Below are 122,819 nucleotides of genomic sequence, written 5' to 3' on the forward strand. Positions count from 1 at the left end.
CAGGCATTTCTGCTTGCTGCAATAAATGGCTATTTTTCTGCACTAAACAAGTGAATTTCACTGAGATATTTTCAGAGATGACAGTCAAGATGTTAAAGAATAATAATTTAATGAAAACCCAATTTTGACAAAAAAAAAAAAAAAAACACATTCAACCTATTTTTTGAATTTCCTGAAAACATCCCGGCGCAACATCCGATGGGTTTTCCCAGATCGCATCACATATAATTTAATCATGATGGTAAAATTCCCAGTGCCTTTCGCATCAGCACATTGATGCCAATGGTTTCTTATTTTAAGCACTGGAGAACCCTGCATGTCGAAAAATGATGCAAAAGGGGTACTCTGCGCGTCAAGAAGTCACACCAAAGAATCCTGACCAAGCGTCAATATGTGACGAGTTGGGAGTGAGAACGCGTTGACTATACATGGATGATGCTTATGCTGGCAACAGATGAGCTAGCTAAAGATGAATTAATTTTGGTTGTTGACAACTTTGTCACTCCATTACAGAATTAATGCGTTTAATTAATCCTTTTTGTTTTTGGTCAAAAGAAAAACCCTGTTTTTTGCTGGTCCATATTGTCACAGAATGTTGTTTTATTATATTTGCCAGCTAAACTTCTAAAGCAAAATCACAAAACGAGTTGTGAGACTTTCCGAGACTGTCCAACTGACAAATCAGGAGACTACAGCATTCCCCACTGTTCTAAAAGTGTGACAATTAGCAGACCCGTGTATACACATCTTGGCCTGCAGGTCTTGATCACTATCAGCACCTCTGTGCCTTCAGGAATTATAAAAGGCCCTTTTGTTACTGAAGACAAAATCAACCAGGCACAATAGGTTTATAATATGTTAAATGAGTCTATTAAACAAACATTTCTTTCTCAAAGTTTTCTTTCCTAATGTCTTTTCAGTGTGTCCTGTCAGACCTGCACATCTGCCTACTCCCAGAGCAACATCAGTTATCATGACACAGAAGCAGCCTTGCATCCCAATTCTCACCCACCTGTTCATGATGATCTGCAGAGAATAAAAAAACAGCACAAAACCAGCATGAAGAACAAGTATGAGAGCTTTTTTGAGGGAATCAAACTCCAAGAGAATCAAACTCTCCTGAACAGGATTTACACACAGCTATACATCATAGAAGGAGAGAGTGAAGGAGTGAATGAAGAACATGAGGTGTTACGGATGGAAAAAAGTTACAAGACACTCCAAGACGCTCCAATCAACTGCAATGACATCTTTAATCCTTTATCTGAACCAGGAAATGAGGAGAAGAGAACAGAGAGGAAAGAGAAAATAAAGACTGTTCTTACTAAAGGCATTGCTGGAATTGGAAAAACTGTCTCTGTGCAGAAGTTTATTCTGGACTGGGCCGAGGGAAAAGTTAATCAGGATGTAGATTTCATGTTTGTGCTTCCATTTCGCGAGTTGAACTTGATTAAAGATCATCAGTACAGTATTCACAGACTTCTGCTTGACTTTCATCCTGAACTTCAAGATCTGGACTCAAACATTTTTGATAAATGTAAAGTTGTGTTCATCTTTGATGGTCTGGATGAAAGCAGAATTTCACTGATGTTTTCAAACAGTCAGAAAGTTTCTGATGTGACTGAGATTTCATCAGTGGGTGTGTTGATGTCAAACGTCATGCAAGGAGATCTGCTTCCCTCTGCTCTCATCTGGATCACCACCAGACCAGCAGCAGCCAATCAGATCCCCTCCAACTACATCAGCCGTGTGACAGAAATTCAGGGTTTCAATGACCCTCAGAAGGAAGAATATTTCAGGAAGAGAATCAGTGATGAGCTTCAAGCCAGCAGAATCATTTCACATATTAGAAAAGCAAAAAGCCTCCACATCATGTGCCACATACCCGTCTTCTGCTGGATCTCAGCCAATGTGCTTCAAAACATCCTGAAACAAGATCTCAGTGCAGAAATCCCCCAAACTCTGACTGAAATGTACATCTACTTCCTGCTCATTCAAACAAATATGAGGAACCAGAAATATGAAGAGATAAATCCAGAGAAACTCCTGCAGTCCAACAGAAAAGTGATTATGAAACTTGCTCAATTAGCTTTTAATCAGCTGATGAAGGGCAATGTGATGTTCTATGAGGAGGACTTGAGAGAGAGTGGCATAGATGTTACTGATGCCTCAGTGTATTCTGGGATTTGCACTGAGATCTTTAGGGAGGAATCTGTGATTTATCACAGAAATGTTTACAGCTTTGTACATCTGAGCTTTCAGGAGTTCTTTGCAGCACTGTATGTGTTTCACTGCTATTTACACAAGAACAGTGAGATTCTGAAAATGTTCCTGACAGGAAAGTCTAGAACTCAGTGTGAAAATGTTCCTCTTGATGTGTTTCTGAAGGAAGTAATGAATAAAGCCTTGAAGAGTGAAAATGGACACCTGGATCTTTTCCTCCGATTTCTTTATGGCATCTCACTGGAGTCCAATCAGAAATTCTTAGAGGATGTACTGATACACACAGAGAACAACCCAGAGAGCACCAAGAAAATAATCCAAAACCTCAAGCGAGGTCAACAAAACAATGTCAGTCCAGAAAGATGGATGAATCTGTCACACTGCTTGTTGGAGATGAAGAATAATTCTATAGTTAAAGACGTGCAGGTTCTTTTAAAATCTAACAAAAAAAGTAAAATACTTTCTTTTGCACACTGTTCAGCTTTGGCAAACATGATCCTGATGTCAGAGGAGGTACTGGATGAGTTCAAACTTAAAAAGTACAACATCAGATCAAATAAGGGTAGATGGAGACTGTTACCTGCTGTGAGGAACTGCAGAAAATCTCTGTGAGTGTGAAAATATGAACCTACAGTAATTACATTTGACAGAAGTTGTGATGACTTTCTGTATTTGTGTTCACAAACATAGAACATAAATTATGTTGCCTAACTGCCTAATTCCCTCTTTTTCAGATTGCAATACTGTAATCTTACTACTCAGCACTGTAAAATTGTGGCTTCAGCTCTACAATCACCAAACTCCCCCATGAGAGAGCTGGACCTGAGTAACAATGACCTAGAGGATTCAGGAGTGAAGCTGCTATGTGCTGGACTGAAGAGTCCAAACTGTCAACTCAACATACTGAGGTTTGGCTTTCACAATTAATAATTCTGTATGTTAATATTTTTGTTACCTCTCTCTCTCTCTTTTCTGTTTCTTTTTCCCTTTTTTTGGTCAGTTTTTTTTTTTTTTTTTAGGGAAGTATTTCTTACTTCTATATTCGGCTTTTGTTGCGTGACGGTATGACGTCTGAACTGGTACAGGTTAACCCTCACCTTTCGATGCGTAATGGGTGCAGGTGTGTACACGAGCCTGGCATTAGCGTGGAGGATGTACTTGTGGTGGTGGGGGAATTGGTCGGTTTTGAGAATATTCCCTCAGCATCACGACTGAACGAAGCTATTGTTGAGTTTTTGAAAATGGAACAGTTAGTGAATCAGCTGACAGAGAGTGGAATTTGGATTAATGAAATGTTTGTGCCCGTGACTCCTTTAGCGGCTTTAGACGCACAAGCAGTAGAGGAAGGTTCAGTTGATTAGTTGAGTGGAATGTCTCAATATACAGATGATAGCATGAGCAATCATTTGAAGGAGCATAGATGTCAAAAATGAGGAAGGAAGACTTGTATACTGTGGCTCAAATCAATGAATTTCATAATGAAACAAAAGGAAAAAGTGGAGTGATTTTTTTTTTTTTTTTTCCCAGACTTGGACAAGTTTATAGCATCTGTTATGTTGGCAAGGAGACATTGTAGTCATGAAGAATTATCACAACAGAAGCACTTTAGACTAAAGAAACACATTACTGTAATCAGGCAAAAAAGTATAAATGGGAACACTAGGTCAAAAAGGGGGGAAAAACTAACTAGTCACTATGGTTAAAATGCTTTCTTTCTTGTCTGTTTTCTTTTCTATCTCTGTTTTTCTTCTGGAGAGGTTACGGGTGGAATCCTTCTTTTGATAGGAATGGTGAAGAACCACATTTCAATTCACCTGCTGTTTTAGATAGCATTATTGAAACCTTTAATTTTACAGATAGTTGGAGAGAAAATTTCAGCTGCATGTTTAGACAGATTGTATCGAAACAGAGTTACATACAGCTATTATCCCCACACATTTTTCTGATCACAAGCTTATTACTGTCTTATAAACTTTCTTATTGGCATTTCATTGTAAAGCTATTGCAAGACAAATGTTTTTGTGAATCTTTTAAGCATTTTTTGGAAACATGGAAAAGTGAAAACAATTGTATACGAAAATGTAATTCTTTGGTGGGAAAATGATAAAGTACATATAAGGGATAATATATATAAGGGATGATATATAATATTGTCAGCAATACAAGTATTTATGCTTAAAATGGATTTTGGAGTTTCTTGAAAAAGAGATTCTAGTCATTTAAGAGAACATGATGAGAGAACCTTCTGTTAATTTACAAGAGTGGACTGATAAGAAATCAAAGCTGAGTTCTATTTTAAATGAGAAAGTCAAAGGTGCTCTTGTGAGGAATAGGTTTTTATCTATAAAATATATGGACGGTCCTACCTCTTTCTTTTTTAACTTGGAACATAAAAGTGTACAAAAAAAAAAAAAAGTATAGTTTAATAAAAAATAGTCATGGTCATGATACAAGTGATCCCAGGGAAATGTGTAGATTGGCAGTGGACTTTTATTCTTTTATAACTTTTATAAAGTTAGACTTTGCTGAGAATCTTTTGCAGAATCTTCCCGTTTTAACCACTGAGGATAAACAAACTTTGGACTCTTTCAAACCTTTGACGAATTAAGTGCTGCAGTATCAGAACTTGCCTTAGGTCGTACTTTAGGTATAAATGGACTTCCTGGAATTCTATAAGCATTCCTGAACCTTAATTGGAACTGATCTCTATGAAGTATTACAAGAACGTTTTTGTGTGGTCTTGCTTCCTAAAAGTTGTCAATGAGCAGTTTTAACATTGCTTCCTAAGAAAGGCGATCTTACTCTAATTAAGAATTGGAGATCAGTCGCTATTGTAGCTATTTAGCTCAAAGGGAAATGTATATAAATAATATAAATAATACAATTAATTATGATTAATTACAATTATTTATATCAGCTACCAGTATTACTGTAGCCAAATTAATTTTCCATCAACTAATATGTTTGTCCAGCGAACATTCAGTATAATTTTTATATCAACTCAGGTATCAGAAATGATATTTTCTTAGCCACAGAAAATAACTTTCTTAAAGTACCATTGCATTAGAGCATGTAGCTCGAATCGGAATCGTAAAGGGACATTAATTTGCAAGGCAGAATCAGAATCAACACTCATGTAATTTGTGCACAAGAGTTTAATTAACCCTCTGGGGTCTGAGGGTGTTTTGGGGCCCTGGAGAAGTTTAGACATGCCCTCACATTTGTGCTTTTTTCAGTATCTTAAAAACATATTAATGGCTAAAGTTTGATTACATTGTAATCAGCACAAACTGGGCTACAGTAATATGCAGGCAACATTAATGTACATGTTTGTGTTTTTGAGAAAACAACATTTATGCGTGGTTAGTGAAAAACTAAAATCTTTAAGTCACTGAAATAAGACCATGAAACACATTCAGAACATTAGTTCACAAGCCTTTTGAGAACTGGATGTGGTTGTCTAGAGTTTTTTCTACATAAAGATGTGAAAATCATCTCATTCACGCGTTAACAGAAAAAAATATATTGATTTAAATTTTCTAAAACATGTTTTGTGACTGAAAGGGAATATGCGAGGGAGTGACAACGACCATGAATCGTTGATTCACACCTGAGAGACAAAAGGCCCTCCTCTAATGGCCCATCAGTCAGACTGTGACTGTCAGGTAGAAACAATGAGAGATTCAAAGAACGGAGTTTTAGATTATTTGTATTTTATTTACAACACAGTATCATCAAAACATACATAATGAAGGTCAAAAGCACATTATTGACTACACTGATCTAACCATAGAGACGTGAACAGACTTTGTGTCATTCCAGAAAACTGTTTTCTGAATTCTGTTCAACAAGTGAAACAAGTAAATTATACCTAATATTTAAGTGATTGCTGCTTCTTTCCATGGATTTAAGAAACAAAACTCAACATCAGTAGTCCAGGAAATTGTTTTACAATAAAAAAAAAAAAAAAAAAAAATCAGTGTAGTTGAACATCTGATGTTGGTACAGTACTCTTCATGTAGCATTCATCTGTGGTACAGGTATCAGATCACTAGAAAAAAAAAAAACATCTGTAAGCATGTTAATATCAGGAGCATCTGTAATATATACATATAGTATGATTTTGTAGTCATAGACTCACACATGCTTTATATTATCTTTAAAAAATGGCATTTTATATCTGAGAAACTAATTATTATTGTTTAGCACGTTAAACATATATTCATTAACATAGTATTAATAATAAACTAATAGTATCCTATTGTTATACGATAAATAAATAAATAAACAAATAAATATGATTTTATAGTCATAAACACAAGCATGCTTTGTATGTCTTATACAATACAAAGCAATTTTATGTCTGAGAAACTAATGTATTATTATTAAGCACGTCATAAACATCTATTTCTGAACATAGTATACAGTCTATGACAGTAGTTTGGTCTAAACAATCTTAGACTCTGTCATTCAGTTTTACAGTCTAAACGCTATTACTTTTATATTGCACCATTTTTATTTTATAGAACATTAAAAACAGCCTGGCATCGTCAAACATTTCGATGCAATGAAGTGAAACATACTTCATAACGTTTCACTTGATTGCACATGTAGTCAGGACTTATAGTTTGGAAAAAAATCTAACTACTATAATGTGTACAAGTTATATCACAGTAACACAACAACTAACGTAAGAAGGCTAATAAAAGAAAGACGTACTCTTCCGGTGAATCTCTCTGTGCGTTGCATCGCGCTCTTCCTCTGAGGGAAATATAAATCTTTCTCCTCACAGCGTGTCTTCTTCCAGTAACAAGATGCAAGTAGCCGAGATGAACAATGAAGTGAAGTCTCCAGCTTTGTTTACGTTGATGTGGGCGGTTCGCCACGCGCGCCTCCACGTGGCTGATTATAATAACAAACCGAAAGCAGCTCGTGGGCGTGATCAAATTAAAAATAATTAGGTCTGACGAGAAAGACTGGACATGGGGTTGGTTTCATACAGATTATTTTAACACATGATATTTTTTTTTCAATAAGACTTATTGTAAAAGTAGATAAAAAAAAAGTAGATTCCATTTAAAAGTAGACATATCAGGCTTTCTATAGATATGTCTCTCATGTCTCTGTGTTTTGTATTCGCTGAGTTTTAGTTCATTTTAGTGACGCATTTCTTAATGACGATCAAAGACAACAACGCGGCATACTGCATACCGTGTTTGTTTGCTTTATTTCACAAAACCACAGAGTGTTGTTGTTACTATGAGTGTACACAAATAAACATGAATTCCTTACAGATTCCACTGATGTATTGCTCTTATCTGTACGATCAGCAATGACGGAGAAATTTAAGTTCTTTTTGGCATTATCAGAAAAACGGCCACAAACCGCGCCGGCGCGTTTTTCGACCCCAGAGGGTTAATGAAGGACTAACACATAACTAATCTAAACAAACAAACATAAAATCACTCATACATGGGAGAAGGGCAAGTGAGAAGCAGTTAGAGAGAGACAAGGAAATGAAGCTATGAAAAGAGTCAGTTAGCCACCTGAGTAAAACCATCAGTTCTTTCTACAGCTTATACTAAACCTCTGTTTTGTTTAGTTAAATGTACGATACTTGCATTGCCTTGGTCGTTGAACCAGTGTCCGAATGCAGTCTTGGGTGAAAGTCTTGATGGTTGGAGCAGTGGTGGTTTTGGAATCATGATCACGTTCTTCTGGGTCTGAAAAGTGATGAACTCCAAAGATGTTCTGTGACTGGGAGTTTCCAGTTTACGACTCTTTGTCTGTGAGCATGGTATTTTGCATACGTAATTTGATTGGGTGTAATGCAAAAACTAGTAAGGTTTCTTAAAACACTAATATGTTGCATAGGTATCAACATCTAATTTAAACCATCTTTTAGATCATCAAAATATGAATTCAAAGAGACCAAACATGGCATAGGTGGGTTATACGACTAGTCATCTATCATAACGCATGCATAAAACAGTAGAAAGACAAATACAAATACAACAGACAAAATTAAAATACAATGCAGTAATACTGTACACAATGACCTGGCTATGTGTGATAGGAAGGTCAAAGAAAGGTTTGTCTGTGAATGAATAGGAAAGAGTCTATTTCTATAGGCATTGTGTCTTTCCTATGGGCAAATGTGTATTTCTCTGGGCAATAAAACCTCTTATCAGACCGTCGTCCTGGCAACTGAGCCCTTTTGGGGTGATAGTTGCTTTGGGGGGTTGTCTCCAGAGCTCCAGCATATAGCTGGCTTGTTGTGTTTAAAGACTATTTGTTAAATGTAACAATTAATGTATGTCTGATTGGTCCAAATACTACACTATTTTATGTTCTGAATACAAACTAATATCAAAGTGTTTGGCTAATAGGTTAAATAAAATATTACACACAATTATACACAAAAATCATTCCTATTGTATAAAAGATAGATGTATCAGTAATAATTTGCATTTAGTATGTGATGTTATTGATTCTTCTTTTAAAAATATTAAAATAGGAATTTTATCAATAGATCAGGAAAAGGCATTCGATTAAGCTGATCACCAGTTTATTTTTAGAGTCTTAAAGGCTTTTGGTTTTGGAGATAATTTTATTGCAATGATAAAATTGTTGTACAATAATGCTACATGTATGATAAAAATGGCAGGTGGATTGAGTGTTCCGGTCAAAGTACAGAGGGGCATGAGACAGGGATGCCCTCTCTCAGGTCAGCCCTATTTTTGGTTTGTTATTGGTTTCAGTTTGGTGACAAACTCAAGATGGCGGCGCGGTCAGACGCAGTGGCTATTCTGGGTCCCAACGACGGTGCTTTTATGTCTTTTAATGTCGTCCGTTCATCTCCAAACAGTGTAAATGTACCGCTAAAACATAGGGAAAGCACTCCAAAACAGATTTACGATCGCCAAAGCCTTTTGGAATTTGGCAACGCACACAAACACCAACTCTCACTGGTGGCCATTGAGAAGCTTCGAGGCCTTTGTATACTACTGAAGCCGGACCTCAAGACTGTGGCCTCACCTTCTGACGCTACCCGCACAAAGCGGCGGCGCCGGCGGTGCGAGAGAGGACGTAAGCGTGGTAAGCGTGGAGGCATACACGCTAGGCTACGGGCAAACCCTACAAGACCGGCTCTTCCAACACTCATGCTCTCAAATGTTCACTCACTGAAAAATAAACTGGATGAAATTCAGCTCAGTCAGTCCACAGAGCATGAGGCAAGAGATTGTTGTTTGTTTGTTTTCACTGAAACATGGCTAAACGACAAAACCCGGACTCCGCCATTCAACTGCACGGGCTAACCTACTGCCGAGCGGACAGAGATACATCACTGTCTGGTAAGACTCGCGGGGGAGGCTTGTGTGTGTATATCAACAAGGAATGGTGTAACAATGCTGCAGTAGTGACAAAACACTGCTCATCGCTGGTGGAGTTTATGTTTGTGAAGTGTCGGCCGTTCTATCTACCGCAGGAGTTCACAGCCAATATTATTGTCGCGGTTTACACCCCTCGTGTGCAAACGCTAAGGACGCGCTTTGCGAGCTGTACAGCGCCGTCAGCGAACAACAAACAAATAACCCTGACGGCTTTTTCATCATTGCCGGTGACTTTAATAGCGCAAACTTAAAGTCTGTTTTGCCAAAGTTCTACAAACACGTGAACTTTGCAACAAGGGGAAACAACACACTGGACTTTGTTTATACAACAACAAAAAAAAAAAAAACGCTTACAGGGCTGAACCCCGCCCCCACCTGGGGTACTCTGACCACATCTCTGTTATGCTAATCCCAGCATACAGACCACTTCTCAAAATTACCAAACCGGTTCAAAAACAGATCACTGTATGGCCAGACAGTGCTACCTCTGCACTACAGGACTGCTTCCAGGACACAGACTGGAACATGTTTAAAGAGGCGGCCACCTACAATAACCATACAGACCTGCAAGAATACACAGAAACAGTGACTGCTTACATCAAAAAGTGCATAGATGATGTGACAGTCACCAAAACCATCACCACACGTGCCAACCAGAAGCCACTGGTGACAGCAGAGGTTCATGGGCTGCTAAAAATCCGAGATGAAGCATTCAGATCAGGAGATAAGGCAGCTCTCAAAACAGCAAGAGCCAATCTGTCTCATGGCATCAAGAAGGCAAAACATCAATATGCTCACAAAATCAACAATAACTTCAGTGACAGTAAAGACACTCGGTCCCTGTGGCAAGCCATTCAGACCATCACTGACTACAAGCCCCTGCCACAGGCCAGTGGCGATGACACATCCCTGCCAGATGCACTCAACCACTTCTACTCACGATTTGAGATACAGAACAACACTCCTGCACAGAAACTCCACACATCTCCAAACGACCAGGTACTCTGTCTTTCTTCAGCTGACGTAAGGAAGACCCTATCCAGGATAAACCCATGAAAGGCTGCGGGCCCTGACAACATACCTGGCCGTGTACTAAGAGACTGTGCTGCACAGCTGACGGATGTCCTGACAGACATCTTCAACACCTCTCTGAGCCAGGCAGTCGTCGACACTTGTCTCAAATCCACATCCATAATTCCAGTTCCAAAGAAGTCACCTGTGTCCTGTCTGAATGACTATCATCCCATAGCACTGACCCCAATCATGATGAAGTGCTTTGAGAGGTTAGTCATGCATCACATCAAGTCCAGTCTCCCAAACACGCTGGACCATTCCAGTTTGCATACCATCCAAACCGCTTCACAGACGATGCAATATCCAGCACTCTCCACCTAGCTCTCACTCACTTGGAACAGAATGTGTTAGAATGTTGTTCATTGACTTCAGCTCAGCATTCAACACAATAATCCCTCAGCAGCTCATTCACAAACTAAACCTGCTGGGCCTAAACACCTCTCTCTGTAATTGGATCCTGGACTTTTTAACTGGTAGACCCCAGTCAGTCTGTGTTGGCCGCAACACCTCCAGCACTACCACACTGAGCACAGGTGGCCCACAGGGCTGTGTTCTCAGCCCACTGCTCTTCACGCTGCTGACCCACGACTGCACTGCCAAGTTCAGCTCCAACCACATCATCAAGTTCACTGATGACACGACTGTGGTAGGCCTCATCAGCATCAACGATGAAACACACTACAGAGAGGAAGTGGCTCAGCTGGCTAAATGGTGTGGCGCTAACAATCTGTCCCTCAATGTGGGTAAGACAAAAGAGGTTGTGATGGACTTCAGAAGAAACTCTGTTGACCACCCCCCCACTGACCAATCGACAGCTCAACTGTGGAGAGAGTGAGCAGCACTAAATTCCTGGGGGTGCACATTACAGAGGATCTCACCTGGACCACCAACGTCACGTCGCTCAACAAAAAGGGCCAACAGCGCCTCCAATTTCTCCGCTGGCTGAAAAAAGGCAAGTCTCCCTCGACCCATTCTCACCACTTTCTATAGGGGCACCATTGAGAGTATGCTGACCAGCTGCATCGCTGTCTGGTACGGGAACTGCAGTGCTGCTGACCGCAAGACCCTACAGCGGACAGTGAACACAGCTGCAAAGATCATTGGTGCCCCTCTCCCCTCCATCCTGAACATTTTCCTTGCACGATGCTCTAGCAAGGCCTCCAGCATCATGAAGGATCCCACCCATCCCTCCCACAATCTCTTCCAGCTCCTGCCATCAGGTAGAAGGTACCAGAGTATCAAAGCTTGCTCTGTCAGATTTCTCAACAGCTTTTTCCCCCAGGCTGTGAGAGTCCTTAACTCCAGTCTTCCTGTCCCTCTCTGAAATCATGAAAACCTCAGCCTCCTCCCCCCAACTCATTAAAACGGCTGACAATCTTTCAAAGTGCAATTCTGAGTGTGCTACGCACAGGTGAGTGGGCTATACAAACCACTTGTAGTAACACACTTATCTACATTAGACACTTTCTATAAACACTTGCTGCTACAAAGACTCAATCAGAATATATATATATGTTTATTTGTGCATTGCACTATGCGCTGCTTCCCTCAAAATCTCTCTTCTGCACAATTTCATGTACAAATGTCTCTTTTGTAAAACGTCATGTACAGTACTTATGTAAAGTTTTTGTTGTCTCAGTTTTGTATGTGTAGTCAACTGTTTATTATAGTTATAGTATTTATAGTATATGTATAGTCAAATGGTTAACTGTTGTATAAATCTGTAATTGCTTTTCTTATTTGTGTACTGTTGTATGTTTATATTATGCTTAACTAGTATGTAGCACCGTGGTCCTGTGAGACACGACATCTCGTTCTACTATATGTCCACATATGTAGCAGAATGACAATAAAGCTCGACTTGACTTGACTTGACTTGACTTGACTTGACTTGTAATTGAGCCTCTCCTCTGTAAAATAAGAGAAAAGCTAATGGGTGTCACACCCCGAACTCTTCGTACTAGTTTTTCCCTCTTGTGCCCATATATGGTTTTCCTGTTCCTGCCCTCGTTGTCATTATGAGTTAACCTTGTATCATCTGTGTCTTAACGTCCTGGGGTCGGCTAAGGTGCCGGCAGGAGCACTCGCATATTTTCCACATGACTGCAAAAAGAACTTGAATTGCTCCCTCAATTTTGATTGGACACATAAAAGTAATACATCACCTGAATCTGTAGAAAGATTACATTTATTTGTGTACGCTCAACATATCAACAATTTTTTGTGGTTTTTGTAAATAAAGAAAATATTCAGTGTGTCTTTTCAGTCTTCTCAGTCTCCATGAATATCCAGTTGAAATGCGTCATTAAAATGAACTAAAATTCAGCGAATACATGACACACAAACATGAGAAATATATCTATAGAAAGCTTGAAATGTCTACTTTTAAATGAAATAAGAAATCGAAAACACATATTCTGTTGTTAAGTAATCCATATGAAACCAATACCATGTCCTGTTTCTTCCCTCTGAGCTCAGTACCGCTAATTAGATCACACCCACACGCTTTTTGGATGGCCCATTGATGGGCCATTAGAGGATTGTACATTCATGTTGCTTACATATTATTGTAACCCAGTTTGTGCTGATTACAATGTAATTAGACTTCAGCTATTAATATGTTTTTAAGATACTGAAAAAAGCACCAATGTCAGGGCATGTCAAAACTTCTCCAGGGCCCCAAAACACCCTTAGACCCCAGAGGGTTAATTAAGTTCTTTGTAATCACCTGTCTTTATAAGTTGGTTTCAGTTCAGTGTTTGTCGTCCGGTCTCGTCAATGTGTATGTGTATTTCTACCCGTTTGGAATATATTAAAGACTTTGATTTCATTGACATTTGTCTTCGTGCATTTCCCTCACACGTATTTCTGACAGAAGACTGGACCAATAAAAAAAGTTAGTGGTGTCGTGTTTTGTTTTTTCGTTTTGATCAGTGCTTTATTTTTTTCCTTTTATGAATGATCCTGTTGTCCTCGTCCTCCTCTTGTTGCATGGGGACTGCTCTCTCGAGAACCACACTGAGGATTTCGTGTTTCTGGCCAAGTACATGCACTACCCGAACAACTGCCTCTGCTCTTTCTATTTTGCTGGACTGAACACCACCACACGAGCACAGTTGTCCGGGGATGGTCCTCGAGAGAGCCTCACCGCCTTCATCGAGTGGGTGCTGGTGTCCTGCAAATCACATCTGACTGTGGAAAGAGGGGCCCAGAAGCCACCTGCTCTGCCTTGGCCCTCCAGATCCTCGGCTTCGCCCTGGCTCGTTGGCTCTCTGTCTCCGCCTCGGGCTCCACCACCACCTGCTCTGCCGCCGGCGGTCGACCCCCTGGAGTCGTCAGCTCTTCCTCCACCATGGCTCCTCCCTCTATAGGCTCCACCGTGGGCCACCATCATGGCTGCGGCCTGGGTCCCGCCTGGCTCTTCCTGCTCCAAGTCCCTCCTGTCTTCTCCCTGGCACCTCCCTCCATCTGATCTGCCCTGGACCCTTCTGTCTCCTCCTTGGCTTCTCCCTCCATCATCACCTCCTTGTTTATCGTCCTCCTCCCGGGAGTGACAATGACTTTCTGCCAGCCCTTCCGTTCATATTTTAACTGATATTTTAGAGAGTTATGGCAAAGCTTCAACTGCCAAAGTAAATTGGGACAAAAGTGATGCCCTATAGTGTGGTTCAGATTCTAGTAGTCCGAGACTTCCAGGTAATTTACAGTGGGGTAGAGATGTGCTAACAAAAAGCTTAATTGGGAGGGTTTGGTGGATAAGGTGTGTGCTTGGTTGTCTTGCTGGCATTGGCTGCTCACCCAGCTATCGTACAGAGTAAGAGTTTAGTCTGCAAAACCTTGTAGTTTCATCCTTGTGGCACAAAGTGACCATCTTAGAACCTCCTGAGGATCTGGTGGAAAAAGTTCAAAAGCATCTAGTTTTTTTTTTGTTTTGTTTTTTTGGTCACCATTGGCCAAAACACACCATCTGTGTTATATCTGCCCAGACAAGAAGGTGGTCATGGACTGGTGGACATTAATAGCAAAATAAAAACTTTCAGACTACAGACAGCAAAAAGGCTACTTATGGAAAAGATGTAAGCTGGGCTGGAGTAGCTTGTGCCCTCCTAAGAAAAGCAGGCAGTATGGGGTTAGACCGGCATCTTTTCCTTATGGACACTCTTAAATTGGATTTATCTGGACTGACTCTCCTTTTATCATTCAATGTTGACAGCCTGGGAAATTTTACCTAAATCAAGGGATCTCACAGATGTGCAATGCCTTGGATGAGAGAAGAACCTCTGTTGCACAATCCCATTGTGGACTTGGAAATTTTAACCCTCTGGGGTCTGAGGGTGTTTTGGCACCCTGGAGAAGTTTTGACATGCCCTGAAATTTGCTAAAAAACATATTAATGACTAAAGTCTGATTACATTGTAATCAGCTCAAACTGGGCTACAATAATATGCAAGCAACGTTAATGTACATGTTTGTGTTTTTGAGAAAACAATGTTTATGCGTGGTTAGTGAAAAACTAAAATTTTTAAGTCACTGAAAAAGGCCATGAAACACATTCAGAACATTAGTTCACAAGACATCTGATGTTGGTACAGTGCTCTTCATGTGGCATTCATGTAGCATTCACCTGTGGTGCAGGTATCAGATCACTAGGAAAAAACAAAAGAAAAAAAAAACATCTGTGAGCATGTTAATATTTTAGGAGCATCTGTAATATATACACATAGCATGATACATATAGTATGACATGTTTTATGCTATCTTAAAAAATGGCATTTTATATCTGAAAAAAAAAGATTGTTTAACACGTTAAACATCTATTCATGAACGGAGTATTAATAATAAACTAATATTATCCTATTGTTATACAATAAATAAATACATTTTATAGTACTTCATAATATTTCACTTGATTGCACGTAGTCAGGAATTATAGTTTGGAAAAAATCTAACTACTATAATGTCTACAACAGTGACACAACAACTAACATAAGTTGGCTAATAAAAGAAAGACTTACTCCTTCGGTGGATCTCCCTGTGTGTCGCATTGCGCTCTTCCTCTGAGGGACATATAAATCTTACTCCTCACAGCGTGTCTTCTTCCAGTAACAAGATGCAAGCAGCCAAGATAAACAATGAAGTCAAGGCTCGCTGCTTTGTTTACGTTGATGTGGGCGGTACGCTGCTTGCGCCTCCACATGGCTGATTATAATATCAAAGTGTAAGTAGCTTGTGGGCGTGATCAAATTAAAAATAATTAGGTCTGACAAGAAAGACTGGACATGGGGTTGGTTTCATACAGATTACTTTAACACATGATATTTGTTTTTCGATAATACTTACTTCATGTTGAGTATTCGCTGAGTTTTGGTTCATTTTAGTGACGCATTTCTTAATGACGATCACAGAGAACAATGCAGCAGACTGCATACCCTGTTTGTTTGCTTTATTTCACAAAACCGCAGAGTGTTGTTGTTATTATGAGTGTAACAAATAAAAGAAGACTCCTTACAGATTTGATTGATGTATTGCTCTTATCTGTACAATAAAACATGACAGAGTAATGAAGTTCTTTTTGGCGTTATCAGAAAAACTGCCACAAACCGTGCCGGCGCGTTTTTTGACCCCAGAGGGTTAAACCCAGAAGTTTGCTGTACATGCCCTTTTTGTTCAGAAAGGGAAACAGTGTTTTATGTTTTTGTACAGTGTTTTAGGTTGGAGCCTTTATTCCTGCTCTTAAATGAGTTTTTCAGTTGTTTTAATGAGTGTTTTTCTGCAGAGACACTTATTTTGGGTTTTAAGTACAGACGTGACATGAGGTTTACTTCTCAATTACTGAATTTTATGTTGGGTGAAGCCAAATTGGCAATTTATATTAGTAGAAAAAAACAGAATTGAGAAAAAGCTTTGTCAAAGTGTTGTGGATTGGTTTTTTTTAAGTTTAGTCAAATCTAGAGTGTTGGTTGATTTCAATTTTTATAAAGCTATGAAAGATCTGTCAAATTTTGAATTGATTTGGTTTAGTCAAGGAGCATTGTGTACTGTTCTTGAAGTAAATTTGGTGTTTTCTTTATAATATATTTTAATGTGTTAACAATTGTTTTGTATTGTCACTTAATAAATTGTAAATAAAGCTTAATTCAAAATTCAATTCTCTCTCTCTTTCTCTCTCTCTCTCTCACACACACACACACACACACTCACACACTCACACACACACATACACGCACACACACAAGAGACCTGACCCGATTCTGTTCAAGTTTTATTGTGAGCTCCATAGCTGTATAACAACAGATGAAGGTGGTTTTTATTTGCTGGTGAGATGGACAACAACAAAAACAGTGTTCATATTGATAATTGCATAAAATGGAAGAAAAATTAACTAGATCATAGAACAAACCACACTGTCACAAAATATTTTCTTGAACTACCCACTAATGTTACTTAATCATTTAAATTGTTTTCTGTTTTTATTTATAGCACATAGGGCTCCATGATTTGGTCAATATATATATATATATATATATATATATATATATATATATATATATATATATATATTGATTATCTGCGATAGCAAACTACAAAATAATTTTAACTTGATTATGATAAATATTGCTTCTGCTGATTCGTCTAAACTGTAAAGATTTTGATCTAATAATATCAATGAAAAATAAAATGTTAGAAATTATGTAATAAAACTGGTCCAGGTGCACATTGTGTTGCCAAATACATTTTAAGCAGCACACAACATAGCCAAATTATATTGTAGGTTTATGACATACTTGCAAGTGTGTTTTTATCCAATTTCTACCCTATTTAGATTGAAGCCCTATTAATTTATTTTCATTTGAAATTTTATGATTTTGTTAATTATTTCTTTAATCAATTCATAAACCCCCTGCAGTTTCTTCATGGACCCCTTCGGAAATTGTCTAGTAAACCCTTTTAAAAAAAAAAAAAAAAAAAAATCAATGCATTTGATGTTTTGACTATTGAACTTATTCCCTGACATCCCATGTCCCTGTTGCTACATCTCAAATTTTAGAAATAAAATCTTTAAATATGTGACAAACTAAAATGATCATGTTGTTGTTGTTGTAGACTGTCTGATTGTATGATTAAAGAAGAAGGTGTTGATGCACTGGCATCAGCTCTGAGTTCAAACCCCTCACACCTGAGAGAGCTGGATCTGAGCTACAGTCACCCCGGAGAATCAGGAGTGAAGCTATTCAACCATCTGAAAAAACTCAAGTATGTTCAGTTTTACATTTCAGTTATCACTTGAGTGAAAACATGTAAACATGTAACCAAGGGCTATTATGGAATGTTTAACCCTTTCAGTGGTGAGTTTAAAATATTCTATCTGACCCCCCAGAGTGAGTTTTTTTTTAGGCGACCGTTATTTTAGAACGTTCACTTTATCGTTTCCATGGCGACACGTCATGATTGACACCACAGCCACTATAGCGCTGTATGACAGACGTATCGCTTTTATTTAGTTTTTCCTTTTTTATTCAAAATATTCACACACTTGCTTACCATGTCTTCAACTATCTGATATTCCGATTCACGAATACGTGTAAGTGAGTGTACTTTGCCGTTTTAAAACCTTTATAAATGATCTGGATCGTGATCTATAATGTGAGATGGGCGCCGCCATGTTTGTTCGCGCTGTCGTTCAGAGTGTCCTGTCAGCCGGATTTACAGCACGTAAATTTACCAGTTTCTCCTGAAATACATGCAAGTAAGTAGCTGGTGAAATGGGAAAGGAATGGAGTGAATTATATCATTACTTACATTGTGTATCTGATATAAATCAAACACATCGGCAAATTATACTTGAATGGATTGTTATTGCTGCTTCAGTAGACATCCGTGTGTATTTTACAAACTCTAAATGTATTGTGTTACTAGTCCTTATGTGTATTTAAATTCCTGAAACCTAAAACAAACGTTAAGTTATTGATAACACTGCATAATTGTGATTATATGACAAGCGCACCGCCAGCCAATGCGCGAAAACACAGTTTGAATTTGGCAGTTGCGTAACGTGGGACCGTACCGCTCAAAGGGTTAAGTGTATGAATACACCATTCCCAATTTGCTATGAGCAGGACCAGAGCCTATCCTCCCTATGCGCAAGCTGCGTAGGGCCCCAGAAACACCAGGGGGCCCCCTTGCTCTCAAAGATGATTTATTTTTTGTTTTGTTTTTTAAATGGGCCAGCGGTTTTCAAAACATGAATGTTCATTTCTTTTAATGAGGTGTGCTGTCACCCTTTCTCCATAAAAATAAGTCGATGGGATGGCATGAACCACGGACAATTGAGTTTCATTCATTTATTAATATCACTGCCCCCAAAAACACACAGAAATGTACAGTTATTACATTTGACAGAAGTTGTGTTAGAGATTTGATGACTATTTTCTGGGTTTGCATTCACAAATATAGAACATAAGTTATGCCTTTTAACCAGATTCCCCCTTTTACAGATTGGCATATTGTAATTTCACTAATCAGCACTGTGAGATTTTGGCTTCAGCTCTACAATCACCAAACTCCCCCCTGAGAGAGCTGGACCTGAGTAACAATAACTTGAGGGATTCAGGAGTGAAGCTACTCTGTACTGGACTGAAGAGTCCAAACTGTCCACTCAACACACTGAGGTTTGTGTTTCACAGTGATGACATCAAAATTATTTTTTTTATGTTGTTAACATTAATTTATTTTGACTATAGATGTATATATGTTTCTTGACTATGATTAGCAAATAAATATAATGATTATACTAATATAAATAATACCTAATTGTTATACTAAATAAATAAATAAAAACTGAATCTACACTAATTACACAGTTAAAAGGTTTATATTCAGTGGTGGGTCATGTTTAGAGTACTAGTGTATATACTAGTGTATATATAAAAAAAAAACACCTGAAACAAGCTTTAAAGGTTTCATGACCTTTTAATAACACTGAAATCTGTCACCACTCACACACACATTGATAATATTGTTAATAGCATCTATCTATCTATCTATCTATCTCTCTCTCTCTCTCTCTCTCTATATATATATATATATATATATATACCTAGCTTTGCAGGTAGGTCTCTTAAAGCATCTTGCAGAGACAATGCCACAGTTCTTCTGGATTTACTCAGTTTCAGTTTGTTCTGTGTCTTCATGTCATTCCAGGAAGACCGGATGATGATGAGATTAGATCAGTGTGGAGCACTGGCTGTTGTCAGACTCCTTGTGCAAACAAAAATCTCACTAGATTATTACTAATTAATGGCAAACAGAATGTTTGGAAATTAAACCGATATTTTTTACTGACACGCTACAGCAAAAGATAGAAATAACTTAATGTAAACCATTTTTTAGCTGGTGAAAATACTAGTGGCCTAAAACTTTTGCAAGGTACTGTATGTTTATATATATATATATATAAACATACCAGAGTGTACCATCAGTGACCAAGTCCGTCACTTTGCCAGAATAATTACTCAGAGGGTGATCTATTGTAAATTGAAGCTGTAATTCCCACACCTGTCTAGTTGGTGGCAAGTGCACGCCAGTGTGGCAATAGAGCACTGTCAGGGTTCCCTGGGATAAAGGACTCAGATGCAGAAGTGCAAATTAAATTGATTTATTAAGGAATATCAAAGCAAAGTCCCGGCAAGAATCACACAGTCCAGATGACCACACCATGCAGCTTTAGCTTGCTTAGACAGAAGAAGGCAGATGTCATAATCCAGAAGCCGATTTGCACTGAAAACAGCCCTCCAAAGCAAGCATAGAAAAGATTCCACGCAGACAATCTCTCCTCACAGGAAACTATAATTCTCACACGTCAGAGTAAGATGAGCTCTAAGTCCATAAGCCGCACGCCAAAAATTGCGGAGAAATCAGGCATCAAGAGGAATAACTGGGCAAACAGAAAAAAACAAAACATAACAACTGACCGCGACAACTAAAAGAACGTAAAGACAAAGAAAAAACGAAAACAAGTAATAGAAATAGAGCAGGGAAAATTAAAGAATTGGACGCTTGCACTGATTGCAGAAGACAAACAGCTGCTTGCGGCCGCCACTTTGAAATGAAAAACAAAAAGCATGTGCAGAAGAAGTAACAGATCAAACCCGTGACCTGACAAGCATGGGATACAGAACAAAAATCAAATGCTTGTTTTGCCAAGCACTTGATTACACACAGGCGAGAACACCGAAGCTACAACAATCTATCACGTCACATTAAAGAGAGCCAAAATGGTATTTATTGCTTGAATTCCCTAATGAAATGGACATAATTTGAAATCTGATTACTTTTGAACAACTGGCCCCTGCAGTTTCCTTGTGAACCCCTTAAGAAATCCTGTAGTAAATCCTACCTTAAAAGAAAAAATAAAGCCTTTGATGTTTTGACTATTGAACTTTTTTTTCCCCTCGGACAACCCATGTCCCTGTTGCTACATCTCAAGCTATAGAAATAAAATCTTTAAAAATTAAGCAAACTAACATGAACACATTTTGTAGATTGTCTGACTGTAAGATTAAAGAAGGAGGTGTTGATGCTTTGGCATCAGCTCTGAGTTCAAACTCCTCACACCTGAGAGAGCTGGATCTGAGCTACAATCACCCAGGAGAATCAGGAGTGAAGCTGCTCAACCATCTGAAAAACCTCAAGTATGTTTTCCATTTCAGTTATCATTTGAGTGAAAACATTTAAACATGTAACCAAGGGCTGTTATGGAATGTTTAAGTGTATGATTACACCACACCAACTTTACTATGAGTAGGAGAACAATAGGTTTATCCCTGCTCAGTAGTTTAAATCAATAAAATGAAAGCTGGAGTACAGAGTTTACAAAATGTATTTTATAAGAAATAAAATATTAAATTATTGGAGACTACCAATATAATAAATCTAGACCAAGGTCAGTAGTAAATCTAAAACAAGAGTCAGGACCAACCATTTCTTAAATACTTTTTCAAGTACCAAAACCTCAAAAAAAGGTATAAAAAAAAAAACAGTGTCAGCCCTGAAAAGACTGATAAATATGACACACTGCTTGACTGAGATGAAGGATGATTCTGCTGTTAAAGTGCTTTTAAAATCTTAAAAGAAAAGCAAATAATTTTCTCTTGCACAATATTCAACTTAGGCAAACATGATCCTGATGTCAGAGAAAAAAACTGGATGAGTTAAAACATAGAGAGTATAACATCAGATCAAAGGGTAGGGTAGATGGGTAGAGGGTAGATGTAGACTAACCTGTTGTAAGGAAATGCAGACAAGCTCTGTGAGTTTGAAAATATTAAAGTACAGTAATTACATCTGAGAGAAGTTGTGTTCGATATTTGAAGAGTATTTTCTGGATTTGCGTTAACCATACCCCCCTCTTTTTTTTCAGATTGGCATACTGTAATCTCACTGATCATCAGCACTGTGAGCTTTTGGCTTCAGCTCTACAATCACCAAACTCCCCCCTAAGAGAGCTGGACCTGAGTAATAATTTCAGGAGAACAATAAATTCAAGAGTGAAGCTGGAGACTGGACTGGAGATTCCAAACTGTCCACTCAACATACTGAGGTTTGCGTTTTACAATAATTAAATAAAAATGTTAATATTAATTTATTTTGACTATAGATGTAAATGTTATGTGACTATTATTAGCAAATAATGATATGGTTGTTGGGATTTTACAAACAAGTTCACAAACACCTTTCTGTAATGCAGACTCGTAGGAAGCGTGTAGGATCCAAGTGCGAGCTTTATTTACAGATCGTAGTCAGACAGGCAGGGTCAGTATCCGAACAAACAGAGTGACTAAGGCAAAACAATATCGTAGTCCACAAAAACAGGTACAGTCCAAAAACCAGAGAGAGCAGTCCAAAAAGTAACAAATAAACAAGGATATGAAACAAGACAAAACTATGGCAATGAACAAGGCAAAACTGTGGCAAAAACAAAGACAAAACTATGACCATGAAACCAAACCATGAAAGTCAAAACAGGGCAATGAAAACAGGAAAAACGCTTGGTAGAGTCCGCTGGAGCAAAACAATACTTTGCGGTTTCTGTTTGGTAATGGCCTCCTTTTATGGCCACCAAACAGGAAGTTACCAATGAAGCAGCAGAGGGAGCGGTAACAGACAGTCTATGGTTGAGGGCTCCCTCTGCTGGCATGGCGTTACAGAATCCCCCCCCAGGAGCGACTCCTGGTGCTCAAACAACAACAGTCCAGGAGGGTGGGGGAACAGAGGCAAAACAGGGGGTGGGACGGAGGGCCAGGTCCATGTAGAGGAGGTGGACCTGGATCGTGGAGCAGGGACAGACAGTGAAGCACTGGAGAACCTGGACCATGGAGCAGTGGCAGACAGTGAAGCACTGGAGGACCTGGACCGTGGAGCTGTGGCAGACAGTGGAACCTCGGAGGACCTGGGCCGTAGAGCTGTGGCAGACACTGGAAACTTGGAGGACCTGGGCCATAGAGCAATGGTAGACAGTGAGACCTTGGAGGACCTGGGCCGTGGAGCAATGGCAGACAGTGGAACCTTGGAGGACTTGGGCTGTGGAGCAGTAGCAGACAGTGAAACACTGGAGGGCCTGGGCCGTGGCGCAATGGCAGAGTAGGAAGCCATGGTGGAGTAGGCAGACCAGGTAGAGCAGGGAGCCATGGCGAGGCAGGCAGAGCAGGCAGAACAGGAAGCCATGGCGAGGTAGGCAGAGCAGGCATAACAGGGAGCCATTGCAGGGCAGGCAGAGCAGGTAGAGCGGACAGGAGCAGAGATATCCAAAGTGGAACTAGTGACATCCATAGCAGAGCGGTGTGTTCACAGACGATTTCCTTGGCCGTGGCATGACAGGCAGAGAGTTCATGATAGGCCTTCTGGGCCATGGCATGATGGGCAGAGAGTTCATGATTGGTCCTCTTGACCGTGGTATGGTGGGCAGAGAGTTCATGGGAGGACGCTGCCCCCATAGGAGGATCTACAGCAGGTGCTGACTCCTCTGGAGGCATGGGCGCAGATTCTTGGGCAGACATGGCAGTGAGTTCATAAATAGACGCCACCTCCTTTGGAGGATCTACAGCATGAGCTGACACCTCAGGAGGCATGGGCGTGAACTTGTGGACAGATGAAGCCTCAGGAGCAGACTTGTGGTCAGATGAGGCCTCTGGGGCAGACTCGCAGTCAGGCGAGGCCTCTGGAGCAGACTCGTGGATACACAAGGCCTCTGGAGCATAGTGTGCAGCCCACACACTGAAAATGGCAACAGCCATTACTGGCAGCACAGTAGATAGTGGGATGTCTGTTGGCCTTGAGGGTGTGGATGCTGTGGACTTGTGGCTTGGGAATGTGGGCTCTGCGTGGCTTGGGAGCGTGGGCTCTGCGTGGCTTGGGTCAGTTGATACATGATGAGGCTCTAGGGGATCAGCTGAGACGTGACGTGGTTTTGGAAGGTCAGAAGGGATGTGACTTGGCTCTGGGCTGTCAGACGAGACGTGACGAGGCACTGGGTGATCTGACGGGACGGGACGTGACGAGGCTCTGGGTGGTCAGACGAGACGTGACTTGGCTCTGGACAGACAGACGAGACGTGACTTGGCTCTGGACAGACAGACGAGACGTGAGATGTTTGCTGCCCGCACTGACACTAGTGGTGGGTCCACTTTTGTGGACTGGCTCTGGGGTGGTGGCCATCTTGTTTGACTGGCTCTGGGATGGCGGCCATCTTGTGGACAGGCTCTGGGATGGCGACCATCTTGTGGACAGGCTCTGGGATGGCGGCCATCTTGTGGACTGGCTCTGGGATGGCGGCCATCTTGTGGACTGGTTGTAGAAGGGCGGCCATGACAGGTGCAGACTCTGGAGCGGCAGGCATGGCATGAGCAGGCCCTGGAGTGGCAGACGTGACATGAGCAGGCTGTGGCTTGGCAGGTATGGTGTGAGGGTGCTCTGATGTAATTTGAATAATCCCAGATATGACTTGAACAGGCTTTGGCTTGGTGGACATGATGTGAGCAGGCTTTGACTTGGCAGGCTTGGCGTGAAAGGTTTCTGGCTTGCTTGACATGACGGGAGCAGGTTGAGGTATGGGGGTTACTGCAGGATTGCGGGGTCCCTCCTCCGCAATCCCAACAGTAAAAGGTGAGCCACTTAACCAGAGTGCAAGGGTCTATGTATTTTTCAAGAGACCAATGTGGGGTATTACGTGGCATCAAACATGAAATGTCCTTACATAAACCAAAATGGAAAATGTCCTTGAGATATGTATTATTAAAGTCCACCTGATAGCACAGTTCACAGAAGTCAGTTACTTAATCCTCAATGGGCCGGTTATCTTGGCGGAGGTGGAGGAGGCGTTATGCTGGATCCATGGTTTGATCTGTATCTTCTGAAAGCCGCTGGATTTTTGGGTGGCGAAGTATTCTGTAATGTGGACTCGTAGGAAGCGTGTAAGATCCAAGTGCGAGCTTTATTTACAGATCGTAGTCAGACAGGCAGGGTCAGTAACCGAACAAACAGAGTGATGAAGGCAAAACAATACTGTAGTCCACAAAAACAGGCACAATCCAAAAACCAAAGTGAGCAGTCCAAAAAGTAACAAATAAACAAGGATATGAAACAAGACAAACCTATGGCAATGAACGAGGCAAAACTGTGGAAAAAACAAAGACAAACTATGACCATGAATCCATGAATGGATAATTAAAAATGCATTTTTTTAGTACTGCCCAGAGTAAACTATTTCATACCACAATTGTTTACATCTAATTCAAAAGACAAATAAATAAAAAACTGAATTTACACTAATGTTTATATTCAGTGGTGGGTCATGTTTAGAGCACTAATGTATATGAAAGGTCTATAATAACTTACTCCTGAACGTGTTTTTGGAACCAACATACCTTGAGTGCTCTATGGAATACACCTTTTCTGGGTTTGCGTTCACAAACATAACCCCCCCCCCCGTCCTTTTTTTTTTAGATTGATACACAGTAATCTCACTGATCAGCACTGTGAGCTTTTGGCTTCAGCTCTACAATCACCAAACTCCCACCTGAGAGAGCTGGATCTGAGTAACAATAACTTGGATTCAGGAGTGAAGCTGCTCTGTGCTGGACTGGAGGGTCCCAACTGTACACTCAACATACTGAGGTCTGCATTTCACAATATTTGAATATAAAAAGGTTAATATTTATTTTGACTATAGATGTAAATGTTTCATGACTATGATTAGCAAATAATTCACAAGACAAATAAATAAATAAATAAATAAATAAACAATCTGAATTTACACTAATTAACCAGCTCAATAATATTTAGATCTGGTGACTGTGCAGGCCATTGGAGATGTTTAACTTCACCTGCTGTGTGTATTTTTGCATTATCATCCTGATACACCAGAATGTAGTCTTTGTAGTTCTTGGCAGTGACATGCCCATCTAGCCCTAGTATTGGGCCTAGGCAATGCCATGAAATTGCAGCCCAAAGCATCACTGATCCACCCCCATTCTTCACATGTTTCACATTGTCCACAGCCCGAGATTTCTACTGCTGACACCATTGAAACCAACGTTTGGTACTAGTGACCAAAGTTTTGGCTATAGGAGCCCAGCCATGTAAACTGACCCCGTGGAGCTCCCAACTAACAGTTTTGGTGGAAACAGGAAGGTTGAGGTGCACATTACTTCTGCAGCGAGTCTGCAGCTGAAGCTGTGGTTTTATGTTTTTTGGATACAATCTGGGTTGGCACCCAGACATCCCTTTGAGACAGCTTCCTCTTGCATTGACAGTTATTCCTGTTGAGTGTGGTTCATCCTTCATAATGGTATGCTGACATTACCTTGGATACCGTGGCTCTTAATACACCACAAAGAGTTGTCCTGATCATAGATGTGCCAGCAAGATGCCCACCAAAAATTTATCTTCTTTTGAATTTTGATATGTCTCACATTATGTTGTGTGCATTTCAATATTTTATATACAGTTGTGCTATTGCTCTGCAAATTCAACCTTCACACACTGCTCTTACTGGTGGAATGTGCAGTCAGTGAAGGTTGGCTACCAGGCTGCACAAATATAGCCATGAAACCTCCAACACTATATTGGCCATTGTTTCATTTTTGATTGTCCAACCCCTGTATATAAAATATGTCTACAAAATCTTGAAACAAGCTTTAAGGGTTTCATCGCCTTTTAATAAGACAATATTGTACTGGAATCTGTCACCATTCACGTACACACAACCTCACCTTTTCCGGGTTTGCGTTCACAAACATAAAACATTATGCCTTTTAACCCCCTTTTTTCAGACTAATACACTGTCATCTCACTGATCAGCACTGTGGGCTTTTGGCTTCAGCTCTACAATCACCAAACTCCCCCCTGAGAGAGCTGGACCTGAGTGCCAATGACTTAAAGGATTCAGGAGTGGAGCTGCTCTGTGCTGGACTGGAGAGTCCAAACTGTCAACTCAACACACTGAGGTTTGTGTTTCACAATAATTACATCAAAACGTTAATTAATAAATAATTATCATAATTATATACTATATTTATAATAAATAATAATACATTAAAATATGAATAATAGTAGTTGGCTTCATTTAGCAAACATATTTTCCTTAGTTATTTTCACACCTAATTATATGTGTTTAAATGTATTGTACAAGCTTTTGTTACTTTCACTGTTCATTTTATTGCTCTATAGTATTTTATTGCTCTATACTATTTAATATTTAATTTAATGGAGCTGCTCCATTTAGAGCTGCTCAATACTATAATCACAATATATTTCCCTAAAATAATGCAGGGAAACAATTCTTATACATTGTACTAGTACTTGTCAAAGTGCTCTTGTGACAGCTTACCCTGCCTGGAGAATGGAGCAGTCGCGGTTTTAAAATAGAGGTGGCACACTAATTGAATTAGTCTGAGGATCACTGCTGATTATTATTATTTGCTTAACCACTTTAAAATGGCTTTTTGGTTTCTTTTAGCCAGAAAACATTAAGAAAATTATTCTTACAGTTATTATTATTCTTACAAAATTCTCACTTACCTGACCTATCACTTGAAGCAAAGATCCATCCCTTCTCAAAAGTCTGTGTTAAAAGAGAGCTGCCTGTTGTCCCATTTGTTGCCCTGAACGCGGAAAGCGCTGGCCGCTGGGTTCAGTGCAGCCCTTCAGAGCGCAGTGGCAAAAGTTCAATTAATTTGAACTTTGAGCATGGCATGCGCGCCTTGCGCACCAGTGATGCGCTCCGCAAGTAATTGAAATTAATGGGTTTCATAGTGCAGTGCTTTCCCCATTTGGTGTGAAAGCCGCTTTGTGTGCCATCCTTTATCAATACTCCAACTAATGAGACAGACAGTCAAGCTGCATCAATCACAACTTTTTAGACTACAGTGGGCCCGCAGCTGAACAACAGAACTACAGAAGCGTGAGTTAGCCGGTTAGCAAAACGTGTGAAAATACAGTCTTTGTAGATTCATCTTTTGGAAGTAAATATAAAACAAATTTACTCTCACAGCGTAGGATACAGTGTCTTCTCGACATGATGTAAACTACATGGAAATTTTACTGTGTTTGTGGGCAGGCAAGTTGTTTGCGACGTAGAACGTGTGCGGACATTATGCAAATGTGTTACTTCGTGACGTATAGCCGCAACATTTACATTTACATTTAAGTCAAGTAGTGTCGAAAGAGATGGGTTTTCAGCAGTCGCTTGAAAGTTGTTAGGGAGTTGGCATTCCGGATAGCGGTGGGAAAATCATTCCACCAGCCAGGAACGGTGTAAGAGAATGTTCTGGAAAGTGATTTTGTGCCTCTTTGTGATGGTACAATGAGGCGTCGCTCACTGGCGGATCTCAGAGTTCTGGAGGGAGTGTAGATTGGTAGCAGTGAGTGGAGGTAGGCGGGCGCCGAGCCTGTGGTTGTTCTATATGCAAGCATCAGTGTCTTGAATTTGAGCTGCAATTGGGAGCCAGTGCAGGGTGATAAAGAGAAGTGTGACATGGGCCGTTTTGGGCTCGTTGAAGACCAGTCATGCTGCTGCATTCTGAATCATTTGTAGAGGTTTGATTGTGCATGAGGGAAGACTGGCTAGAAGAGCATTGCAGTAGTCCAGCCTGGAGATGACCAGGGCCTGGACAAGAAGTTGTGTGGCCTGCTCTGTTAGAAAGGGCCTGATCTTTCTACTGTTGTGTAGGGCAAACCTGCAAGATCGAGCATTTTTAGCAATGTGGTCTTTGAAAGTCCGCTGGTTATCAAAGATAACACCAAGATTTCTGGCAGAACTTGATGGGGTAATTGTTAAAGTACCTAAATTGATGGAGGAGCCCCCAACAGAATAAGATTCAAATTCCTGACGACTTGCTCAGGCGACTGTGAGCCGACTCCTTTTTTTTTTCGATAGACCATAACTATTCATTGTGCACTGTCAGCTTCACAACTTTGCAGATAGTTTATGTTCACATACAGCTACATGACACACTGCATGAAAGGTCATATATGAAAATACATAATAGGATCACTTTAAGATGCATCTGTTCTTGTCAGCACTTACATTTTCAATTTATGTTTGGGTTGTGGCGCTTTCCATAGGGACCCATAATGTCAGTTAATGTCGACGTACTGACGAACGTGACTGACTGAAAGAGAATGTCTTGGTTACACAGGTAACCCTCATTCCCTAAAAGAGGGAAACCTTCATGCCACAACTTTGAACTGTGCTGAGTGCCAGGACGCTTCTCTGCTCCTCAGCATAAACCTGAATGAGTGGATGCACGCCACCATATTATATACCCATACCGTCTCTGACAAAAGTCTTGTCGCTTATCTATTTTGTAGAAACACCTGCTATTAACCTGACTTTTAATTAATCAATTGGTGTTAGAAATAGCTCATATGAAAAGCTAAAACCCTCCCAAATTATGTTTAATGCATTGAAATGAATTAGTTTCACTGAAAAAAGATTTATTATTTAATCAAGACAGAAAGGTCAAATTTTGGCAAGACAAAAGTTTTATCGCCTATACAGAAATTGAACAAATTTACTGCAAATACAAAAATATGTCAGCAAATTAAGCAGTGGTGCTGTGAGATCCAAATTTAATATCTTGTATGACTTCCATGAGCTTGAAAGACTGCATCCATGCGGTTTGGCAAGGATTCATACAATTTATTGATGAAGTCATCAGGAATAGGAAAGAAAGCAGTTTTGCATGCCTCCCAGAGTTTATCAATATTCTTTGGTTTCGTCTTCCATGCTTCCTCTTTCATCCTACCCCACACATGCTCAAAGATGTTCATGTCTGGTGACTGGGCTGACCAATCCTGGAGCATCTTGATCTTCTTCGCCTTGAGGAACTTTGATGTGGAGATGGAAGTATGTGATGGAGCACCATCCTGCTGCAGAATTTGGCCTCTTTTATGGTTGGGAATATAAAAGGTAGCTAAGATTTCTTGGTATTTCAGACTATTAATGTTGCCTTCCACCCTGCAGATCTCTCGCACACCCCCATACTGGATGTAACCCCAGACCATGATTTTTCTGCCACCAAACTACACTGTTTTCTGGGAGAATCTCGGATCCATGCGGGCTCCAGTAGGTCTCCTGCAATATTTGCAGTGACTGTGGTGTAATTCAACAGAAGATTCATCTAAAAAAATCCACCTTGTGACACTTTTCCAGTGTCCATCCTTTTAGCAGGCTGTGGGCCTTGGCAAATGCCACACAGTTTTTCAATTGTCTATTGTTTAGTGCTGGCTTCTGGGCACACAGAATCCGACAAACTGTTCCGGTTGACACAGGGACTTCAGGTGACCAGGTCTCGTGGAGCTCTGCTGCAGTGGAAAATGGGCTGGCCTTGGATTTTCGAGCCAACAAACGGTCCTCTCGAGCAGTTGTCTTGTGGGGTCTGCCTGACCTGGGCTTGTCAAAAACGTCTCCAGTCTCTTCAAATCTTTTTTTATCCTCTGTACTTGACGCTAAGACACATTGAAGGTGTCTGCCACATCAGCAGTGGATCTGGTCTTTAGCCTCTTGATAATCAACACTTTAGTCTCAGGGTGAATCCTAGGCATGTTTGCAGAGGTCTAGTTGCAGTTGATGTGAAGGTCTAGTGTACTGGGGTTCTTTTTATACACACCTGAGACCTAATTGGTCCATTATTAGTCACAGGTGAAGCTCATATGACAGGGCGACAACACTTATGTCTTTGCAAAAACTGACTCAATGGGCTTTACCAAGCTTTGAATATTAGAATACTTTTTGACAGTTTTGTTTTGCACTGAAACATTATTACAAAAGCTCTTGGGATTAAAATGAGCCATTTCTTGTAAAAAAAATCTTGATTAGAAATATATTTCAGCGGCACTTGAGGTCAATTTGTACACAAGCGGCAAGACTTTTGTCAGGGACTGTATATATCCGGAGTGGCTTGGCATGCAAATTCCACTCACCAATTCTTATTGGTGATTAGGGCTCCAAAGTGAGGCCCCTAACATCAGTTAATGTCAACGTAATGTCTCCATTCGCTTCTTCACGGAGCACAGGTTACATAGAAAAAAGAGGTGACATAGAAAAACAGAGATGTTCACCCATGTCTGGTCAACAACTTACCTGTTTCTCTGTTGGACTGTGCCTTTAACATTCTGTCACGGGGGCGGAGCAAAGCGACAGACACAGTGGGCGTGACGTCAGGCCTCGGAGAGGCTTTTATTAAACAATAAAACAAAGTGTCCAAAAAGGGGGAAAAAAAAGTGTCCAAAATAAAAGGGGGATCTGGTGTCCTCGACGTGACGGGGTTCCGTGAAGGAGGGGTAGTGTTCCAAAGGGAAGGGTCCAGGTAAGGGGCGGAGTCCGGCGGCTGCACGTGCTCCCCGCTCAGGTCCGGGGTGCGAGGGGCGGCGGCTTCTCTAGCGGCATTGTCCTCCTCTAGCTATGCGGCACTTCTGGGGGGATAAAACGGCCCGGCAACCTGGCCCGTCAGCCGTCACGGTTGCGGTCCTCATCCGGACCCGCGGGGTCCGGCAGCTCGTCCTACGGTGGCGCTCGTTCCTCTTCACCCCTTCCTGGACCCACGAGGACACCAGCGTGCATGCACGGGGAAGAGACCGGTCTCTTGAGGAGAGGCACGCTCTGCATTTTAACAGTGGCGGTGATGAGGCTTCATTCACATCAGGTGTGCCTCATCACACGCCGCCAGACCTGGATGTTTCAGCGCCCCTCCTCCTCCCACACGCCCACTCCCGTCGGGAGCCTGGTGAAGGTCGGCAATTACCGACGGGGTGAAGCTGATAGTTAGGGGGGAGGCAGCCGACTCGTCACAATTCCTATAAAAATAAATGTTTCATGAGTTTACTCGGACCTGCAAAAAGAGAGGAGTATCACAAGACTTCATAACAGCTTCCAAGTTATTATGTGGTCGATACATCCCACAAGGTCACTGATAACGCCACGCAGCCACAACAACCACTGCTCATGGACACTATCCCGGGCTCAGCCCTGCCCACAGAGCTCATCAAAGTCAGACTGTGACATATCACAACAGCTCCAAGACTCAGCACCCAAGAACGACCTTCTGGAAAACAGCCAGGACAACATATTTCAGCCACCGGAAACACCAGAGCCAGAGTCCCGCTCATTAGACACATTATCCCTCTCTCCAGCACTCTCCAGCATATACCACTTCTAAGCTTCTCACAGAAAATGGAGTGTTATGAGCTCTAGGGTTTGGATCATAACAGAAAGGTGAGGAAGTGGAGCAATGGCAATCTCCAATGAATTAGCTCAGGAACATGCCCACCTGTAACACAGCATACCCATGCACATGCACAGACTCAATAGGCACACAAGAGGGCAGTATAACAAGAATGAACCTATGACATGAACTCGTAACACCCCCACCCATAAAATAAAACGTCTCTGTTTTATTAACCCTCTGGGGTCTGAGGGTGTTTTGGCACCCTGGAGAAGTTTTGACATGCCCTGACATTTGAGCTTTTTTCAGTATCTTAAAAACATATTAATGGCTAAAGTTTGATTACATTGTAATCAGCACAAACTGGGCTACAATAATATGCAAGCAACATTAATGTACATGTTTGTGTTTTTGAGAAAACAATGTTTATGCATGGTTAGTAAAAACTAAAAATTTTCACTGAAATAAGACCATGAAACACATTCAGAACATTAGTTCACAAGACTTTTGAGAACTGGATGTGGTGGTCTAGAGTTTTCTATGGAATGATGTGAAAATCATCTCATTCACAATTAAATTTTCTAAGACATGTTTTGTGATCAAAAGGGAATATGCGAGGGAGTGACAACGGCCATGAATATTAAGTGATTCACACCTGAGAGACAAAAGGCCCTCCTCTAATGGCCCATCAATGAGACTGTGACTGTCAGGTAGAAACAATGCGAGAAGATTCAAAGAATGGAGTTTTAGATTATTTGTATTTTATGTACAACACAGTATAATATAAATGTACATAATGAAGGTCAAAAGCACATTATTGACTACATTGATGTTACATGTACAGAGACGTGAACAGACTTTGTGTCATTCCTGAAAACTGTTTTCTGAATTCTGTTCAACAAGTGAAACAAGTAAATTATACCTGATATTTAAGTGATTGCTGCTGCTTTCCATGGATTCAAGAAACAACTCATCATCAGTAGTCCAGGAACTTGTTTTAACATTGGAATATCAGTGTAGTTGAACATCTGATGTTGGTACAGCACTCTTCATGTGGCATTCATATTGTATTCATCTGTGGTGCAGGTATCAGATCACTAGAAGAAACATCTGTAATTCATGACATTAAACATCTATTCACGAACAGAGTATTAATAATACATATTATTAATATAGTTAATATTACTTTCATATCCTATTGTTTCACGATAAATAAATAAATAAATATGATTTTATAGTCATAAACACAAGCATGCTTTTTATGTATTATACAATACAAAACCATTTCATGTCCAGGAAACTAATTTATTATTGTTAAGCATGTCATAAACATCTATTCGTGAACAGAGTATATGACAGTAGTTTGGTCTAAACAATCTTACACTCTGTCATTCAGTGTTACAGTGTAAACACCATTACTTTTATATTGCGTCATTTTTATTTTATAGAACATTAAAAACATCCTGGCGTCATGAAACATTTCGATGCAATGAAGTGAAACATACTTCATAACGTTTCACTTTACTGCACATAGTCAGGAATTATAGTTTGGAAAAAGTCTATTACACATACATTACTATAATGTGTACAAGTTATATATCACTTACTCCTTCGGTGGATCTCGCCGTGTGTCATATTGCGCTCTTCCTCTGAGGGAATTATAAATCTTACTTCTCATATCTTCTTCCAGTAACAAGATGCAAGTAGCCCAGATGAACAATGAAGTCAAGATTGCTGCTTTGTTTATGTTGATGTGGGGGGGGGGTACGCCGCTTCCGCCTCCACGTGGCTGATTATAATTTCAAAGTGAAAGTAGCTTGTGCGCGTGACCAAATTAAAAATAATTAGGTCTGACGAGAAAGACTGGACATAGCATTGGTTTCATACAGATTACTTTAACACGTGATATTTCTTTTTGACAAGACTTACTTCATTTAAAAGTAGACATGTCAGGCTTTCTACAGATATCTCTCGTGTCTCTGTGTTGAGTATTTGCTGAGTTTTAGTTCATTTTAGTGATGCATTTCTTAATGACGATCACAGAGAACAACGCGGCAGACTGCATACCCTGTTTGTTTTATTTATTTCACAAAACCACAGAGTGTTGTTGTTATGAGTGTACACAAATAAAAGTAGACTCCTTACAGATTCGATTGATGTATTGCTCTTTTCTGTACGATCAAGATGACGGAGTAATTTAAGTTCTTTTTGGCATTCCTGGGCCCCAGGAACGTGGTTGGAAACCACCGTTTTAACAAATATTGGGTTTCTTGCTTCATCAATTCATGTTTAACTGGATTTACACAATATACATTTTTTTTTTTTTTTTTTTACAGGCAAATGCAAACCAACGTCTATGTCATGCTCAATGACATGAGTAGTAGTAGGAAAATCATTAAACAAAGTTAGGTATCTATCAATTAGCTTGATGAAAGCAGCTTGGGCAGATTCAGTCAAGTGTGATAGTTTTTTCTGACAAGTTTACTATAGCTTCATAATTCGGCAAACAACTAGACGACAATGAAGCACCATTCATTTTTAACCCATCACTTTCAGGTGAGTATTCTGACAGACAACTTTTAGCGGTCCACGAACAGTGTGTCCAAATTATTAATTCAGTGGGGCTGAATCCAAGTGAAGCTTGCATAGTATTACGCACGGCAACAACAAGAGTGGTATTTTCTCATCCCAATCTTTTTGTCAACCGGTGCAGAAGGTTCTGAGCACTGACTTTAGGGCTGTGACGGTCCCAATGACAACAGTGCCACCGCGGTCGAAGGTTGCCACCGGCGGTACTGCACGTGACATCACACAATCTATAACAAGCATAATATACAGCAATTACCTTACCTACCTACCTACAACAATTATTCTGCTGTGGCCGTGTTTAGTGTCCCCGCCGGCAGCAGCAGTGAGCACAAGTGCCTTCGCAGCTGCTGGACGAGATCCATGTTCATACACACACAATAGGCTAAAGCTTGCAAAACTCCGGGAAAAGTAATTACTATGAATGTGTCAGAGTGAAATAAGGACATACTTGAATGAATTATTAATAAACTAGTGTTTTCTGAGCCAGAGTTGCAAAGATAATGATCCTGACTCGCCATCTCCTCATTGGACGTGCCTTTAGAGAGAAATGCATCTCTACGGATTTTAGTGAAAGAGTTTTTGTTTTCGATTTGAATTTTTTAGTTTCAAAGTAGTAAAGTAACAATTTAAAGCTTTCTATAGATAATATTTATCCTGACTGTAAGGCAAGTATTCGGTGAGTTTCGTTTCATTTTTGTGCAGCGCTCCCGTTCAACACAGAGACATCAGAAAGCACATCTTGTTGTTTTTTTTTTTTTTTTTTTTACAGTCACAACATTTTGTTAATATTGTGAGTGCACGCAAATAAAATTACACTCTTTACAGTTTCGGATGATATATTACGCTTACCTTTATAAGCAAAGATTACAGCGTATTTAAATTTTTTTGCAAGTGATTGCGCTGGCACCTCCATGTTCTGCAAAGCGCATTTAGCTTCCACTCTACAACAAACGATTGTATACGCATAATAGCGTGCATTTATCTAAGTTAAACGTTTAAAATAACATTGTGATATGCTTGATGCTTTTATTTTAGGCAAATTGTGATAATTTGAGAAGGTAAAATTGATCAAACATAGGCTGTGATCAACTTACTGCCTGCCTCTGGCCACTTGGTCGTTACATTAAAATCTTAATTTCGTTACGGCAAAAATCTTAATTTAACAAACAAAAATGTTCCCAACATATTTCTAAATTACCTTTATAAAGAAACGAAAAGAAATATAACCACGTTCCTATTAAAAAAAAAAAAAAAAAAAAACAGCTATTTTAATGGATGCAACAATGTAATGGGAAAGACAGGGTAAAAGAATCAGACTCCAGTCGAAATCGGGCCAGTAATTTTGATGAGTTGTCGGTTGGGCGAGGTTTTTACGAATATTTATCGTTCCTATTTTGGCTACTTTCTTATTTAACTGTATAATTCTTTGATATTTACTTAAGTGTTTGTTAGGTTTCAAAATTATACATCATCACCGCGCCATCACGGTGGAAAAAATCTGCCAACATCACAGCCCTAATTGACTTTAGTGTTTGGTGGAAATATTCAATTGCACCTTGTGACTGTGAAAATTTAACAATCACCTTGACATTAATAGGTGCTTTAACTCTCTGGGGTCAAAAACATGCAGTGTGGGGCAGTTTTTCTGATAACGCCAAAATGAACTTCAATTACTCCGTCATTTTTGATCGTAAAGATAAGAGCAATACATCAATCAAATCTGTAAGGAGTCTTAAGGAGACTTTTATTTGAGTACACTCGTAACAACAACAACACTGTTGGTTTTGTGAAACAGGGTGTTGCTGCGTTGTTCTCTGTGATCGTCGTTAAGAAATGTGTCACTAAAATGAACTGAGACTCAGCAAATACTCTACACAGAGACATGAGATATATATCTATAGAAAGCCTGACATGTCTGCTTTTAAATAAAGTAAGTCTTATCGAAAACAAATATCATGTGTTAAAATAATCTGTATGAAACTAATGCCATGTCCAGTCTTTCTTGTCAGACCTAATTATTTTTAATTTGGTCACGCCCACAAGCTACTTTCACTTTGATATTATAATCATCCACATGGAGGTGCCCTCGGCGCACTGCCCACATCAACGTAAACAAAGCAACGAGACTTGTCTTCATTGTTCATCTCGGCTACTTGCATCTTGTTACTGGAAGAAGACACGCTGTGAGGAGTAAGATTTATGCAGTATTTCCCTCAGAGGAAGAGCGCGATGCGACACTCGGCAAAATCCACCGAAGGAGTAAATCTTTCTTTTATTAGCCTGCTTATGTTAGTTGTTGTGTTACTGTGACATATAACTTGTACACATTATAGTAGTTAACCTTTTTCCAAACTATAATTCCTGACTACATGTGCAATCAAGTGAAACGTTATGAAGTATGTTTCATTTCATTGCATCAAAATGTTTCACAACTATAAAATAAAAATGACGCAATATAAAAGTAATGGTGTTTACACTGTAACACTGAATGATAAAGTCTAAGATTGTTTAGACAAAACTACTGTCATATAGTCTGTTCACGAATAGATGTTTATGACGTGCTTAACAATAATAAATTAGTTTCCCAGACATCAAATGGTTTTGTATTGTATAATACATACAAAGCATGCTTGTGTTTATGACTATAAAATCATATTTATTTATGCATTGTATTACAATAGGATATAAAGGTAATATTAGTTTATTATTAATACTCTGTTCGTGAATAGATGTTTAACATGCTATTTTTTCCTAGTGATCCGATACCTGCACCACAGATGAATACTATATAAATGCCACATGAAGAGTGCTGTACCAACAGATGTTTAACTGCACTGATATTCTATGGTAAAACAAGTTCCTGGAGTACTGATGATGAGTTTTGTTTTTTGAATCCATGGAAAGAAGCAGCAATTACTTAAATCATATTGCAGAAAAACAAAAAAACTCTAGCCTACCACATCCAGTTCTCAAAATTCTTGTGAACAAATGTTCTGAATGCGTTTCATGCCCTTATTTCAGTGACTTAATTTTAGTTTTTCACTAACCACGCATAAATGTTGTTTTCTCAAAAACACAAAGATATACATTAATGTTGCTTGAATATTATTGTATTTAACAGGTGTGACAAGATCTGCAAAATTTAGCTACATCAGCTTTCATTGCAGGCCAAAAAAAAAAATGCTTCAACAAATGATCATATGTTTTCTGAATGCCGTCATGACCAGAAAGTTCATGCTCATGGGTGACGCTTAATACTTGCTCACGGTAAGGTTTAGGGACCACAACTTGGTAAGCATAGCTCCAGTTACTATGATGCGGGGACCCCATGCACATCAACACACCATAATCCAAATAGTAAGCTACAGGATTCTTTGGCAAAGCTGTTCGCTTCACAACAGCAGCTACATAATGACTCAATGTTAGGTTTGCATGTTGTGCATCGATTAAACTAAATCTTAAAAAGTGCAAGTCAACTTTGGGAGGTGCACAGACCTCTATTTCAATGGTGTCATCCTTTTCCTTGTCAGAACTGTCAGTAACACCTTTTCCAGGATGAACGATTGGGGAACGATAGACTAACAGACCCTGTCAAGTCAGATTCCCAGTGAAGTGCTCTCTGAAAGCATTTGCTGTCAGAGAGCATTTTCCCCCACACTTCCCACATCTTTCTTTAAAAGTGTGCTTAACTGCTGAGAACCAGATCTGTTAGAAGTGGTGAATGCCTCAAAATATGTCGATATAACATATTTCTCGAGAGACCAGAAAACTGGGTCAGGCTTTCTGGGATGGTTCTCGACTGGTTCAGGTCATACTTAGAAGGGAGAGGTTATTATGTGAGTATAGGATAGCATAAGTGTAAGTGGACATCCATGACATGCAGAGTTCCACAAGGCTCAATTCTTGCACTGCTTTTGTTTAGCCTGTATATGCTCCCACTAAGTCAAATAATAAGAAAAGAACCAAATTGCCAATCACAGCTATGCTGATGATACCTAGATTTACCTAGCCTTATCACCAAATGACTACAGCCCCATTGACTCCCTCTGACAATGCATTGATGAAATTAACAGTTGGATGTGCCAGAACTTTTTCAGTTAAACAAGTAGAAAACTGAAGTCATTATACTTGGAAACAACGATGAAGTTCTCAAAGTGAATGCATACCTGGACCTGGACTATTTTCAGTAGTCATGTCAAAGCAGAAACTAAATCAGCATATTATTATCTTAAAAAAAAAAAAAACATGGCAAGAATTAGATGTTACCAGTCAAGAAATTTGTTCATGCTTTTATCACAAACAGGGTGGACTATTGTAATGGTCTCCTCACCGGCCTTCCCAAGAAGACCATTAGATAGCTGCAGCTCATCTAGAACGCTTCTGCCAGGATTCTGACTAAAACCAGAAAATCTGAGCATATCATGTCAGTCCTAAGGTCACTGGCTTCCAGTTACATTTAGGATTGATTTTAAAGTATGTTTACTCATTTATAAATCACTTTATAGCCTAGGACCTAAATACATTGCAGATATGCTCACTGAATATAAACCTCACAGACCACTCAGATCATTGGGATCTGTAACGGGGTCAGTGACTGATCCAGAGACGTGGGATCCATGTGCGACAACTTTATTAGACAGATCGGAGTACAACAGGCAGAGTTCAAGCAACAGCAGACAGGGGTAATGCAGATAATCCAAAGAGTAAACGAGAGTCCAGGCGAAAGGTCGGGGCAGGCAGCAATATATCAAACAGGAAATAACAAACAGTCCGGTCGGCAACAGAAAGGCAATAAACAAGAAAAACGCTCAGGATTGATAGTCAGGCTAACCAAAACTTCCCAAAGAGGCCCGCCAACCTGGCGGTCTATAAATGGCCGACAAAGTGGAAGTGACCCAGTAGGACCCGGAACCGGAAATGAAGATCCCAGGTACGGGGTTATGGGAGATGTAGTGAATTAAAAGTCCGGTGATGGTTCCCACTGACGGCGGTTGGAGGAAGCCACAGAGCCCGCGTTTGTGACAGGATCGAGTCAACTTTGCCACCTGCAGTTGGAACTAGCTTCCAGAAGAGATCAGATGTGCTAAAACACAAGCCAAATCTAGACTCAAAACTCATATGTTGAGCTGTGCATTTACTGAATGCAGTAACACTGTTCTGTGTCTGAACTGTTTACACTGTATTTTATGTATAAACATTTTTTCTATTTTTAACCATTTTAATTCATTTTAAATCATTTTTTAATTATATCAAAAAGTTTAAACAGAAGGCTAAAGCAAGGTAAAGAGAATGTGGGCAAAGAAAGACAAGTTTGTTTGTTAATCAGCTGAGTTCTTCTTGTTTGGTTTATGATGGTCAAAGTAAATAGGGGGTGAAATAGTAAAATAAGTATTCTGGAAGGACTTTTTAGTTATTGGGGAAGAGTTTGAACAAATGTTTTTTTTTTTTTTTATCATTATTATTATTATTATTTTAATTCTTTTAATATGTAAAGCACTTTGAATTACCATCATGTATGAAATGTGCTATATAAATAAGCTTTGCCTTGCCTTATATCTGTCACACCCCTGTGGACTCTTTATGTTGGTTTCTCCCTCTTGTGCCCATATATGGTTTTTCCATCCCACGTCTGTTCCTGTCCTTGTTAAGTCCTTATTAGTTAATCACTCATACCGGTCTTTGTATCATTAGCACCTCTAATGATACAAAGACAGTGTTTGGGGTCTGGTCTCGTCAAGATGTTCGTCAGTGTGTACCACAACTAACAGACTGCATAACCTGAAACAATGAATAAACCTTTCTGATTCTCATAATTTGGCCTTGGTTGCATTATAGTTCTATAGCATTAACAGTCTTATTCCAAACGTCACATAAGTTGACACTTGCCTGCTGAAGTGAAAGAAATTAGCAAAATGACTTGAAAAAAAATATTTGTTCATTTCGATGAACGAGATAAAAAGATCAGTAAAATGATCCAATCTTCCCATTACTATTTAATTGGTTTTGCACTAATGAGTTGTTCCACAAGGTGGCAACACTAGTCCAGGCCCTTGTTTCACAGTAGAAAACGAAACTAAAGAGGTGGAAAAACAACAATATAGCGGAGACTGCAACAACAACAGACGGCTGCATTGACAAGTGCTGGTGGGAGCAGTTATGAGATGAGCAGCAACTTTAGTTTAAAAGAGTACAAAGACATTTTCAATGGTCATAACTTCTGGAGAAAAATAGAGCAGATGCTGGACAAAGATAAAGCTCTCTATAGTGCATGTGTCGAGCGGCTGTGTTCGCATACACCTCGAATGGAGTACACTTTAAAAAACTACACATTCAGCTGAAAGCATACACTAGCACATGCATACAAAAAGTATATTGTGGGCTAATGACATATCCTAATTTCTATTCTATTTAGACTGCAGCTCCATTGATTTATTTCCATTTGAAATGTTTTGATTTTATTAATTCTTTGTTTTTAATAAATTCACAAACCCTCTGCAGTTTCCTCATGAAAATCTTTGGGGAATCCTTGAAACCCTTTAAAAAAATCTGTGCATTTGATGTTTGGACTATTGAACTTTTTTTGCTACATCTCAAATTCTGGAAATAAAATCTTTAACAATGAAGCAAACTTACATGGACATCATGTTGTTGTAGATTATCTGGCTGTATGGTGACAGAAGAAGGTTGTGCTGCTCTGGCATCAGCTCTGAGTTCAAACCCATCACACCTGAGAGAGCTGGATCTGAGCTACAATCTCAAAGAACCATCAGGAGTAAAGCGGTTCAACCATCTGAAAAACCTCAAGTACGTTCAGTTTTCCATTTCAGTTATTTTTTAAATGAAAACATTTAAATGTGGATCTGCATGAGTCGATATGAATATAAACGTTCAATATGAAAACAGTTGCTGGATCGTGTCAAATGCAATTTCACTTTACAGGATATAATTAAAACTTACAAAAGCATACTGGCTACAAATAGATGGCAAATGCTCTTCACCGCTCTTCAAACACACAAAAAACATTAGCCTTTGCAGACATAGTGTTTGAGTAAAGAAAACGCTGTACTTATTCTTTCACCAGTTATTTATTTACCCTTGCATTGCAAACAAGCAGAGAGCTGTCTCCAGGCTGCTAAGCGTGATGTGCGGCGCTTCGTTCTGAATGAAGGCAGGTTAAAGTTACGTGGTTTTACTGACAGTTTGAGGATCCAATGGTGTAGTGACAAGCAAAACAGAAGGAAGACCAATGGCACTGATTTAAAATAATAATAAGGAAGTATAATAGAGAAATTATCCAAACTTCATATTTCATAGCACACCTGACTGGGGCTAGGGCATGGCAATTGCCATACTCTGCCATATGGAACGCCGCCCCTGCTACACAGCAAGAGCACACTTCACACGAGCACATTTCTCCGAAACTACTGGACTCATAATGCATTTCACTACAACAACCATAGATAGTGATCTTAAGCAATAGCTCTTATTTACTTCTCCCACAACTCTGTCATTGAAATGTCTGCGATAAGCATATGCAGCTGAAATCAACCACATGTTCATCACAATGAAAACATCATCCTTAGAGTAAGGAATATGAACATTGAAAATGTGCCTATGTATATGGCGAACCCCAGTTGAAATGCAAACACAAGATGTTTATTTTATTTCATTTAACCTGTTTTCATGTCCATTACGATCGACATGTTCTCAGAGTGATTACATGCTCTAAACTGCGTTTGTATAAACACAGATTCTAAATGCTGCTGCTAATATGCAGAATTGTTGCATACAATGCAAACTGCTAACATAACACTTATCTTAAACTTGTTTATGGTTGCTTGTTTTTGAATTTAGTTGAATTTGATTTTAGCAGACCATGCAGTATACACAGTGATATTAGAAGAGCATTCACTTATCTTGTTGATTTGCGTACAGCTAGCACTAGTCATATATTTGAATATTGAGCAGTTAGCTCACTGGCTACTGATACGAGAGAACCAATCAGCTGTGCCATGTGATGATGTCATTAGGGCAGATTGAGTTAGAACTATCGGGATTGCACTATCAAGAGTTTCATGCCAGAACTCTGTATTTTAAACTCAGATTAACAAATCAGGGATTAGAATTCTAACCTGTCACTAAAACCTTAATCTACAATTACTTTTCTTCACTATGATGGATTCGCCATTGTAATTAAAGAGTAATGTAATATTATAATATGTTGATATTCCATTTCTTGATTGTCTTCCAGATTCTCTCTCTCTCTATCTCTCACTCACTGACTCACTCTTGTTGATAAATGAAATAATCTTGTAAAATGTCAACTGTCTTTATAATCTGCTATGCAAATAGATTGGTAGAATAAGGGCTGATCAAGCAGGCAATTAAAATAGAGTGGTAGCCCGTACGAATTTCATGAGCCTGGAGGAAAATAAATAACAGTATCAATTAATGGAGTACTATGGGAACATATCTTAAAACTTTGTCTTTTAAGTCTGTACACAGTTTGTGTTATTTCTGTCATTGAGTTGTGATGCATTTATTTTATTTCCTGATGTTTCGATGTGTCTTTTTATTGAGCAGAATTCAGTGGAAATCATAGAAAGATGGTTAAACAGCTACAGGACAGTGTTTTACTCAGAAGTGTAGTCAAGACCAGACCTCCAAGTTCAAGACCAATTAAGACGAGACCCCCAAAGACCAAGACTAAGACCACACTGCCTGACACACACACACATTATTATAGCCACTGTCAATCTATGAACATGCAAAAGTGTTGCTGTTTCTTCTCTCAAGTTTTTTTTTTTTTTTTTTTTTTTTTTTTGTGATCAGTGTATAAACTGACTGCTGCTGTCTGAAGCGGTTTTATTTCCTGTTTCATGCTGTGTTTTTGTACTACTGTGTCTGATTGTTTCTTGATGTTTTTTTGAAGGTCATCTTGTAGATCATAAGAATATAAGCAGGATGTGCTCTGGGTTTGGTGTTGTTTATATAAATATATTTTACTACATCTTTTGCTCTGAAGGGATGAGGGTGAGAAATTTTAGGTTATTTGTTGTTGTTTTCATTTTGTAGTTCAGTTATTGTGTTGGTTTTGCTGACCCCTGAAGCCTTGCGAAAAAAACATATAAAAAGATAAAGACACACAAAAAGCCTTTGTTTTTGTTTTTTGTTGGGTTTTTTTTATTTTGTACTGTTATCTGTTATCTGTTGTACTGTTATCTTATAATGTTATCAATATTTTTACATCAAAAAACATCATAATTTAGAAGATATAGGCTATTTTCTTTTTTAACCCCCCTCATTAGAATTCTTTGATGGAATAGGTGTGGCGTATTATAAACTCAGAAGTAAACACCCACTGCTATGATTGGCTAATAGTTGTATTTTGTAGTTTAGTGTATGTTTGACAGTGTACATTCCTCATAGATGGATGCTGCTTTGATTTAGGTAAAAAATGCATAAGTAACTCAATGCATATCAAACGATCTGTAAGAAGAGACAAAGCAATAGTGACCCGTTATAAAAAAAAGTTACTCACACTTGTGTTGCGACATTGCTGTCAGATCCAATACAGTCTTCACATCACTGTCTTTTTGAAAATCCTGCTTCGAATTGTGTCTTGTTTGTAAATGGATCGGCGGTAAATAAAGTGAACAAAGTTCTTATTGACGCTGTCTGGATCTTCATTAAAAATATTAAATAAAGTTCATTTACTCTTTCCTAACATTGGAATCAGATGGAAAGCAACACAAACACTGTTTTTTCACAACTTGGCACTGCACGGAGTCTTGTTGTCTTCAGAGCCATCTTTATCATTTGGTGTCTGCGTAGACCTGTGTGTTTGCCTCTCTCGTAAACACTACTTGCAGTAATTGGTGGGCGGAGCTAAACAGGCAGTGATGTAGAAGCAGGCTTTGATGTTCTGCAAATATGGTGCTTATCTACATCATAAAGGGGAACATATCAAAAGCTGTCGTTTTGGCGGATTGGCTTCAATATAAGCTGACCATTATGCATTATGGCTGCGAAGCTCTGCCTTCTTAATGAAAGAGCCAATCATTGATTAGTAAAGTCAGAGCATCCCTGCAGCTGCCGTTAGAAGTCCCGGTTGCTATAGAAACAGTCAGCGTTCTGTGTGTGTTGCGCAATGGCTGATCTAGCCTGAAAAATAAGCTTTTTTTAACACTATTGGAGCTTAAGGAACAATATTTATGAGACAGTTTGTGTCAGATTTTATTGGTGATTTAAAATATTAAATTTAATCATAAGCTTGGTGAACAGTTTTGGAGAATTTTATGTTTACCCATTCAAAGAGATAGGAGCTGCACTTGCCTTAACAGGGTCATCGGATGCAAAGTTAAATTTTTCATGTTGTTTGAACATTAATGTATGTTGGCAGTGTATGTACAAATCTACCCTATAATGCTAAAAATCCATGCAGTGGTTTTTAATAAATCTGTAAAAATAATATCCTCTTTTTCAAATCGAGCCATTCTCAGATGTCTGTCATTGTGGCGTCACACCAGAGGCCGCTCCCACGATAGTTGATTGACATGAGCGTCTTACCTCAGGTTAGCAGTCACAGTCAGACCTCCATTGTTTTGATGCCGGAGCAGGGATGTAAGTTAGACAAGAATATCTTTGATTGAGTGATTGCGGTGTTGTGTTGCTGGATGTAATAATGAACGTAGTGGTCGTCATTTACTCCCGACATCTGAGCCGCTGAAGATGCCGGGAATTACGTTTGTTTGTGAAGGGAATGCGCCTCCCGATCTACATATATCCGTCTATGTTCGCGCAAATCATTCGTGATGCAGCTTCACTTACAGCAGAAGTGAGTATAAGGGTTTTTTTTATGAATCTCTGTGATCGCCATTCCTAAAAACATGGTGGTTAGCAAGTTTACTGGCTAAACACGGCTAAATGCGGCTAGAATAAACAGGCTCGTCACTCCACAGAGAGAAGAGAGGGGCGGGGCAAGCAGAGCTCATTTGCATTTAAAGGCCCCTCAGAATGAGATGATTTTTGCAGAGCTCATTTTCACAAGGTAAAAAGGGTGTTGTTTTACACAACCATTGAGATTTTTTTAGCCAAAGTATATTATAGACTTTTCAAGACCCTGAAGAATCATATCAACCTGTGAAAAAATGGGCATCCCTTTGAAGGGATTTTGTTTACAACAGCTTAGAACACAGCTCAACCAATCAAAATCAAGGACCGAAACTATCCGTTTTAGAAAAAGAAATTAAAAGGTAATGCCTCTTGGGCATGCAAGTGCAGCTCCTATCTCTTTGAATGGGGAAACATTAATTTCTTCAAAACTGTTCACTAAGCTTACGATTAAATTTCATATTTGAAAACACCAATGAAATCTGACAACAACAGTCTCATAAAGCTTGTTTCTAATTTTCAAATACTGTTAAAAAAGGCTTGTTTTTTATGCTAGACCAGCCAGTGCGCATGCGTAGTCACGATCGCGAGTGTGTGAAAGCTGCCTGTTTTTATAGGAACTGAAGCTCCTAATGGCTGCTCCAGTGACGTGGTGACTTTTAAGGCGGGGCTTATTTGCCATATTGGGCATTGCACTCCCATTCATAAGTAATAGAAGTGCACAGTCTTCCTATAAAGTCTTTGATTATAACGACTGCTTTTAAATTATTAATAATAGAAAGGCAAACACTACTTTCTCGTTTGCCATCAACATTCAGCAAATACGCATTTATATAATTTGAACAAATCTTTGAATGACTAATGAATATTTAATTTCACAAACCTTGCAGACTTAGTTGAATCTAGTTGTGAGATCTTGTAAAGTGTACATTTGCACATTGCCTAATCATGTGTGCTCTGTGTGACGGTTGGTCTGTGCAAATTGAATGCACACAGTTCAGCTTCACTGGAGACTCCCGATCAACAAACTTTAAACTTGTGATTTTAAACTATGCTGTGCTTTATCCATTTGCCCACTGCCATATTCATAAAATGAGTGTTACTTTGGCTTTATTTGAAAAAATATGATTCCCAATGTACTTGTAACTTCCCAGGTTCCCAAAGTGTCCTGTTGGTTTCAGTGTTTACTTCCTTTTTAATTATATTTTTATTAAATATGTATTTATTTACTTTATCATGTAAAGTATAAGTAAGTTTATTTTACTTTTTTTTTTTTTTAATCCATTTTCAAATTATTACAAATTTCTTAAAGGGGTCATCGGATGGAAAGTTCACTTTTACATGTTGTTTGAACATTAATGTGTTTTGGCAGTGTATGTACAAATCTACCCTATAATGATAAAAGTCCATACAGTGGTTTTTAATCAATCTGTTAAAATAATTTCCTCCTTTTCAAATCGAGCCATTCTCAGATACCTGTCGGTGTGGCATCACCAAAATGGCCACTAAAGTTTTTTTTTTTTTTGAAGAACAGCAGGCAATTTAACTGTTTAGGACAAACAAGGGACTCATGAACAACTATCATTAAACAAACAAACAAACAAACAAAAACACACAACTGTGGATCATTCTGGTAACAACACAGAATTAAGAATCAAGTGTATGAAAACTTTAGAAAATGGTAATTTTTATAAATTCATCTATTATTTTTCTTGAGGACTATATTTCTTTTTGTGAAATATCTTATTAAGGTCAGTACTAAATAAAAAATAACATGCATTTTGTACGATCCCTCTTATTTTGGCAAAATAATTATTCAGTTCTCCTCTAAAATGCTTTTTTTTTTTTTTACTTTGTGCAAAACTCTTCCATACTGGAGGAGCCAGACTGATCCTTTGTGAAAGTAACTGAGACAAGTCGGAGACTCTAGCTGAGAGGCTGATGAGTGAATCAGATCCAACACTTTTGAGTGCAGAAACAATACAATATGAATGAACATTGTTTGAAACATCTAGAAATGTTTTTGTTAAGATTTTGGTTCTAGTATGTGAGTAGAATTTTGTGCGACTTTACCGCTTAGACATTTCCACCCAAACTATTGGAGCTGGACTTCAGTAACATGGAGAGCGTTCCTGAGGTGATCTCTGAGATCCTGGAGTGTTACGGCTGTCTGGATGTTCTCATCTTCAATAGCAGTATGAAGGTGAAGGCTCCTGTACAGTGTCTGTCCCTCGAGATGGACAGGATCGTCATGGATGTGAACTACTTTGGGCCGATCACCAGTGTTGGGGGTAACGCATTACAAGTAATGCTAGTTACTTAATAATATTACTTTTTTCAAGTAACTAGTAAAGTAATGCATTACTTTTGAATTTCTACGAAAATATCAGTTACTTTTTCAAATAAGTAACGCCAGTTACTCTTTTGCCCATTTATTTATTGACAAGTCTCCTGTTGGGAGTAAACATGATGTTACTGTATTCTAGACTAAATGTGAACATGCATTAATTCATGAAGAGTGATCTCCTATAAAAGGGCTTTTACATTAGGATGTTTTATATTAAAAACAAAGAAGCAAGCCCTGCCCAGATTTAAAAAAAGTATAAGTACAGTAACGCATTGCTTTCCATAAAAAGTAAAGTAATGTAATTAGTTACTTTTTCAGGGAGTAACACAAAATTGCTAAGATGTCGCAGATGAATAAACAGCATTACAGCGCCATCTGCTGGTATTGTTCTCGATTGTTTGGTGACGTCACATCATGGTGCGCTACATACTGTCTCAAAGCAGTGTCTGTCAGATCACTCAAGGATATAAAAACAGTCAGCGACTCAGCAGCAGATACAAATCGTGGATGTACGAACTTCTTGAATACAAATGTGAAACACGATCGACAGAATCAGCGTTTCACAGTCACTCTTGACTGCGGCGGTAAGAGAACAGAAGGTTTACATCATTCTGACGTTCTGTCTTAAGTGAGCTGCCAATTTTTAAAAAAAAAAAAGTATTTCTGATGACCAAAGCTGATTTAGAACACGCTGTCCATTAGTCAGTCAGCACTCTCACACAGGCTCAAATTCAAATTCCATGCGATTTTATGTCAACGACAATAACATAATAATAATTTAATTTGTCATGTGAATCAGGAGCAGTGAGTGGTGCAGTACTGAAATACACTGTCAGTCATGATCAGCAGGTGGAGTTGATCTCTACAGAGGTTCCTGAATCACACAGGGGTAAAGGTGTAGCAGCACACCTGGCAAAGGTGAAATCACTCTTCGGCTTCCTCAGTTCTTCATGTTCTGTTGTTTCCTGTAACTCAGTAATGAATTTCTCTCTCTCTTTTTCTTAGGCTGCTCTGGATTTTGTTGTTGAAGAAAAGTTGACAGCGAGGATATCCTGTTGGTACATTAGAAAATATGTGGATGAAAACCCACATCTTGGATACCAGGCTTATATTGAAAATAAATAAAAGAAGAATTAAACAATGCCTTAACAGAAGGTTTTACATCTTACCTCCTTCACAGCCAGACTCCTTGCAGTCTTATGACAGGATGCACATAGTAGTTGGAGACTACAAGTATACCAGTTAAAAGTTTTTTGGACAGTACTGTTTTTTTATGTTTTTTAAAGAAGTCTCTTCTGCTCACCAAGTCTTTTTAATTTAAAAAAAAATATTTTTACTTTTTAAAATAACTGTTTTCTATTTGAATATGCTGTTAGAAATTTTAGATGTATCAGATATTTTATTCTAAACCTGTTTGTCATCCGGACTTCCCATTAACTTCCTCTTCCCCCTCTTAAAAATTAAAGATTTGTGTATCAAGTAAGAAAATAATAAAAAGAAAAAATATATACTAAGAAGAAAATAGAGAAAGAAAGAATAGTAACAATAATTAATAAACAAAAGAAAGAAAACAAAAAATAATAGCAAGAAAAAAAATAGCTAAAAATTATTGCAATAAATATAATATTTATGACTAGTCATATATCTATGACTTAAGTTTGAACTTTTTTGGTGGAAATAAAGCACTACTCTGGCTACAGCCAAACATGCTATAATAACCGTTTTGAATTTGTTAAACACTTTAGTAGCATGAAAAGGAAAACAGTTATTTAAACTGGGAATATTACTTTAAGAAAGCGGTCAAAGAACACTGGACAGTCTGTGATTTCAGTCTAATGTGAGTTATGTACTTCCACAAAAATCTCTGAAACTTGTCAATTCTGCAAAATCGATCTCTTACTTGCATCTTTTTTGCATTTTGTTGTTTATGAAGATAAGAGGGAATTTGCTTGAGTTTGATCCAGAAGTCAGTCAGTGAGCATGTGCAAACCCATATGTCACCAGGTTTGCGCGGTGATGATCTCGTGCCAAATCTGTCAGTAAGCTTGTTGGACTGTTGTTATGTACAACAGTTCTGATTTTCAATTTTTTTTGTCTCGTCTCTGCGATATGCATGCATAGTCTGTGTGATCCAGGTCAATGCAGTTAGGATATGACGAAAAACTCCCATCTCGTCTTCTACAGAATGTAGAATGCAAACACTGCAGAGTGTTTACAAAGTGAACATACAAAGAAGATCAAACAAGGTAAACAGCATTGTAGGACGATTTTGAAATTGAAGAAGAAAACGAGATGGGAGTTTTTCGACATACCCTAACTGTATAGACTCGGATTACACAGACTACACGTGCGCATCACAGGCACATTTATTTTCTAAAAAATAACTCCCATCAATCTTAAAAGAATGAAGCTCTCTTATGTCTCTGGCCTTTTAACATCTACATAAAACAGTCAAAAAAAAAAAAAAGATAAGATGAAATTATGACCTTTACTTGCCTTAAACCATCTTTCCCTCTCTTATGAAGAAGCTGAGAAGATCGCCTCCTCACACAAGCAGGGTTCTGTGTCGTTAACTCCAAAGTTGGTTTAGGTTCTGCAGTGAAAAATACAGACATCAGTGGTTTAATTAAAATGTGAACAAGTCATCATACTCTTGTTGCATCAAAATGTGAAGTAAACAGGCAGGAGACAACAGAAACATTTATTTTCTAAAATAACTCGCATCATTCCTGAAAGAATGAAGCTACAAAAAAGCAAACATTCTTTTACTACTAGTCAAAAAATATATAATATGGAATTATGACCTTTACATGCTTTATACCATATTTCCCTCTCTTCTGAAGAAACCGAGAAGATCATCTCCTCACAAACAGGCTTCTGTGTCGTTAACTCCAAAGTTGGTTTGAGTTCTGCAATGAAAAACATGGACATCAATGATTTAGTTAAAATGTGAACAAGTCATCATACCATTGTTGCATCAAAATGTGAAGTAATATATATATATATATATATATGTGTGTGTGTGTATAATATATATATTTATTATTATTATTATTATTATTATTATTATTATTTATTTATTTATTTACTTTTTTATTTATTATTTCATTACATCAGATTACATTTTAAGCAGTCATATTTAGCAGTCATGTTACAACATCCCCCTCATGTGTTACAATGTGAAACCTATGGGGTTTCACTTCCTGAAACTGAACCCCACATGGATTTACACACATTCAAAAAGTGTTAGGTTGAGCCCTGCACTCACCTAACCCTTTAAAATAATCAATAATTATCAATAATTAATCAATAATAATAATTTTTTGGAAAAGTGTGTGAAAAATTGTGTTTTATGGTCAGTCCCCAGTGACCGGTGGGATAATATGTATACTGAATTCACATATTTCTGCAGTCAAAAAATGTTATATATCTTAGCCTAGCTATTTTAAGCTGTTTGATCACATTCTATGGTTACTATACAAAAAAAAAAAAAAGTATATACACAACACTGATAGGAATACTGAGATAAAAGACAAAAAACAAAACAACCATCAAAATTGTTATTTTTTTCTAACATATACAGTACTGTGCAAAAGTCTTAGGCCACTAGTATTTTCATCAGCTGAAAAATTGTTTAAAGTCAGTTAAAGTCTGTCTTTTGCTGTAGTGTGTCAGTAGGAAATATCAGATTACATTTCCAAACATTCATTTTGCCATTAATCGTAATAATCCAGGGAGATTTTTGTTTGGACAAGGAGTCTGACAACAGCGAGTGCTCTGCACAGAGATCTGATCTCACCATCATCCAGTCTGTCTGGAATGACATGAAGAAACAGAACAAACTCAGACAGACTAAATCCAGAAGAACTGTGACAAAGTCTCCAGGATGCTTTAAGAAACCTACCTGCAAAGCTGCAGCACTGTTAAAAGTTTTAGGCACTTGTGTAAAAATGCTGTAAAATGAGGATGCTGTCATAAATAGATTTTCTTTTTCAATTACCTCCTATTAATTAAATGAAATCAACATTTGATGTGACCATTCTTTGCGTTCACAGCAGCTTTTGTTCTAGGTGCACTTGCGCAAAATTTTTCAGGTAGCTTTGCAGGTAGGTCTCTTGAAGCATCTTGGAGACGTTGCCACAGTTCTTCTGGATTTACTCTGTTTCAGTTTGTTCTGTGTCTTCATGTCATTCCAGAGACAGACTGGATGATGATGAGATCAGATCTCAGTGTGGAGCACTGGCTGTTGTCAGACTCCTTGTGCAAACAAAAATCTCACTAGATTATTACAATTAATGGCAAACAGAATATTTGGAAATGTAAACCGATATTTTATACTGACACGCTACAGCAAAAGATAGAAATAACTTACTTTAAACCATTTTTTAGCTGGTGAAAATACTAGTGGCCAAAAACTTTTGCTCAGTACTGTATCATTAAATTTTTATATTAATGCTGCCAGTATTACAACTTCAGTATTCTAACTTATTTGTAACATTTGAACTTTTAATTTAGTGCAATATTTTGTCATTGCATTTTAGTGTTATTCTCACTAACAACTGCAATTGGTCTAAATATTTTCATTTGAAACAATCAATCAAAAAATTAATCATTAGTAACTCAAGCTCTAACACTCAAGCTGTGAGGATATCCATTCTTAATTCACTACAGACTCGCTCTGACCGGATCATTGAATCAGTGATCAGTCCGGTTTAGTGGTGTAATCTTTTGTAGTGAGTATACTTAAATGTGGCTTCAAACAATCCCAAATGTGGGGGAAGCCGAGGAAGAAGGGTCTTCTCTAGCAAAACGATCGGTCTTATCTAGTGAACCGCTCGTCTTGTCTTACTCTGTCTGAACTCATTTTTTTTTCGGTTCATGACAGTTATGTCGAAAAACTCCAATCTCATGTTCTCCCTCAACTTCAAAATCGTCCTGTATCGCTGTTTTACCTTTTTTTGTTAAGGGTGTTTGACCTTCTTTGCATGTTCACTTTGCAAACACTGTGTTGGTACTTCTGCAGTGATGTAGGATGATTTTGAAATTATTTTTGAAGTTGAGGGAGAAAATACAATCAGAGTTTTTTGACATACCCTTTACTCAGAATACACAGAGTTCAGGCAGAGCAAAACAAGATGAGCGTTTGAGATTAAAAAGTAATTAAATTGTATTTTTTTTTTTTTTTTTTTTAAATGAAAATAACCCATCGGTTTGTTAGATAAGACCCTTCTTCCTCACCTGGGATCATTTACAATTGCATTTAGGATCATTTGAAGCACCATATCAGTCCATTATATGCTAACTGACAAGGACTTAAATAAGCAATGCACGCTTCGCACACACACACATAATGCAGTGTCAAGCCTTGTAGTTGATTTCAGTCTTTTCAGACTTTATTGAACATGATGGAAATGCATATTTACATACTTTTGCTTGCAATGATGTATGTCTTCCCGAGTGAGTGTGTTGTAAAAACATCATATGTTCCCTCCACCAAGCCTCCGAACTCTACATGAATGAAACTCCTGCTTAAAAAACCCCTGTGCACATATTACCCCCATCTGGTGACAGCCCAAAATATATTTACATTAACACAGCGCCTCCTACAGAATGGAAGTGCAACTCATTAACATAAACACATCTGATTAGTCATTGCCTTTGGTGTTTAACAGGCAAGTCTGTGATTGGCTGCAGTGCTTAACACTTTTAAACATGTCATACTCTTGAGATAGGAGTGAAATTGTGGCAGCATCCAAAATCACATCCTCTCTTGGGTAGGTACTTTTTTTTTTTTTTTTTACTATATAGTAGAAAAGTATGTGATTTTTGGATGAAGCCAGATGTATTTTCTTATTAAGGTAAATGTTTATCATCCATTTCGGTCACTGTGCCTCACTTCTGATCACCAGAAAGAACTGAAATTCAGTTGTATATAAATATCAATGGATGTTCTCTGTTTCCACATACAGGCCTAAAATACAAATCTCACGTCTAGGAAGAAGAGAAGCAGAAAACAGCCTGTAAAATGAATGTGTATGAGAAGAAAGAGCAGGAGGCTCCTGTTGACACTCAGAGAGCAGCATCTCCAGGATTCAGCAGTGTGTCTATGAAGAGTAACATCTCCATGATTATTCCCCCCGTTCTCAGTGATGGACCTGCTGTGACCTGTAAGTATCAAGACTAGGGCTGGGTGATAAAACGGTTTGTGCATTTATATTATATGTATTTAGACTACTGTTTTTCATACAAATACCTAGAAACAATACAGTTACATTTTTACCATGGTATGCCGCAGACTGCGAGCTGTGCTGACAATACTTGTCATACAAGTCAGGCAACACGTTAGTGTTTTATGATTTGAAACAATGACACTCATTAGAACATGCAGAACTTAGAAATATATATATTTTTTCTATTAAGATATTTATTTTATTAAGGAAAATTACTGGGAAGGTGTAAAGACTTAAAAAACGTGATGTGTTTGTCATGTTCTGACCATAAAGAGTAGTTTAAACCCACAATTAATGCTACAACTTTCACTTAAAAATCTGTCTTTAAACTTGAAAGAAATATAGATTTGACATTTATCATGATAATTATCCATACTGATTGATATGAAAATAAGTTATTATTATTTTATTTTATTTGTTTTTTTTTTTTGGCCATATTGCCCAGCCATAATCAAGACACTGATTGTAAATTGTTTTATGATGATGCACTCACTGAGGTTCTTATTTTTGAATATTTTGAATATACTAGTTTTCTCAGAGTGATTTAGATTAACAAAATTAGGGAAGACATCAGATACATGAAGAAATAATAAAAATAAATAAATAAATAAATAAATAAATAAATAAATAAGAAAAGAAAAAAGGGAAAACTTTAACTAATCCACATTGTGATGTAATACAAAAAATAGCATTTAATTTAATAATAATAATAATAATAGTAATAATGATAATAATAATTTGCAAATATTGCATATTTATGGCTGTAAATTTCTTTGCTTTTAAATGTTAAACAATAAAGCATTTATTTTGGCCGAAAAACCTAGGAGAACTTAAAGCTTGAATGCATCTGAAATCGCTGCTCTGTTCACGCATCACATACAGCAGAAATCAGCAATTAACATTGTTACTTCAGTAATTTTCTGGATCAAAGGGTTCAAAAGTAATAATTATTTGAATAGTTGGTCCTAGGGACCCCAAATTTGGTCAGTTCACTATTCATGACAATCACTAAAAGCGTTTCTAATTTCATAATTTATCTACTTTGGGTCCATAGTGCTGCCATGGACTCCCAGTGGGGAAGAATAATACTAATGATAAAACGAAAACCAACAGATACAATAGGGACTACAGCCCCCGCCACTCTCAGTAGTTTTTACTCATTTTCAGTTTTTAGAAACTGAAAATGACCTTTATCTTGTCCACATTGGGACTTGTGCACTTGCTATGTTCTGCTCTGCCCTGCGTTGTTTGAGTGTTATTGTAAGGGGATATTCCCTTCTTTTGTTACAAATTTCCCACCCTATTATTATACATTTTACTAGTGTCAAAATGTAGTGCAGTGAGGGTCAACTATGTTCTCTGAGGTTCAACTCTTGTCTAGGAAATTTTGACTAAATGATTATTGTTTGGTAAAATGTCATGATATAGGATTATCTGCAAATTTAACTTCTATGAAACGATTAAAAACCCCACAGACATATCACAGTTTTGGTTCTGTTTACACCTGGTCACGTCATGCATCATCTGATCATGAAAAGACCAGGTATAAATGCCCTTTGAAACACTTTCGAGACAGGAGGTCTAAGTCACATTCCAGATGGAACTAGACTGGTAAATGGTGTAAATGGTTGTTGATATCACATGTTCACATTTTATTCCTCCCAAAATGTGAAAAAAAGAAAAATGTTTGAGTGTGTGTTATAGGCTATGTGACATATTATAGCCACATATGACAGTGCTAAAGCAATACACATTGCTGCAGATGAGTAGCTGAGTATCTCTTCATCAAGCTCATACACTGACACAAATGCAATTGTAAGTAAGTTGCAGATGCTCAATGCACAATCATTTTCATTAACAGTAGTGAGACTATGAGAGCAGATGTCGCTATCTCTCTTGATGCAGCCTTTGATTTTGAAATTAGTTGATGAACAATAAAATGTAGCACATATTTGTTGCTATTTTTGATGTGAAAGCTGTTAAATTTGCATATAGTATGAGAAATGAAGATTGGATTTATATCCGTTTTACAGAGACACATTTATGTGGCCAAGTGTAAATGGAATGGTTTCAACAAACCAGACAGCTTTTCAGATCAGTAAAAACACTAGAACTAGAAATAAACAAGCTGTTTATTGCAGCATTTATTAGGATTTGCAGTTAAGATACACATTCCTATTTTAACCCAAATCTAATGTGAAAAAAAGTACTTGTATTAAAGGGTCAAGAAACCCCCGTTTCAGCACTGGTTAATTCTCACCACAGTTTTAAAAAAAGAAAAAAGCTTCAAAAATGGGCGTGGTGCGCTGCGGAGTGGGAAGAGGGGAGAGAGTCAATTTCGGGTTCAGATAGTTTCATTTCGCTTCCATTGAGTTAACAACACAAATAAATCACAGCCATTTGCACTCCGCATCGAAAACATATATATGAATGCGCTGTTGCACCTCTGTTAACCTTTCAAGCTTTATTTTGCTGTGTTTATAATCCTTTTGATGGGTTGTGTCAAGGAGTTGTAAAAACTGCTGTTACACTCACTTTATGGATGAATCGTGTTTGAGCCAAACTCTTACAAAGCAAACACAAGCAAACAGTCTCCTTCTATCTATGAACGTTTCTCTGTTAAAGTAGTACACAGAAAATACTACTAGTATGCTGATATTTTTATACTTACTACATAAAGTGTACTTAAAAATATACTTGAACTTTACTTAAGTATACTTAATAAAATAAACTTGAAGTATACTTCTTTTTGGTAAGGGTTGTCTGCTTTAGCTCCCTCTAAACCTGGTGTAAAACGATGTGAATGTACTCTTTACAATAGTATTTATGTCCTTTTGTTAATTTTGGAGCAATTGACTGCTACTGCAAACATTTGCTAGCAATTCAGTGCTTAACTAAGTAAACAAAGACAAAACTACAGTAGTCTACTTACAGATGTAACTGACCTGCATTTAAAGTCCTGAAAAGGACCGTTTTGCCTCTCTGCTCCACATGGGCGCTTTCACTCCACTCTCGAGTCTCGCATCCTTTTGGCAGACACGCGGATGAGAGGAGCTCATTGCCAGTCAAGACTAACAGACTCATTATTTATTAGAGTTTTATTATTGATTGGAGAATTTGGAAATAATCACTTTTGTACATTCGACAGGCAACGACAACAATAGGCTGTATAGAAAATGTAGGGCAACAGGCCAAATTGGCAGGCCACTGGGAATTCTGCCGGTGCTCCCTATGGCCAGTTCGCCCCTGCTAATAATAATTTACAGGTGCTGCTCATATAATTAGAATATCTTCAAAAAGTTGATTTATTTCACTAATTCCATTCAAGAAGTGAAACTTGTATAACGTATACATTAATTTCACACAGACTGATATATTTCAAGTGTTTATTTCTTTTAATTTTGATGATTATAACTGACAACTAATGAAAACCCCAAATTCAGTATCTCAGAAAATCAGAATATTGTGAAACGGTTCAGTATTGAAGACACCTGGTGCCACACTCTAATCAGCTAATTAACTCAAAACACCTGCAAAGGCCTTTAAATAGTCTTTCAGTCTAGTTCTGTAGGCTACACAATCATGGGGAAGACTGCTGATTTGACAGTTGTCCAAAAGACAACCATTGACACCTTGCACAAGGAGGGCAAGACACAAAAGGTCATTGCAAAAGAGGCTGGCTGTTCACAGAGCTCTGTGTCCAAGCATATTAATAGAGAGGCGAAGGGAAAGAAAAGATGTGGTAGAAAAAAAGTGTACAAGCAATAGGGATAACTGCACCCTGAAGAGAATTGTGAAACAAAACCCATTCAAAAATGTGGGGGAGATTCACAAAGAGTGGACTGCAGCTGGAGTCAGTGCTTCAAGAACCACTACGCACAGACGTCTGCAAGACATGGGTTTCAGCTGTCGCATTCCTTGTGTCAAGCCACTCTTGAACAACAGACAGCGTCAGAAGTGTCTCGTCTGGGCTAAAGACAAAAAGGACTGGACTGCTGCTGAGTGGTCCAAAGTTATGTTCTGTGATGAAAGTAAATTTTGCATTTCCTTTGGAAATCAGGGTCCCAGAGTCTGGAGGAAGAGAGGAGAGGCACAGAATCCACGTTGCTTGAGGTCCAGTGTAAAGTTTCCACAGTCAGTGATGGTTCGGGGTGTCATGTCATCTGCTGGTGTTGGTCCACTGTGTTTTCTGAGGTCCAAGGTCAACGCAGCTGTATACCAGGATGTTTTAGAGCACTTCATGATTCCTGCTGCTGACCAACTTTAAGGAGATGCAGATTTCATTTTCCAACAGGACTTGGCACCTGCACACAGTGCCAAAGCTACCAGTACCTGGTTTAGGGACCATGGTGTCCCTGTTCTTAATTGGCCAGCAAACTCGCCTGACCTTAACCCCATAGAAAATCTTGTTCATACTTTTCAGTTGGCCAAGATTTCTAAAAATCCTTTCTTTGTATTGGTCTTAAGTAATATTCTGATTTTCTGAGATACTGAATTTGGGGTTTTCATTAGTTGTCAGTTATAATCATCAAAATTAAAAGAAATAAACACTTGAAATTAGAGATGCACGATATTGGATTTTTGCCGATATCCGATATGCCGATATTTTTTCATCTCATTTTGGCCGATACCGATACCGATATATATCATTTTATTTGGAAAGTTAGTTTTTAACAATAACTTATTCGTTAGGATTAAATAAATAGTAATGAGTGGTTTACATTCAATCCCTTCTTTTTCATCAGTAGACTAGCATTATTTATGATCTGAATTTTGTAAATTAAGTTCACTTTTGCTATGTTATAAGCCGAACTTCGGATGCTTTCACTTTCGAATTCGCAATCTGAATACAACATTTCAAAACGAAAACAGAAAAGTAGAACTAAACTGGGTGACTGTGAGGGTGCTTTGCGGGACATGAACAGGACATAATTCATTGCTACAATTTCTTAATTCGTGCCTATGATTTATTAATTTATTAATTTGTAAAATGAGGGAACGAATTAATATGTAGTATTAATGAATTGTTAATTTATTCCCACGAAATATTTTATTTCCCACCCGCAATTTATCACAGTAAGAGATACGAAAACATGGATTAAAAGTGAATGACAAGAAAATAAACCTAAGAAATTAAAGGGTGAGACGGTGAGGATTTGGGAAAATAAAAATATTAAGTTATGTGGCAATTCGTGACCAACTGGCAAAACAGTACACTTTTTTTGCACAAGAATACCAACATGTTTACCTTCTCTGGTTTAACAAGCGGTCTTTTACCCTACTCGAAAACCAAATCCTCCGTCCGCCATCGTTTCCAGAATAGTCGCGTCCTTATTGCCGTCACCACCTGGCTCGTGCTGACACTACAAATACAAACCAGGCTCTACACCCGAAGCGCTCACAACGAAAACTACTCTTTGCGTGATCAGTGAAATCCTGAATATGCCACGGCTTTGTAACTCTGTAACCCGCGCTGTCTGGAGCAGTGCGACCACGTCAAATTTTAACTTGCACATTAAAAAAAAAAAAAAAAAAAAAAAAAAAGTGACAGTTTTGATCATTCTAGAGCCCTGCAATACAAAGGCATTCAACATGGAAAGAAAGTAATAGAAATGTAGTCACTAAGTCATGTTTAATTATAATTTCTAATTATTTTATACGGTGCACTGCGCTCTGACAGGGCTGCGGGACACGAACATAATTATTTCCTACAACTTGTTAATTCGTTCCTACGTTTTATTAATTTATTAATTTGTAAAATAAGGGAACGAATTAAAAAGTCGTATTAACGAATTCTTAATTTATTGCCACGAAATCTTTTATTTCCCACACGCAATTTACCCGCATAAATGATCCGACAACATGGATTAAAAGTAAATGACAAGAAAACAAACCTGCGAAATTAAAGGGTGAGACGGTGATGATTTGTGAAAAGAAACTATAAATATTATTAAGTTTGTGGCAATTCGTGACCAACCGGGAAAACAGGACACACAGCCGCTTATGGCTTTAAATGTATTGGCTCGAACTGCATGAATCCAAAAGTATGGTCGCTACTAACATTTGCCTGCTAACCAATTATTTAACTTATAAAGAATGCTTTGTACCTCACTTGTGTCATATGCACGAAAAATGTTTCATATGAGCAACAGTGTGTTTTGCCGTTGCGCCGCCGAAGAAAGAGAATTCACTGACCGCGCGCCGTAATTACTTTTTATTTTAAATGCAGATCATGTCATGTGCAAACACAGCCATTGGGTTTCAAAATACAACAAAGAGCACCATAAAACCATTTAAAATGTGCATTTAGCGATCTAGTGACTGGATATGAAACAGGCAACAGTAAATTATCCCAAATGGAACAACGGCGCGCTTTCTCCTATAGCCGCTGCTGCCACTGCACGTGCTATTGCTATGCATCATTCTGTATGTGTATTCTCAGTTTAAATGCAGCGATACAAAACAGTGAATCTACTCCTCATTCAGTCAAAACTTTGCTTCAAGAATGAGCCACACTGCTGACGTGATCTAATCCCTAGCACACCCTTAGCACATGTGAGTTAACATATTCATCTTATCGGCAAAACATATCGGCATAATTTTTCATATCGGGCCGATGCCGATATTTACATTTGAAGTCATTATCGGCCGATTCCGATATCAGTCCGATAATATCGTGCATCCCTACTTGAAATATATCAGTCTGTGTGGAATGAATGTATACATTATACAAGTTTCACTTCTTGAATGGAATTAGTGAAATAAATCAACTTTTTGAAGATATTCTAATTATATGAGCAGCACCTGTACTTCTGGTCTCTCTTTGTTTTTTCTTTTCCAGTCCTCAAGAGTGATTGTGTCAAGTGTCTCATCTGACTGGAGTTTTGCTCTATTCAGTCCAGCAGAGGGAGACAAACATTCAGATATCTGTTCATGCTAGTGAAAGAATATGAGTTTATACTAGTAAAAGAATACATGAACACAACTAACCTGCAGCACTGAGTATTAATTTCTCAGGCTTGTTCACTCTGCTGTGTTTGGAGAAAGTCTTTAACAGCACTATTCATATAGGGATGAGAAGATGACAAAGGGATTTACAGTATATAATATTGAGTAAATAAATATCTCAAAATCTTAATAGAGTTTAGTCAGTAAAGTTAAGTAGCCTACTAGATTACTTAAGGCGCTACTGTTCAATAATCAACTGAATACCCGACTCAGCAGCTTTGCACCGTTTGTTAAAATATTTTCAAAATCTGCATGTAAAGAGGTGAATGTGTCTAAAGAGCATGTCAAACTCTCAGCATGAGCTCCAGTATATGGTGCATTTCTCTGTGTGTTGCTGTTACAGTGGAAACTTTAATAAATGCTCTATAAATGGCTTTGAGTTTTGCGGTGAGCAGCATTTTCATTCAGACTCACCCTTGAGCTCCTTCATGTTCTTCTGCAGCTCCTCATTTACACCCAAGTGTGTTGCTTTATTTAGATTTCATGTGTAAACATCTGCAGACTAATAGACCAGCAGAGCAGATAAACCAGTTAAAGACCCTCTGAAATCCAGACTGACTGCAGTTCCAGACTGACTGCAGTTTTGAGGCCATTTATATGCTGGTGTATTTAGATACAGACTTGCTTAAATACAGATGTATTTCTGTTCAATAGAAAGTACATTAACACAGGACAGAAAACTGTGCAGGTAATACTGTATGATCATCTTGTCCAGAAGGATGATGGGATATTCTGATAGAGTTTATATGCATAGAAAATGTAAATAAAATTAATGGATATACATTTTTAAACTAAGTAAAAAAGTTCTTAAATAATAAACGACAACAAAAAACTGTTTTTCTCTTTTCTTTAAAAAGAAATAAAATATTTATTACACTTGTACATTAACAGTTATCAATATAAATATTATAAACAAATGTTTTTTGTTTGTTTGTTTGTTTTTAATGCCATCATGAACACTGATGACACAATATAACACTGTTTCTCTGGCACTGAGGAAGAACATCATCATCATCATCATCATTTATGATTGACATCAGGAACCTCACAAAAATAATAACATGAAATAGCATCAATATAAAATTGTACATAGTTTTATAACACCAGCAACACAAACCACATTAATAGTGAAACTCTGGCTAAATATTAAAAACAGACGAAAAATTAATGTAGTTTTCACTGATATTTACAGCATTATGTGGATGTTATGAACAGAGAATGGATTTGTGTGACTTTCTCTTCCAGTTTGAGTTTTAGGGAAACTGAAATCACCCTGTCTGGACCACAACTATTTCCCAGGAAACCAGAAAATGACAGATGGACAGATACTAAACAAAAATAAAACACTGGAAAACATCTGGTAAACTGTTACATAAAAGAAAAAAAGAAAAGTGTGACATAAATGCTCCTTTAAAAAGAAGATATCAATGTATTATTGTGGTCATTTTAGACTTTGGCTGTTTGGAGATTTATATTTATCAGAGACAAAAACAACAACAGCAACATTAATGAATTCATTTGAATTGTCTTTCCTTTGGTTTCAGCATAAATTTGAGTTCGAGTGCCTGAGATTTGATTGAACGGATCAATTTGGAAACATCAGTCCAATGATACAGTCAATCGTCCAGATTTGTTTCTCAGCATCTGGTGGTGAAGCTCCTGTTGCTGCTCCTGGATTCAGTTTTGGCCACCAGTAAACGGAGCGAATCGCTGGACGTCCGGATGAGTTCCCGTCCACTATCAGGAAAAGACAGAGCATTTGGTCAGTTTTAGTGCCAAGAACATTGATCACATCTGTGAAACCTCAGACATCGCTATTAAATTTCATAAAGTGAATCTCAGGAAATCTGAACATTTACATTGAAGTCATTTGAATTCAAAAATCAAAAAAAAAAAAAAAAAGAAAATTATTATTATTTTTTAAGAAATTAAGATTTGTTTTACTGTGAATGAATGAATAAAATAAATAAATAAAGAATACAGTACTGTTTATTTTTTTAAAATTTTTGAATAATGTGAATGTGAAAAAAAAATATATTTCAGGATGAATAATTTTGGTGTTTTATTATTTCAAATGTGAGAAAACTTTAATAATCCTAAACTTTTCTTTTGATTTTAAAGGCTAAATTACTCATGGAGAAAATGTACCTGTGGGAACATTTTGATGGGACAAGAAATACAAATACATATGTACAAGTACATTTGATATCACTGCAGTTTCCACCAGAAATGAACACTAGAGGTGGTAAAAACAAACAAGCTAACAAGCTAAAACCATATGTATGTTCATCTGTTCCAGGAAAAAAAAAAAAAAAAATAATAAATAAATAAATAAATAAATAAATAACACTCTTAGCACCACTCAGTGGACATTTCTGTTGGAAACTGCAGTGATATGTACTTACTGGTTCGTATTTCATCTTGCGAAAAATTCCACAAATACTTTTTCATCATAAGACCAGGTTGACAATTTCTTTTTAGTGAAAGTTACAAGCTAAAGATAAAGTGTATCATTTTGCTCCATTGGTTGCAGCAGACAGTGGCTGCATAAATAAAATAAAAAAAAAAAAACAATTCAGCCTTTTGATTTTATTAAAAATATTTGCTCTAAAACAGTCTATGGGGTGCTTTTTTTTTTTCAAATACAAATTTAATTCTTCTAACCAAACCAGTAAAAATAAATTTATTATTTAGTTTTTTTTGGCAATAAATGGACACAAGGAACATGTATTTGAACTAGGGCTGTCAGTCAATTAAAAATTTTTTATCTAATGAATTATGTGATGTTTCCATTAATGTAATTAATTGCAAAATAACTTTGACTGTGAAAATACCTACAAAAGATTATTTAAAGCTATTTTTGTGTTAAATGAGAATGTATCAAGTAGACATTACAAATTAGTAGCTTTAGAAAGAAACATTTTATTTGATTCAACATAAAATTTATTACACACAAACATTTAGGCTGCAAGGGCCTAACGTGAACTATGGAACATAAAAGAAAATCATTTGAGAAACATCTTAATATTTTTTGTTTAGTCATTGGTAACCAAAACAACATTGTTACCAACAGTCTTCAAAATACTGTCTTTTATGTTCCATAAAAGAAAGGTTTGATCTGACATGAGGGACAGAATTTAAATAAAAAAATTTTAAATGTAATTTTTTGAGTGAACTATCCCTATTATTATTATTATTATTATTATTATTATTATTATTATTATTATTTTTAAGGAAATTATACTCTAAATAAGAAACTAAATCTGCCAGCTGGTCGCGATAAATATCTTTATGAGTCATCCGTTCATTTGATTCATTTGATTCATTCAGGAAGAAGTAGATGGCTCTCTCTATAAATGGGCTTTTGAATCATTGGTTCACACGACTCATTCAAAATGCAGATTCATTCAAAAACTAAACACCACTGTGTTACTCTGAGACGCGTAACAATTCTGCTGTGGCTTCAAAGGTAACATGCTCTCTGCAAAACTGAGCAAAAACACATAATTTTGCACTTAAAATAAAACAATATCAACTTCTTATTTACTGAACTGTTGTTAAAATCACATTTAAGCTTGTGATAGATCGAGACAAAATCAGCACTTGTGTTTTATTGCTCTTGCTGTCCGTATGTGATATTGTGCAATATGTGATATATATAAATAGGAGACAAAAAACATATACAGGGGAATTTTTTGCGCCAATATCTTGAATTTTAGGGCATGCCTGCATTTATGGATATTTGTCAATTGTATAGTTTGTTAGGATAAGACAATATGTGGCCGAGATACAACTATTTCAGCTACCTTTAAATGTTCTTCAAATAATGTTTTAAGATGATATATTTACAGTAGGAATTTTACAAAATATCTTAATGGAACTGGTCTAAAAGAAAAATCAATCATTTTGACCCATACAATGTATTTTTGGCTATTGCTACAAATATACGCGACTTAAGACTGGTTTTGTGGTCCAGGGTCACAAATGTAAGATGACGTACAGGTCTGGGGGCGAGGTCAGCGTGTTAACTGCATTTAAATTTTTTATATTTTCATAATTAATTAAGCTAACACGTTAAACTGACAGCCATAATTTAAACATAAAAAGACACCATTCAGCAGTAAGGCAGCATGTTGAACGTTTAGAGAAATGTGGTGTTCACCTGTGGTAGTCCATTCCCACCAGACTGACTCCATTAACGGCGAGGATGCGGTCGCCCACTCTTAGTCTCTGACTGAGGGCTGCTGGGGAATCGGGCACCACTGACTTCACGTAGATCCCACTCACTCGCAGAGGAGTTTTCTATCAAGACACAAGATAAGCGATGACTTCAATGATGATCCAACAGCAACAGGAAATGAGTTTGTTTCTCTGTATCAGTGTAGTGGAACTGCTGCATTTGTTTGAGAGTGTCTTGACTCACATGAAGAAAGGAAATGTTTTATTGTCTCTAAAAGCTCAACCACACAGTCATCAGGTTCTTATTTCATGTTATCGTCAACATCAGCTCTACCTTTTCAATGACAATGCAGTTCTGGTAAACGCAGGAGATTCTCACATTTAGTCAAGCTCTAGACTCATTATTGGCCTCAAAAGATGATGAGTGTGTCCAACGCAAACCCATTCATCCCCTACTGAGCCGCTTCTCGTAAAACGAACCCCCCACAGATGTACCCTAGCTAACACCTAAGTCAGCAATACCAAGTCATTTACAGGGCCAAACTCTCTGAGGAAGCGAACAAAGCAACCCTAAGAAACTATGGCTCTGTTCCAAAAGCTAATGAGCCTCCTACATAGGCAGCATTTTAGAGCATCACAGATGCACTTCTGATGTGAAGGCTTTAAAAACAACAAGGTTATGCTATCGCCCATGCCAAAACCAAATCTAAGGTACAGACACGTTGAGCAAAAATCTAAGGTAGCATTGGATTAAACTGCTTGATTCTTATGGATTACTTTTGCAATGTCTTTATGAACTTTTTGATGCTTCAACATTTTGGGTGAATAGATTTTCAATGGAGGAAAACAATTCTCTCTGGTGAACGAAAGCCTTATGTGTTTGTAATGACATGAGGGTGAGTAAATGATGATAGAATTTACATTTTTGGGTGAAGTATCTCTTTAAAGGTTAAGATGCTGTCTATGTATACAGCAACCTTGCTGTTTTGGAACAACTGTACAGATCTAGTGTAGCCCTGATTATTTTTAGTCATAACAGCTGTTGAATGGCCTAGTTTTAAAGCTGTTGAGAAGCTGTGCAGCAAGTGCTCAAATTGCATTACAGTTCTCATTTGACTTGTATGTTTTCTACACAGATATAGATATGAAGTACTGTCCTTCTATATATAAAACAGGGTCATTTCAACAGCATAATCACAATGAAGAAGCAACCATAAAATACAATATGCAGCCTGCTTATCTTCTACTGTGAGTGAAGAGTGTGTGTGTGTTAGACGTGTGTGTTAAAAATACAGCAAAGTTCATTCTCACTATTCCATCCACCAACGCCAGCCCAAGACCATGAGGTCCTCTCATCAGCTCTACGGTGAACACCTCGTCTCTATCATCCTCATCCTCCTCTGTTCTTTGGTTTCCTGTGATGCCGTTCTCTACTGGGAAAACAAAATCAAAGATGTCACATTATCAGCTCAGGGTCTTCACTAGTTCATAAGCACAAAGAAGCAAATGTAAATGAATGTCCAGGTCGCACATCACCTCGTATTCAGAATAAAGAATAAGAAATTACATTTTGCATGAAGAACATTTAAGTTGGTTTTAGGATTGTCAAGATTATTGTAATTGATTGATTATTTCATGACAGTCAAAACTAAAACAGAAATGTCGGTTTGCACAGCAGGTTTAGTTTGTCATACACATCAGTCAATTTTGCAAATTGCATATGATACATACAGAATCTGCAAAATGTTAATTATTTAACCAAAATAAGAGGTTTCATACAAAATGCATGTTATTTTTTATTTAGTACTGACCTGAGTAAGATATTTCACATAAAAAAATGTTTACATATAATCCACAAGAGAAAATAATAGTTGAATTTATAAAAATGACCCTGTTCAAAAGTTTACATACACTTAATACTGTGTTGTTACCTGAATGATCCACAGCTTTTTTTCTTTTCTTTTGTTTGTTTTTGTTTAGTTTCATGAGTTCCTTGTTTGTCCTGAACAGTTAAACAGCCGATTGGTCTTCAGAAAAATCCTTCAGGTCCCACAAATTCTTTGGTTTTTCAGCATTTTTGTGTATTTGAAGCCTTTCCAACAATGACTGTATGATTTTGAGATCCATCTTTTCACACTGAGGACAACTGAGGGACTCATATGCAACTATTACAGAAGGTTCAAACGCTCACTGATGCTCCAAAAGGAAAAAACATGCATTAAGAGCTGGGGGGTGAAAACTTTTGAACAGAAAGATGTGTACTTTTTTTTTTTTTTTAACCTAAATATATGTTTTGTTTTATTTTTTCATTTAGTACTGCCCTTCAGAAGCTACAAAAGATACTTCGATGCTCCCTAAAGGACAAAGTAAGTTACATTTACCCTAATCTTCAAATTCAAAAGTTTTCACCCCCTGGTTTATAATGCATTCTTCTAAAGCATCAGTGAGCATTTAAACCTTCTGTAATAGTTGCATGTGAGTCTCTCAGTGTGAAAACATGGCTCTCAAAATCAAACAGCCGCTGCTAAAAAGGGTTCTGATACACAAAAATGTTGAAAAACCAAAGAATTTGTGGGACCTGAAGAACAGCGGGAAGTTTAACTGTTCAGGACAAAAAGCAACTCATGAACAACTATCAAAAAAAAAAACACATGGATCATTCAGGTAACAACACAGTATTTAGAATCAAGTGTATGTAAAGTTTTGAACAGGATCATTTTTTATAAATGTAACTTTTATGTTCTCTTGTGGACTACATGTAAATATCTTTCATCTGAAATACCTTATTCAGATCAGTACTAAATAAAAAAGAACATGCATTTTCTTCTATTCTCTATTTTCTTTTATTTTCTATTTTTCTCCTGTTTTAGTAAAATAATTAACATTTTGCAGATTCTGCAAGGTGTATGTAAACTTTTGACTAGTAAGTAAGAACACTGATTTTATGATGTCTTTTCATGTTCCCATAAAGATCTGCTCTGGGTTGGTGGAAACACACTGGGTTTTCCTCGGCCACCCGGCCAGCGTTCTGAACAATGCCCGTCCTGATTAAGATTCCAGCAAGTAAGTCAACTGTAAATTCCCATGATGCTTTATCCACTGCTCTTTTTTCTCCTGACATCACCACCTCTCTGTAATTCTTGAACCAGATTATAGGATTTGGGCCACAACCAAAAAAAGCGAGATGAATTAGTGACCAAAACCAGTGTGGTCTAAGCAGACTCCCTCTGATTAGGAAAATCCACACTAGACTTGAAAAAAAAGAGGCGGGAAACCAATGGGAACAGGATGCCACATGTAAAGCTCTACCACTTTTTATCTATATCTAAATGTAGAAATGTCCATTTTACTGTACGTTTGAGTGTAGAAATGATTTTAGTTCATACTGTACTTTATTTCATAAGAGTTTCAGCTCTAAATTCTGACTGATCTAAATGTCTTATGTTAAAAGGACACACATTTTTGCATCAGATATCTAGTCAAGTCAAGTCACCTTTATTTATATAGAGCTTTTAACAATAAATACTGTCTCAAAGACGGTAAAGTATGACAGTATTAAATAGGGAAAAATAGTGTGTAATAATGCAAAAGGACAACGGTAACACACAAATTTTAGTTAAAGTCAGTTCGTCACTGATTCAGTGATGTCATCCAGCTCATAATAGTATCGGTGCAATCGATGCAAAGTCAAGATAATTCAGGAATGAAGTTTTTATGTTGCTTCATAAAATTGGGATGCAGTCAGAAGGATTACTTTTATGATGCTTTTATCACCTTTTGGAGTTTGACTGTTTTGGTGGAATAACATTTCTGAGGAGGGACTGAAATCTCTCAGGTTTCATTATCGTATTTCGAAAAATGAACAAAAGTCTCATTGGTTTGCAAGGACAGGGTAAATAAATTATGACAATTTTTCATTTTTGGGTGAACTATGCCTTAAAGCTTATGAATAACACTTATATGACTTTATATGAAGATTTTATTTTTATTATTACAAAATTGCAATTATACTGAATATTGGCATTTATCTTACTGTTGTTGCTGCTCTGCTGCTTTATAAAAATCAGAAAGAAGTCACAAGGCTGTGCATCACAGTTAAAATAAATTCACTATTTTCCCATGGTTAAAAAAACAAGCTAATGTTTTATTTTGTTTTATTTTATTTTATTTTATTTTATTTTATTTTGTATTTTATGTCAAGTTCAAGTTCTAAAAATTGTAACAATCTTCAACAACAATTTTTTTTTAAAATTTGGCCTAGTGTTATTTGTCAAAACCACCACCAATATAATTTCCTTTTACTTTTGTACTTCGTACACCATTCTGACTATTTTTTATGAAAGCCCGTTTCCACCATGAATAAAACATTTTTAAAAAAGTAATTGCAACTTTTATCCCACAATTCTCTCTTTTTCTGTCTTTTTCACAATTCTGACTTTTTTTCTCAGAATTGTGTGATATAAACTCAGAATTGCAACATTATAACACACAACTGCGAGTTATCAAGTCAGAATTGTGAGATATAAACTCACAATTCTAAGAAACAGTCTTTTTTCCCCTCAAAACTGGACTTTATAACTCGCAATTGCAAGTTTGTATCTTACAGTTCTGAGAAAAAAAGTCAGAATTACGAGAAAAAATAATTGCTAGTTTTTTTATTTTGCAATTCTGACTTTATTTCTCACAACTGTGAGTTTATATCACACAATTCTGAGAAAAAAATCTGAATTGTGACTTTATATCTTGCAATTCTGACTTTATAACTCACAATTGCGAGTTTGTATCTCACAATTCTGCGAAGAAAAGCATTGCGCGCTTGTATCACACAATTGCGAGAAAAATAGTCAGAACTGTCATTTAAAAAGGAGCATTTAACTTTTTTTTATTCAGTGGCGGAAAGGGCTTCCATAATTTTCCCATTTTCCCTGATACAAATTCTTCCATCCAAAAAACATAAAAGACATACCATGTTTTTTGTTTTTGTGTTTGGACATGCATAATGGTTTTCCCAGGGTATTCTCTGAAGTACCATGGTAAATGAATATGGCAATCATCCATTAGCATGGAATTATCATCACTGGACTATAGTACTATTTGCATACTTCGATTTAGATCAAGAAAGCTTTCTGTTTATTGCTTTCGATGCTGTAAAATTTATGGCCTGTTTTATTATTTTATCATGGAAATTATTTCTCATCACTGATAAAACAACAAGAGTTATTATTGTTTTCCTACAAATGGCTTCAGAAGCTCTATGATTTACCTGATCTTGGGAGTTGAGGCCAAGGCATAATTTTTTAATCAAGTTTAATTTCCAATTCTAAGTAAGAAACAAAGTGCTCAGGAATGCCAATTCTGAATATTAACCTGATCCCAACACCAGTTACAAAAACTCATTCTTTAACACAAGTTCTTCAGTGACCTCACCTGACCATTGCTCATTGTACAAACATATTAAATGTGGGAGAGCATTCTGGAGAGGAGGAGGGCTGGTGTCCTCATGCAGCCAGAGCACACAAACCCAACTCCACATCAACACCAGCACCTCCCATACGCCTCCAAAAACAATACACCCTGCCTTTGAAATCAGGGAACACACTAAGGGATAAACATGTCTGAGATATTACAAACAGAAGATGACTAGTACTAGTGCTCAAGTATGTTTAAATCTTTAAAACTACATGCATATGCAAGAAACATTGTACTTTCCCTTTTTTGGTTCATAATACTTCAGTCAGAATCTGGTGGAGCATCTGCTCGGTTATGGTAAAGTGATGTTACCTTTCCTGTGCTGCCGTGTCGTGTGCTGGGCCGCCCCCTCCATCAGACTGGCTTCAAGCTCGGCTTGCTCAAGACTCTGAGGGGTGTTGGGAGGCGTCAGAAGGCAGGAGGGGTCAAGGGCCAGACTTTTGTGGTAGCCCAGGTCTGTATTCCCAGACAAGCTGTTCTGGAGCTCCAGGCACTTGAGTTTCTGGGTCAGGACGGCTTCACACGAGCTCAGGTTACTGTGAGACCCCCGAAACTGAGGAGGTGTCATGCTGACATGTTGCTGATCCTTTGAGTCTTGGCAGGTGATTGGTTCAGATGCTGTCTCTTCAGACAAGTTACTGCTGGAGCCCTGAATGCATTCGAAATGTCAAAAATAATTATCAGTCTGTATTTCAAGACACTGAGTGCTTTACCACAGAGCATGTTTTAAGGCTGGACGATATTACGTTACATAACAATTATACGAGGCATCCTCCAGATTTAGATCTGGCTATTTTGTATTTATAGTGTTGTCTAGCAGAGATATCAGAGAGTGCAAAAGTGACTCGAACACATGTCTGAGGGTTCAAAGACAACTAATGGATTTTAATATTGGTCAGTTTTGTTCTATTAAGATTTAAATATTGTTTGGTTTTGTTCAAAGCAAGAGTAAGAGATTCTCAAAAAATTATTAATGAAATTTATTGTTGGACTTTGTAGGTTAAAAACTCTGAAAAGTCTGATGCTCAGGGAATGTAAGAAATTTAGACAACGCTTAATTTTGTTGTAAGCGAAACAAAACATAACACCAAGGAAGATCGAATTCTGTTGTCTTAAGAGTAAAATAGCTAGTTGCCAAAGAGTCTGTTGTGAGTTTACCATTTTAACAGCAGTCATTTAAACAACAATATTAAGAAATCTTGGGTAGGTCTGTAACTACAGCAGAATAACTATACTGACTTTAGTTGAAAGTTACTTACAGAAGGTTCAAATGCTCACTGATGCTCCAGAAGGAAAAACCATGCATTAAGAGTTGGGGGTGAAAACTTTTGAACATACTGGGGATGTGTACATTTTTTCTTATTTTGCCTAAATATAATTTTTTTTCCTCATTCAGCACTTCAGAATTTGCCTTTCAGAGGCTACAGAAGATAGTTTATGTTTTCCAGAAGACAAAATAAGTTGAAATTTACCCTGATCCACAAGTTTTCACCCCCCGGCTCTTAATGCATGGTTTTTCCTTCTGGAGCATCAGTGAGCAATAGAACCATCTGTAATAGTCTCATATGAGTCCCTCAGTTGTCCTCAGTGTGAAAAGATGGGTCTCAAAATCATAGTCATTGTTGGAAAGGGTTCAAATACACAAAAATGCTGGAAAACCAAAGAATTTGTGGGACCTGGAGGATTTATCTGAACAACAGCAGACAGTTTATTTGTTTAGGACAAACAAGAGACTCATGAACAACTATCAATAAACAAAAACACAGCTGTGGATCATTCAGGTAACAATATTAACATATTTGAAGGGGTCATTTTTATAAATTAAACTATTTTCTCTTGTGGACTATATCTTTTATGTGAAATATCTTATTCAGGTCAGTAACAATAACATGCATTTTGTATGACCCCTCTTATTTTGATAAAATAATGAACATTTTGGAGATTCTGAAAGGGGGTGTAAAGTTATGACCTCAACTGTATTCCTAAACAACAGACCAACATTTTGAAATCTACTGTCAGACACCAGTTTTAAACCATTGCAATAAACGTCTGTGGATTTTCCGTGGCGTCTATAGGGAGTTAACAGCATGGAGGAGGTTTACCTGTGAGGGCTGATGATCGGACTGTGTCTGGCTGTCTGGGAGAGACTGGATAAACTCCTGCAGATGCCGCAGAGGAGTGAACAGCCCTGGCTCTGTGATGGGATTTCCCAGCTCCAGATTAAAAATGCTGCTGGGCAGGATAAGAGGAGGATGGTTGTCGAAACTTTCCAGGATATTAGCTAAGAGAAAAAACATTTTCGTTGTCAGGCACTCATGCAGAAGGAATCTATGCAAACTAAAGAAAAGCATTCGAGACATCACTTGAGCCTAAACTTTTAAAAGTAATGAAACAATCAATCACTTCACTATGTTTAAAAGCAGAAATGCTGTTTTATACTTACAAGGATGTTAGTATAATAGATTTTGGAATTGTAAAAGGTTAAATATTGGACACTGTATCATTCAGATACATAATGATATGTATGTGTGTGTTCATATTTGGGCTCACAGGTATTGAGGGAAGCAGCTGAATCCTCTGGAGATGGCATCCAGCATGGAGGGCATGTCCGAGCTGTGTTGTACTCTCTCAGCATGTGATGCAGTTGTGCAGGGTTCAGATGGACAAACTCAGCTCTCAGAGTAGACCATGATGCCTGTAAACACACATACAAGTGCATAGTGGGAATGGGTAAATGATGTACACATAAAACTAGTTTTTGGGACAAACTGTACTGAGCTCTGTGACTAATGTAAGCTCTGTGCACTGATTTCACAGCACATTTAACTGTATACAGGATGTGAGTAATGAGATAAACTTCTCTCAGCTGGTGTAAACCTTCATAGATCACACAAATTAATTTAGATGAAAGCTGTGTGCAGTCTAAATAACAATGAAATGACATGATTTTGAAAATTTTACTTAAAGGGAGTATGTACAAAAAGAAAAACAAAGGGCCCAAGACTGAGCCTTGTGGAACACCATTCTTTAGCGTTGGATCATCATATTTTACACAGTCACATTTACACAAACAAACTGGTAGAATCTAAAAAAAAAAGGTTATCATTTAACAATAAACCAGAAATGTTAATATTGTTGTGTTCTATATTGTCAAAAAAGGCAAAAGTTCAAGCCAAAGAAATGCAACTCTGGTAAAATATAATGTACTCTAAGTTCCTTACTATACAATATTTAGAATAATAGGGTGGGCACACCAGTTTCTAGTATTTCTGATAAATAAAAAATGTGGGTAAAACTTTAGTATAGGCACTAATTCTCACTATTAACTAGTTGCTTAGCATGCCTATTATTAACATATTGGCTGTTTATTAATCATAATAAAGTACATATTCTGCATGACCATATTCTACATCCAATCCCTAATCATACCCAATACCTAAACTTAAAAAAAAAAAATGATTTTAATATCTATTAATAAGCAGCAAATTAGGAGTTTATTGAGGTAAAAGTCATAGTTAATGTTTTATTAATAGCGAATTTATTAATAGCGAATAGTGAATTGAACCTTTACATAAAGTGTGACCAAAATTTGAAATAGGGGTACAATTATTCATTTCGCAATGGTACATTGTTGCCCTGATTTTACAATCAAACTTTATTCTCAAACAAACAAAACATTAAAATGCCACAAAGGAAATACAGCCAACACACTTAAACAAAGGAAAGCTCACCAAACGACACTTCACATTTATTTTTTTCATTCTCCTTAAGAATAGCCTGTCTTAATAACAGAGTAGTGTTTTCCCTCTGTGTCATTTTAAATCCAAAACAAAACAACATCCAGTACTTGTATGTAATTAAACCAGTCTTTTCACAAAATTTAGGAAACAGCAGCTGGGAAGGAACATTGCACAACAGACTCCTGCAGAACCTGACAGGATATGTTTGGCACATGGAGTTTATCCTTATTATGGATATTTTTGTTCAGATATTCAATGCTCCTTTCAGTTTAATTTGAATAAATAATAGTTTAAATGCCTTTGTGCAAAAACATAAAAAAAACACTATGGTATTTTAATTATGTAAGACAATTTTTTAAAAATTGCATGTACATTTTACAGATAAATTCTTAATCTTAATTAATTTACCAATTACATAAAAATGTACGTAATGAACTGTTCTTGCATGAAAGTAGTGAGAAAGTTTTAGCTGATGCATAGACATTTTTTGAGAAAAGCCTCAAACACGTGATGGGTGGTGTCACATAAGTCTGGAAAAGCTGTGAGACTGACTGAAGTCAAAACACAGTCATGTTGTTGCTTTCAACCATGTGCATTAGAAGATTGCCAAATATTTAAAAAAGTCAGCTCTGGTTTAATGCACCCGTTTTACTGATCTGACACCAGTTTGAGTACAACAGAGTACAGCAGGTCTAAATGATGGATGTATCAAATAAAACATAAAACATAGATACAAATGAGACAATTGACAATGAATGTGAATAGCAGCTCAGATAATCTAGGATGAATCTGATGAGAAATACGATTTCAGATTTTGTTTGCAGACTTTGAGACACTTTTTCTTAACCAAATGTCTGTATTTACTTTTCATTCCATTTCATTGCTTAAGAGAAATAACAGAGACTTTATGGAGATGTTATGTTGTGATTTTTCTTTGCTGTGGACACCCACAAGCAACAGTCTGGGCGGAAGAGTCCGAATGGCTGTCCCAGAATAGATGGACGGAAAAGGGGAAAAGACATCTGAAACTATGTGCAGAAATGGTTGTTTTACAAACCACAAACTGTGACCTCATGCCATGGGTGGAACCTTAACAACCAGTCTCCTAGAAACTGTGACATACAACCATTGTTTGTTGGCAGGATAGAGGAAGTTAACATTCAGTAATGGCACACTGGATGATACTGACAGACATATGTGGTCACATTTGTCTCGACAAGTGCTACATGTGCTAATATAATTAGCTAGAACGGTACAGTTCCTCAAGACAAACTTTAATGTTGGCTTCAGAACTTCAAAAAGCCTTGAAGTCCCTATTTTAACAATCTAAGCACATGATCTGAAGCGCATGGCGCAGGTGCACTTGTGTGTCCGAATCCACTTTTGCTAGTTTAATGACAGAAAAAATGTCAGCGTGAGGTGCATGGTCCAAAAAGGTACCTATTCTCTTAATGAGTCATGGGTCTGTTTTGGCCATAACATGCATAAACCAATCAGAGTCTCATCTCCCATTCCCTTTAAAAGCCAGTTGCACTTGCACCATGGCAGATTCGCTATTTGCAAGAGCGAAGACTGAATGCTTCTCCAGAGAGGAAACAGATCTGCTCATGCACAAGGTTGAAGTGCCTGAGCAGACCATCTACGGCAGTGGTTCCCAACTTCAGTCCTCGGGACCAACTGCTCTGCACATTTTGTATGTCTCCCTCATTTAACGCACCTGATTCGGATCATCAGCTCGATCCATGAACTGAACCGAGTGTGTCAGATTTAGAAACATACAAAATGTGCAGAGCAGCAGGCCCCAAGGACTAGACTGTGGAACCACTGATCTACGAGACAAGCTTTCTTTATGTGCAAAATAATACTCTTTTACAGTGTATGGCAGAATGTAGGACAAATAACCATATGTGAGAATGAGTCACATATGTTTATGTTTGGAGCGTGTTTAAAGCAAATTCAGTTCACTGAAGACTGTGAGATCATACTAGCCCTTCCTTCCCACCCAGAGCTGTAATCCGGCTTTCACGTCTGCTGTGTGACAGTCTAACAGCTTAAGAGCCTTAAAGGTCAAAGTTCATTTACTGAGACCAAGCCGAACGACACCGAATGTCGTCTGGCTCTCAACTGCTGTGAGCCGCTTCACGAGACCTGTAAACCCCCCACGGCACAGGATGTGTTTGGGTGGCGTGCTGTAAACTTTGTACTGTCCTCTGTTATTGTGTCTTTGTTTTATGGTATGATAAGCTAAGAGAAACTCATTTCCTTATGTTTAAAAGAGTAAACAATGGCTTCTGAAGGAAGTTAACAGGTTTAGGACCAGACAAACAGCTGTTTTGAGTTCTTCCATTTCCTGTTCATCCAGGTACTGAAGTCTCTGAATGTCCAAAGTGATTCAACTTTGATGACTGAGCTGAATAATGCATATTATTTAGGATTACGTGGCAGACTGTTCAAGGATGAATCCATCGGCATGTTCTGACAAGCTCAGCAGGGTTTTATTTATGTGATGTTCGAAAAAACTGCATGACTCAAGATGTAAATATGACCTTTGTCATGAGATTGATGCCATGATGCGGTTTTATTGAATTAACCTGATACCTCAGGCAGTGTTGTTGGCTTGTGAAACAGGTATGCTTAGCGTTTCTTGAAACATCACGTCATTTTTATAGCCCTAGTGGCTGCTTGATGACCAATAAAACAGCTTTATCAGGATTCCTATAACTGAAACCCAAAACCTGTCAAATCAACAGTCAAACCCTGATTATAACCTACATTACACCTTGCTGTCAAACCCAAGTTCCTTCTTCTTTGCAACTAAATAGCTGGCTTGATTATTCATTGTTCAGTGAAACTAGAACAAGTTGTTTGCCAAAAAGAAACTTAAGCAATATAGGAATGCACCAACACCATTTTTGACACCAAGTACAGTACAAGATTTCTTTTGGTAGTCATCAATACCTAGGGTTCCCACGCTACATGACAGAAGCATTTTCTGTTTAAATTGTGATTTCTATTCAATTGAAAAAAAAGATGGATTTGTAAAGTGTTTTAAATAATTCCTTAAGAGCAATTCAAGAGAAGAATTTATTCACAACACTATGGCTTCCAAACAACTTTTAGTCTACACAAGACCAATATCTAACTAATGGAGTATAACAACATAAATAATGCAACACTTTACAATAAAGTTCCATTTCTTAGCATTGTAGTTAACTGCATTAGTTAACATGAACTAACAATAGTCCATTTCACATAGTAATACAAGCAAATTGCCATAAAATTACCAGACTGTACCGGTAAATACAAAAATGCGCTACTCACACAGGCAACGACATTCTGTCTTTTTACCAGTAAAGCACCATTCATACACTGCTTTCAAAATACCGGTAAATTCTGTGACATCATCAACCAGAAATGACCTCTAAACAGCTGCGCCTCCCATTGTTGTGTTTGTAAACACGGAAGGGAAAACGCGGTCAGTGTTTTTGCTGATGCTTTCATTTGTGTGTCAAACATTCACATTCATCAAGATGCTTTTGGCCCAGAGAAATCGTATTTGAGGACTTCAAACCAAACTACTGAACTTTCCACCTTTTTCCTGAACGCAGAAGTCTCGCCTTACTGCAACAATGCTTTACATTTCTGGTCTCTGGTGTTTCTAGTCAAATTAATGTATTTTCCTAGCTGATAATATAACATTAAACTTATGACAATGGTTTTAAAAAGCACATAGCACCATAGATTTATCACTTTACAGTGTCGCAGTGACCGTCTTTTTTGTGGTAACTCACCTGTCATAGTTTAATAAGTTGGAAGATGACATGAAATGACGAAGGTTAGCTGGACTGAAAATCCAACATACAGCTCCCAATCAGGATTTTAACTTCAGTATTTTAACTTAAGTGCTTGTTTTCTTTTGTCATCATTTATGCAAGGCACACAGCGCTGGACACGGACAGATTTGCTGGTGTGCAAAACAAGTACTTTACAAAATTCTTATTGCTGTTTCTGTGGCAGTCAACAACAGCACAGCTTAACCCTGTGCATATTTTTATATTTAGCCGAACTGAATAATTTTCAGTTTAATTCAGTCAATCTTGTTTACATGTTGTTGCGTCATCTGTGTCAGAATGTTATGATTGACCAAGTAGAGACGTCATGAACTCGTACGTGTTCATACCGGCAATCTCCTTCTGCGTTTACACAGAGCACGTTGCTGGTAAATTATTGTGTAACGAATTTACCAGTATTTATTACACGTGATCTCCTAATGGTTAATTTAACGGTAAAGGGGCTATTGACAAATACTTTTAAAGCATTTATTAATCTTTATTAATGTCAACATTTACCAATGCGTTCACATTTTTATATTAAAATTTGTGCTGTCAAATTGATTAATCATGATTAATCGCAATTAATTGCATCCAAAATAAAAGTTTGTGTTTACATAATGTGTTTGTGTTTTATATGTATATGTATATATATATATAAGTATACACACATGCATGTATATATTTAAGATACATAAATATTAAATATGTAAATATTTCTGAAAAATGTATATATGAAAGTTTGTGTATTTAAAGGAGAAGTCCACTTCCAAGACAAAGATTCACATATAATTTACTCACTCCCTTGTCAACCAAGATGTTCATGTCTGTCTTTCTTCAGTCGTAAAGAAATTATGTTTTTTAAAGAAAACATTTCAGCATTTTTCCACATATAATGGACTGATATGGTGCACTGATTTGAACTTCCAAAATGTAGTTTAAATGCGGCTTCAAACGATCCCAAATGCGGTTTTAAACGATCCCAGCCAAGAAAGAAGGGTCTTATCCAGCGTAACGATCGGTTATTTTAATAAAAATAATACAATTTATATCATTTTAATGCCAAACGCTCGTCTTGTCTTACGCTGCTTGGACTGTTTTTGTTCCTGTTCATGACAGTTAGGGTATGTCGAAAAACTCCCATCTCATGTTCTCCCTCAACTTCGAAATCATCCTATATCTCTGTTTTACCTTTTTTTTAAGGGTGTTTGATCTTCTTTGCATGTTCACTTTGCAAAGACTGAGTCAGTACTTCGACCCAGCGATGTAGAATGATTTTGAAATGATATTTGAAGTTGAGGGAGAAAATACGACATGTACAATTTTTCTTGAGCCAGAATACACAGAGTTCACGGAGAGAAAGGCAAAACGAGCGTTTGAGATTAAAAAGTATTTAAATTGTTTTTTTTTTTTTTTTTTAAAATGAAAATAACCGATCATTTCACTAGATAAAACCCTTCTTTCTCGACTGGGATCTTTTACAACCACATTTGGGATCGTTTGAAGCCGCATTTAAACTGCATTTTGGAAGTTGAAAATCGGGGCACCATAGCAGTCCATTATATGGAAAAATGCCTAAATGTTTTCCTCAAAAAACATACATTTCTTTACGACTGAAGAAAGAAAGACATGAACATCTTGGATGACAAGGGGGTGAGTACATTATATGTGAATCTCTGTTTTGTAAGTGGACTTCTCCTTTAAACATAAATATAAATTTACACAGCACACCCACATATATTATGTAAACACAAACTTTTATTTTGGATGTGATTAATCGCAATTAATTGATTTGACAGTACTAAAGTTGAACCTGTTAATATTAATATTTAATATACCTGAGCTAACATTAACTAAAAATACATTTTACATATATTTTTTTAAATGCATACACTTCTGTATATATTTAAGATATATTTAAGGTATATATTTCAGCACACACATACATTATGTAAACACAAACTTTTGATTTGGGATGCGATTAATTGTGATTAATCATGATTAATCTATTTGATAGCACTGAGTACATAAGTATGGCACAGAAATCGATGAAAGGCACATCTCTAATACAATATATCTGTAAATGCCTTGTAGTTGCATCTCTGTAAACACTGGTGAAGCTATTGAAAGGATTTCTGACCTGCAGTAGGGTCTCCTTGGGAGTTGCGAGCAGGTTGACAGCTGAAGAGAGTCTCTGGAAGAAGTCAGCAGCCATATCTCCCATGCCAATGCTCTGAATCCAGTCCATCAGCAAATCCATGTTGGCCCGGATCTGCACTCCTCTAGACCACTGGTAGAAACCACCTCCAGACCCTTAAAAACATCCATATCAATATTTATTCAGAAGCCTCAATCAGTGCAAAGAGCTTGCATGTTATTTATTATAGTTTGTCAGTATATCACAAGCATGTCACAAACATGTCACAAGCTTGATTTGAACTAAAACAATTTATATTTTGTCCTAGTTTTGTCTGCTATGCAAACAGCTGGTCTTTGCGGCCAGAGATATTTACACCTATGTGCAAATATTCACTCTGTAAAAGTCACACCCTTTAAAAAAAAATACCCATCCCAATAGAGTATCAAGACCACTGTGGTGAGAACAGACAGTTCAACAAAGTAGTTCACACTACACTCTCTCGCCTTATATGTTGTCTTAGCCACTGTGGTTTTGGTGCAAACAGCTTGTGCAACAGGTCCTCAGAAGAGTGTTGAGTGCATGTTCTCACCTCTCTCCATGAGCGTGTTGAAGAGCGAGGCATTCGTGAAGAAGAACAGGTAGGTCAGCAGTTGAGATGTGATCTCGCTGTGCACCTGGAAAGTGTTAAGCAGGTGCAGTGCCTCCTTCAGGACGTCCAGGATCTGGCTGACTCCCGCAGGCATGCGCAGCTGACCGCTCTCAGAAAAAGGGTTACTATCCAGCAGGCCCGGCAAGACGGCATACATACTCTAACATAGGAGATGGGGAAAATTATATATAATTAAAATGAATAATTCTATTTATTTCTTACTTAAATACATTTACTTTTGAGTGGTATTGTGTATGTATCAATCCTAAATATATATTCAGAATATTATTTCAAATCCTGAATGTTTAGCTGAGTACATACTATGTAACAACACAGGCCACATAATTTGTGCTTTCAGTACAGAGAGCCTGGAGCAGTGCTGTGTGCAGTTCCTGAACGTGGTGTCTGAGCCAACAGGAAGTACGGCACAGGCTGACTTCCTCTCAGCGGGGTGATATGCAGCTGTGACTGGACTCAGGAGAATGTCTCTGCCCTGACTGCCCATTGTTACAGCACCAGTGAGAGTCTTGAGAATCATTCAGATAAGAGTAAACCAGCAGACGCATCTCACATCCACACTCACTTTTCCCACTGACTAAACCACCGCTGCCCCCTCAGGAACAGATAAAAGGATTCTGTAAACAAATAAGGACCGAGTAGATAACTGTGCCAGACGGGAACTCAGGCAAGGCTGAGAGGGTAGTGGGAGGGAATTTTATCATAGAATACACAAAAAACAAAGCACACTGATCCAAAACCTTGAAATAAAGGAAAGTATTAAACAACATTCATTAGGAAGGTGTTTCTTTAAGTACAAGAAAATAAAGAAAGAGAAAAGTTCTAGAAAAAGATTATGAGCATCCACTGCAAATGAAATGTCAAATTTCAAACTAAAGGTGTGAAATACCAATATAAACACGGGAAAAAATGACTATGCATATTGCAGGACCTTTAATTACAAGCCTGAAATACACCGGGACTCTTATTTTGAAATGCATATGCTTAATTTTTTTTAGAGTGTCTATTTACAAGGCAATAGCCTGCCTTGTTGGCAGAGGCCATTTACACTAACTCTGCCCACCAACGTGTGATTAGGCTAGTCAACACTACAAAAGATGGCAGTCTTTTAGCGCAGCATAGCGTAGATGATAAAACACATGCCGTAGTCATTTTTGACGCGATCAGCTTGGGTTTGAATCTGCCTTTTGCCAAACGTTTTTCTCCCTTTTCAAATCTCATATCACATTGGAAAGCATTTATTTTCAGTAAAAATGAAGGAAATAATCAAAATGTTGAAAATAAAGTATCGGGTTGGGTTAGGGTAGGTGTAGGTGTAGGTAAAGCTTTAAGGTGGTATCCATTTAATAATTTGAATTAAAATTATAATTTACACTCAATATGTTATTACTGCATACCGTTTTATAATGTACTACAATGCTAAGGTGCAGATGATTGCCACTATTTGCAATAAGTCATAAACAGCAGAAAATAGTTATTTTAACAGTGTAAAGAGAATATATAGCTATTTGCACTTAGTGTAAATATCATATCCATAAAAAAAAAAAATACTGCTATTTTTACTTAGTGTAAATAGCACCTTTTGTTATTTGAACTTAGTGTAAATAGCCTCTAGCGCAAATAGCCGCTGCCTTATGTTTATGCTGGCTGATTATTTAAACACTGCAGGTGATAAAAAAAAAAATGCACTCTTACAACTGCCTTGCAATATAAACATAAAAAAATTTACATTTTGCATTTTTGTTGACTGTGAACTGCTCTGAAACATTAAACATGTAGAATGCGCAACAGTGCTACATTCTTACCTTAAAAGAGCAGTGCTAAATTTTTTTTAATTAAATCATAGCCTTTTTAAGTTTAATAACAAGCAATTTTGCAATTTTTGTTCTTCCATCTCCAAATTAAAGACTTCTTAAAATAATAATTAAGACATTTGTTTTAAAATTTCATATATTTAAGACTTTCCTCATTTCCTTTTAAGAATTTCCTAGAACTGTGAGTAAAATAATCACAGTCCTGAAATTCTAATCACATTTGTGAAATTTTGATGAAAAAAGAAGATTCTTCGTCTATTGTCAACAGTGTCGTGACGTATTTCAATTTGAAGGTGTGGTCAGAACTGCAAAATTTTGGCAAAATTTTGAAAACAAAACAAAAAAGAATTAAAAAGATTAAAATTCTTAAAATATCAGTAAATATGATTAGACCTCAAATATGGCTGGACGATTAATAGAAAAGTTTTTAATGAAAATAACCAATCATTTCAATAGATAAGACCCTTCTTCCTCAGCTGGGATCGTTTACAACTGCATTTGGGATCGTTTGAAGCCACATTTAAACTGCATTTTGGAAGTTCAAAATTGGGGCTCCATATCAGTCCATTATATGGAGAAAAATATTGAATGTTTTCTTCAAAAAACATTTTTTCCTTATGACTGAAGAAAGAAAGACATGAACATTTTGGATGACAAGGGGGTGAGTACATTATCTGTAAATTTTTGTTTCGGAAGTGGACTTCTCCTTTATTACAACTCTTAAACCAAACACACACACACACTCACACACATACACTGACAATTTGTCAGGGCACAGCAGAGGTTAATGAAGCCGAAATAAGTGCTTCACACTGATCACACTCAATGCACTTCAGCCATATGAGGTCATTAAGAAACTAACCAGAGCCAAAGGTCCCGCCCCCATGACTCATCACCGAATGACACGTTCTTGCCTTCTGATCACAGCCATGACATCATAGCATTCATTATCATGACTAAAAGATGCCTACAAAGATGCTACCATTCACAACAGGCGTTAATAGAAAAGAAGTTAATGTTCTTTATTATAATGTTTAATGTTCCTTATGTGCCTTTACCATGAAAATAAATAAAGTTCCTGTCACCAACCAGTCACTTTACACAGTCTGATATCACAAGCAACAGATGTCAGATGGGCTTCTTCATGCTAATAAAGAAACTAAACTCCATGTAACTTAACTTCCTGAAAGGCGTTATGACTGTTTTAACTGGACACTCCTCTCCCCTTCTGGTGACGAAAACAGAATATTTCCTGCTCAGGAAACAGATGAACTCTCTGAGTCCAAATGTGGAGGTCCACAGCTGCTTCCCCATCAAGCAGAGGATAGGTAACTATGGCCTTCCTGTCTGCTCCACTGACAGTCCTCTTAACCCGTGATGTGTCAGTTGTTTTCTAGGACAGGACTGGAGTGACTGAACCATGAAAGACGTAACCTTTCCATTTACTATTCATCCACAAAGTTAATTTGCAACAAATGCATCACATATTTGGAATGTCTTGTATTCAACTAGCCCGGATTTCAAGGTGACTTCATCACCTGCAGGACTTTCTGCACCACTGAACTGATGTAACTCTGACATGATGTAATAGAGAATGAGTTTCATGACATTTCCTTAAGTGATATTTTAGCTCTTTTTATATACTATCATGCAGTAGCATATATAGGGTTATTCGCACTAGGTTTACTTTTCATATCTTCCCTTATTTTATTAGTTTTGATTTTATGCATTTCATTTTTATATTTGTATTTAGATTTAAGAGTTATTTCAGTTTTACTATTAGTAATTTCAATTCTACTAAAGTAATTAAGTTCTTTTATTTAAAGTTACACATTTTTTAAGTTAATAAATTAGAGAAAACCATTATTAATAGATTTAGTTTTAGTTAACAATAACAACATTGATTTCCTTGAGAGGTTCCCAAGGAGGAACATCAAACATTAGAGAAAAATAACTATTTCAGTCTGACTGAGCTATGTCTTTAAGACATTCATCACGTACAACTACAGACAAATCCAGCACGAAAATAAATGTTCGACACTGTGTTCCAAAACATTCCGTGCTTGTCTGAGAGAGGCAGGGATTTGTCATTAACTTGAGCCTTGAGAAAATATACTGTTAATGTGTTTGTTTTTGATTCTTTGGGAGGAGGAGACAAGTTATCTCGCTCGCCAATGGCTACGGCCAATCTCTATGTCTCCACTGCCTTGTTATGACTTTATTTTGGCTTACAGACTGGAAGTACAGAATGGTGTTTACACGGTTATGTCCTGTTTCGCATATTTTACATCCTTCTAAGGCTATGCAGAACACATTTAATGTAATATAAACATTACCTATCAAAACAATTATTAACAGGTTATACTTTTAGTAGTAATATTCTAATATATTACTTAACCACAAACAAATCTTTAATTTGTACTTACTTTGGTGAGATAGTAGACACATTGCTGGAAGGTGAACATGATGACTTCCTCTAGGACAGTCATGGCCTCCTCGCTGGCATCACGTGTGTACTGGATCTGACAATCCATTGATTCTGAGCAGATGAAAACATGATGTGACTGCACATTCACAAAAACAGCTCAAGCACCAGCATTTTATTGTTCTGAAAGCAAAAGCTGAAATGAACAAATAACTAAAGCAAGGAGCCAAAGAGGCCATGTGTCACAGTGATTGAACACACATTTAGTATCATTTAGGACAGGGGTGCTCAACCCTGTTCCTGGAGATCTACCTTCCTGCAGAGTTCAGCTCCAAACCTGATCGAACACACCTGAACCAACTAATTAGGATCTGAAGGAGCACTTGATAATTACAGACAGGTGTGTTTGATCAGGGATGGAACTAAACTCTGCATGAAGGTAGATCTCCAGGAACAGGGTTGGTTACCCCTGATTTAGGACAACACAGGGAAGGCTGGTACCTTTGTCCATTTCCTGTCTGTCCTGCTGTCTCCATGTTAGGAGCAGAGGGACCTCATGTTGGATGAAGTGCAGAAGCTCAATGGAGTTGGACATCCACAGCACCAGTGGCTGCAGGCCTGGAATCAGATCCTTGATGTTCAACACATGCTGCTCTGCTGACGTATCACTGGTGCTTCTGAGGCATAGAGAGCACAATGTTCACATGTTATCAAAACACAGACTCGTGTAAGTTTATACATTCATCCATCCATCTGTCTGTCTATCCAATAAACCAATCATCCATTCTTTATTAGAACAACCAACAATTGATTCTCCAAACCAACCAAACAATCATCTGTCCAGCTGTATATTTTTGTCCAAATGAACATCCGATCAACCATCTATATATCTGAACAACCATCCATTTACCTGTCTAACCAATCTACCATTGTTCACCACTGGTCCAACCAAGCAAACCATGTATCTCTTCGTTCGTTTAACCAACCACCGATCTACTATTTGTCTGTTAGTCTAAATATCCGTCCAAACAAACAACCAACCATCCATCACTCTAAGCAACTATCTACCTTTCTGTGTAACCAACCATCTATCTGTCTATTCATCAAAATTTCTGTCCATCCAACCAACTAGCCAGCCATCTGCCTGTCTATATACACCTATTTATTTGGTCTGTCCAACCAATCGTCCAGTTGCATATTTATCAGTTTGTCTGTCTAACCAACCTAACTTCCATCCATCAACCTTTCTGTCTCCATGTCTGTCTAATCAACAAACCAACCACCAACCATCCATCTAACCATTTATGTATCTGTCTGTCCAACTGTCCATCCATCCATCCATCCATCTTTCCAACCAACTATCTACATTTCTGTCTAACTAACCTTCTATCTGTCTATCCATCAACATTTCTGTCAACCAACTAACTAACCATCTGCCTTTTTATATACACCTATTTATTTGGTCTATTCAACCAATCGCAGAGCTGTACATTTATCAGTTTGTCTGTCTAACCAACCTACCATCCATCCATCAACCTTTGTCTGTCTCCATGTCTGTCCAACGAATAAACCAACCAACCAACCAACCATTTATGTATCTGTCTGTTTATCCATATTTTCATCCATCCATCAATTTGTCTGTCCAACCAACCAATCACTAACCATCATCTAACCATTTATGTACCTGTCTGTCCATCAATCTATTAATTTGTCTGTCCTACCAACCAAAAACCAATTATTCATCTAACCATTTATGTATCTGTCTGTCCATCCACCCATCCATCATTTATTTTGTCCAACCAACCAATCGCCAACCACCCATCCATCCGTCCAACCAATCACCAACCATCTACCTAACCATTTATGTATCTGTCTGTCAACCATTAATCCATCAATTTGTCGGTCCAACCAAATAATCATTAACCATCATCTAGCCATTTATGTATTTGTCTGTCCAACTGTCAATTTACTCATTCATCCATCCATCCATCCAATCAACCAAACATCTGTCTGTCTAAAAGTCCAACCAACCAACCATTCTAACACCTAGCTAAATAAGACAAAGAAAAGCTGGTTTAACTTGATGCAATGATGTCAATGGCTTCCCATCTTTCTATACCTAAACACTTATATAACCTTTCTATGTTCTTGTTTGTATATTTTGAATAGCCACAAAAAGAAGCAAGCAAGCCATCATCAAAAGCCGCTGAGGTTAATTTCCCCCTTTTAGGCCTTTCATTTTAACCACTAATCTGTTCAAGTCATCACAATATGGAGGGAAAAGATTAAAAATCAGGATGTGAACTGAGCGGAAAACATCAACTGATAGAAAATGCCAGCTCTCTGCTAGCCAAATTTACAATCTGAACATGAGACAATCAGAGCCTGAACTACTTTAACACTGCTGTCTGTCTGCAGACAGATTTATTACTGGACACTTCAACAGTCAATGACATGCTCAAGTGGCCCTGTCTCGGGTCATGATTGGGCGCCACAGAGAAAACAAAAGTGAATTGAGCACACACAGCACCATGGGTGATAATGAGCTAGTTACTGCCGTTCTTTAAGTTCCCTGCTCTTATTTCAGAGAGACGTGTGAAAGAAGAATAGTGCAGAAAGAAATAAGCTCTCTCACATGTCTGGCTGCAGAGCTGCGAGTTCTTTTGTTCTTTCCTGTAGAGGAGAAAAAAACAACACGTCAGGAGAACAGACCTGTTTAAGTGTGCCACAACCTGTAATCTCTGATGACAACAATGACCTATTTCAGCCATCCAAAAGGGGTGTCAAACAGGACATGTTCTGGTGTTCAGTACTCACCCACATAGTGAGCTGGATCTGATTAGCAATAGAAAGCAGCAATTTCCGGAGATGAACCAACTCAAAGTTGGTGGCAGAGTGCTGAATGCATAGACATAGCAAAAAGGCTGGAGTAAGTTTGGGTTCTTCCCCTCCTGGGTCTACCATGCTAAGAATCTTCTCCAAGACCTGATCTTCATGCTGCACCTGATAGGACAGCGAGAGCACCCTTCCCTCCAAGTCCCTCCAGCGTGCGGCCATTTTTTGAGTCCTCCTCCTCCTGACGGATGTTCCACAAAGTTTACAGGGTGACGTCGTGGCAGGAGGACACAGAGTGGCCATCCAGGATGGGGTCTGAAAGGCTCCTGAGGCCGTAGGGTCCTTGAACATAAAGAGGTAGTGCTGACCAAGCCCCACCAGGTCCCCTGGGCACAACTCAACCTCTTCATCAAGGGGGACGCCGTTGTGCGTAACATGTGCGCTGTGGAGGGGTCTGAGCATGGTTCGCATCTTGCTACTTCCCTCGGTTTGGTCACTGATGATGTCCAGGCGCTGTACGCAGCAGTGCTGAGGTAGGATGTCAGGGGCAAAGAGTAGGACGTCCACCTTCAGGGTCTCCTCATTCTTACCAGTTGAGTATTCAATGGAGGAGCCAAATATACAACTGTTCCCACTCATTAGATAGATCAGAAATTCCTGATAAGAGATTAACAGCAAAAACAAGAGATTTTGTTAACCGTGCGCCAACAGAATCTGAAACAAAACTAAATTAAAGAGAGTTTACTGACTTACTAAAAAGTGCACAAAAGTGCAGTTTCAAGGTACGTTTGTGAAACGTTACAATCTTATTTTTAAACTTATCCTCTTCTGCAAATAAAGTACATGCAAACACTTCTCATCTGAAATACTAAATGCTGTTATATTTTAAACTAGTGTCAGTTAAGGGTGTGGGACATGCTTTGTTTCATGTCTGAAGAATCAATGTGTTATGTAATCCCAGTACATTGACAATTGATTAAAACAGAAGGAGGAAGTACAGTATAAAGACAGCCTTGTCTAAACTCTTCATCTGCTTAAACAGAGGTGTCAAAACAGACTGCACTGTTAATCGATTGATCCACTTTGTGCTGCTAAACCACATGATTCTTCTGCTCTGATGAAGCACTTCTCAGGACTATGAGTGATTGACATAGAGCTCTTCTAAATCCCTTAACCCAAGATAATCTCCCAAGCACTTTAGGCCGTACACTCACTCTCATTCACTTCGTAATAAAACTCTTTTGCTTGACACGCACTGTTTCTTGTGGAAATAGACTGAGGATCCGTGGCTATACCAGATAAAAAATAAATCTAAGATCACTATCAAGACCAGGTACAATGTAAATGTGACCCTGGACCACAAAACCAGTCATAAAGGTCAATTTTCTGAAGTTGAGATTTATACATCATCTGAAAGCTGAATAAAGAAGCTTTCCATTGATGTATGGTTTGTCAGGATACTCAAGATACAGCCATTGGAAAATGTAGAATCTGAGGGTGCAAAAAATCCCCTTTAAAGTTGTGCAAATTAAGTTCTTTACAATGCATACAACTAATCCCAAATTAAGTTTTGATATATTCACGGTAGGAAATTTACAAAATATCTTCATGGGACATATTTACTTAAGATCCTAATGATTTTTGACCCATACAATGAATACATTGGCTACTGCTACTGTAGTTGGCTACTGCTACAAATATACCTGTGCTACTTAAGACTGGTTTTGTGGTCCAGGGTCACAAATGTCATGAATTATCCTCTGCTATTATTTAAATGGATAGTTCACTCAAAAATTAAAATTACCCCATGATTTATTCACCCTCAAGCCATTCCGGGTGTATATGACTTTCTTCTATCAGACAAATATAGTTAAAGTCATATAGATATTAAAAAAAATGTTCTTGCTCTTGCAGTCTTTATAATGGAGGGTAATATTCAATAATCCAAATGAAGTCCAATAAAGTGCATCCATCCATCATGAAAAAAAAGCGCTCCACATGGCTCCGGGGGGTTTAATAAAGACCTGCTAAAGCGAATTGATGCATTTGTTTAAGAATCATACCCATATTTAAAACTTTATAAACCATAATCTCTAGATTCGCTAACTTTCGTATGCAATTTCACAAGAAAGAGGATGACATAGAACATAGGCTCTGGTGGGAGGTGACGAATGCGGAAGCGCAGAGGAGAGAGCAAAACAAAACACGAATTACAAAATGAGACAAATGTCGGAGGATTTCGATATAACCCAAGAAACAAAACTGGCTTCTCACGAGACTAGCATATTCTCAACAGAGTTTACGCTTTGCTTATGTCCTACGTCAGTGGTTCTCAAACTTCTTACAGCGGCATACCCACTGGGACATTCATCATTCTTCTGCGTACCCCCTCTCTTTCACTTAGACCGCAGGCACGCTTTTTCTATTAAAGGACAATATTCGCCCCCTTAAATTGATTTACAGGTGCATTTTTTTTTAACTTTTATAGAGGCCAAGATTTTCTATCCTTATTCTATCATATTTTTAACATTCCATTTAGTGTATCATTAATAAAATATATAAAGCAATAAATGATGGAAAATCAAAGTGATACTTGTAGATTTAAAAATAAAACCGCCAATAGGTGGTGACAATGCCTGTTTTAATGAGACAGGCATCTCATCATTCATTCATTCACTCAGTAATGAAGCAAAATGCTGTAGTTATGAATGGGCTAATAATAATCACTGACTCTCCAAATCATTCAAAGCCGCAGATTTGTTCACTAACGATACACAATTGGAAACATTTCATTGGAACTATTATTATTTCGTTGCAAAATATTACAAACATGACAATATTCTGTTAAAAATGTAGACTACATTTAAAATGTAAAATGTTAACTTAATATTACCTTTTTTGTTGAACTGTTGTAAAAAATGGTCACATTTGCTATTGTTTGGATATTCCGGGAAATTCACATTCTTGCTCATATTTTAAACATGAAAAAAATAACTTGCACAGGGTACGTGTCTGTATCAAAGCGAGTTTAAATCGATCTCAATGTACAGTCCATGTCAATATTTGCTCTTCATGCTATTAAGTGAAGATTTACTTTAAAGATACATTGAACGATTTGCTGAAGCAGCATATTCACACTTTATCGCTGCTTGTGTGGATGCAGTTAGTTTGACCGCAAAAGATGAGGTAAGACTGGATATCATGTGTTTCACTGTTTATTGTACTCCCATTTTGCTGTTTTTACATTGCTTGTCAGAAACACATGTTCGGTTTTAATATTACTTTAAGATAAGGGGTAGAATTAAATGAATGCCAAAACTCAGAATTTTATTCGTGTACCCCCTCCGTCACCTCACACACCCCAGTTTGAGAACCACTGTCCTACGTCATCGACTGGAACGCCACTCTCTCGTGAGCACATGTACGACAGTTAACGAAAACTACAGATTGTGGTTTATAAAGTTTTAAATATGGATATTTTTCTTACAAAAACTCATTGACTCACTTCAGAAGGGCTTTATTAACCCCCGGAGCCATATGGAGCATTTTTTTTTTTTTTTTTTTTTTTTTTTTTATGATGGATGGATGCAATTTATTGGATTTCAAAATATCAACATCCACCCATTGGCTTTATAAAGCTTGTAAGAGCCAGTACATTTTTAAGTATAACTCCAAGTGTACTCGTCTGAAAGAAGAAAGTCATATACACCTAGGATGGCTTCAGGGTGAGTAAATTATGGGGTAATTTTCATTTTTGAGTGAACTGTCCTTTTAATCAACATAATTCATCATTTTAGCTGCTGTGTTGGAACATTTAAAATCACTGATACCAAAATCACATGATCAACATTTCCCCGAATTCAGATATATGCAGTCAGAATCTGTTCATATAATTTGTGTAGGGAAAACAACCCCATTTGAGACTAAATTTACTATGTCTATTTTAATTTAATTACTACATTTCCTCAAGCAGAGAGTTTCCAGTACACGCTTCTTTGTTGATTGTAATAGGATGGGAGAAATCCACTGTAGACATTGTGAAACAAGAATACTAACTTTTCTAGCTAAAAACGTAGAGGCTCAAGGGACTATGGACAAAAGCAAGAGAAACAGCAGTGCGTGGCAGAATGAGTTGTGTCACTGCCATGGCTCACCGCAGGCTTAGTAAACAATGCTGATTATTACCTACGGTAAAGTGCAGTGCTGCACGTGTCCCCACGGCACTGGAATTTTAACTCCTGATTATAGTTCAGCATTTGAACGAGACAATACTCATAATTACTGCTAGAACCGCAAACCCGTTTATCGCTCTTTCACATGCTTGTGCTTTAGGCAAGAGAATGAAATGTTTGTCTTCATAATCTTGAATGAAATTATAATAACCTTCTCTACTTCTGAAACTATTTTTTCTTGATGATATCTAGCTCCATTCTACTCACTTCTCACTGAATATTCTGTAAATAAACCACATTGAAAAAGGCTTGTGAATGGAATTTCATGTCTATTTTAAATATGTCTGATTATTTCTGTGGTTACATTGTATAGTTATGGTTTTCCAGTGTAGTGTGTACATGTAAAAACTCACACACTCTTGACAATGCATACTCAGCAACTGACACTGAGGAATAACAGGCTAGCACAGTTCCTGTCTGAAAATGTACTTGGCTTTCCCACAGATTGCTACATTTAACTTGTTCTACAAACACTAAAAAAGCTACTGTAGCTGGTGTTGAAGACAGAGAATATCCCTTGTTTTTGTTTTAAGGAAACTGTTTATTTGCTGCAATGGACTGCCTATTTGCCCATCCATTGGAGGCTCCAGCATCTTCCACATTCCTACACAGGACAAGTGGTTTAGAGAATAGATGGATGGATCTACAAGTTTGTTTGTTATTTAATTCATCAAATAGGTTTTAACTGATGTGGTGTGATAGAATCAAATGGCACAAGCACAAAACATTATTTAACAAGAAGTTTAAAATGATGCTGTTCCAAATTAAGAAAAAAATGTGGTTGTGAAAAGTTAGTGGATTGTATTGACAGGAAACCTGTGAGAACTCTTAACATCCAGAAGAAAATTGAAGAGAAGGGCATGTGAGCATATTGTGAAATATTGTGTCATATGATCCTTCTGATAATGTTAAAAAAACATCTCTGTGGAAACTGTGATACATTTTAGTTTGTTTTTTTTTCCGGGACATTCTGATGAATAAAAGATTGAAAGTAAGGCATTTATTTGAAATAGAAAAACATTATAATTATATATTTACATATGTTTACATATAAATGTCACTTTTAATTAATGTGGCTCAAGTTAATAAGATCATATCATTAGACCTTTTTTTGAAGGATAAGTTTACTTCTAGACTAAACAATTTCCTGATAATTTACTAATCCCCTTGTGATCCAAGATATTCATGTCTATCAGTCTTCACTCGCAAAGACATGATGATTTTTGAGGAAAACATTCCAGGATTTTTCTCCATACACTCTTATAAAGGTGCTTCACGATGCCACAGAAGAACCTTTTTTGTCTAAATGGTTCCATAAAGAACCTTAAACATCTGAAGAACCTTTCTGTTTCACAAAAGGTTCTTTGTGGCGAAAGAAGGTTCTTCAGATTATAAAAAGGTATAGATGGTTCTTTATAGAACCTTTGACTGAATGGTTCTTTGTGGAACCAAAAATAGTTCTTCTATGGCATCGCTTGAAGAACCTTTTGAAGCACCTTTATTTTTAAGATTGCATAGTGGACTTCAATGGTGGCTAATGGGTTGAGGGTCCAAATTGCAGGTTCAATGCAGCTTCAAAAGGCTCTACATGATCTCAGCCGAGGAATAACAGTCTTGTCTGTCAAAAACAATCAGTCATTTTCTTAAAACAAGAAAAAAGTATTTAAGTTTTAACCACAAATGCTCATTTTGCACCAGCCTAACCTCACACATTACGTAGTCACGTTGGAAAGGTCACGTTTGACGTAGACAGAAGAACCAACCCAAGTTGGAGAAAATGAGATGAGAGTTTTTCGCGCTACCTTAACTTTTTGAAACGAAAGTACACAGACGAAGAACTAACCGCGCATGATCCTTCCAACGTGATTTTGTAATGCGTGAAGACATTGCAGAGCTAGTGCAAGATGATCATCTGTGGGTTTTTTTTTTTTTTTTTTAGAAAATTACAGATTGTTCGCTAGATAAGACCCTTTTTCCTTGGCTGGGATCGGGTAGAGCCCCTTGAAGCTGCAGTGAAACTTCAGCTTGGACCTTCAACCCATTGGCTACCAAAGAAGTCAACTATATAGAGAAAAATCCTGGAATTTTTCCTCAAAAACCTTAATTTCTTTGTGACTGAAGACAGAAAGACATAACCATCTTAGATCACATGGGGGAAATTTATATTCTGGGAGTGAACTTCTCCCTAATTATAAGTGCTGAAATTCAAAATGTGTAAACACGCCTCATTCTAATTTTTTCTTCACTGTTGCTTTAATCGGTTGGATCTCTAGGTTTATTAAGGGCTTCTGGGATTCGGGGTGTTCTTAACGTTTCTGTCACACGCTTCGCCTCCTACTGTGTGAGAGGTAAGCTGCTTCAGGCAGCCCTTGTGTTGACCAGAGCTACAGTTTAGCTCCTCTCCCACTGTCGGCCAGTCCCAGGACGCCTAGAGACACATGGATCACCTGTCTACCACATGTCTGCCTGTCTGTCCAAATCCTGTCACTCTGACCTGGACCAATCTTGAAGAAAACTCCACCTCTTTCTACAATGAGTGGCTACTAGCCAGGATACTCCTCACCAGATTAAACTCTTTAAGTCAATGACTTACGTAAGGTTTGGGAAAACATTTAAAGCTGTGTCAGGGACATTTGATCACATTGTGCTGTGCTTGCTTGTTATTTTAGACCATTATATGATAGATATGTAGCATCTCAGATGCTGGTAAGATATCAAGGCTTAAAGAACAAATAAGCATCAAATAACACTGAAGCAGCTGCTTATTTGTTTAACAGGATGTGTAAAAGACTGATACAACTGTCAGCCTTCAGAAAAACCTTGAAGGAAACCATGAATGGCTACAGTTTCACAAACATAACTAGCTTCTAAATTCAAATATACAAAATAAGAACATCACTGAAGGTCCAAACAGCCACTGTCCTACCTGTCTGTGGTTGTATCCCTGCAGCAAAAGGAAATATGGGAAATCAAAGGGCAGGTGGATGGAGTACTGTGTGTTGTTGTCATCGCTGCTTTCCGTCTCCTCTTTCTCTGCGTTGAGGCGATGAGCCTCTTTATCAGCTTCTGCCTCTGGATCCTCCTGTAGAGGTGCATTATGGGTCTCACTGGCTTCTTTTCCCATAGTGGAGATGTCCATGTCACTCAAGCTCCTCCAGATACCCAGAGCATCTACCCCCTCATTCGTCCCATCCACAAACAGGGAGGTGACCCGTGCACGAGCATGCTGCAGCCTTCGGGCTTGGGCATTGAGTCCTGGGGTGATACAATTTTTTTTTAAATATATGATCTACGCATAAAAATGTATTAAATTTCTAAACCTACAGACAACATTAGTTTAAAGGGGTCATTGGATGCGCATTTTCCACAAGTTGATATGATTCTTTAGGGTCTTAATGAAAAGTCTATAATATACTTTGGTTAAAAATTCTCAATGGTTGTGTAAAACAACACTCTTTTTACCTTGCCAAAATCAGCTCTGCCAAAATCATCTCATTCTAGTCGAGGCTGCTTTAAATGCAAATGAGCTCTGCTCGCCCCGCCCCTCTCTTCTCTCTGTGGAGTGACGAGCCTGTCTACTTTAGCTGCATTTAGCCACATTTACACACTAAACTTGCTAACCAGCACATTATTAGGAAAGACGATGGCAAAGATTAATAAAAAATAGGGCGGAAGCAAACGGGGTGGACTGTTACAGCTGATCTGAGGTAAAACGTTCATGTCACTCGTGGAAGCGGCCTCTGTTGGTGTGATGCCACAACGACAGGCATCTGAGAACGGCTCAATTTGAAAAAGGGAATATTATTTTTACAGATTAATTAAAAACCACTGCATGGATTTTTATCATTATAGGGTAGATTTTTACATACACTGCCAACACACATTAATGTTCAAATGACATATAAAAGTGAACTTAGCATCCGATGACCCCTTTAAGAGGACAATAGCATTGACTATGGCTTAGTCAGACTTCTTCCTGCATGAGCAACATAGAGGATAAAGTCATAACTGCCTAAAATGATGAAACAAAATGCAATTAAATGTTTTAAGATTATGCTATCATACTTTCTTCTAAATATAGCTATAAATCTTTTTTCAGATGATCTGCTATAAGACGACTCCGGATGAGAGTAGCGTGCAGTGTTGGTGGTAACGCATTACAAGTAACACAAGTTATGTAATCAGATTACTTTTTTCAAGTAACTAATAAGGTAATGCATTAGTTTTTAATTTACTTATATTGAAAGCAAGCCCATGCCTGATGAGAAAAAGTAACATAATGCATTACTTTTCATAAGTAACTAAGTAACACAATTAGTTACTTTTTAGGGAGTAATGCAATATTGTAATGCAGTACTTTTTTCAAGTAACTACTAAAGCAACACATTACTTTTTAAATTATAAGAAAATATCTGAGTTACGTTTTTAAATAAGTAACACAAGTTACTTTGTTTTACCATTTATTGACTGACAGCTCTCCTGTCTTCAAAAACAGAACTTTTTTATATTGAAAACCAACAAACAAGCCCAGCCCAGACAAGAAAAAGTAACGCTAAAAGTAACATAACACATTACTTTTCATAAGTAACTAAGTAACACAATTAGTTACTTTTTTTTACTTTTAAAAGTAACTTGGTGACATAACATAAACAGAACTGAACTGCATTTGAAGTGCTGTGAAATGTTCTCAGAGCTCAGGCTTTCACACCCAGCAGCTCTCTGGGCGTTATCAGCTGTGGAAATGGGCGGTCATCTACATTGTTCTGCCAGAACACACAGCGATGGGGGCAGAGCTTCCCCAGTCACCAATTCTCAAGGGAACCCTGTGGAACACCACAGCCCCATGCCAAAGAAAAAACACCCTCAAGAGTGCAGGAAACACACTCAGAAAGAAAAACAAGCGGCCATTTCGATGTTGGCGGCTGGAGCGCGGTGGGAAAGCTCAGTGTGAGAGCTGATAGGACTATCCCAATAAAACATACTTCTGAGAGAGCAATTTCGCTAAGCTTCTTGCTGACAAGCTTTTGTTGGGATAAGCTGTGAGGCACCTCAGACTGTTAAAACATTCCTAAATTGTGTCAACTGGAACATAGATCAAAGGTCAACTAGTCAAAACATCTCTAAAGGCTGTTCACACCAAGAGCGATAAATGCAACGATAACTATATCAGCGTCTACACCGATACATGATAACATTCTGTTTATTACAAGAGCGCCTACTTTTGTTGCCGGCGACTATAAAGGTGATGGATTCTGATTGGCTGTCAATGTTTTTTTTAACATTCATCAGCTGAACAAAAATTAGTTCTGAAAGTGATTCCAACAAGATCATGTGTAGTTATCATTACAGCTGTAACGTGGACGCTATTCTCACAGAATTAAAATGATTATTAAAACTTATTCCTTAGACACTTTCGCACATAGTTGTAAGAATTCAGTTTTAGGAACTAGCCAGCATGGTGGAGAACCAACTTCCTCCTCAGGCCATTTTCCTGGTGCATTCACACCAGCAGCAGCAACTCTGAAGTGGCCAACAGTGACCTCTTTATTTGCGGCATTTACAAACGTCAACAACCGGTGAATGGAGGATGCCATGATCAGAGATGTTTTTGTTGTGCGATGTGGGTTTAGTGATAACGGAAATGAAACGTAAACATGCAATCTACACGATTGAAAGAGCATGAAATTGAGGATAAATGTCCTATTACAGCTTGCAGTGTTACATATTATCGAGGTTGAGAAAAGAACACAACGTCGCAGACAACAGGCAGGTAAATGCCATTATTATTGCTGTTTTCCGTGTTCGTGGAGTAAATATTTTTACACAACTTTTTAAAAATGCTGGATAGCTGGTGTTTTGTATGCGTTTGCCCAATCAATGTACACTTACGTCACTGGTAGTTCCCATAGAACTGTTTTAGACCCTACTCCGAAGAAGGAGCCAGTTCCTAGAACTAAATACTGTACGTTCCTAATTCCTGCGGTGCAATCACGCCAAAAAGGAGGAACGTCCGCTAATAGTTCTAGGAACTATGAAAAGGTCTTTCCAGTGCGAAAGCAGCACTTGGTGTGAACAGGGCTTAAACTATTAACATACAATAAATTGCTGCAGTACCTGCAGTAATGGAGTCTTTATTCTTGGCACTCTGCGCCTCTACGTTTGCTCTTTTTTGGATCTCGAAACGCCTGGAGAATCCATCTTTGGGTTTCCAGAGGGACTGCAACATGAGGGGCTTCTCATGGTCACCGACAACCCGACAGCACTCGGTCTTCCATTCGTGGTCCAATCCAGTTCGGCCAATCACATCACAGAGCACATACGCACTTGAGTCTTCCTTTTCCAAACAGTACCTGTGAGGCAAGAGAACAGCTCAGTTGACCTTACTAGCTGGACTAATAATGAGTCTACAATGGAAGACACCAATTACTTGACATCACAGTGCCTTGTGTAAGTATTCATACCCCCTTCTTTATTTCACCTTTTGTTATGTTGCAGCCTTATGTTAGACTGATTTAAATAACTTTTTTCCCCCAATCTACACTCCATACACCATAATGACAAATTTATTACAAATAAAATCCTGAAATAATTCTACCTGAAAGTATTCATACCCTTTCCTGGGACACTTTAAATTTAGGTTAGGAGCATTCATATTGCTTGTAGATGTTACTACAATTCGAGTGGAGTTAACCTTTGGCAAATTCATTTGAATGAGTGTGATTTGGAAAGGGACACACCTCTCAGGAAAGGTCTAACAGCTAAAAATGCACATCAGAGCAAAGACCAAGCCCTGAGGTCAAAATAACTGCCTGTAGAGCTTAGAAAGTGGCTTGTGTCAAGGCACAGATTTGGTTCAGAAAAAAATTTGCAATACTCCACCAATCTGGTCTTTATGGCGGTGGCCAAACTCAATCATCTCCTCAGTGATGACACTCTTGAAATTTACAAAAAAGCACCTAAAGGACCCTCAGACTGTGAGAAACAAAATTTTCTGGTCTGAAGAACCTCAATTCCAAGCATCATGTTTGAAGGAAACCAAGCACTGCTCATCACCTACAGAATACCATCCCAAAAGTAAAGTGTGCTGGTTTCCTTCAGCCGCATGCTGTGGGGCTGTTTTTCAGCGGCAGGGACTGAAGGACTCGTCAGAGTAGAAGAAAAGCTCAGTGCACCAAAATATTGAGATAGCCTTAATGAAAACCAAGTCTAGAGAATTCAGAACCTTGGAGAAACCTGAAAATGTCTGCCAGCCCCCATTCAAGCTGACAGAGCTTGAGAGGTGAAGAGGTCAGGCGAAGAATGGCAGATACAGTAACTGCAAAAATACTACCAAAAAGACTTGGGGCTGTAAAGATGCTTCAAGTACTGAGTTACTTATACTTATGCAATGTACTTATTTCAGTTTTATATTTAATACATTTGAAAAGTTGTCACAGTTCTGTTTTATTGCTTTGTCATTATGGTGTATGGAGTGTAAACTGATGTGGGAAAAATGTATTTTAAAGCAGTTTAACATAAGGCTGCAACGTAAAACACGAAAAAAAAGAAAAAAAAAAAAAAAAAAAAAAAAAGGGCTGTGAATACTTTTGGAAGGCACTGTATGTATTTTAAGTCTTGGGTTTGAAGTACTGATGAATTGAAACCAACTGAAAATATTCTGCTGAATTTGCATGGCCAAAACCATAAGGACCAAAACAGTACACACATTGCATCTGAATCTGAGTAGAGCACATCCCTCACCTCTCTAGAGCTTCTTTGACCAGCTCTTTGGCACTTGAGTGACTTGTTGCCAGCACACTCTTGTAGTTGGTTCCTTGACAAATGTCACTGCCAAATATCTTGAGGATCCCCGGAATAGTCCTCTGACTGGAGAGCTCTGCAGGGTCGTCCGCTGCTTGCAACTCTAGGCTTCTGCTGTCCTGACCGGACCGTTTGTTCCGCAGAACAGGGCTTCGGTTGAACACCGTGGTCAGCCTGTTGTTGTGTCGACGTATCTTGCTCTTGGCCGGCTGCCGGACTCCAGTGCTCTCCACAGACTGAGACGTGCTATCAGACGTGCTGGACCTTGGAGAGATGAGGTTAAGATGACTTTAAAAGCTTGCTACTGATGTAAACATCTGCATTCAGTCTGCTTTAGATACACTGACTGTATTAGATACAAACCCTTGCTAAGAATAGAGAGTTTCTTTGACCCTTATGACTGGTTTTGTGGTCCCGGTTCACATATACACTGAGCCTGACTCATCTTTTCATATACTGTCTATAGTTAAGATGCATGTCAATTTAAAATTCTATTTTGTCTTTAGTTTATTGGTTAGAAGTTAACATGAATGACAGACTCTCACTGGTAGCTACTATACAAGATTTCTTCAATTCTAACACTTTTTAAAGCCTTGACTTTCAAAGCCAAAACGTGCTACCAATATAATTTCTTTAAAGTATCAAACAAAAGGTTTTTAATTAACATATTTTAGTAAAAAAGAAAACAAATACACTACCAGTCACAAGTTGTTCAAGATGTTTAAAGTTTTTTTTTTTTTTTTTAAAGTCTCTTCTGCTCTCCAAGCCTCCATTTATTTGATCCAAAGTACAACAAAACAGCCATGACATTTGTTTTTACTATTTAAAATAACGGTTTTCTATTTGAATATATTTTAAAATGCAATTTATTCCTATGATTTTAAAGGTTAATTTTTAGAATCAAACTCACATGATTCCTTAGAAATCATTCCAATGTTCCGATTTGCTGTTAAAAACAGCTGTTTAAATGTCTTTATCATCACTTTTGATCAATTTAAAGCATCCTTGCTAAATAAAAGTATCAATTTCTATAACTTCTTAAAAATGGATATTTCTATTCATCAAAGAAAATATGCTCAACTGTTCTAATAAAAATAATAAATGTTTATTGAACAGAAAATCAGCATATTAGAATGATTTCTGAAAGATGATGTGACACTGAAGACTGGAGTGATAATACAGAAAAATCAGCTTTGACCACAGGACTAAACTGCATTTTACAATATATTCAAATAGAATGCAGTTATTTTAAATAATAAAACATTTAAAAATTGTATTGTTTCTTTGTGGTACTTTGGATGAAATAAATGCAGGCTTGGTGAGCAGAAAAGACTTCTTTAAAAATCATTTAAAATCTTACTGATCAAAAAGTTTTGATTGGCAATGTATATTAATATTACATTAAATGTGTTTAAATATATAATTACAAAAAATAAAAGAAATATTACATATTAAAATTATATAAAAATAATTGTATTTCACTGAGGCATGTGAGATTCAGTGGGGTTTTTTTTCATGTAACATGAGCCAACATACTAGTCTGATATTTTATAAAAATAAATCAATATTTTCACATGTAAATAATTGAATATTACTACTACGTTGTTACATATGTATGTTTTTTACCAAAAGACAGCCAGGATATTTGTAGGATTTATTATTTTAAACAGTCAGTTGGCCTGGTTTGCCCCTTCACACTTGCCAAGATTCAGTTCTATTACTGGAGAAATGATTTATTGTCATGTCTCAAATGTACAGTATTTTTACACTATATAAATTTATTGTATGATTAGAGCAACATCTTTTTCAGGCAAACGACGTGAGAGAGTACATTACGTACATCTATATCTTATATAATTGCATTCTAACAAATGTCTTCTTGATGGATGTTTCACTTGTCTTATTTTTAAACAAGAAAAAAAAAAAAAAAAAAAAGACACTTGATTTCTTTTGCTATGTAATGCCATCACTGTCATACTTGTTAAAGTGATTTAAGTCCTTAAATGCTTTCGAGAGTCACTTCTTTCTTCGTTTGTGTTACATGTGTGTTAAAAATAAACAAATGCCATGCATAAGTGTATGAATAACTCACTGTAGAGATCCATTGCTGGCCTTTCTGCCCAGCATTGCCAGGCGCCTCTTGGGCGAGCGGATCAATAACCCGACAGGAAAGCCGAGAGCTTGTTTAGAGATGTGATTGCTTCTTTCCTCCGAAATCATTTTAGCATGTGAGAGAATACAACGTATTGGAAATGTCAAGTTTAGTAAGTCAACTGTATCACAGTCTGTGCGCTCCGCTGTCAAAGTAACTCGCGTCAGTGCAACACATGTTGCGCGAAAAGAAGTAAACAGAAGCTTTAAGCGCTAAACATCAGGTCGACCTGCCTCTCCGTGTCAGTCCTTTGATCGCTTTCGTAAACATAATCCATTGCGACGTTTAAGAGAAAAACATTATCTGCTTCACCATTAAATAATGTTGGTTTGTTATCCAGTCTGGTTTGAATAAGTCATCGTTAAATTAATTAGATATGTCCTTACGGATTAAAACGAATGATAATCCGATATAGTAAACGATAGCGAAAAAGTCCCCGTTTAGACTCTGATTCCGTTGAACGTCCCCTGTCCCGTGTGTGTTTGCGCGTGTTTGGGTCCCGTTTGAAAAGTTAAGCGCTACTTTACTGACGTAATGAGGGCGTTTGGGAACTTCAGCCGGAAGTCAAATCCCACTATGGCACAGGTTTATCTCATGAATATTAATTAGAGGTTGTTACTGGACGTAGGAAGGAGAATCGTCAGCTTGAACTAATTCATATTCATGAGCACACTTCATCCCACTGACACTGAGGGATTTTAAACCCTGTATTTCTGAAAGAAAACACTGGAGCTTATTCGTGATTTAAGAGCAGAATTGCTGTGTCGAAAAAAAAAAACCCTCTAAATTTAAAGACGTAAAAATATAAAATTTATAAATTAGGTGGAAAACGGTTTTCAGTTCATTTTCATACATTAAATAAACAGCATGCATACTACGGTGAATCGAATTAATGGTTGAGTTATTACGTAATTACTCAACTATTAATACACACACGGATATGCTTTATGATACAGCCTGTGTGTCAACAGCTCCCTCACTGTATGTGAATGTGAGCGGACAGGCAGAAGATCTGATCTGAAGTGTAAGGAAAAGGGAAGGGTGGGAGAGGATTTCCCTTGTACTGGGTGTGAAAGGACTCAGCAACGTAAAATATGCAATCCATCTTTCTGCTTTGTCATAATATTAGCTCATTCAGCGAGCATGTCTGTTTTAATTCTAAATATCATACATTTGTGGCGTCCTCCCTCTAGTGGCGGTGACCTATTAACAACTCCAAATAAGAGGAAACAACAGAAAGAAAATATCCCTGCTTGTTATATGTATATATATAATATCATAATAATATGTTCGATTATATTAACTTAAATCTAAACACATGTAAAATAAACTCTGCTCCAGAAGAAAAAAAACAACAACATTAAATTAAATACAAATTTATACATATACATATATACATATATACATATATACATACATATATATATATATATATATATACACACACACACACACATATATATATATATATATATATATATACACATATATATATATACATATATATATATATATATATATATATATATATATATATATATATATATATATATATATATATATATGTATATATATATATATATACATACATACATACATACAGTGGGTACGGAAAGTATTCAGACCCCCTTAAATTTTTCGCTCTTTGTTATATTGCAGCCATTTGCTAAAATCATTTAAGTTCATTTTTTTCCTCATTAATGTACACACAGCACCCCATATTGACAGAAAAAACAGAATCGTTGACATTTTTGCAGATTTATTAAAAAAGAAAAACTGAAATATCACATGGTCCTAAGTATTCAGACCCTTTGCTGTGACACTCATATACTGAACTCAGATGCTGTCCATTTCTTCTGATCATCCTTGAGATGGTTCTACACCTTCATTTGAGTCCAACTGTGTTTGATTATACTGACTGGACTTGATTAGGAAAGCCACACACCTGTCTATATAAGACCTTACAGCTCACAGTGCATGTCAGAGCAAATGAAAATCATGAGGTCAAAGGAACTGCCTGAAGAGCTCAGAGACAGAATTGTGGCAAGGCACAGATCTGGCCAAGGTTACAAAAACATTTCTGCTGCACTTAAGGTTCCTAAGAGCACAGTGGCCTCCATAATCCTTAAATGGAAGACGTTTGGGACGACCAGAACCCTTCCTAGAGCTGGCCGTCCGGCCAAACTGAGCTATCGGGGGAGAAGAGCCTTGGTGAGAGAGGTAAAGAAGAACCCAAAGATCACTGTGGCTGAGCTCCAGAGATGCAGTCGGGAGATGGGAGAAAGTTGTAGAAAGTCAACCATCACTGCAGCCCTCCACCATTCGGGGCTTTATGGCAGAGTGGACCGACGGAAGCCTCTCCTCAGTGCAAGACACATGAAAGCCCACCTGAAGGACTCCAAGATGGTGACAAATAAGATTCTCTGGTCTGATGGGACCAAGATAGAACTTTTTGGCCTTAATTCTAAGCGGTATGTGTGGAGAAAACCAGGCACTGCTCATCACCTGTCCAATACAGTCCCAACAGTGAAGCATGGTGGTGGCAGCATCATGCTGTGGGGGTGTTTTTCAGCTGCAGGGACAGGACGACTGGTTGCAATCGAGGGAAAGATGAACACGGCCAAGTACAGGGATATCCTGGACGAAAACCTTCTCCAGAGTGCTCAGGACCTCAGACTGGGCCGAAGGTTTACCATCCAACAAGACAATGAACCTAAGCACACAGCTAAAATAACGAAGGAGTGGCTTCACAACAACTCCGTGACTGTTCTTAAATGGCCCAGCCAGAGCCCTGACTTAAACCCAATTGAGCATCTCTGGAGAGACCTAAAAATGGCTGTCCACCAACGTTTACCATCCAACCTGACAGAACTGGAGAGGATCTGCAAGGAGGAATGGCAGAGGATCCCCAAATCCAGGTGTGAAAAACTTGTTGCATCTTTCCCAAAAAGACTCATGGCTGTATTAGATCAAAAGGGTGCTTCTACTAAATACTGAGCAAAGGGTCTGAATACTTAGGACCATGTGATATTTCAGTTTTTCTTTTTTAATAAATCTGCAAAAATGTCAACAATTCTGTGTTTTTCTGTCAATATGGGGTGCTGTGTGTACATTAATGAGGAAAAAAAATGAACTTAATTGATTTTAGCAAATGGCTGCAATATAACAAAGAGTGAAAAATTTAAGGGGGTCTGAATACTTTCCGTACCCACTGTATATACATATACATATATATACATACATATATATACATATACATACATAAATATACATACATATATATATATATATATATATATATATATATATATATATATATATATATATATATATATATATATATATATATATATATATATATATATATATATATATATATATATATATAACCATAACCAATTCTGATTGCTCCATCAATAGAAGGAAACGGTGTGACGGAGAAGGAACCAGAACTGAGATCTGTTGAGCCTTATTTTTAATTTGATTGTATGTAGGTTCTTTTTAGACTATCAACAAAATCTGTTGTTTTTGTCCCATGTGTTATACCTAGTTAAATACACATTTTTGGCAAACTGATTACCATTTGTATAACCATAGTTTTACTACAAATACCATGGTTAAACTATGGTCAGCGTAGCAAGACCATGGCTTTTTGGTTTTATTTGTTGTAAACCCATGGTTAATTTTCATAAGGGCCACTCTCAGAAACAGGTGGACAGAACTGCAATTTTTTTTTTTTTTTGCTTGGTGTGGTTTGCTTTCACACTGCCCTTTTCACAAGTGAACCAGAAATAAAATAAAACCACACATGTGCTTAAGGTCATCCATTCAACCGTACCAGAGTTTGTTTGGAACCGGACCGAGACCACATCTTCAGCTGGGCCTCGTTTTGGTTGTTTGGTCCGCACCGAGTGTGACTGCTGTATTCACACCTGCCCAAAAGATCTGCATTAAGGGGGGGTAAACAAACTTGAGTTGGATTCATTTTAACCAAACAACAGAGGTGTGAATACACCCCATGTCTGAACACTGCCACACCAAACATGCAGACCGAGACCGCTAAAAAAGGTGGGTCTTGGTCTGCTTCCAAATGAACTCTGGTACGGTTCGAATGAAACAGGAACACAAGGGCCAAACACTTCTAAACGAACCAAAAACAGGAAGTAATGACAAGATGCAACGCTATGTGACATGATTTCACGGAGGGAACAAGTGGTGTATCCAAAACAAAATGAGCAGAGGGCAAATGTGGAGCAACGAGGAAGTGCCTTTTTTTAAAAGCTCTTTGCGAGTTTGCAGGTGGTGAATGTAAAATCATATACACGCAACAAGTGTGCTTAGTCCAGAAGACGGCATTAGCTGTATTCGACTTAAAGCGGCACTGAGCAGACAGATCAGTGAACTGGTACTTTGTCATATACAACGCAGCGCGGTTTTAAGTCAAACACACCTTTTCCTTTCATTTGGAGTGTTCGTTGAGTTCCGTCACAAAATATACATCACTCAACCCGACCAATCAGGTTGTGAATGTATCACCATGCATTTGGATTCGGCATCTTTAGGTTTGTGGTCAAAAATGCCAGTGTGAATGCTAAACGGACCAGGACCAAATGAACAAAACAAACCGAACTACAAGTGTCAGGGTTGCTCAACCCTGGTCCTGGAGATCTACCTTCATGCAGAGTTTAGTTCCAACCCTAATCAAACACACCTGTCTGTAATTATCAAGTGCTCCTTCAGATCCTAATTAGCTGGTTCAGGTGTGTTTGGTCACGGTTGGAGCTGAACTCTGTAGGAAGGTAGATCTCCACGACCGGGGTTGAGCACCCCTGCTCTAAGTGAACCGACACGCCTGGCCAGGCAATCATGAATTCACACACAGAGACATATTTAAAGTACTGAAAAACATGAACATCTCAGCCGTTGAAGTATGTTCTGTAGGTTTGAAGATGTGTTGTATAAATGCAATCCTGGACATACTACTAAATATTTTGGCAGTCCTTTGACCAAGATTTGCTTTGACCTTTGTTGTATTAAAGTGATAGTTCACCCAAAATTGAAAATTCTGTCAATTACACAACTTCATGTCGATCCAAACCCGTAAGATCCTTGTTCGTCTTCGGAACACAAATTAAGATATTTTTATGAAATCCAAGAGGTCTCTGACCCTCCATAGACTGCAAGGTTCATACCACATTCAAGGTCCAGAAAGTTACCAAGAAGGGCAACAAAATAATCCAAAACTTTAATAGCAATTTGATCTGTACGTAAACAACGCATGCATATGATACTCTCCAAAATGGCACTAAGGTGACGCGGAGGAAACCGTTGAATAAAGTTATTTATTTATTTTTAAATAAAAGTATTCTTGTAGCTTCATAAAATTACAGTTAAACCACTGATGTCACATGGACTATTCTGTTGATGTCCTTACTAGCTTTCTGGGTCTTGACCGTGTAAGTTGCTTTGCAGTCTATGTAGGGTCTGAAAGCTCTTGTATTTCATCAAAAATATGTTCAGAAGATGAACGAAGGTCTTCCGGGTTTGGAAAGACATAAGGGAAATTAATGGCACAATTTTCACTTCTGGGTGAACCACCCCTTTAACAACTGCAAAAATCCTTTTTTGTTTAACAAGTTTAACAAGTTTAACAAAAAAAAAAAAAAAAAAAAACTGGTATCTGTAGCAGTTACACGTGAAATGAGCATTTTTTACATGCTCCCATAGCATTTTGAAAAAGAACACACCAGCGTTTTTTCTTCATTTTTATTCATGACAAATACAGGTTTTTAAAACTGGAACAAAATGAAAACACTTCTCTAAACTAAAATCGTATAAAGATTTGGGATTTAGCATACAGAGGGGAAAATAAGAGATAAAGCAGTTGAGAGACCTTTAAGGCTTCCAGTCAAAATACTGAACAAAACCGATGGTCAATATTTCCAACGTGTCAAGTGAGAGCGGACTGTACAGAGCAAACATGCCACAAGTATTTTATTCATTCTGAATGCATACTAACAGAAATAATGGTGGACCTGCATTTGCATCTACGTCAGCTCATAGCAGTAAGACCAAAGAAAACCAAACAAACAAACATAATAAAAAGAACACGAGAGGTCCTGCGGAAACACTGAAAAAGGGCTACAGAACCATTTGACATTTACATCTTTATCATATAGGCCACTACATCTGTGGTTCACCTTGTTTTAAAGCAGCGGAGGTGAGTTGTCGGATGGAGGTCTTCAGGTCTTCCTCTTGCAGCTGTTCAAACTCCCCCTGATGTACACAAATGGTCAGAGAAACTCCATTAGTTTGTGAAACCAGACTCACTTAACAGCAGAACCAAAAACACTACACCAGTTCTATACTCTCATTTACACAATTGTTTTAAAAAAAACGATCAAACCACATTTTTGTTTATTGTCCAATTTAGCAAATCAACACATTGGATCACTTATTAATATATTTCTTGTTTATCCGCTTGATCAGTTTTAAAATGTTTAAACTAAAGATCTATAAAGGCTTGTATTTACAACAGCAGCAGTGATAGTTACTGCAGCTGCAAGTAAAAACCATTGAAGGTAAGCACACAAATAAAACCATGAAATATTTAAAGAATTGATATCCCTCTTCTATACGGCCAGACTGTGACACTGTAGGTGGCTGATCTTGCTCTGAAAGCATGCAATGCTATTTTAAGGACAACACAAGTAGGGAATTTAAACAAAACACGAGAGAGAAAGAAAGTGAAAGTAAAAGTTTACTTCAAAAAGACACACCTGCATTAAAACACAAGCTAATTCACACTAGGGCTGAGCGATATATCCAATGTCCCTGATTGACTCAGCAGTTAAAGATCGCAAAAACGTAAAACTGTATTAGTTTGACTGATCCTATAAACAGATTCAAAACTGACAATTTAATGCATTAATGTGGTGTGATTAATTGTGGGGGGGGGACATGTTATAATGAACGCAATTAATGCACATTTGTGTTATCTTACACTTCCTGACAACCATGATGCAGGATGATGACTGACTGCATGATGTAGCTGATGAGAATGAAATTATATGCCCCCAAAATTCAAGATATAAGGGTAATAATGGCCCTGTGTGGGTTTTTGCCTTATACTTGTATCATATTTAAATGTATAAATATTGTATGATTCAGCAATCTCACATGACCAAGAGTGCTGACTGTCAAATATCTGTATGATTAATTGCAGTTCAATTAAAAAAAAATAAATATAAATAAATGAATACATAAACAGACGCATTGTTGTCAATATTGTTCTGTTATGCAACTTTCCTAACTACTTTTTGTAATGTAAATTCAATCATTTAAATGATCTTCTGGGGGTAATTTCTCTATGAGACAAATAATATACAGACATGGATATCTGGATAAAGTTAGATTAGGCATATTTCACTTAGTTCCGCAAGTCAGTTTAAACTCTTGGAATAAAAATTGTTGCCTCTATATGTTTGAGGAAGTCTGCACATTTGATAAAAATACATGGGAAACTACAGAAAAAATTAAACCTTAATAGGTTCTTTATTTTACATCTTCCATTAAATCTCTCTAACTGGCTAAAATAAGTCAAAATTGTCTTTTAAACAAACCAAACAAAAAATAAAAATAAAAAAAATAAATAAAAATACAACAAACCAAACAAAACCAAAACATACAAAACAACAAACCCCTAAAACAAAACTTGTATTTAATGGTTTTAAATGCTCTTTTCAGGGTAATTTCTCTGTGAGATAAATAAATAGACATGGACATCTGCGCAACTGAAAAATAAGAGTTAAATTAAGACATACTTCATTTAGTTCCACAAGTCAGTTTAAACTTTTGGAATAAAACCTTCTGAAACTTCTGGTGCAAGGATTTGTTGCCTCTATATGGTTATGAGAGTCTGCACATTTGTCTTACCATGAGATGTTTGAGCCAAAAATTACATGATAAATGAAAATACACATGGAACTACAGAAAAGTTAAACCTTTAATAGGTTCTTTATTTTACATTTTCCATTAGATTTAATCTAACTGGCTAAAATAAGTCAAAACTGTCTTTGACAAATTAAAACAAAACGATGCAACAAAAACAAAGAAAATACAACCAATCAAACAAAAGATACAAGGAGAAAAAAAAAAAAAAAAAAAGGCAACAAACCAAACAAATCCAAAATATATAAACAAAGAACAAAAACAACAAAACCCCAAAACAAAACATTTTATAATGTCTGTTCAATGATTTGAAATGATCTTTTGGTGGCAATTTCTCTGTGAGACAAACAATAAACATATGGATTGCTGGGCGATTCAAAAATAAGAGTTAGATTAAAGCATTTTCATTTAAATTTCGCAAGTCAGTTGAAACTCTTGGAATAAAACTTATTGAAACTTCTGCTGTAAGTATTTGTTGCCTCTATATGTTTGAGGAAGGCTGCACATTTGTCTTATGATATGTTTGGGCTAAAAATGATATGATAAATGAAAAAAATAAAAATAAAAAAAATACACATGGAACTACAGAAAAATTAAACCTTAAAACGTTCTTTATTTTACATCTTCCATTAGATATAATCTAACTGGCTAAAAAAGGTCAAAGTTGTCTTTGACAAACAAAACAAACAAACAAACAAACAAAAGATTAAAAGTTTAAACATTACAAACGAACAAAAAAAAAAAAATAAAAAAAATACAACAAATCCCCAAAACAAAATTTTGTAATGTCTATTCAATGATTTTAAATCATCTTTTGGGGGTAATATCTCTGTGAGATAAACAATAAACAGACATGGATATATGGGCAATTCAAAAATCTCATCTTATTATAGTCTTATGTTATGCACATTTCATTTATTTCCAGAAGTCAGTTTAAACTTTTGGATTAAAAACTTTAAAAACTTCTGATGTAATGATCTGTTGCCTCTATATGTCTGAGGAAGTCTGCACATTTATCTTATGATTAGATGTTTGAGCGAAAGATTTCATATATGATAAATGAAAAAGATATATATACACAAGGAACTGCAAACAAATTAAACCTTAACAGGTTCTTTGTTTTACATCTTTCATTAAATCCTTCTAATATAACTGGCTAAAATAAGTCAAAATTGTTATTTTGACAAAACAAAAGAAAACAAAAAACAAACAAAATCAAAACACGCAAACAAAGAAAAAACAAACAACTAAACTCCAAAATTTTTAGTGATGTCTACTCAGTGATTTTAAATAAACTTAATTTCTCAGCCAAAACTGTGTAATTTATTTGTCACATATTTTATTAGATATTAAAACAAACAAACAAACAAAAACAAACAAATGAATAAATCAATCAATCACTCACTTGACAGCCCTAGTGCATCCATAATAAAATAATTACATTTAACTTTTTTGGACTGCCATTTTGAATAGGCTACAATGGCAAAATGATGATTCCTTTTATTGAAGACAAAAATAAAAAAAGTCAATTTAAACCAACCTTTAAGCCGATTTGCGAGTTAGACATTAAATTTCATCAATATGATGAACCGACATTCTTTAGGTATATTGCCCAGCCCTAATTCAAACCTATTACTGGTTACCGAACAGGCAAAATGAAAATAAGCGACACAAACAAGGAGAAAGAACTGTTTTGAGCTTGATCTGGTTTGATAGGTTACTGTGGGATATCAATTGGGCTCATCTTTAAACCTGACATCCACCCGTTTAGGCGTAGAGTAAACCATTGGCACTTGAAAACCAACAGAAAGCAAAACTGAGAACATTTAAAAACTGGGAGAGAAGAGATAAGGGTAAATAAACATCAAGCTCTGAGACACGTTCACAGGCAACAGCATTCAAATGGATGTGGGTAGTGAAAGGAGTACCTTGGGTGAGTACCTGCACAGATTGACAGTATCCTTGATTTTTAAATTGGCTTTTCATGGGGGGGGGAGTCGCTCACAACACCAACGCTGTGTGAGGTGTGGAAGTCAGCTGCAATAATTCATTAACCCTACACTTCCATCATCCCAAAGCTATCGGATCTCAACTTTAAGAACAGACGGTATTAAAAGTGCAACATATCCATGTAACTCCCAACAAAAAAAAAAGAAAAGGCATATATCTGTATTCACTGCAGTTGAATGAACTCCTTGGACCTCTTATTAACACCTTACAGACATCAGATGGTAAAATGCTGTGTGCTTATGCATGTACATACATATGAGCACACAATCATTTTAGATGTGAAAAACAAAGTTCAGTCAACTAGTTTAATCTTACTGCGAGCATAGAGTAAACAGACTGAGGTAGTAAAGGCAGAGTTAGGAAAAAATAAATAATAAAAAAATAAATAAAACACGTAAATTTGGAAGAGAACTTGTCTAAAGAGACAGATGTATGACCGATACAAAACGAGGTACCTCCAGGCATGTTTTTCAGGACTACACTGGCCTTTCCCTCTGGGTTTGTTTCTTTCTACTTTCTTCCGTTTCATCAGCCTAGTCCCCATCTTCAGTGCATACTTACGATGCACTATTAAAAAACAGGAAGAAAAATCACAGACAGAACTGAAAGAAAAAGGGGGGAAGGGGAGAGGGGGAGAGACCCGGGCCGGGGAGGACGGTGCACTTACCTGGGGCTGATCTGAGGTCCTATCAGATCAGTTTTAATTGGACTGTGTGTCACCTTCAGAATGTAGCTCTTGCGCGGTGCCGTTCACTTCCGCTTTGGGAGGCTCGGCCTCCATGGGCTCGGGCTTCGAGAGCTCATTAGACTTCTCAACCGAGCCCTTTCTGCTGCTCCTTTTCTCATCCGAGGAGTCCTTGTGCTCTGCGAGATAAAAAACAAACAGACGTAGGTATATACATATACGGTCCATTCTACAGAATTGTGATTCTCCCTCCCCCCTAAAAACTTTACATGTATGCAAATTGTATAATACCCAAGCTACACATTTCTAGTAATTGTGTAGTTAATTCTCATATTGTATTTTCAGAAAGTTTTGGAATATTTGTCCTCTCTCCAAATTTATCACTACCGCAACAGTCATAATTTAATTAGAAGGGTTATAATTAATTAAATAATAATAAACCTGTTAAAATTTTGCTTAGATCTACATTTTAAATATACACATTGTGTATATATAGCCATTTTGTTAATTTTTCAGAGGTAGATCAATAATTAAATTTTTAACAATATTTCAAGTGTGATTGAGACTTATTGCATTTTAAATCCAACTTTTCTTTGTAAAAAAGGCAAAAATGTAATCATACTGATTTCAAACTTAAGGATTAATTCATTTGAAAATATATTGAACCAAACACTATCATAACATCTTAGCTGATAATTCAGTATACTCTTTTATCTACTTTTTATCCAGTATATTTTTGATAAAACATCCCAATACCATCCCATGTAGTGACCGTAATGTTTTGGTAGTGACCATATTTCATTACAGAATTTTAACCTGCAAAAAACTACTTGGGGGTGGGGGGGGGGGGGGGGGAAGAAAAAAAAATTTTCCCATATTTGGGGAAAAAATTTTTCCCCAAATATGAGGATTATGTGTTCCCTTTTGTCACTGCTGAAACTGACTGTTTTGGTAGAGACACTTTTATGGAACAACACCCAAAAAAAAAAAAAAAAAAAAAAAAAAAAAAAAAAAAAGAAAAAAGAAAAAGATCACTACCAAAACACCACTAAATCCTTCGGTGGTGACAATTTTATGAGATAACACACAAAAAAACAGATGTCACTACCAAAGCGACACCAAATGTTTTGGTAGTGATTTTAGATCACAATTTTTAGATACTTTTGAAGCTAGCTCAAAGATGCTAATCAGCACATGGTTAGCTAGCACAGTTCTGAACAGTTGTACACACACACAAAAAAAAACAAAAAACTAAATGTTATGGAATAACACAACAAAAGTGTGAAAAAAATTGCAGAAAAAGGTGTCAGTATTGACGTTCCTTAAAGCTTCAGACAGATTTTTTTTAGACTTTTAAACACATTTACCTCAAAATGATGGGACCTATGAAAACAAATCATGGGACATACGAAAATTTCATGACCATAAGTTTAAGGGTATAGTTAAAAATCAGTCTCAGCGAAACTGACTAAAACACCATTTCAGTAGTGACATGAAGATAGTGCTAATTTTGTCAGCTATTTTCAATTTTAGTCATTTTAGTCTAGTTTTAGTCAAAGAAAATCTAAAGTATTTTAGTTTAGTTTTAGTAAAAGAAAACTTGACATTTTAGCAATAAGATTAACTTATAACTGTTAACTTATAAATTAATTGTGGCAGAGAACTCGTTATCTGGCAACAACACACCAAGGCTCACATAATAGAGGCGTGTAAAGCAGTCCACAATAACATTTTGTCTCCTTTTCTTTGACGGAAATAAGGAAAAGTTTTTGGTAAAGTTTTTTTTTTTTTTAAATACATTTTAGTCATGTTTTTTCATCAACAAAATTGCATGTTGAAATAGTCATAGTTTTCATTTGTTGATGTTATTGTTATCTTGTCTTCGTCTCATCTTGGTCATGGGGAAAAAGCTAGTCAATGAACATTATCATCATAGTTTTCATTGACGAAACTAACACTAATCTAACTGGCCAAAATAACTTTGAATGGTCCTTTTGACCAACTAAACACACAAAGATACAACAAACAAAACAAACAAACAAAAAAAAATACAAACCAAACAAAACCAAAACATACAAAGAACAAAAAGAAACAAAGCCAACAAAATGAACCAAACAAAGTTTAAGTACTATTTACAAGCCAACAAAGACTCACTGCTCTGCTCAAAAACTTTGCAACAATATTAAACTAATTAAAAGGCACACCTTTGTCTCTTGAAGATTTGTCCTTGTCTCTGTCTCCTCTGTCCTTTTCTCTGTCCCTGCTGCGGCTGCGGTGCCGGTGGCTCTTGCGCTCAGAGCTGCGGGACCTCCTCCTCTCCCTGCTGCGAGAACGTCGCTTCCTGTCCGAGCGTTCCCGGCTGCGCCTCCTCTCTCGGTCACGGCTCCTGTGGACGTGTAAGGGTTTGTCCATCAGTACAAGTTAAGGAAATCTCAAATGCCACAACATGTAACAGTTCAATGTCTAAGTAACAGTATTATCTAAATCAAACTATTAAAAACAGTTTTCGTTAACTGAAATGAAATGGAAACAACAATATGAACAACTGAAGTTACTAAAACTGAAAGTAAACTGAAATATTTGATATAAAAACCTAAAAAATAAATAAATAAATAATAATAATAATAATAATAATAACAATAAATAATAATAAATAATAATTAATTAAAATAAAATTAAACTTGAAACTGAAAAATATAATCTAATTTATAATATTAACAAACTGTAAGCAAATTAATAATTCTACAATGATAATCTCATTAATAAATGAAATAAATGCACCATTTCAACAAATAAATACATTTTGAAAAGCAGTGCGAGTTGCGTACCTGCTGCGCTTCCTGTCGCGTTCCTTACTCCTGGACCTCTTCCTGTCTCTTGAGCGGCTCCTGCGGCGGTCTGACGCGCGGCTGGAGTGTCTGCTGTTGGAGTGACTCCTCCTGCGCCTGTCCCTGTCTCGGTCTCGTTCCCTGTCCCGATCCCTCTCCCGCTCACGTTCCCTCTCCTTCTCCCGCTCTCTCTCCCTCTCCTTTTCTCGCTCTTTCTCCCTCTCCTCCTCCTCTTTGCGTCTTTTCTCACGCTCCTCTCTTTCACGCTCCCGGTCCTCCCTCTCTTTCTTGCCTCGATCATCCTTCTCCGGATCCTCTGAGCGTCGACGCAGCTTTTCCTATGGGTTAAAACAGAAAAGCACGGTGTAAACATTACCAAGTTTTGATTTGTACCCAACAAGTTACAAAAACATACATTACCACATCATGTAACACTAAGGGGTTTTCCCTTTTTTTTTTGGTGTGTGTGTGTGTGTTTCTCCTACACATTTGTTGACTTTATCAAAAATAACTATATTGTAAAGTGCAGGATGGGAAAAATGTCCATAACAACCCTAATTCACAAGATTGACCATCAACTCACCTTCAGTTCTTCAACCGTGGCTTTGATTTTGGCATATCCCATATGCTGCTTGCCCATTAGATGATCGTCCACTCTGGACTGAGCGTCACCAACTATGAGGAAAGCGCCACAGACTTCACACACCTCCATCTGCTTCTCCTGAGCTGCAAAGCTCTCAATCGTCTGGCAAACAAGAAAACACATCAGTACCGTATGTCTGCAGGCCGTATGTCTGCTTAAACATGAATGCGTTACTCACTGAAGGGGTGGAACTGAGCTGCTCCCGCTCCTCCTTTAGCTGCTCCACCAGCTTCATCATGCCCTGCGCCTCCTCCACACGCCCCTCCGAGCCCAACTCCTCAATCTGAACACACACAAACACATTTATATGCCTCTCTGAACACATTCGTGCTTACTTCTCATCTTACGACAGGCAGAACCTACCTGAACAACAAGCTCCTCAATCTTTGTAGTGAGGACCTGAGCCTTCTCCTCATTCTTCCCAGATGGACCCGGCGCCTGAAAATTAGAGTTTGAAGTGAGTTGATTTACTTTTTATACAGTAGTCAACATTTAAAGTGGATCAAAACCTTTCAAAGTTACAGTTGTCCTAAAACCATAAACAACATCCGTTCTTGTCTTAGGACAACTTTGAGGAACTTTCTTGATCCACTTCAAATGTTGACTGTGTATATTTATATAAAAACTGCATCTGAATTTCACAGATTGTCCTAACTAGATGTGGCATGATAAAGAGTCGGGCTCCAAAATGTGGCATTTAAAAGTGTAGACAGTGTAACTTTGCAAGTGCTTACTCCAGAGTTCTGCTGGGCTTGTGACAGGGCTAAGCGTGCATGGCCCCTCCGAATCCTGCGCTCCACCTCGGCAAGGAGACTCTGCAGGTACCGCAGGAAGTCTCGCTCATATCCTTCCTTCATAAAGCGGGAGCTCTTCTCATACCTAAGACAATGTGTAACAGTTAGAAGTGACAGGATTCATTAAAGAAAACTCGTTCCAAATAAGACTGAATATGCAAAACTATACATGTTACCTCACGAAACCTGTCAAGGACATGTCCAGATAATATTTATTTTTATTAATGTATTATTAATAATTCAGGGGTGAAATAAGAAACCGTACTATGCTTAAAAAAGATTATGTTCAGAACCATTGAGCTTTTTTTGCCTTAAAACATTTTTGTGACAAATAATTACAATTCCTCTTATTAAAATGCAAATAAATAAAAAAAAGTAATAATAATAATAATAATAATAATAATAATAATAATAATAATAATAATAACAACATTAAAATATTAAATACTACCAAATATCCATTTAATTTTTCACACAATTTAAAACAAAAAACTGTATTAGTACATTTTACAATGGCAATTTATTTATTTACGTTTTATAGTAATAGAAATTTGGGAGGAAATTAATGCTAATGACAATAACATCAGAATTAAAACACAATCTTAACGGTCCTACAAAAAAAAAAAAAAAAAAAAAAAAAAAAACAGTTATTATAATTATCTGATTTGGGAATATTTTCATGACATTCACCCAATACAAATATTAACTTACATTTTCCTCAAGTTCTCATCATGGATTTTTTCACATGGACCTGGAAAATAAAACAACATTATAATGTGAATCACAAGAATAAAATAAGACGAATATATTTGAGAATCTGTCCTTACCCAAGTCTGATCGTGTGTTTGTGAAGAGTTCAGCAGGGCAAAAGCCACACAGGTAGTATTTGCACACCTGAAGAAAAGCGTAAACACTTGTGTTAAATCCTCAGGAGTATCCAAAGATCTCTGTCTCTTTTTTTTTCTTTTTTTTAAACAAATTTATGTGGTTTGTCACCTCCAAAAAAAAGACAAACAGCATTAACTCCATGACAAGGTCATGAGTTTTGCTGTAGCTACTGAGACTGACAAATTTACCAGTCACCTGTGGCCTACAAATGCTTTCTCGTACGTTTTCATTTTATAGAGCATTTTATTTTTAGAGCACTCAAAGAAAGATATTTCTTGTTGATTCCATATATTAGCAATCTTCAGTAATTCATATAACATTTTAAAATAAACTGTACAAGACTTAAGTGAACATAATTCCCGCCAAAAAACCTGAGGTGTTACCAAAATAAAACATGGTAATCAACTGGAATAAGCAACTACTTTATTATATTGGATGTGCACTTGTAACATACTTGAAATCTTACCAGTATATTTTATCCTAAGAAAATAAAAGGTCACGTATGTGTGTACCTACAATTTTAAAAACACTTTTAAAAAGTGCACTTTGTAATAATGTCAAATTAAAAGTTTAGTGTACATGTTAAGTGTACTAAACTGCAGCATTATCACTACAAATGTGTAATTACAAATATATTTAATACAAGATAAATGTTTTAGTCAAAATTACTTGGTTTTTCATAAATGCAGGTCAGTACATTAGGCAACATTCTTGAACTATATTTAGACAATAAAAGTGATTATGAAATTACACATTAAGATAAAATTAAGTCCAACTTGGTTTAAAAAGAAAAAAACCTCTTGCATTCAATCAGTTACATTTAATATAAACTATAACACATCTTCGTTTAACAGCGAATAACATGCTATTATATTTACATGAGGTACAGTACCAGACAAAAGTTTTTGAACAGTAAGATTTTTAATATTTCTTAAAGAAGTCTCTTCTGCTCACCAAGCCTGCATTTATTTGATACAAAGTAAAGCAATAAGAGAACAATTGTGAATTGTTTGCCATTTAAAATAACTGTTTTCTATTTGAATCTATTTTAAAATGTAATTTATTCCTGTGATTTCAAAGCTGAATTTTCAGCATCATTACTCCAGTCTTCAGTGTCACATGATCCTCCAGAAATCATTATAATATGATGATTTGCTGTTCAATAAACATTTATTATTATTATCACCAACAACATTTAAAACAGTCAAGTACATTTTTTCAGGATTATTTGATGAACAGAAAGATCCAAAGATCAGCATTTATCTAAAATAAAAGGCTTTTGTAACATTATACACTATACCATTCAAAAGCTTGGAATCAGTATTTTTTTTTTTTTTAATTTGGGAAAAAATGTATAAAAATTAATACTTTTACTCAACAAAGATGCGTTCACTTGATCAAAGGTGATGATAAAGACATTTATACTGTTACAAAAGATTTCCATTTCAGATAAATGCTGTTCTTCTGAACTTTCTATTCACCAAAGAAACCTGAAATAATTCTACCCAGCGTGTTTTCAAGTAATAATAATGTTTTTTGAGCAGCAAATAAGCATATTCTAATGATTTCTGAAGGATCATGTGCCTGGGGTGATGATGCTAAAATTAAGCTTCGAGATCACAAGAATAAATTACATTTTAAAATATATTCAAATAGAAAAAATATATTTTATATAGTAAAAAATATTTCAAAGTTGTACTGTTTTTACTAAACTTCAGACCAAATAAATACAGGCTTGGTGAGTAGAAGAGATTTCAATTTTAAAAATAAATCTTACTGTTCAAAAACATTTGACTGGTAGCGTACAAACTTTCTGCAACAATTTTCAGTGATGTTTTATGTGATTTCTTCCTGGTTTAAGTCAAAACACTCAGCCACAGAGTCAGGTCAACCATGATATTTTGGTCTCCAGGTCTCTGGTTTCTCATTAAACGTAGATCTATAATTGTTTGTCAGTTTTAAGAGCACTTAAAAAGTAACACCATCCCTCTCTTCAATTCTCATTTGAATGTTCTCATTTAGTACAAAGTGAGCTGGACGAGTAACACGCTAAAGTTTGATACTAAACAGTTGTTGTGAGCTAATAAACGTTATTTTGCTTTAGAAAAGCACATAATACACAGATGAGGATGAGGATGAGGATGAGGATGAGGGCGGGACGCTGCAGTCTCATGTTTAGCGCATGTGTTCAACAATGAGACACGAGCTAATGCTAACGGACCCAAACAACCCGGACAAACTATTACACCACACACCGCTCAGTTCAACTTATACACAGACAAACACATCTACACGAGTTATTAAAGCGGTTCAGTGATGTACAGAGCTCTGTGTGTGAGTAACGTTACTAAATGAATCTCAGCTGCTGCTCAGCGACAGATCACTTACGGTCTCGTGATCCCAGCGCACGTTACACCGCTTCTCGTCCGGAGCCAAGTTCCGGTCCCGGCCCATTAACTCATCGAGTAACTGGGCAGCTGAAAGCATCGTGCCTCGCTTTATTTCTGACCCGCTACAAGAGAAGCGTGTTATTCATTTACAGGAGAGCGTGTGCTGCGTCCCCTGATCTGATCCCCACAACAAAATGGCAGATCAGCGCGCAGCGGATGTTACCCATAAGGCACCTCGACAAACAGTCGTTAGAGCGCCATCTAGTGTACGGGGTCACATGACGTTTTCACATTTAAATCACCATGACATTAAAATCGACCATTTCACACACCTGAACTTAACAAATGTCTTACTAACTATTAATAAGAAGCAAATCAGGAGTTTATTGAAGTGATGTTATAGTTATTAGTGAGATCTGCACCCAAATTAAAGTGTGTAATATATAACAAGTGTGACCCAAAAATAAAAGGGGTCAGTAAATATTGCATACTATAATAAAATCTCCTAAAAATTAAAAGTATTAATAAAAATGTTATTGAACAAGAATATATTATACTCATTTTCTTAAAACAAACAAACAAACAAAAAAACATTACATTTCAAGCACCAAGTGTGACCCAAAAATAAAAGGGAACAGTTTCATTAATTTTAATGGTAAAAAATAATGCATAGAAACGTGTGACCCAAAAATGGAGCTTAGAATTGAATTTTAATGGGGGGAAAAATAGCTTTTTTTTTTCAAAATTTTACAAATTTTGCATAGTTTCATAAAATCTCCTGAAAATTGTAGAAAATTAACAAAAAATATTATTAAACAAAAACGTATTACATTAAATTTCCTGGTTTAAAAAAAAAAGAAAAAGAAAAAAAACCCTTGTGTTTCAAGTATCAAGTGTGACCCAAAAAAAGCTCATAAAAATTGTACAAAGTTTGCATAGTATCATAAAATCTCCTCAAAATTGTAGAGAATAAACAAAAAATATTATTGAATAAAAATATATCACATTTATTTTCATGCAAAAAAAAAAAAAAATATATATATATATATGTATATATATATTAGGGATGCTCATTTTAACCGTTAACCGACGGAAAGAATTTTGACCGATTAATACAATCAGTTAAACGGTTTAAAAGGTCTTTTTTTCCCAGTAATTGATCAAAATACTTTTAAACATTTGCTGGATGATTAAAATAAAATAAACTTGCATTTTTGAGAGAAAAAAAAAGATAAGTCGCATTTTATTATTACATTCTGACGCGAAATGTTTACAAACACTATAAACACAGGCTATTTTAGTTTCCCCTCACTCTATAAACAATTCTTCAATTTAACAATATTTAGAAAAGAACAAGGATGTAAAATATAAGAAGCTCGGCTATAAACCACAAGCCAAAATAAATTCTTTAAGGCTAAAGTGAAACTAAACTAATGTCGGGTCTCATTCGAAACAAATCCAAAATGTTTCCGTATTTGAGATGTGTTTGAATGCCAAATTATTATTTATTACATAAACCTGGTTTTGTACTTTTACCTGGTTTTGTTTATTTTATTTCAGTTTTAGTATTATAAATTTGAATACTTATTATTAACTTAACTTATTTTAGTTAAGGCAACATTTCCTTTTTATTGAGTTTAGTTTTTTTTACATCTAATTTTTATAGTTATTTTAATTCAGCTTTGTAAAAACACTATTGAACAAAAATATATTACATTAATTTTCCTAAAAAACAAAATAAAGTTGTATTTCAAGTGTGACCCAAAAATGAAGAGACTCAAAGTTTAAATTTTCTGGAAAAATAGCTCATTAAAATTGTATAAAAATGTAATACCACCATAAAATCAGCTCAAAATGATAAATAATAA

At 37.2% G+C, this 122,819-nt stretch overlaps 4 protein-coding genes across 33 annotated transcripts in view; 2 read left to right on the forward strand and 2 right to left on the reverse strand.

Annotated features, from left to right (window-relative positions):
* LOC127161376 (NACHT, LRR and PYD domains-containing protein 12) overlaps positions 1 to 43,823 on the forward strand; it is a 340,105-nt gene extending 296,282 nt beyond the window's left edge. For 29 of the 30 annotated variants that reach the window (XM_051104104.1, XM_051104090.1, XM_051104094.1 and 26 more), the window contains 8 exons: positions 17,796 to 17,945; positions 19,187 to 19,360; positions 21,233 to 21,382; positions 22,111 to 22,290; positions 25,692 to 25,862; positions 27,020 to 27,193; positions 41,657 to 41,806; positions 43,586 to 43,823. In XM_051104104.1, coding sequence (XP_050960061.1) covers positions 17,796 to 17,945; positions 19,187 to 19,360; positions 21,233 to 21,382; positions 22,111 to 22,290; positions 25,692 to 25,862; positions 27,020 to 27,193; positions 41,657 to 41,806; positions 43,586 to 43,604 — 1,168 coding nt within the window. In that variant the 3' untranslated portion in view covers positions 43,605 to 43,823. The remainder of the gene's footprint in view (positions 1 to 17,795; positions 17,946 to 19,186; positions 19,361 to 21,232; positions 21,383 to 22,110; positions 22,291 to 25,691; positions 25,863 to 27,019; positions 27,194 to 41,656; positions 41,807 to 43,585) is intronic. The other variant, XM_051104135.1, reaches the window with a different exon arrangement.
* Positions 43,824 to 48,656: 4,833 nt separating this feature from the next.
* On the forward strand, positions 48,657 to 49,490 carry LOC127161387 (protein NATD1-like). The gene is given in 4 exon segments (XM_051104151.1): positions 48,657 to 48,731; positions 48,733 to 48,826; positions 49,042 to 49,160; positions 49,248 to 49,490. Coding segments are annotated over 4 exon segments (408 nt in total). The 3' UTR covers positions 49,368 to 49,490.
* A 12,823-nt stretch (positions 49,491 to 62,313) lies between these two features.
* radil2a (Ras association and DIL domains 2a) lies at positions 62,314 to 103,283 on the reverse strand. The gene is made up of 16 exons (XM_051104076.1): positions 102,704 to 103,283; positions 100,552 to 100,875; positions 98,926 to 99,161; positions 95,738 to 96,066; positions 88,562 to 89,236; positions 88,380 to 88,417; positions 86,246 to 86,421; positions 85,746 to 85,858; positions 81,428 to 81,647; positions 80,839 to 81,011; positions 73,679 to 73,823; positions 73,231 to 73,409; positions 71,441 to 71,777; positions 66,971 to 67,092; positions 65,643 to 65,782; positions 62,314 to 63,217 (listed from the first exon to the last, which is right to left on the reverse strand). Exons 1-16 carry the CDS (start codon positions 102,829 to 102,831, stop codon positions 63,118 to 63,120), a joined length of 3,435 nt encoding a protein of 1,144 aa, XP_050960033.1. The 5' UTR covers positions 102,832 to 103,283; the 3' UTR covers positions 62,314 to 63,117.
* Positions 103,284 to 108,505: 5,222 nt separating this feature from the next.
* On the reverse strand, positions 108,506 to 121,165 carry luc7l3 (LUC7-like 3 pre-mRNA splicing factor). Its single transcript, XM_051104077.1, has 11 exons — positions 120,950 to 121,165; positions 118,501 to 118,567; positions 118,385 to 118,424; positions 117,614 to 117,758; positions 117,243 to 117,317; positions 117,058 to 117,162; positions 116,820 to 116,981; positions 116,237 to 116,574; positions 115,613 to 115,794; positions 113,391 to 113,587; positions 108,506 to 109,039 (listed from the first exon to the last, which is right to left on the reverse strand). The coding sequence occupies exons 1-10, from the start codon at positions 121,046 to 121,048 to the stop codon at positions 113,424 to 113,426; spliced, it is 1,377 nt and encodes a 458-aa protein (XP_050960034.1). The 5' UTR covers positions 121,049 to 121,165; the 3' UTR covers positions 108,506 to 109,039; positions 113,391 to 113,423.
* Between the last annotated feature and the right edge of the window lie 1,654 nt (positions 121,166 to 122,819).

This window comes from Labeo rohita, unplaced genomic scaffold (assembly GCF_022985175.1).
Source record: "Labeo rohita strain BAU-BD-2019 unplaced genomic scaffold, IGBB_LRoh.1.0 scaffold_63, whole genome shotgun sequence".
Classification (NCBI taxonomy): domain Eukaryota; kingdom Metazoa; phylum Chordata; class Actinopteri; order Cypriniformes; family Cyprinidae; genus Labeo; species Labeo rohita.

Coding starts and splice junctions, on each gene's coding strand:
- radil2a (XM_051104076.1), bottom strand. CDS start 102,831: ATGATTTCGGAGGAAAGAAGCAATCACATCTCTAAACAAGCTCTCGGC. Junction 89,237..95,737: donor AGGGATACAACCACAGACAG/GTAGGACAGTGG, acceptor ATCTCTTATCAG/GAATTTCTGATCTATCTAAT. Junction 71,778..73,230: donor CCGATCATCAGCCCTCACAG/GTAAACCTCCTC, acceptor GAATGCATTCAG/GGCTCCAGCAGTAACTTGTC.
- luc7l3 (XM_051104077.1), bottom strand. CDS start 121,048: ATGCTTTCAGCTGCCCAGTTACTCGATGAGTTAATGGGCCGGGACCGG. Junction 118,568..120,949: donor TGCGCTGGGATCACGAGACC/GTAAGTGATCTG, acceptor GCTTTTCTTCAG/GTGTGCAAATACTACCTGTG. Junction 117,163..117,242: donor TTGAGGAGCTTGTTGTTCAG/GTAGGTTCTGCC, acceptor GTGTGTGTTCAG/ATTGAGGAGTTGGGCTCGGA.